Source organism: Siniperca chuatsi, linkage group LG19 (genome assembly GCF_020085105.1).
Source record: "Siniperca chuatsi isolate FFG_IHB_CAS linkage group LG19, ASM2008510v1, whole genome shotgun sequence".
NCBI classification, from domain to species: Eukaryota; Metazoa; Chordata; class Actinopteri; order Centrarchiformes; family Sinipercidae; genus Siniperca; species Siniperca chuatsi.
This window is the reverse complement of record NC_058060.1, coordinates 18,067,295-18,169,252: the sequence shown is the minus strand read 5'-3', so window position 1 is coordinate 18,169,252 and position 101,958 is coordinate 18,067,295. Positions and strand designations below refer to the sequence as shown.

Below are 101,958 nucleotides of genomic sequence, written 5' to 3'. Positions count from 1 at the left end.
GTATTATTATGGATATATTATATTATGGAAGATAAGACTTTATTGATCCCTTAGTGAAATTCACAAGCTACCCAGCAGTATATAAAGCAGTTTAAATTAGCTCCACCTTCACCTGCTACAACATTAACGTGATTTACATATTAATCCATCACTCATTATAATCCAATAATATACATTATTCTGAAATTGGCAATTCTGCATAACGAGTACTTTTAACTTTGGCGCTTTCATTATACTTTTGTAATTTTGAATGCAGGACTTTTACTTGTAAGAGTATTTCTACACTGTAGTATTGCTACTTTTACTTAAGTAAAAGATGAGTACTTCTTCCACCACTGCCTTTAATGGCAACTTTACCTTTTAAGTGAGATGCAGATGTGCAGCTGCAGTATCCGCGCTACAACCAGCAGGGGGCATTAGAGATCTGTGCTTGTGACTGAAAATGGTTCAAATTGAGGACGCTTTGAGTCCTCCTTTTTCTACATGAAACCATCCTCCACTCTTCTTCTTCCCGCATTATTATCTCGTTATAATATTTTTTATTCCGCCGGTTCTCCTTCTGTGATCGTCTCGTCTCCCTGCTGCTCTCAGATCAGCTGTACCGGACGGCTCCGTGTCTCCAGCTGTGTGGCTCCAGTCCCGCAGGCAGGGTCGGCCATGTTGTTGTGTGGGGGTTGATGTAAGTTTAGTAGTAGGAAGTAGAGGCGACAAAGAGCTGGGACACTTTAGGATCTCACTTTTTTTTTTTTTGAATCACTGTCATGCTGCAGCAGGAGTCATCCTCTCTGACAAGAATGACTATCTCCTACATCGCCTGCGCCATCCTTAACCACTGTAACACTGCTTTGATTTAACTTGAGCACTAAATCTCACCACAGTTGCTCTGCTGGATGGATGAAGTGAGGATGAAGGCGGTTCGGTCCCGGTTGGAATAACTCGGATTTTTTCCCCCCGGATCTGATTCAAGGGGAGGAGAATTATTTTTTTTTTTTAAAAAGAAGCAGAATACACAGAAGAAAGACGCGGATTTGTGAAGGTAAAATCCCAAATTAAGCGGCTCTTTGTCAAAGAGCAGCGGCATTAGATAAGGATGGGCCGAAACGCAGCTGCTCGCCTGTCTGACCTGTCATCAACAAAGGAATGAAGCTGTCTTATGATCATACCAATATATACCTGTCTGTAGCTTGTACTGCAATTTCCCCTGCAAACCAAGAGCTATGTATTAATTATCAGATCATTTTAAAATAGGTAAGAAATATCAGTGACTATACAGCACGTGCTTAAAGTCCCACAGGGATATTAGTGCAACCATATCGTATAGCAGATAAATACTTTAGAGATCACTATACCGCATATGTTTTACAGTATAATAACATTACAGCGATTTAAATATGTTAAATAGTTTATAATAGGTGGTTTAATTTCTATAAATGGCATTGAAGGATTAGTAGTAAAACAAAAGGTTAAAAGTTAAAACTGCAATGAAAAACAATGATTTAATTGATGTTGTCTTTTTTATTCATTTGTATGCAAAAATGTTCTCTGTTTTCATCTGTTGTGACTGTTACAGTGAAACTGTTTTATTGTGTTAATTTAAAGTCATGTTGGCTCCAGTAAGACACAAGAGTGCCACCTCATCATTTTAAAACATCTAACCCAATCTTTGACTCATGCTGATTCAGATTATTGTCAGATCAGATGTTAAGGAGGAGGAGGAGGAGGAGGAGGATTCAAAGTTACTGATTGAACAGCTGAGTCACAGTCCCCCCCAGTTTGTGCTGTTACTTTATTATTCTGCTGCTTCCACTCTGAGGGCAGGGGTTGGGGAGTTTTCCTCATTACCCGCACAGTGTGTGGCACACAAATTAAACTGACAGACGGTTACATTTAACCTGACCGGAGAACATGTCATGTAAAGGATGCAGCTCATCCTGAGCAGCTCTGCACTTGAATCATTGCTGGTATAAATCCATATAAGGGCTGGTGAACATGGAGTTTATGCACCTCAGGAAGGTTGAACTTCCTGTTCATAAACTTTATAGTCTCATATTTGAAAAGAAAGATTTATATTCCTGTTCACATCGCTTACCAGTACCAGCGCAAAGCTTTAAGGTTTATTTAAATGTGACAGCTCAACTCAGGATGTTATGATTCCACAAAGAGAGATACTTTGATCCAACTTTTTCTCTTTCGATACAGATTCTTTAAACTTGACTTTAAATATCTGCTGATACTGAGTATCGATCCGATACCAGTACTACTGTAACCACCAATTTAAAATCAGTACAACTCACTGACCGCGTGGAACTTGTTGAAATAATTTTTACCATGAGGCAGAGATTGCTGAGTGGATGTATAGCAGAAATGCTGAATGTTAAAATGGCATTGATAAAAAACACTATTATGTAATTTCAGACCCCTGAACTGCTTAATAAGGTCAATATCAAGCTGATACCAATCTGGTGTCTGGGATCAGTGCATCCATATCATCAAAGTTACTATGCCATTTAATCTGGATGGAGTCTTTCTAGCTTTAGAAAAGAGTGTTGAAAGTTCATATCTTCCGACTAAATGTTCCTAAAGCAAATAATTCATTTAAAATTTAAAAAGTAATTTTAATTCTTAAAATGGCTCTCATCTTCTTCAGCAGCTGCTGTCAGAGCGACTCTGAGCAAAGCAGCAAACCCCCACCTGCTCCAGCAGCACTATAAAACACTGGTTTTACATTACATTTATTTAGTTGACGCTTTTATCCAAAGCACCTTACAATAAGTGCATTCAACCATGTGGATACAACCCAATAATTGCAAGAATCATGCAAGTACATCAACTTCATCAAATATGCTGAACTGCTTCAAGGGCTATATTCAGAAACAATAAGAGATAGAGAAAGAGTTTTTATTTATTTTTTAATTATTATTATGGGTCAGGTGCAGTCTGAAAAGATGAGTTTTCGTTCTGCGACGGAAGATGTTTACAGTTTCTGGTGTCCTGATGTCGACGGGGAGCTCGTTCCACCATTGTGGATCCAGGACAGCAAACAGTCGTGATATTGTTGAGTGGTAGCTGGGCCCCCCTCGTAGTGAGGGAGTCGAAAACAAGCCGGCAGTAGCCGAACGTAGTGGACCAGCTGAGGTTTATGTTTTGACCATGCCTTGGATGTAAGATGGGCCTGAGCCATTCGCAGCATGGTAGGCAGGTAGCAGTGTCTTGAATCGGATTCAAGCAGCCACTGCTGCTACTGGGAGGTTCCCAGGTCTAAGTGGATATTAAACAGCTGTATCATCTACCCTACCCTGCAATGAAATCTTTAATCAGTTTTTGTAAGATTTCGCTAAAATTAAGTAGGCAGCATTTGAAAAACATACACAACACAAAGAAAGGAACAGGTTCTACTTGTGTTGTTGCATTAAATCTCTTGAAATCCTTAAGGGTGTTACCAGCGAGGAGCAAAATTCCATTGAATTCACATGTAAGTATTGGGCGAGCACTCACGATTCTTCTTACATTTTTTATATTAAACTTTTAATGTGAGGAATGCAGAGCCCAAAATTTGTGAGTGCTCGCCCCATACTCACATGTGAAACTTAATGTTTTATGAGCAAACATCTAAAGATGATCTTCCTGGCAGCAGTCAACATGTGATAGTGGGTTTGGATATGTTTGTGCTTGAATGAAACTCTCCAACTTTTCCTCTGTTCTCTTACAGTAATATAGAGTATAACTCTGAGTCAAGAACTGCAGAAACCAGCTGCAAAGTATTTTAAGAATCAGATTTTAGTGAGTATATTTTTCCAGAGAAAGCAGCCTAATGCAGGCTATCACATGGGTTTTACAGTCACTCCATTAGATGTCGACAGTTCAAACATCCAGCCCTGTTATGTGTTGAGAAATGAATGATTGTAGACACACTCCGATTCCCAAAATAGCTCACACTTACCCAAAAGACTCAGGTGCCAGTATTGAGGTATTCCCATAAGACCTGTTATTCTAGAAAGTGTGCAACGTCTGTTCTCTGGCAGCACAGTAACTCACATGAACAGCTTTTCTATGAGGACTTGTGTAGAGATAGTTTTTACACACAATCATGTCAAGTTAAGTAAAATTTGTGATAATATTAACTCAATTTCCAAGTGAGCTGAGGAATTAGGCTGCTATATTTCAAAATAAAACATTCAAGTACTCTCAAATCTAACTCTTCTGTCTTTTCTTGCACTCAGACTGTTGTAAGCCTCGGGATCTGTTTACTTCGAATGTGCTTGCAACAGAACTCTACACCCAGTACAGTGTACATCTTACTATGAACCATTTATTGATGTTTCCATAGACACTCTGAGGCTTCACATCCGTGACACATCACATGACATTTCTCCAGACCCACTTTTAACCCTTTGGCATCAGAGGAATGTGGTAGATGGTGGAAGGCAGCATCTGTTGCAGATCTGAAGCCCAGTAAAGCTCCAGAGACCCTCCCAGTCTGCAGCGTCAGCCGCTAACAGCTGTCCAACGAGATGCTGGGCAGTGTTTCACTCAGACTGCTGGCTGATGGATGGAGGAACTCCACCATCATACCCTTCAGCTCATCTGTCTGACAGTCATCCAGCCAAATGTCAACTTCATTAGAGTCGAGATAACCTAAACCCCAGGGGAGTGGAGGTTGTTTAAACAAGCAAAATGCTAAAAGGACCAAAAATATATTTTAGAATCAGGGTTTAGTTAATTTATAAGGCATGATATGCAAAAGAGAGATTTAAAAGATGGTCAGATTGCAAGTTCTGGATGAGATAGCACATAGTTTACTTTTGCACAATAATGTATACTTCACTAAAACATTTTGTATTGTAACTTTACCCATACATTTTATTACATAAAATTAGTCAATTCTTTCTTCACTTCTCTACATAGACATGTCATCTCAGTTAAAACCCTAAAAAATGTTAAATGTAGTTGATGTGTAAGGTTTTACCTAATGATTATTAACTGACAAATAACCCTTCAAAATGTGTTTTTTCCATGTAACAGACAAGTCATTAAAAACAGAAAGAGAAAGCTGCAAATCCTCACTGAGGAGCTATAATCAGTGACATTTTGGCATTTTTAGCAACGCTAGCAGCACAGCTCTAGACTGAAATTTCTAAACAACTATTGAATGGATTGGGACAAAATGTTGTACAGACATTCATGGTTCCCACACACTTATCTTTTATACCCTATTGCCTTTGATGATCCCTTGATTTTCCCTCTAGCTCCACCATGAGGTTGACTTTTGTGATTTTGCGTCTCAAAAACTACTGGATTGATTGCTATGAAATGTGGCACAAACCCGCTCATTGACATTTGCATTTAGTTAGCAAGTACAGCCTCACAGAGTCTTGTTCAAAGATTACTTAAAAAGAGTCCATTTTAGTCAGTTTGCGAGTTCTGGATCAGATCATTTGTAGGCTTCTGTTTAGATGGGTCCCTAAAAAGGTTCATGTAATTTGTTTGTAGGACTACAAGTAATGGTTCTTTTTATTATCAATTATGAATGGCCAATTAACCCTTCAAAAAGCTTGTTTGGCCCATCTAACCTTCTGAAATCCAAAAGTAATCAATTAAAATGATATGAAACAAAGAAAAGACACAAAATTCAATAAATAATTATTGAAATTGTTGGCGATAAAGTGTCTGTCAATCTACTACTTGATTAATCAACCAATTGTGCATTCTTCGCAGGTGAAATTTAGTAAAGTATTTAAAACTATAGGCATCTCTTTGTTTCTGACCACCAGGACTGTAAATGTGGATAACCATGCCCTGAAATAACCCTGCACTGTCAGCTTACTCAACTAAACTTTCTCTCTGTAGCCTTCTTTAAAATTCTGAACCATGACCACTGCAAAGCACCCCAAACCTCGTCACCACTATAAGCAGGTGTGAGAGAGAGAAAAACTGAGCTCTTCTCTGTCTTATCAGCATTTTGTGAAACCTGTGTGGAATTCTCACACTGTGGTCGGACTGGGGGGGGGGACCGTAGGCAGGACGCTGATAAGAAAAGTTCAGGTTAGAGTTATCACTGTAACAGAAGAATATGTAGTTATGATTTTATTGGCCTGTTTGAATAGCTCAAATAAATGTCTGAAGCCTTCTCAGACGTCAACTAATACATTTAGATTTTTGTTTATTATATATACTTTAGGGTTGTTGCTAGGCCTCTTGCAAGGAATATGGTTTGGCTGCATTGGCCATGTTGGAAGCTTACAGCTTAATATAATGCATAACAGCAAGTGGGTTGTACAGAAAACTGCAAAACTGCCATTATTTTGATAATAAAATAAGCGTTTTAGTCATTGTTTAAGCAAAAGTGCCAAATATTTGCTGTTTTCAGCTTCTCAAATGTGAGAATTTTATGCTTTTCTTTGGGTTTGGGACTGTTGGTCGGACAAAATGAGACATCTGTAGATTATAATCCATTTTCCCACAATTTTCCGACGTTTTATAGACAATTAATTAATCAAGAAAAGAATCGTCAGTTGCAGCCCTAGACCAAAGCTTTCAAATACTCATATGAACGCATACAATTCCCTGCCACAGCTTGCTTTGTGTTAACCTAATCTTGCAAATTCCAAAAAATAATGATCTTTTTTCAGAGTGTCCCTGAGCTGCTCCATGTTAGTGTTCACCCTCCAGCTACCGGCTGGGGTAGTTATCATGTTCCAGGCAGGTGCTGGCAAGTATATGCCCTGGTGAAGTGTCCTTGAGCAAAACACTGAATCCCTTCCAGCTATCAGGTCTACGGTAGCTAACGGAGCAATCTGACCTGCCTGGAGGAGGAATATTAAACAAAGAAAGAGTCTAGTCTGTGGCACTTAAAATTAAAGAGAGAGATTCAAATTTCAGGATTTTTTGTACAAAAGATGAAGAATGTCAACAGCAGGAAACTAAGCCGTGAAATACTTCTGTATTTATTTTTCATTTTTTCTGTAGTTCACACTAGAGAAAAGACCTCTGCCGGCTTTGAATAAAAGAAAACACATCTTTGTTTTTAAGATTTCACAGTCATGTTGGCTGAAGAAAGAGAATTTTTTGCTTTTAGCGGATCATTTCAAACAGTCTGTTCCAAATCACAATGCTTTGATTGAAGCTGAATGAAAAGTCAAGCTTACTTTGTCCTCATTTTCTGTCTCAATCTGTCAGAAAAGAGTAGCACTAAGACAATAGCACCACGCCTTTCCAATCAGATAGAGGAAGGAGCCTCAGTATGTTTGTATTTTGTGGGTGTGTGTGATGACTTCCTAATTTAAACTCTTTACCTTCCTCTCTCATTGTTTCTAACTGGTGCAACTGGGAGTCCTCTCATGTTTGCATGCAACATGCTGTTGTAGGTCATGTTATCATCCTTGGGGCAGTGGGATGTTGTCAGCAATAAGAATAAGTTACTATAATTAGCAGCCAGGCAGATTTTTTTTCCTTGTGGTTTCATGGCTCTGCTGTTCAGGAATCTCTGAACTGACTTGGATGTAAAAGTCAGGTTTGACATTTAAGTACCACTACAAATGTGTCTGGCTGCACAGTGTTGTCCTGGGATTTTTTATCAGACACTTTTCATAATGACTGCTTGCTCTTTGTGGCCTTAAATGCCACCCAAGACACAGTATTTTTGTAGCATCATTTTTCACCTCATCCAGAGTCACTGCATTCTCACTTTGGTGTTACAATCTGAAATATGTACAAAGCCCATGGTGTCATTATGTGATGGCTGGCTGGTTTAACCAACATGGCACTGCTAGAGGGTTAGCTGAGCTGATTCAAAGCCGGTCTACATCGTATCATCACAGCCAAGAGTCCATAAGAGCCCTCCAACAGAGATCCCTCTCAGCCCTGAAACACATCTCACTGTTTGTGCTTTTTAGACAAGCGTGACAAATATTGAAGGTCACCACAGGCCAAAACGACCATGTGCAGGAGGAGTCTGGGGTCGGCAGTGTTTCAGCTCCAAGCCCTGGTGGTCACTCCTTTTTTTGTTTTCTGTTATTATCCTCTTAGGGTAAATCCTCCATCCTCATAATCCTCCTAGAAGCTCAAGCTGGTAGAGCTGGCACTGTCTGCCTGGTTGCCCCCTCCCTCATTCAACCAACCTGCTGTTTCCCTCTCTGTTTCTCTCCTACACTACATCTAAATAATTTTCTTCATGTCTGAGTTATTCTGTTGCTTTGCAGTGCTCTACTTATCACCCTGGATTTGATGGGAATCATTTAGGTTTTTATGTGCATAAAAGGCAATGATTCAACATATTTTATACATTTCTCCAGAAGAATTAATTTCATCTGTGTGGTATAGTGCAGTTTTTGTTTTGCTCTTAGTAAAGATGGTGGACCGTATATCATATGTCATGCTTCTCTCTGTTAATACAAATATGACCAGGGAACAGGTGTGTATGTACACACCCTGTCTACTGACAGATAAGCTCTGAAGCGCTCTTCTCTCCAGTGGGAATTTTTGTGTATCTGTAACACTGCATCAAACTCAGGATGTAAAGAAAAAAATACCCAAGCTTAAAAAATATATATATTTGTACTTAGTTCCTGAGACATTTTTCAAAATGTTACTGTATAAGTCCATATTAGGGTTACTGCTAACACTAATCATTGATTGATATATTTGGTGTTTGTTCAATTAATTAATTGATCATTTGCTCCATAAAATTCCTTAAAACAGCTCACTTACTTTGACCAGAAGCCAAAAAATTCGAAGTATTCTGCTTAAAGCCATCCTTGTGGCCACTTTAGGCTGCATTTATGCACAGAGGTGATTTGAGCTAAATGCTAACATCAGTATGGTAACATGCTGATATTTAGCAAGTAATATTTACTATGTTCACCATCTTAGTTTAGCGTGTTAGCATGCTAACATTTGCTAATTAGCACTAAATACAAGTTCTGCAGGTATTTGGTCAAAGTATTAGACAAATTCAAATTGTAACCTGATGATGGTACAAAGGAAAAGTCAGGGTATCACCAAAGTCATTAGAATTTATCCTTTAGGGACTTTATGTAGCAAATCTCACAACAATCCATCCAATAGCTGTTAGATATTTCAGTCTGGACCAAAGTTGTGACCAACAGTTGTTGCCTTACAGCCGCTAGCATGGCTAAAAACAAACAAATCTTTTTTGAAAAGCTTCAGCCAGCAAATGTTTGGTATTTTTTACATAGTATTGATTTTCTTTATATAATTATTTTTTGGGGCGTGTTTATGCCTTTATTAGCTAGTTTACAGTAGCGAGATGACAGGAAATGAGGGGAGAGAAATGGGGAATTACATGCAACAAAGGTTGGACATGAGCCAGGGACATTGCAGTTCATGGTTGACACCAGTATTTATTTTCAAAACTTAGTTAAATCAATCAACTAATTGCATCAACACTAATCCTTTTTTAAAACATTATGCATAATTATTAAGCAAGCTTCTTGTACAGTATGAATGTAAATGACAATATACTAATGTGGTGTTTTATTGGCTCCATAAGTTCAGCTCAGTATATGTACAGTTATGATCATTTTGGAAGAGTGATGTCACTTTTATGAATCGGCTGATTCCTCATTTTTAGAAGGGAAAAACATCCTCACTTTAAAGTGCAAATATTCCTGGGACACTGTCCAGTTTTTTAAGAGTGTGGTAAGTTCACTGCTTTGCCAACGAGCCAGGCTCTCGTCTGTCTGATGATGAAACACAAGCCCACCATAGTTGACTAAGCCGCTGAGTGAAGCCCTCGGCTTTCCATGGCACTGGTTTTGTCTCGAGGTTAAAGGAAAGGTTGGCTCGGAAAAAGTCTTTTTTCCATGCCAACATTCTCAGCATATATTGGCTCTAGATCTGAGATTAGATTTATTGGGATATTCCTTTGAAGACATTTTTAAGAAATCTGTTTCATTTTGACACGTCTCCCGCAACTGACCACTCAAAAAATGGTTTTGCAGAGAACGATATAGTGCTCGGTACAAGCAATGAGCTGCAATTGAAACGGTTGTACGGTTTTATTTGAGCAAAGTGTTCTGAATCTTTGGAAGGTTTCTGTGGTTTGTCCCCATTTTGTTGATTTCCTTGGCAGTTCAGATGGAGAACTCGATGAACTCTCGATTACGCCCCTCCTTCTCCGATGCAGAAAAATTCCTCCCACCTCCCAACATCAAGGCCACTGTTCCAAAATCAGTGAAAGGTGTATTACTGCACCAGCAGATTTCCTTCTGGTTCACCGATGCATGATTGTGACCCTGTAATTCAGTGAACTGCTGCCCTTGTCACTCCTGTCACCAACTGTTCCACAATGCTGCTCAGTAGCACCGTGTTTGTTTAGTCTGCTTTCATACTCATACATCTTCTCCGCACTGAATAAAAGCTCATATTTCACTTCATTCCTCTATTGTTTTACTGTCTTGTAATGTGTCAGCGCCAATTAACCAAGTCCAACTCCTCGAGCAGCTGTTGTTCTTGGCCAATGAAAATGTTCTGATCTCCCCGAGCAGCTCAGACTTCTTTACAAGCATGTCTGATTGTCTCCACATTTTCCGGGCCTTCACCTCACAAAAGAATGCCTCAGTGTGACTCCAGCCATATTATGTTAGGAGGAGGAATGACAACCACGCAGATGGAGACACACCAATGTTTTAAATCTTGTAGCATGGTCAGGCTGAGGCGTGGATAGATTATGAGACAATGGGCCCCTGGGTACAGACATGTACATGGCTTTTTCTTTGTAGTTGTTTTGCGTCTCTTTGTAGTTGTTTTTAGTCTCCTTGTGGTCGTTTTGCATCTCTTTGTAGTCGCTTTGAGTCTCTTTGAGTCACTTTGTGATAGTTTTGCGTCTCTGCGTGGTCATTTTGCATCCCATTTGATAGACTTTCCAACAAGAAATATGAACTGTCACGTCATACAGAGGCTCTGGCCCAAGGACCCCTGACCCCTTGGGCTCTGTCCTTGTGCCCGGTAGGCTGGTTTAGTAATTCCTCCATGGGAAGAGGACTTTTTGAATCACAACAAGGCAGAAATGTAGAACACAACACTGATATTGCAAAGAGCTCTAATTTTTCTCAATTTCAAGGCAGAATGGCTTTAGATTAGCTTTAATCTGTCATTTGTATGTAAACATTAAGGGATCTCTTTATGGAACAATGATGACATGTAATAGATCACAACAATATAAAATGATAATCACCTTTTTTCCCTCCGTTTTGCACTTCCACCTCAAAACATGCATGCACAAATGAATCTACACGTTTGAGTCGTGCATGATTCAAAGCCGATTTAACATTTACCCATATGTCCTAGTTACCACATGGCTTATAGTCTTAGCAACAAAATGATTCACATGTTAATATCAGGTCATTAAATTTTCATTTCATAACGCATGTTCCTACAGGCCTTATGTTGCAATCGTTAATCCAGCACCTCCCTTGGCCCTTCTCTTTATTTATGTATCATCAAGGCGAGTGATGAATTGGATGCTGTATTCTTCAATCTGCTGCCATTAAATTGACGGCTTTGTGTTGTGTCTGTCCAGGCAGGGCGAGACAATGGGCTGCATTAAGAGCAAAGAGGACAAAGGCCCTACGATGAAGTATCGGCCAGAGAATTCCACGGTGTCAGACCCCAACTCCACCGCCACCACACCTCACATAGGTCACTACGGACCGGATCCCACCCAGCTGCAGCAGAATCAACCTCCCTCCTCATCAGGCCCTGGGGCTGCAAACTTCAACCACACCCTCACGCCGTTTGGCGGCTCCTCATCTGCCATAACTCCCTTTGGAGGGGCGTCATCCTCCTTCTCTGGCCCTGTGTCCAACTCATTCTCTGGTGCTGTCTCAAGTGAGTTGTGTTAGTGTAAAATGTAATTAAAGTGCTGATAATGGTCTTCATGGAGAGCATTTCCCTCTCATATTCATGTTCAATACTCACGTTTTAGCCCATTTTCTTTACTGCTGACCGCATTATATAAAGCATACCATTTAGTTTTTTTGTGTATTTTCCTTATCTTCCTGGCAGTCACTGGTAATCTCTGTATTCTTCAATCTGCTTTCTGCAGTAGTATTTCCATAATGGCATAATATAATGGCCAATATGGTATTCTATTTTAATACCATATTTCTTTTATATGGTATTTGAATCAAATTGTAGAGACTCGACTTGCTGTAGATGGGTAATCCTTAGTCATGCTAGCAGCTTCGCTCAAGAGATGGCGACCTGCATGTCCCCAGGGAATGAAACCGACTGATATTTTTGGTATCACCACCGTGAGGTTGACATTATTTGGTTTTTATTGAAATGTCTTGACAACTATTGGATGGATTGCCATGAAAGTTGCTACAGATTGTCATGATGCCTAGAAGATGAATCCTAATGACTAGTAATCCCCTGAGTTTTCTTCTAGCGCCACCAGCAGGTCAAATATTTCTCTTATCCTGTGAAATGTCTCAACATCTACTTGATAAACTGGCGCAGAATTTTGTACAGACATTCATGGTCCCCAAGCGATGTATTCTAATGACTTTGATGATTCCCTGCCACCACGAGGATGACATTTGTGGTTTTGAGTGAAATGGCTCGACAACTATTGGATTGATTGCCATGAAATTCATGCCCCTTCATGTCCCTCTCAGGATTAAATGTAATAACATTTGTGAACTTTTCACCAATCAGGTCAAAATTTCACTTTGTCCAAAACTTTGGTTTATGACCAAATATCTGCAAACCTAATGACATTCCCATCAGGCTCAGCTGTACTTTATGTTTAGCGATAATTAGCAAATGGTAGCTAGCCAACACGCTAAACTCAGATGGTGGTCATGGTAAAAATACCTGCTAAACATCAACATGTTAGCATTGTCATTGTGAGAATGTTAGCATGCTGACATTAGCATTGAGCTCAAAGCAAGGCAGTGCCTAAGTACAGCCTCACCGATTTGCTAGCATGGCTGTAGACTCTTGTTTCATCATAGTTGTGTTATTTTTGTTGTGTGGTGCATTACTTTTCTAAACAAACTGCACTTACAACTGCATGGCCACACTACAATAAGGACAAAAATGTCAAAACTAAAAACAGACATAATGTTAACTGTATAAAATGCAGTATGCTGAGGAGAATGGTCAGCAGTAATGTTAAGTATAAATTATTTGTATTAATCGTAAACAGTAAATGGGTTAAAACATGCAAACGTACTTAAAATTGAGCTTAACTTGGTCAGTATGCTGATCCGACATGTTGGTGTCACAGCTAATGCCCAAGCCATTGTTATTTTAACTAGCTTTTCCGTGTTAGATTTAACACAGGTCCTGCTATCAACTGTTATCACTATCACAAATGTGCCTGAGCAGCTTACAGCGATCCTGAGAGCAAAGATTTAGGTTGTAATCTTCCTCCACGTTGGATTATCTGCGCTCAGAGGGGGGTTAAAGGTGGCACTGCCAAGGTATTTGCTTTCTGCAGGAGATAATGGGATTAATGTTGACAGCATTGTTGTCAGTGGTATGAATGTCATCTGTCTGGGCGTGGGGCTGCACAGTAGGCAGAATGTTTTACAGGATGTTGGCATGTTTCCAAAAGATGAGTTGATTTATACCATAATTTTCTGAACTATGTCTTGTAATGTTTAATTTGAGCTCATGTTAAAGCCTTGTGCCTGGTAAAAACTGGTTTGATATATTGACTTTCCTTTGGCTTGTGTCTGAGCGTCATCGTCTGTCTTTGTAGAGTCCAGTCACAGTCATATTTCCATGCAGGGGAAGTACTCATACTATAGAATTATAAGCCAAAGAAAATCAATACAGTATGAGCTCTCAGACCTTGGCGAGACAGATTTATCTAGCTTAATTGGCCTTTAAACAATCACACACACAAACAAACCAGCTGTTTCCTGATATGGTCCCTCTAATGTCCTCTACTTGCACCGTTGTCTGCTATTATGTGTTTTCTCACTTTCACAAGGTCACAAGGTATTTATTCATTACTTGTTGGTCTGTTTTGTGTTTTTAGGTGGCGTTACTTTCTTTGTGGCCTTGTATGACTATGAAGCCAGAACATCAGATGATCTCTCATTTAAAAAAGGAGACAGATTCCAGATCATCAACAATACGTAAGCATCTTCCTAGTTTCTAGATATGTTTCCTTGCAAGTAGTGCAACAATGATTACAAAATACCTCTCTTTCAAGCAGTAATCCCTAAACTGCACCTGTTCCTGGTGTATCTGTATTCGTGAATTTGTTTGATTGCAACTTGTTTCCTGATGCTGGCTTTCTGCACAGTCCTGTGGATCTTTTATTTAATTTATGCTGTGGCAGAGATGTCGCCTGAGGTTATAGCATTGTAATGTAAAGTAGATTAGTCTTATTCAGTCCCCACTGTGACAATGGTTTTCAGTCCTACCTCACATTTTAAAAACAGATTTGTATCAAATCTGGAGGTTTAAATGAATGCAGAACAAATTACTTAAAAGTGAGGATAATTTTATACAAGGCTAACCCTTAAATTATTAACCGTTAACCATTATTAAACGTTTTTCATCCAGAGTATCAATCATAGCAGTATATATGAGTACCAGGCCTTGGTTGACTGTTAAATGAACGAGTCATTTGTCCTGTGTCATTGTCCTCCTGCAGAGAAGGAGACTGGTGGGAGGCTCGCTCCATCAACACAGGGAGGAAAGGCTACATCCCGAGCAATTATGTGGCCCCTGCTGACTCCATTCAGGCTGAAGAGTAAGGCCTTGCTGTCGCTTGTTATAACCTCTTTACTCCATCTATGGCGACTGCATTAGGAGACTAATAACACTAGCATGACCTCATCTCATGTGGTTTGCAACAACCACACAGTCCCAGTATTGAAAGCTTCACAACCTGGATGAAGCTTCATAATGTGATTCAGCTTCTCAGTCACCACTTTTTTGAGTTTGGCAGTTTTTTTTTATGTACATGCTTTCTCTTGATAGGTGGTACTTTGGTAAAATGGGACGCAAAGATGCTGAGAGGTTGCTGCTGAATCCAGGGAACTATCGAGGAACTTTCCTGGTGCGAGAAAGTGAAACTACTAAAGGTGATGATCGCTTCTTCATAAAAAGTAAAGTGGGAGGTGTAATTTTCAGGCATCCATAAGTCCTGTTCATTTTCTGAGTAGACAACGCTAGCCTACCAGCCACTGGAGCACTTTAAGACTTGGATGGACACAAAACTAAAACTCTAAAACTTTGTACAAAACGTAAGGAAAGAAGTCCACTGCAACTCCCAATGAGCATTTTGGTATGAAACATCCAATCACAGAGCTCAAAACTGTGTAGCTAGCGCAGCTAATGGTGAGCTATAGGTACAAATTATGCTTGATAGGAACATGATCTAAAAAACAAGAATTAAGTTCCCAACCCTAAAAATAAAAGTTAGAAAATCAAGAATATGCTGAAAACCTGTACTGTTAGCTCTCAATAAATTGTATTTAATAGAGCAATGTTTTGATGTAACTCTATCTTTGTCAGACATTATCAGTGCCTGTGCTGATATTTTGTCTGATCTTTTGTCAGAACCTGTAAAGTTGTTTTGGATTTGCGTGTTTTACGCAGTATTTAAAACCATTTGCCATACAAAACTGATGGGGGGAAAAATCACTTATATGTTTATATGTTTCTATGTTGTGGACAATGTAGGACATCATTAAAAGATAACTGGGAATATACAGTGGTAAAAAAAAATACTCTGGAGTAGCGGAATACTGGAACCAGCATCTCACCCCACTTTTACAGGCACCACACAGTCCAGTCATTGACTCTTTTGTTTAGACAGATGAAGAACATTCCCATTGTGTCTTCCAGGTGCTTATTCTCTCTCCATACGAGACTGGGATGAAGCCAAAGGAGACAATGTCAAACACTACAAGATCCGCAAGCTTGACAGTGGGGGATACTACATCACTACAAGAGCGCAGTTTGACACATTACAGAAGCTTGTCAAACACTACACAGGTATGTAATGTGCAGAGCTTCCCGCTCACTCTCTTTTTCTTTCTTCCCTCATTCATTATTTATCACAATCTTTCATCACACCTGAAAATTACTCTCAGTCACACCCGCTGCTCTGTGCCACCATGCAGTTTCCTGTGCCACCTGCAATAGACCCCAGGAGTGTTACCAAGGGAGATGAATAGCATTTAATTTTAATAACAACTGATGGTGCAGTTATGACTTTGGGCTACCTCCTTGTCTTCAGCCTGAGGAGGGTTTAGGTTAAACCTCTGTGATCCCACTTCATTTCGCTCTGACTCTGGAGAGGGCTTTGGTGTTTTAAAAAGCCACTTCATCTCATTTTTATTTTTCATCACAGTTGGTATAAGAGTATAAATTCATTCACATCAAATGGAATGAATCGATGCATGAAACAGACTGGCTTTAAAAAGCTGTATCCTGCTGGTTCAAAGGCTCATCTGGGTGGGTGTGGCATTGCTGGGTGTAATGAAGCGTTTTGATCTCCGTGTGTCACTTTATCACAGAGCATGCCGATGGGCTTTGCCACAGGCTGACCACAGTTTGCCCCACAGTCAAGCCTCAGACCCAGGGGCTTGCTAAAGATGCCTGGGAGATCCCTCGGGAGTCCTTGCGACTGGAGCTCAAACTGGGCCAGGGCTGCTTTGGAGAGGTTTGGATGGGTAAGAGCAAGCCAGACAAGACACGCAAGAACATGTTCAGAAAAAACTTTCTGGCATAATGCATTTGTTTAGTATTCAGTTGTAATTATCTAGACAGGGTAACACAAAATTAATCCAGATTTATGTAGGAAATGCAGACATTATGTGCATAAATCGAACACACACAAACACTCTATATTTATTGTGTCTATTTTCGTCCAAACTGGGGAATTATCCACTTCCTGCAGTTGCTTCCTCTGTTTGTTGTATTCTCTCTATCTCCAGAGATCGTCTCACTCAGGATGACAGCTCCAGCCAGATTTATTTGTTCCTTTTTGAACTGCGAGCTCGTATCCGCTCATCCCAGGGACATTTTTGCGAGGAGTGCATGCATGACAGCACATGTCTGAGCAATTACAAGACCTAATTAATGATATTGTCCTGCTCCCAGCTCATTAACAACACTGATTACCCCTGCGTCCTATGAGCTTTTCTCTCCCTATCTTTGTCTCGGCAGGCACGTGGAATGGCACCACTAAGGTGGCCATAAAGACACTGAAGCCGGGCACCATGTCACCTGAGGCCTTCCTCCAAGAGGCTCAGATCATGAAGAAGCTCAGACACGACAAACTGGTGCCTCTTTATGCTGTGGTGTCTGAGGAGCCCATTTATATCGTCACAGAGTACATGGCCAAAGGTACACACAGATGAAGCATACCTGAAAACCTATTATGAGCTCCAGACTGGCATATTTGATTAGCAATCAAACTGATTTTCTGAGAACTTCCAGCCCTGGAGAATAACAAGACTCAGCTGTTTCCTGTTACATTACACTGATGAGGTCTATTTTTATAGAAAAGCAAAACAACATCAAGCCTCAGCCTGTAGACTTTTCAGGCACAAAACTGATCACGTGGCTTTGGTTTTTCAGGCACAGCACTGATGTAAGATATACACGTGGCGATTTCCTTAAAGGAAAAATTTAAATTTTATGGATGTTTTAATTAATATGCTGTACAGATTGAAAGTCCTTGAGAGTCCCTTGTGGTTCCCTGAGGCCAGAAACTGGGATGTTTAATTGAAAGCTGCAGTAGTTTTGTGGGAGGTTCTTATAGCTTCAGCTGCAATGCGTTTTTTTGTTTTTTCAGGCTTTTATGAGTAATTAGATTTATGTGTCTGTAAATGTTAACTCTATGACATATGCCTGTGTGTGTGCATGTGTGTCGAAATGCCTGCAGTTTGTTGATCTACTGTGTGTTGTGATCTCATAGAGCAACTGCTGTAGTATTTTTCACAGTTCCTCTATTCTCCATGCAGAAAATACTTCCTCTGATGGGTACTAAATGAGAACTAGTGATTAGATGTCATTATGAATCGTATACCAATTCACAGGCAAGCTTAATTTAATATTCAGTTTAATTTTCTAACCAGGTACAGGAAGGATGGAGGGCTTAATTGAAATATTTAACATTTCATATAGCGGTACATTAGTATGCAGGTGGTATCGCGGCCCTTTTATTGCTCCTACAGTATATCATGGCTGTCCTGCATTTATGACTTCTCCCTGTTGCTGTTTTTATAGGAAGCCTGCTTGACTTCCTCAAAGAGGGTGACGGAAAATTCCTGAAGCTCCCCTTGTTGGTGGACATGGCTGCACAGGTGAGACAAACCACAAATTCCTGTATTTTTTGTTTCACAAGTGCAGAATTTGTGTCAGTGAATCGTGCTGTTAAGCTTCTATTTTAAGCCTCTGATTTTAAAAAAGAACGACAGCCTCAGGTAAACATGTCTTCCTCTCCCAGATTTGGCATGCTTTGCTTTTGTTCTTTCATTATTAGTCTCCTCTTTATGCCTTACAGAGGGCTTGATGTTCTGAGTGTGAGAAGCTAAAAATTATTTACCAAAGCGGCCGTCATGAGATGCTGTCAAATGTTTTGTTTTTAGATCGCTGACGGCATGGCCTTCATCGAGAGGATGAACTACATCCACAGGGACCTGCGTGCTGCCAACATTCTCGTCGGCGACAACCTGGTGTGCAAGATCGCCGACTTTGGTCTGGCCAGGTTGATAGAGGACAATGAGTACACAGCGAGGCAAGGTGTGTACAAACACACACATAGACTGTGTGAGTCACAGGTGACTGAGGTGTGTGGGTAGAAATGGATAGAGCAGTGACCTCACAGCAAGGACGACTCCCTGTTGTCTCCTATCACAGTGAATTAGGATAATAGTGGAAACCAGATGTTCCTATTCCCTCTGATTAGTTGTGCTTTTCACACGCTGGGAGAATGAAACTTGCAGGTATTTGGTCATAAACCTAAGTATTGGACAAATTAAAATGATGGCTTCATACAATCCATCCAATAGTTGTTAAGCTTCACTCAAAATCACAAATGTCAGCCTCATAGTGGTGCTATAGGAAAAGTCAGGGAATCACCAAAGTCAGTAAGATTCATCTTCTGGGGATCATGAATGTCTATACAAAATTTCACTGGAATCCATCTAATAGTTGTTGGCATATTTCAGCCTGAACCAAAGTGGTGGACTCACCGACCGACATTGCCATCCCTAGAGCCAAAATGAATTAGTACAGTAAGAAGAAAACTGGATTCACAGAAATATAGACTAGCTGTCAAATGAGTTGTATTGTCCCTGATGCCAGGAAGTGTCATCAATCAACATTATGTTCCCATAGGAAGTACAACAGAGTAATTAATCACAGTAGGCGATTTGAGGGGGATGAGGGGGCATGCCATCGCCCTTGTTAGCAAAATGACCAAAATGCATCCCCCTTGTTAACCTGCCATCCCCCCTGTCCATTCCCCTAGTAGCAGAGAGTACAGGGGCAGAGGGCTTGTTTAGTTGAATATGTTAGTCTAGTCTGCCTGACTCACTGATCCTTTATTTGACTGAGGTTTGTGCAAGTTTGAATCTTTGGCCCCGACCATGGCTCTGAAATATCAGTAGCCTAAAGGCTTTTTCGCACTGAGGACGGAACGAAAAAAACGAAACAATAATGCGGAATATTCGATTTTTCGCATTCAACCCTTTCACACCAAGTCTGAAACGAATATTCGCATTCCATGCATTCCACCAAAAATTAAAGCTTCGCACCGGCACACAGTCATCGATTCATCATTGTCACAGACTCTTCAAGCAGCAGTAGCAACGATGAGTTTCTAATGTATCTTTTGGCTCAAAAAGTTATGAATTGTAGTGGTATGTAAAAAAAAAAACGTTTGCACTATGATAAACCTACACTCAACTCTACACACTGGAGACGGGCTCGTTATTCCAGTGTCCAATACTGTGTAGAAATGTTACAGTTATGTATACAATCACATTTCCTATGGGTGGCACCAATGTTATTGTAACAAGTGTAAATGCTGAGCTTCATTCATTCGTGACTGGACTGAACAGAGTCTAAATGTGTTGATCATATCTATGTGTTTATTATATGTGATGCACAGCATTTAATACAAGGCTTAATGGTCAGTTTATAACCGTCAGCTTATAATACCTCCAGGGCTCGGTGGAAATCTCAAGGAAAGCCAGTGAGCTCAAATGCTTCCACTGCTTTTTTAGCTTTCCTCCTGCTTGTCCACTCTTTGATCGTGAGCAAAAGTCATGATTTTATTGTTTGGCTCGTTTTTATCGGCATCCGAAATGTGTTGAAATCGAAATACGAAACTGATGCTCACAGCATTGAAAAATTTCCATTTAAAATATTCAGCAGCAACATCTCTTTCCAGTCCCAGTGTCACTTTGATTTATCCACAGATGTCAGGAATTTACATAAGGACTATATCTGCAGTAGAAAGTAGTTCCAATGAAATCTGTTTACTGCAAGATTTGTGGATTACTTAGCATTACCATGGAAATACAGATTGATTAATTGCATTAAAGTAATTTTTCAATACTTGAGCAGCACAAACAGAATTTCATTCACCCCCATTGTACTGGACTTGTGGCAGAAATAACAATAAACATGAGAAACCTGTTTTTGTAATTTGGGTTAACCTACATTTTAATTAATCTATCAAACTGTGACTTCTGAGGGGAAAAGTGATTATTTCTTTTATAGATGTGGTAGTCTGTGCTTATATTTTCCAGTACTGATATATTGCCTTTAGATAATGACAAAGAAACATTGCCAAAGAACATAATGTCATGCTTGGACACACTTAATTAATTTGGGTGAACTGTCTCTTTAAAAACAATAATGTCCTTTTTACTCAGAGAGACACTTTTCTCTGTGATGCATTTACAAGCAAAATAGCATAAAATGCTGTGTTCTCAATGATGCCATTGTGGGTCATTTTGGCCATTGTGATTTCCTGGAAATAAAGCCAGAAATGAAGGCAGACGCCCTCTTGTGGAATCACCTCATCCCTCCCCTCTCTCCTCTTCTCTCCATCACATACAGGAGCCAAATTCCCAATTAAATGGACGGCCCCAGAGGCCGCCCTGTACGGCCGCTTCACCATTAAGTCAGACGTCTGGTCCTTTGGGATCTTACTCACTGAGCTCGTCACAAAAGGCAGAGTGCCCTACCCAGGTAAGTGACAGTGACAACAGACACACTCATACATAGACTGGATGTGAAAAAAAAGGGGAGGGGGGGGGCATCGGATTCACAGCCGGAGTTTTCAGCTTTCAGTCTGTCAGTAGACGTCAAGCTGCCGTGCTGGTTAATGTCGGAGGATGAAGTGAAGCTGTCTGACATTGTCTGCGCTGGTTGTTTATGCCTCTGCAGGGGGAATAGTGACATCCACACACACACACACACACTGATACCCTTACACACACACACATTTGAGATTAGACGAGACCATCTGGTGGAGGACGATCAGGAGATTGAACACCACTTTTGTTTATAACCATCTGCCAGACTGATATTGCCCTGGGGAGCAGTGCCTGCAGTGTTGTGCACCACCTTCACACAGCTCCACTTTCTATCAGATGGAGCACTGAAACTACTAATAGATTAGAAAATGAATAAAAAACTATTTTGATAATTGATTTAAGGAATAGTTGGACATTTGGGGAAATACACATATTCACTCTATTGCTGAACATTAGATGAGGCAATCAATACACTCATGTCTGTACACTAAAAATGAAGCTACAGCTAGCAGCCCATTAGCTTAGCATAAAGAATGGAAAGAGGAGGAAACAGCTAGCCTGGCTCTGTCCAAAGGTAACAAAATCTACCCAGCAGCATCTCTAAAGCTCACTAATTAACAGGTTCTCATGTGTTTAAACAAAAACGGAATTGTAAGAACAACAAGTTGTGGTTTTAGGGTGGGTGATGTGCTGGACTTTTTCTTGACCGGGTGTAGTGACTTTCTAGAGTCGTGAGGTTACCAGGCAACAAGCAGGGACTTCTTACACTTTGGTTTTTGTACAGATTAAACAAACAACATATAATGTGATATTTAGTGAGCTTTATGGATGCTGGTAGGCAGATTTAGTTACCTTCAGACAGAGCAAGGCTAGCTGTTTCCCCCCTGTTTCCAGCCTTGATGCTAAGATAAGCTAACCGTCTCCCACATCCCTATTTTTTACATTTTATATACTGAAAAATTAATCATGAGTTCTAAATCAATAGTTATATTAGTTGCAGCCCTAATCTGATCTATGGGGTTTGCTGTACTGTTAGGAATTTGATCCTATAGCCCCTTTCTGTTTAGGACAGTGATGATTTTAGTGGTGAAGTCTGGAAAACATATACATGAGCCTCTCTGAGTTTCCTTTCTCTCACTTGTGTCGTTGGTATTCCTCTTTTTTGATTCTAGAAACCTAAGCCTAAAAAAAAATCAACAAAAAGCAAATAAATGCACTGACAGTCCTTTCCGCCTCCCGTCTCCTCCTCAGGCATGGTGAACCGTGAGGTACTGGAGCAGGTGGAGCGAGGCTACCGCATGCCCTGCCCCCAGGGGTGCCCCGAGTCCCTGCACGAGATGATGAAGCTCTGCTGGAAGAAGGACCCAGATGAGAGGCCCACTTTCGAGTACCTTCAGTCCTTCCTGGAGGACTATTTCACCGCCACAGAGCCACAGTACCAACCTGGAGAGAACCTATAGCTTGCCTGGACTCAGCAGCGTATCCCTACGCCTGGGAGCAGACTTGCTTAAAGACAGAGAGAAGACGAGCTCTTAATTATTCTACGCTATAAAAAGTCGACTGGAAACCAGGCTGACCAGTCGCATAAACCACTACTCGCTCTCCCCATTTTTTTTTTTTCATTCAGCATCTGTAACCATTTAGTTTTATTTTCATGTATTTTTTGTTTTCATTCATGGTACTATGCAAATCTTAGCTGTGGGAAATGTTTGATTTTTAATGTGGGTTTTTATCACCATGTACAATGATGACTGTGGTAGATAAAGACATTCATTCACTACATGTGGGTTTTCTTTCTCATAAACACAGTGTATTGCTGTGAAATAAGCTGTGATAATGCCTCACAATAGAAAAACATATTGTTGAGAATGGCAGTCCAACTGTTGGGCTTTTATGTGGTTTAATGTGGAGATGTCACACTCCATTTGCCTCCAAATTGTATTCTTTTGTGGTGAATTGGTAAATTATGCATCAAAACAATTAATTATTAATAGAGATAATATATCAAACTAATAGGGAGAAGCTCTCAGGGGACTCATTATCACAGTCCATTTGACAGTGATTATTTAAAAGTAAATCCCACACAGTTTAACTTTAGTTTCATTTCATCAGCTAAAGTGCATTTTGACATGGTCTTTTATTCCTTTCTAATCTACAATGCATTTTGTTTTTTTAAATATCATGTTCTTCTATGTTCCTTTATCATAAGAATGTATTATCACAAATTATTCATATCATATGGACATGGTTTTATAGCTTCATTTGAAGACTTTCCCTACTGTCCATCATCATCCATAAATCTCTGCTAAGGCTTTTTTAAAACAATGCCATAATTCTTTCTGTCTCTCACTGCCCAGGTTGTATAACCTCATTGTGATCACTACAGAGACATGCTTACACAACGATCTTTATAATGGGTCAGTGAGTTAAACAGTGATGAAACTCGTGGACTTGTGGCTTATTTCCAAGCCAGAATAACACTTCACATATGACATTTCTGACAACTAAGGACACAGGATGATTTCCCTGAATCTAAAACTCTTTCTAAAAGCGGAAATCATGAACAAAGCCACCAAATAAGTTGAGAAACAACCATGGTGTCGTCTCAAATGTGACTGACCAAGAACTTGGGACTCTTTCATGTTCATGTATCTAAGATGGTTCTGCAAAATCAATTTGTATTGCAATGATAACTGTTTTTTACAGTGATTTTATCTTTGTTTGTTCCTGTATGGACTCGTTGGGGCAGTATTATGATGGGAATAACACTAATTGACGCCTGATCTTGTAAAGAAGGGCTTTGTATATTATAAAATCGTCATTTTATAAGATTATTAATGAAAATGGACAAGATTGCAAAATATATTTGGGAGGGAGGTAGTGGGTGGAGACTCATCGGAGTGAATTTGTACAATAAAGATGTGATCTTAAACAGTCCAGTATTCTTTTTATAAATTAGATGTTTTGATTTGTCTCTTTAAATGTTCCAAGTGGGCTATGTTTAAACCAATGACCGGAAGTGGTGGGTGGGATCAACTTGTACGGGTCACTTCAGAGGAAACTAATCTAAACAGTGTCTGGATCACAAGACAAATGTAATGTCAGTGCCAAAATGGTGCACAAAATTATTAATTTGACAGTCAGGGATGTGAGATTCCCGACGTCTTTGGAGCAACACGGCTCAGATGCGATGGTAAGGACGTTTCTGCAGCTGTAGCAATATTCACCGGGTACATGTATTGTGTTTACATTTGCAGTTGTGAGTGAAGTAGAGACCTTTCCTCACTTTCCACACTGCAGCACACCGACCCGGATTATTCGGCCGCATACGTGGTCATCGACACGGACTGCGGGTTGAAAGGCTTCGGCCTCACATTCACTCTGGGAAAGGGCACGGAGATTGGTAAGATTTATAAAGTATAGCCAGAAACAACACACAGTGTAACTTCATAACATGTTATTAAGAACAGCACGAACTTCTGGTTACAATGTTGCTGCTGCGTTCAAGTGCCCGTAATAAACTCCGAATTTGGACTTTCTGAATCTAACTTAATTCCAATAATTGTTACATTAAATACCAAAATGCTACTATTTTAGCTCTTACAACCAAAGCAAACATATCTACAAAACAACTAAATACTGACACACAAAAAGCCATAGTGGTAAATATACTATTTAATAATGAAATGTTACATTTAGGTAACAGAAAAGTTTCCATAATTCTGACTGTAGTGTAGTGGAAGATAACTTCTTTTCTCTCGTGCTTCTGTGCAAAGTTGAACCGTACATCGCCATCTTGTGGTCATTTTTATTTAACACAATATTACCGATTACAGCTGCATCCGATCTATGGATCATATTATACATATGAGGTTTGGCAGAAATGTAAGGCTGTCTGGAGCCTTCAGCCTTTTAGAGAGTGTTTTTTTGCGGACTGTAACCCGCAGTGGTGCGTGCTGTGGAGGCCCTGGCAGGACTGGTTGTTGGGAAATCCTTGCAGGTGATTGTGAGCGACTTCCGCGGATTTTACCGCCTCCTGACCAGTGACGGCCAGATGAGATGGGTAAGAACAGGCACACAAGCAGAGAAAAATATAGTGTAGTAATATATAGATAACAATCACAACAGTCTCATTGGAGAATAACTTGATTACTTTAAAATGCTGGATGGCACACAGTGCGTTTTCTTTTCCTGCCTCCTCCCTAGCTCTAATAACATTTTCCTTCTTGCTTACTTGCTTTTTCCAACATGGAGAGAGTGATTCACATCCTCTTATCTTGTCATGGATTCCTTTAACTACATTTATTAACTTATTTTAATAAGATTTCCGTCTTTTTTCTGCGCATCCAGAACACTATGATTCATGATGCTTACCTAGATACAAAAATACGTCCTGTTTGGTTACCAATTTAAATTTAAAATCCTGACTGATTGTGTGCTCAGCCAAAAAACAGAAGTAGAAGAGGCTCTTCAGATACAAAAAAAGCAATTTATAACATGTGCAAAAGGTAACAAAAATGTTTGAAGGTCCAAAAGTCCTGGTTAATAAACACATGAGCCGAAGTGGTCAAAATATTTTAATTCTGCCCACAAATCCTATTTTAACACTCTTTTTACCAACTTTAACTGGATCTTTATTTCCATCAGGTCTTAATTTTGCTTTTAGTTTTTTACAATCTGCCTCTTTTTTTGATGCATGATGCATTTTTTCAGAACTACCTATGTAATGTTGAACTCATAAAGGGGATGTCAATTTAAACTCTTGTCTGAACCAGTTGGGCCCAGAGAAAGGAGTGATCCACCTGGCCACTGCTGCAGTCCTGAATGCTGTGTGGGACCTGTGGGCGAGAGCAGAGGGCAAGGTGGGACTGTTTGATGAAGCATTATCAGGAAAAACACAAAGTATGACACTTCATGACTCACACCTGTTGCCCTCATTTTCCTGCAGCCGCTGTGGAAGCTGCTTGTTGACATGGTGAGTCAAAGGAAATGTAGAGGTTTGATTTATGTCCAGGATGTGATCACAAGGGAAATAGCATGTCTTATGTGTGTCAATTCAGGATCCCAAGCAGATTGTCTCATGCACTGACTTCAGATACATCACTGATGTGCTTACAGAGCAGGAGGCTCTAGGTGAGACTGGTTTATGACGTACAGTTTATGTCCAGTACAGTTTGGGGAAAGAAATCCCTTCTTTCTAAGTGCAGCGTAGTCAAAGCAACAGACTCTTTCTGCTTCTCTTTTCTCTTTCAGACATACTCGTGAAAGCACAGGAGGGCAAGCAGCACAGAGGTGAGCACACTAAAAAGAGTCATTATTTACAGGGCTGAATGGGATTTTGCGGAACGAAATTGCCTCTTTAGAACTGACAGGAGTGCTTTTAGCCTGTATAATAGGCCTCTACATTCCACGGCTTCTCTATTAAAATGCACTTCTCCTCGAGTGTTTACTACCTATGTGGACTGCTTCTTTTGCCTCACAGAGGATCACATGCTGAAAGAGGGTTATCCTGCCTACACCACCTCCTGTGCATGGCTCGGATACTCAGACGAGCAGCTCAAACAGGTCTCTGTGCTCTAAAATGCCATGTCATTTCTCAGGATGTACAAATCATTTTTCAAATATCCATGACAATTCTGTGTTTCTGAAGCTCTGCACAGATGCACTCAAAACCAGCTGGACCAAGTTCAAGGTGAAAGTCGGTGCTGATCTAGAGGACGACATACGCAGGTGCCGCCTGATAAGGCAAATGATTGGACCCAATAACACAATGGTAAGGTTGTTTTTGCCTGCACCATTGTATCTACCTTTGGAAATAACAGTATAGTAAAGTGGTTTTGTATTAGATGATCGATGCCAACCAGAGATGGGACGTAGCCGAGGCCATCAGCTGGGTGTCCAGTCTGGCTGAGTTCAAACCTCTTTGGATCGAGGAGCCCACGTCTCCAGATGACATCCTGGGTCACGCTACTATCTCCAAGGTGAGAAAGAAGTTTGATTTTCCAGCTTGTTCATGCATTTGTGTGTTGAAGACATGGACGGACTATGAGATAATGGGCCCCTGAGCACGAGACATGTAAAAGGCCCCTCACCCCTTCAAAAATACAGTAGGAGCAAGCTTTTTCGTTTTTTTTTGCATCTCTGTGGTAATGTGTGTCTGCGGTAATTTTGTGTCTCTTTGAAGTTGTTTTGCATCTTTTTGTGGTCGTTCTGCGCCTCTTTGGAGTAATTTTGTATCTCTTTCGTGGTTGTGTGGTATTTCTTTATAGTTGGCTTGAGTCCCTTTCAGTTTGTGTCTCTTTGTGGTTGTTTTGCGACTTTGTGGTCATTTGTGTATTTCTGCCTACTGGTCCCGTTCAGTAATCCATCCATGGTTGAAGACTGATAAAAGATTTAAAAAAAAGATATTGACTATGTTGTTGCAGGCTTTGGCTCCACTCGGGATTGGAGTGGCAACAGGAGAGCAGGTCAGAGCTCAAGTTTGTCCTAGCATATGTGTCACTGGCTGGTGAAATTATAGTTTTTTAGTTGGGTAACTGTTTCCTCTCCAGTGTCACAACAGGGTGATGTTTAAGCAGTTCCTCCAGGCCTCTGCCCTGCAGTTTGTCCAAATAGACAGCTGTCGGTTGGGCAGTGTCAACGAGAACCTGGCTGTGTTGCTGATGGCCCACAAGTTCCAGGGTAAAACTCAACAGTCACATAAGAGTAATGTATGGAGCTCCAAAAGCAATAATATAAAGCTTAATTTTTTTATGGAGCCTCGGAAAAGGGAGTAAAAGGTTATCAGACAAGTTAAAAATATAACTGAATACATCAATCAATATTAGCATATCCAGAGTGTAATATCTGTATCAAAAACATGGCTACATGCTGCTATCTCTTTTCCCCTAGTGCCTGTTTGTCCTCATGCTGGAGGAGTCGGTCTCTGTGAGCTCGTCCAGCATCTAATTCTGTTTGACTACATCTGTGTGTCTCGAAGTCTAAACAACCGGTATGAGCAGGATTTATTTTTGTCGCCACTTAGAGAGCTCTAAGCACGTTATAATCTGCATCAGTTTTTCTGATTATTTTTTCTTTCCAGAATGTGCGAATATGTAGATCACCTTCACGAACACTTCACAAGTCCTGTGATGATTCATGACGCCCACTACATGCCCCCCAAGGTGAGATGAAGTATAGATGCCAACTATAACTTAAAAAATACAAAATGAGTCTCTGCATTACTCTCAAAAAACAATGTTTCTCCTTTACATCCACACTTGTTGCTTTAGGACCTTGTTTGAGTACACTGTGCATATTATTCTCAGGATCCAGGCTTTTCTTGTGAGATGCTTGAGTCCTCAGTGCAGAGACACCAGTACCCTGAAGGAGATGTTTGGAAGCTGCACATAAACAAATGAGGACTTCATCTTAAACATTTCACTTACTGTAAGGCTCTTTTACACTTATGATTAGACTCAGTCAAGTTGAGTGAAAATGGATTACACTAATGACCTGTAGCAAGTTGTAAACATTGTAAACTGCAAGAATACGTGTAGCAGATACTGTCAAATAGACTTTTGTAATACTAAAGTGTGTTTTGCTGCTAGGCTCCTGTTGGGTTAATAACAAGTCTGTATACATCAAGCTGACACAAATGTAAATGCTTTATTTACAAATTTAGATATTAATATTTAAAATAAGGACAATGAAACAGATGTAACTGGAATTTGTTCCAAGCAACAAAAACATTCCTTCTATAGCAATCAAACTTAGTACAATACAAACTTAATACAAACTACAGAAAACCCAACGTGAGTGGAGATTTGTTTTTACACGCAGAAGAAAACACATTTCTGTAAGAACTTAATGTGGTTTAAAGTGTCAGTTCACCAAAATCACAAAATAATTAGCCCACTTACCTTTTTAAATATATATATGGTCTTTCTAAAAATGGGAGCGAAGTACACATACTATACAGTACATACGGAGCAGCGTAATTTCTAAAGCACCTTCCACACACTTATACCTCATCAGCATTAAATTGGGACTTTTACACAGCCATCTGCATCTTAATGATGGGATGAGGGTTGTAGTCGCAGATCTCAAAGTCCTCTGCGCGGAAATCATCAATACTCTCCACTTTTCTCAGGATCTTCAGCTTTGGGAAGGGGCGGATCTCCCTCTGAAGCTGCAAATTTAGACAGATGAACATATGTAAGTTCGAAATCAAGCAGAGAACATGGAGAAATGAAAACTCTTCTTTAACTGACCCACCTGTACTTTGAGAGGTTCGATGTGGTTGACATAGACGTGAGCATCTCCCAGAGTGTGAACAAAGTCGCCAGTCTGAAGGGACAGAATAAACATTTTTAAAAAAACACATGGCAGGTGAAGTGAGGTGATGGAGCACACAACAATACGCTCAAAATCAGAGAAGCGTTAATTACCTTGAGTCCTGTGATGTGTGCGATCATGTAGGTAAGAAGTGCATAGCTGGCGATATTGAAAGGTACCCCCAGGCCCATATCACCTGAGCGCTGGTACAGCTGACATGACAGCTCACCATCACACACGTAGAACTGACACAGGGCGTGGCATGGGGGCAGAGCCATGAAGGGCAGGTCTGTAACATATGAGACATAGGTTTAAAATAGACTGATAACACGTCACTACAGTCAGATTTAAAGAGAGCTCTTGAACAGTTATTTTTAATTTTGTACATGCTTCACCTTTGGGGTTCCACGCACACATGATGATGCGTCTGTCCTCTGGATTCTTTTTGATGGTGTCAATGACCTTCTGCAGCTGGTCAACACCTTGTCCTGTGTAATCTGTTGAAGGAATTGATAAAAAGGAATAGTTCTGCATTTTGCTTATTCACTCTGTTGCCAAGAGTTTGAGCAAGATTAATAAAATAATTCACTGCGCCCAACCAAGAAATAGTCCAGCACATAACCCCCTGTAAAAACATAACGTGTCGTTTTTACACATTCACAAATTAAACAAACGAGATATAACGTTTCGTTACCTTCAGACAGAGCCGAGCTAGCAGATCCCCCCCCCCCTCCTTTCCAGTCTTTATGCTAAGCTAAGCTAACTCTCTGCTAGTTGTAGCTTCATACTGTACAGACATGAGAGTGAGATCAATGCTTTCATGTAACTCCAGACAAAAAAGCAAATGAGAGCTTTTCCCAAAGCGTCTAATTATTCCTCTAAGGTTGCTAAAATGAGTAATGTAGCTGTTGTGTTTTTTTGTGCATAAACACACTCTTGGAGAGATGGTTCTACTTTTAAAAATAGAGGCCTAACTGCAATGCTCAATGGAGATCTACCCACAAGCCTTTACGAAAATCATCCAATTAAAATGTCCACTAATACTTAATGTGATTAATTGGCTGCATGATGCCCGAGCCAGCAGCATTTCCAAATGACTTACATCATACAGGCAAATCCACAGAAGTGGAGGCTTGCAGAAAAATGCAGCCAAAAAACAAAAAACGCCTTTGTCCCTGCACAGTAAACAGGTGTGGCAGTGACATACTGAACCTGCATGCATGTTTGTGTACTCTGCACCAAAGTGCCTCCACTGGAAACCGTACACAGGTCCCAGGTCGCCCTCCTCTCTATCTGTGAACCCAAGGTTGTCCAGGAAGTCACGGGACCCGTTGGCATCCCAAATCTTCACCCCTTTCTCTGAGAGATCCTTGGCATTTGTTGATCCCTGCGACCACACAAAAAAAGAAATATCAGAGACCAACTCAGTGCATTTTGACACAAAACCTCAGACAGAAATGCTCCATGTGAACTGAAAGGGTCAGCAAATTATCATCTTTTCTCAGCTACTTTCTGATGTTTGTTGCCACTACTGTAGATATTTTCTGGTTTAGGTGCTCAAGTTTTGAGATATTTAATCTCTGAGATTTCTGCATCTGATCCAATACAGAGGGAGTGATCGGACATTTGAGGTGCTCTAAAAAAGTTCAAGAGCAAATCAACTGTTTGTGTCTGTCGATTTAAGGTTTTTTTCCCTATATATGGATTTGTCAAAACCAAAGCAATCAAACCCAAAACTATCTGCATGGCTGGATACCACAATATTATTTTTTAATAATTTGGGTGAATTTACTCTAAATCTCTGCGTATTATCCTCACCTTGATAAACCACAGCAATTCTTCAAGGATCCCTCTCCAAAACACTCTCTTGGTCGTCAGCAAGGGAAACTGATCTACAAATAAACAGATAAACACGTTATTTGACATAATTAATTACAGCAAGTTGTTTCCAGTGCGAAGTACATTTTATAGTCTGATCGATACTGCATTGTCGACACCAATATTGATATTTGAGAGTTTAAAAAAATAAATCAGATCATTTTACATAAAGACATAAACAAACATGTCCATTTTAAAGATCCCTTAAATTTGGTTATGAAAAATGGTGACCCAGGTATGTATAGGGAATTTCACAGCTGAAAAATGAACTAACAAACCTGTCAGCGCTCCCTGGTGGACAAACTATATAACGGTGGCACGGTTTCTAAATTACAACAAACACATCTTTGGCATTTCTGTCCTGCAGTTTCCTGTTACTTATCAGCCGACATAATATGCTGGTGCAGAAATATTGTACTCCACTACACGTAATAGTTAATTTGCAGATTAAGATTTTACAAACAAAACATGATCACTTAAAAAACTGTTAAAATGATCTCCACCGTGACCACCTGAAACATTAAAACGCTGCTTACCCATTATTACCTGAATAATTATTATCCAGTACATATGACACTTTGAGTTTACATTTTGAATGCAGGGCTCTTATTTAGGAGTATTTTCAGTGTGGTATTAGTGCTTTTACTTAGTAAAGGGCCTGAATACTTCCTCCACCACTGTTTGTTACCAGTATTCTTAACACTTACAGTAAATAGATAAAATACCAACTAACCTCGCAGACTGTATCTGGCCTGAGCACCGAACACAGAGATGACCCCTGTCCCGGTCCGGTCTCCCTTCCTGCGGCCGTGCTGCATGATGTACTCGATCTGATCCAGATACCCGCGCTCATCACAGAAAACACCGAAGTTCTTCTGCTCTGCCGCCGTCTGGGTCTCTTCCTCCTTTTTACTGCCGCCCTCCCTGTGCAGCTCTTCGGTGTGTATTTCTGAAGTGGCGGGCATTTTTGCAGAGACGATTTTAAATGAAGACCAGACAGAGATAAGTGTTGTTTAGTGTTACCAGTGCAGTTTTCCCGGGTTATTCTGAAGCTCCACACTCTTCCCACAAAGCGTCAACAGCCAATAGTGGGCCGGGGATTGCTTCCGGTTTGACAAACATCTCGCGTGAAAACTGAAAAAAGCGCGTTCTGCTTTTTTTTTTTTTTTTTTTTTTACTTAAACACTCAAACAGGCAACTAAACATAGTTGTTGTTTTTCAGAGTACTTTCTTGTACCATGACTGCAAAAAGTTATACATTATATTATAGTAGTAAAGAAATTAAGTAAACATGATAAAGTAAATAAAATAATTAGTACATATTTTTTTTACAGTCTGAGTACATCATGTACAACCTGTGTAGGTTTTTAAAATGTTCTTCTGCAAATTACAATATTTCCCTCTGTAATGTAGTGAAGTAGAAGTATAAAGCAGCATAAAATAAGTAAAGTACAAGTAACTCTGTACAGTACTGTACTTGGTTACACTACTTTTAAATACTTTTCAAAGGAATCATATATTTTGAATAAATTTGTATTACTTATATTTACTTAACGTCAACTAATTGTCCTGTGGTTCAAGCATCACATTATATAACAAGAATAAGTTACTACAATACAGTACAATTGAATCATTATTTCTGAATTAACAAAATTAATAATATAAAATAAATATAGAATAATAACATCGAAAATTCAGCATAAACTGGCACTCAACTTGGTTTGATTCAGCAAGGCCATTTCACCTGCTTCAAACACAGGAGGCAATTAATTAAATAAATAATGAAATAAAACATTTGCGTGAATAAAACTTTGCAAGCAGAATAATTTTGTTTACCAGATTTTCAACCTTTTTGTGCTGCACAAAGATTCCAAAAACACAATATTTCTATTTTAAAGTCGAGGTTTTGTTTTTGCACAACCATAAATACAGATTGTTCCAAAAACTGAACAAAAACTAAAGCTGCAGAAAACGATTCTAATATCAGCTTTACAAAATATGCAAATATTACATTCAAAATTATGGTTATGGAAGTCATTACATGAATTCTTAGGTGACTTGTGACAAAAATAACAAAAAGCAAAAGAATGGCTTGAGCAGAGTACACAGTTTTATTGCAGAAATATTTAAAACACTAAGAATTAACATATATGAATAAAAAGAATATAAGCTGTGCATATAATGGTTTAGAGGTCTATACAGATTTCAAGCTTTACAAAGATCACCTTAATTGTTCAAGAAAACTGGTACTAGACTCTTTATTCAGCATCTGAAGATAATGTGTGGATGCTGGGATGTTCACATTACTCCGTTCCTGTGTGCAGAAAAACATAAAACAGTTTTTAAAGTAAATTAACCACAATTTAAACTGATTTACAGAAGGCCGGCTAGGTCAGTAAACTTAAATATTTCCATGGCTACAAATACTAATGCTACATTGCATATGGATCCATTTAATCTTTTAATACAAAGTCAGTGAAGGAGGAAATTTATGATTGTTTCTTAGTTACTTTATCATTTTGGATTATAACATACTGTCCCATTTGCATTGTGTCTCAGAATATGTTTAAATTGGAAGAAATGCACAGGGTGTAAAGTTGGCTCTTTCAAATGATCGCAATTAATTTTTCTCAAATTCAATTTGGAGCTCTGCCCTGTGAAGCTGGGAGCCAAATAATTAACTAAGCCGCAACACTGCCGGGATCGATACCTTTTATCTGCCGTTTATAGAGAGTCAGAGCCTCCTGAGCTACATATTGGATAAAAGCAGGGTCATCCACCTCCAGCTCCGCTGGGACTGAGACAGTTATTGGGGCAGAGTCCAGCATGGTTACAACCACGCTGCTGTCGGCTTTAGGTCTGATGTTCTTCATCTGCTGCTGTGGATTCACCTGAAAAATGAGATCTTGTCAGTTCTTGTGATGGCAATACAACAAATAATTCTCTGGCTCACCTGCCAAAATAATCATACACATTTTTAGGCTTTATTACGTACAGAGTCTGGTAAACTTTCAATAAACAGGATGGGGCTTGGCTTCGGAGTGTTAATTCAAACCGTGTTCATTAATTTTAGGGATCAAGTCTGTGACAGAATTCAAATAACAGGATTATTTTGAATGCTCTTTGGCAAAGAAATCCACATGTTGCAGGTAGGATCAACAGTAATCCTTGTTGATTCATCAGCCAAAGAGAAGTACTAAAATGCAAGACAAAGCTGTAAGATGAAGTCTGACAAATCCAACATTATAAACATACTGTGATCACGCTGAAGATGTCACGTGGGCCCACTGTGCTGCTGGACAGCTGGCTGACCCAGCTGTACTTGTCATCCATGTTGCTGAGCCATCTCTGTGTGTCCGCTGTGTGTCTCTGGACCAGCTGCAGCCTGTCGTCGTACTGCTGACGGGAGGCGTTGAGCAGCATGTACATCTCCTCCATCTCAGAGTGCAACTGCTGGACACTGGGACACTCTGTAAGTACAAATGATCACATATAGAGAAGCGTGCATAAATCTATCTACAGAAAATTCTTTGCTTTTCTCTGTTTTATATGAGTGTAAAATTAAATAGCTGAAGACGACATGGGCTCTGGGAAAGTGTGATGGGTTTTTTTTGCATTTTATAGAGAACATGATTAATCAGTCTAAAAAACAATCAGCCAAATAACTGATAATGGAAATCATCAAAATATTACGTCCTGCAGAATGTTTCACTCATGATGGCTATTATTACTAGACTAGACAAGATTAAGACTTCAAAGTGAAGGAGGCTACGCTGCAGTTTGTGAAAGACAGTTTTTAATTGTCCCTCTAGGTAAAAAGCTTATTATTTGGGCCAGAATTTGCATTTAAGGTCCAGATAGGAACATTTTTGCATATCTGTACTATATGCGCATATGTGACTGTGTGGGACGAGCGGCTAAATAGATCTGGAACCAAGAGTGCTCACTAAAATAACACAATTTTTTTGTGCCAGTTATTTACCCTTTAACAGATAATCTTCACACGTCTCGCACAAACTTTGGAGCTGCCAGCACTCTGATGCTTGCCTGCGGAGTTGTCTGCACAGATATCTGCTCTGGGACTGCCCCAAAGCAGAAAGTGATCCTGTATCTTTGTAGATAAATATACAAAAACAGTTACAGTGGTTTTCATTATTTTATATGGGAGTGAATAAAGTGAATACAAATGCAGTGCTACAAATGACATTGGATACCTCTGCTTGGTTGCTGAAAGTACTCCTCAGCTTCTTGTATCTCTTCAAATACATCAGTCACTGTGGAGCTGAATTCCTCCAGCACATTCCTCCCAAAGTTAGACACTGAATCAAGGATGTGATCCAGACCCACCGTCCTGAAGAAGCCAGCACTTGAGCCGCCCTGCATGGCCGACAGCGAGCTAGGCTGGAGCTCTGTGGTGAAGGCTGCCAGGAAGGAATGCCCAAACACCTGTTGCATCTTTTTGGCCAGAGTGACGCTCTGGTTGTGCAGGAGGCTGATGTTTGACAGCAGCTCGCTGAACAACACATCTGCCTGCAGAAGCTCCAGATCTGCTTCATCTTCTGTGACCTGGTTCTCGGCTGAGTTGGTGCGACCCACGTTCTCTTCGTTCTGATCGTAAGCATGCTCCGTGGCTTCCAGCTGGGCGGCCATTTTCCTGAAAAACTCCTCCACCTGCAGAGAGAGATTCATAGAAGAACCATCATGTTTGGAGTTACAGATCCATCTTAACTCTTATCATTTTGAAGGTCTGAGACAGTTATTAAAGGAATATACTGAGGTCAAACCTTGAATGAGAAAGAGGCAAAGCCACGCCGACACGTAGAGGTATAGAAGGCCTTACAAGTATCTTCAAGACAAGGTCGACATTCCTCAAAGGAAGATTTGGTTAAATCTTGACATCGCTGCTCAGCCTCCTCTAGTTTCTGCTCTGTTTCCCGGGCCAGCTGCATCGCCCCCTGAAGGAACCCCAAAACAGAAAATTGTGTCACACATACATTGCCTCTTAATAAGCCAGAGAGGATACAATGCGGTTTGGGGCCCTGGCACAAAGTCCCATCTTTTATTTTGAAATTATGTAAAAAAACAAAAAACCAGATGAATCTCCAGACAGTTCATTTATCCTGACTGCAGTAAAACTACACCCCGACTCCCTAAACTAGCCCTACTCCCACATTCATTAATCACTGTCTGCTTTGAGGTTTCTCTGTGAGGCTTTGTGTGGCTTTGCCTTTTATGAGGCAGAAAATGTCATGAGCTTCAGAATAATGCACAAAGAATGGCATGTAACTGCTCAACTACAATGGTCTTTGAAAAGTTATTGTGTTTAAACACAGCCTGACTTCATAGTGTTTTGATTGTGGGTTTCTTCCATCTGGAATGATTACTTAATACATAATACACGATTTATACCTTCTTCTTGTCACTGCTGTTTCTCAGGGCGTCCATAAGATGTCTGTGCTTCTCCTCTTTTTTCTCCATCATTTCCTTCACATGCTTCACCCCGAGTAACGCTCGCTTTATTTCCTCATCAACATGCTGCTCTCCTGCTGCAGACAGCTCTACACACACCAATGAAAGATACTGTAATCAAGGTCTGCAACCAATATCAGTAAGAAAAAGTACACCTTTAGTGTTTTCTGCTGATGAAGACCTCACTTTTCAGCGTGTCCTCGCTCAGTGGTGGAGAGTCAGCAGCACAGAGCAGGACTTCAGTGATGCACAGGAGTTGAACAAGCAGTCTCTTCATCCTGTCTTGAGATCTGTAAAAAAGTGCACTTACTCATTATTCTACTATGCTGTACCATCCAGCACCAGATCTTAATACAAACGAAAGACATGCTTTGACTTATGTGCCTGTCATGTAATCTGCCACAAGGTGGTGCCATTTCTCAAGCATTTTAATTTAGAGGCCATTTCAATTGAAATACTACAGTAAGGCTAGTTATCCAAGAGGACAAAAATGTTCATTTAGTAGCATGGAATATCTCATCAGTGTAAAGCCAAATCAATATGATTATCAAAAGAGATCCCCATTCACTAAAGCAGTCAACTAATCTTTCTGGGGTTGAAGTATCACATTGCATAACAAGGATAATAACTATAATAACACTGCAATTTAATTATTTATTATGAGTTAATAAAGTACAAAATCTTTCCCAGAAAGACGTTTTATTTTAAGCAAGCTAGACTATTGTAACGGTGTCTTCACAGGTCTCACTAAAAAAATCAGACAGCTGCAGCTCGTCCAGAATGACAGAGTCCTCACTAAAGAAAGTGGAGCACATGACACCGGTCCTTAAACTGCACTGGCTTCCTGTGCGTCAAAGGAAAGATTTTTACATCCTGTTACTTGTTTACAAAGCATTAAATGGTCTCGGGCCTAAATACATCTCCAATTTATTTGTTCGCTATGAAGCATCCAGACCCCTCAGGTCACCCGGGACAGGTTTACTCCGTGTTCCCAGGATCCAATCCAAGCAAGGTGAAGCAGCTTTTAGTTTCTATGCTCCACACCTGTGGAACAAGCTTCCCGACTACCTGAGGTCTGCTGAAACCGTCAGCTCATTTAAATTAGGGCTTAAAACATTATTGTTTTCTGCGGCTTTCCAATAACTCAGATACATAATTTCATTTTAGTCAGTAACTTTTTATTTGCTTTTGTTTTTATTGACTTTTGAATGCAATTTCTTTTTAAATTGTAATGTTTTCTTAATGTCTTATTTTTAAAGTATTCCTGTTTTTAACACATTTCTATGTAAAGCACTCTGAATTGTCTTGTGCCTGAATGGTGTTGAATAAATAAACTTGCCTTGCCTTAGTAAATAAATACTCTTGTTCTTGTAAAGGTGGACTGTGGACACTAAGTGAGCCTGTACATTCAGCAACAGAAGACAACTAATATATATTACATCTCTGTGCACATGTATCAATCAACAAAATTAAAAGCAAAAAACAAAAATAGAAATATAACATGAGTCAGCACATTATTTGTGTTGTATCTATCTATCTGCCTTCTCCTACTGTTAAAGAGTAAATTGTGGTGATCCAATATGCAAAACAGAAATAAAATAGTTTAAAATATTTACCTTGACAGCTAGGAAAACATGAGACTCCAGAACAAAAGCAGCAGGTTGTGCTGTTGGAGAGATGAGAGTGACGTGTCTGCTTCCTTGAGGGATTGTTCTATTTTTATGGGTCTACTCACCAGCACAGATCCTATTAGTGTGTTTGCATTATTAAGCCATACGCGCGCAGCATAACTACAGATCAGCTTAAGACAGGCTTTAATGCATGGTAAACATTACATGCTCAATTGTTTGCAGGTCTATCTCACTTAATTGTCTCCTACATACTCCAGAGCCCTCCGCAGGTAAAACGTTCTGCTCTAATCTCCATCAGACTGACAGTAAGCCTGGGCTTCCTGCAGAGACCTGGCACACACTGACACGGTCTTGGCTAAGCTCTGTATTGTAGGCCACGAGAGGAGCAGAAGGGCTGCATGTACATGTGCAAATATGCATGCTAACTTGTGTTAGCACATTAAAGAGGAGACCAGTGTGTTTGCAACTTTTAACTTTTACCTACAAATCATGTACTGTATACTGTGCAGTTTTAAATGTTTGGAAGAATTTATTTATTTTTTTTTAAACTTGATGTTCCATTACAGGGAACATTAAAGCCTGAATTCATTTCTGTCAATGCTACATTATTGCTGTGTGATAATGCAGTTTAAGTAAGGATTCATTTGAAAAAAGTAGCTATCACTAATCTTACCAATATAGAGCCATTTCAGACTTTCCTGCAAGTTCTTAGCTAACATAATTTAGAACATCCATACTGTGTCAACAATGTACGAGGAAAAGTCATTTAGCTTCCTGTCTTTCTGGCCTCTTCTGCAGCACACAAGACAATCTGAGTTGTTCTTATCGTGATATCTAAACATGACTGCAGCGTGGCAAATATGGAATTCCTGTGAGCCCACTGCTGAAAGCCTTGACCCAGCAAATGAGGTCCCAACCTCTGAATGAGGACCAGCAGGAGCAGGGCTGTAAGATACCTGACCCTCAGCTGCTTTTTATCAGCTCGCCACGATCCCTATCTGAGCCCTAATACCAGCCTGCTTCTCCAATTATAGCCGACAGTAAAATAACAGTTTTGAAGCCTTTAGGAAAACAAGTAATTAGTCGCTTTATCGTCTCAGGCTGGTCTGGAATCTAATATGTGGTGAACTGGGTCAAACTCGAGCTATTAGCACTGAGCCCCGGGTTTGAAGGCTCTGTTATCCAAAGACAGAAGAAAAACAGATCTGAGTTTGATGTCTGTGCTGAGTTTTTTAAAAGCTGCGAGGATTTTAGAGCTGAGATCGTTTGTGTTATCTGTGTCTTTCTCCAGTAAATCAATTGGTTTGAACTGAACGAGTGTAAAAAGATTAACATCAGGGCCTCATCAGTGACACTAACCTGTATACTGTGTAGACATGAGACATGTCTAATTTCTTTGATGTTTGATGCAGCTGTTTTCGGCCTTTGATCAGTGATCTGCATCTGCAGGCCAGAGAGATTATGGACACAGGAACTGTTGAAATTATCACTGCACCTGGAGGAGTCAAAGGGAAATGGCCGCTGGTGAACCTAACAGTCTAATTTTGATAGACTGTGGTGAGTCTTGGCTGCCATTGGGAACATTTTATGCAACGGAAGTCACTGTTATGGAAAAAGTAAACAAATGCAAAGATCTATATCATCTTGTGAAAACATTAGGAAGGATATTGTGCTGTATCACAGCAAAGCAAATCAATCTGGTTTCCTTTATCAAACAGACAAACCAAGGAAGATGAAAGTACTATAAAGTACTATTAAGCCTGATACAGATAATATAGCTCTAAAATGCAAAATTTAAATCTTCTTCAGGTGATGTTTGTCCAAGAAATGTTATTCTCTTCCAACACCAACATTTTTCTTGATTTTAGTGAAGCTATTTGTCTTTGTCTCAAGATACAGATATTTCTTTCTTATTTTCTATTTCTTTTTTTAAGAAGCTTTTTGTACTAGACCAGGTTGAAATAATTTGCCAGTGTTGTCAGATGTTTCATTTTATTTTATGGAAATAATAGAAAAAAGACTACATTTTTGCAGTAGTATTTTAGGAATGTGGGGTTATTGTGATAAATCAGTTGATAAAATTCCCCAAACCACATGATTTACCTATTATTGAGTACCACAGAGAGGCCAAATGGCCCTAAAGGAATATCATATGAATATGAAAGTGATTTTTCATCCTTAAAGGAAATGAGATGTTAAGATGTAAAAACACAGGAACTGCACTGAAATGTCGCCGTTTCGGTGTCGCTCCACCTCCCCAAACCTTTGAAATTATCTTTAATGGATCCCAGATTTTCACCCGGGGACGCGATTGCCATTAACCCCCCGGTAACTTAATCTCATCTCCGGCTAGATTACTGCACGACGTCCCGCGGTCTGTGGTGTTGAAAGCAGCCCGCACCTCCGCTCTCCCTACCGGGGGAGACACAGCAGGAGAGGACGGGACAGTCACTGGTACGACTTCAAACAAAAGTGAGTGGGACAGTGTTGTGGCCAGAGGAAACTGGTGGTAAAGTTACAAAGAGAAAGCCAGAGAGAAAGCTAAGAGAAACCGGAAACGAAGCACATTCAAAATAAGAGTGTTTTCTTTTTGTAGGGTGGTATTTGTTTTGGGGGGCAGATATGTGTGCTTCTGGGGAAACCTGTGGTGCACACCAAGTGGAATATGTGGAGACCCGTAACAAACGTAAAAGTAAAAAAAAAAAAAAAATAACTAAAGTCAATATGAGGCAAATCCACAGAAACCCATCCAGATGTGCGCTCTATTGTGAACAGAGTCATTGCCCGTAAAGAAAGACCTGAAGGAAAAGTCACAATGAGAGAGTCATTGTGTGGGTACCTGGGTTGTAGCTGGGCTAGCAGCTCTCCAGTGTGTGTTTGTGTGGGGGAGTGTCAGTAGCCATGTTGTTTATCGTGGTTAATGTTACTGTTCGACAGCAGTAAATATCTTTTAAGCTCTGAATATAGCATGGTTATCGGCAGGCCCATGTTCCACATTTGAAACAAGATATAGGCTAGTTAACAAGATATAGCTAACACGTTATCTTGTTTGTTTAATCAGTACCAAACCAAAGTGTAAAAACTATATTTCACTGTCTTACAGAGGGTTATATGCCGGACTATTTCTTGGCTAGAAGCAGTTGCTAGGCAACTAGCAGAGACTCCGGGAAGGTCCAGTAGGCTACATATAGGTTAACCAGCCATAAAATGGTGAATTATTTTCGGGTTTTGTACGAATGAAACAAACAAGACATAACATGTTAAATAGTGAGCTTCGGGTGCTGTCTGTTGCCTTTGAACATAGCCAGGCTAGCCCCCCATTTCCAATCTTTATGCTAAGCTAAGCTAACCAGCTGCTGGCCATAGCTTCATATTAAGCTGATAGATAGCTTACTGGTAGCCTAACAATCTTCTCATTCAAACCCAAGCAAATTACCCTCTAATGGAGAGTTGGTATTGGAGGCATCCAAATAAAGGCTATAGGCTGAATATATAGGTTGAAAAAGTAACTGTGTTTTCATACAATAGTATTTCTTCCTAAAAATATACTGAAATAACTATACATGTGTGCTTTCTCAAACGTGTTACGCAACAAGAACGATTTAATTCTGAAAGCGACACCGGAAGTGCAGCTTGTCAATGGTGGTGACAGCTCAGCACTCCTTCCTCCCTCAGCGCAGCGCTGTTGGACTCTGGGAACATCACATCACTCCTGCAAAAACTCCTCTGAAGCAAAGCGAGCGAGAGAACAGAGACAATGGGATTTTAAACTGAAGAGTCAACATGAAGACACACTTATAGTTTCATTATTTCTTTTATTAGCGTGTCTTCTCCGTGGAACAACTTTACACCTTTGCAGTGGATGCTGAGATGCGCAGAAAGTGACAGGGGTCCTCATCTCTTCTACAGTCCTCAACGAGTTATAAAACGCCATGAAAGGTATGTTTCCTTTACGTATATCTGATATTTAAGTGTATGTTTTTAATCAAAACTCACAGATTACACGCTTTACAGATTTTCATTCAGTCTGTGCGTATTTCTTCTTTGTGGTGCGCGATTCACATCTGGATGACATTACGGTACTGCGGTGCAGAAGTTGTGAAATACTTTTTCTTCCACCACTTAGCTGCATACCATTGAGGGATATAAAAGACCAAATAATGTTTGAACAATTAGGCTGCGTGTCTGGTAAAGAATCCCACATTTTGAATTTGTAATATTTGAGAAACAAGAGGTCAAGATGCTGTTTCCAAAAAACTTTATCATTGTAAAGGAAAGATCCTGCATGACTTATGATGACCAGTGAACACCACTTCATCACTAACTGCTGTATTTGTGCTCACACCCCAACCAGTAGCCACTTAAAGCAACATGCTGTATTTGTAGCATCAATAAGTACAATATTTAGAGAAACTGAGGTGAAGTAACACTCAGTTGGCTCTTCATCTAGTCTAACCCCCTCTGACCCCCCACCAACAAACACACACTCAGCTCAGCTTCTCCCCCCCCACTCAATCCCATCTGTTTACCATTACCAGTGATGTTCTCTGAGCTCTGCTCCAGTCTTCAGTGTAGTGCAGCAGAGTGTAATTAGGTTTTACTGTCAACAACCCAGAGAAACCGCAGCCTGTGGCTTTTACAGTTCTCTGGACCTCCTATCTCCACACACACACACACACACGCATACTACAGATGATACTCCACTATCTCCAACCTAATGCCTTGTTGGCTGCCTCCACTCTGCTAAACAGAGATCATTGTATTCAAGGATTATGAATTCTTGGCTCTGTGCAGCTGTCCTGTTTATTGTGTTTGTGGAGTCCTACCAACCGCTTTAGACACAATGTACCCCCACTAGCGTGCGTACAACCTGTTTATATCATGTGTTTCTGATTATGTCACACAGACGACTTTGCAGACGAGGAGGAAGTACAGTCTTTTGGATACAAGAGGTTCGGTGAGTAAAAAGTCTTCTTCCTCAGGTGGAGGAGAGAAAAGCCGACACACTTGGAGTTCTAATCTTAAGACTTTTATTGTTTTAAGAATGAAATGTTGTGAACTAAAGCCACTAGTGTGTGGGCTTGACTCTTTTTCTTACCTAGAAATACCTTGATATTTATGGGCATGTCGGTCTAATTGAATCTTCTAGTTAACACAAAAGACAAGTTTTTCACGTCAGGACAGACAGTAAGGTGGCAGAGCCTCATCTGTCCTGATATGAGTTAAACATAAATGTGGCTGACAGTCTGTGAGGTCCTGCTCACCACAGGCCCAACGACTGCTGACAGAGCTCGCCAGATCAAGAAGCATCAGAAACTCTCTTCTATCCACTTAAATTGAGCCACTTAAACACATTGACTCACACAAACATGCCCTGGGAGTTACTCAAACTGAAATTGTAGTCAACATATCTTTCTGTTGTGGTGCAACACATGCAGACAGAGTTCACACACACATATACAAAGCAGCATGGCTGTGTAGCTGAAAGGATGCAGCATGGCACTTTTTCAGCCCCATTTTCAGATGTTTTCCCAGCGGACATGTGCACTGGTAGTGAACCAGAATGATAAGGATAAAAAAGCTTAAAGGGACAGTTCACCCAAATTACAAACACCATGAAAGGAGGCCTACATTATATCTTAACTTAATGTGTAGCAGTCACACTTAGCAATGAAGCTAGTTGTTGGTTGCATTTTTCTAGGTTTTTGAGATATTTTTGCCTCCAATACAAGAAAGAAGAAGAACTACTTTATTAATTACATTTTTGAAGTTATTTTCTTTTACACACTGGCCTGAAATACACATACATGCACATACAGGACCTATAGACATGCATTAATTGTTGTGGAGAGAGCGCTTCGAGCAGTTCGGTGCCTTGCTCAAGGACACCTCTCCAGCTACCAGTCCACACTCCATACTGACCACGCTGGACTTTAACCTGCAATCCTCCGATTCCCAAGCCAAGTCCCCACGGACTGAGCTACTTAGACTTTTGTTAGTGATGCTCAAAAGATCGTAAAATGCAACAGCAACATTCCAGAAAAGTGTCCCCATTACTCTGGATAATCCACAGACCTTACTGTCAACAGGTTTTATTTTCTGCTAAACAAATAGTTCCTATGACTAAAACTTCTTATAAAGTGGAAAAATGTCTTTTTGTACTTTTAGTGAACTTAGCCTTTAAAATGTGCATCTCCGGCCCATTTTTTCCCCCGTGGCAACTATAATATGGTCCATTCTGTCTTTCCCCTTTTCTTTTTATTTCATAAATGCACATTTGTTACTCATGCACGCTACGTTAATGATGCACAATCTTACCATCAGAAACAACGATCTGTTAGTTCCACTACTCCTCCATTTGCGGCTGTTGGGTTTTGTGAGGCAGTATGTTTGCCATCAAGTGCATGCATTCATGATTTTGGATAAAGAAGGAAGAACTGGCAGCAAAGGGCAAACGCTATGTCACACACACACTCAAACACATCATTATTACTCTCCTTGGAGACGGAGCGCATGCTCCATCACTGTTCTGTTGATTCAACATTGATTTGGGATCAGGAGCCTCTGTGTCTCTGTATTTAGGGTGTTGCTGCAGTATGACTCATTCACACACAGTTCGGCCGAGGTCCGTGAGAGTGGATGTGAGGCAGTGGACTACACAGCACCAGCAGAGACGAATTCAAACTGTGTCAGTCTCTTTCATCCGAGTCACCCGAGTAGAGGCATCCTGTTTGTCTTTCTCTGTGAGCGCGTGCGAGTCCTGCTGATGGATTAGATTAGAGAGCTGCAGGGAGGGGAGCCAAATCCAGCTCACTTTTAACTTTATTCAAATGAACTCTTGACATTCGGAGGAGTCGGAAGAGAGAGCTGCTCAACTATGAGCTGAGTGCTGTTGGCCCTCTCAGCGACACGGCAGCTGTTTGGAGGGGCCGGCTCCAGGGGTCCGCCTCACCACTCCAGAGGCTTTGTTGTGCAATAGAGCTGCATTCATGCAAACCATCACAAACCCTCATTCTTCCACTATTAGCACTATAATGTCAGTACTCAGGGGAAAACAAGCAGTTATTTCCTCTCTGCATGTTTTGCTTTAATTCATTGCAATTGTCCCAGGAGACTGATAGTGTTTAAATTGTTGTGATATGTCAAAGCTGTGACTGTTGTGCATACCTGTGTCTAGTTTATAAAGTCAGTACTGAGCTCAAAAGAGGATGGCTTGACACAGAAACAGAGAACACTTAATCCTGCTGGTTTTAAGACGTGAACGGTTAAGAAACAGTACATACAAGATCAATGGGCTTTTGTTTTTTTTTTTCCTTAGCTTATTTACATACAAAATGCACATTGTATTACTGCTGCTGACCATTGTCTAAAGCTTTTTCCAGGAAGCCATTGACTTCCACCAATTCCAGCATACAGTGAAAACACGACATCTATTGCATGTCGGTCTGTCCTGGGAGAGGGATCCCTTCTCTGTTTCTTTTCCTGAGGTTTCCTCCATTTTTTCCCTGTTAAAGGGGTTTTTTGGCGGAGTTTTTCCTCATTCGAATTGAGCGCTGAAGGACAGAGGGTGTTGTATGCTGTACAGAAACTTGAAAGTCAAAAGTTTGAAAGCAATGCCTTGTTGTTTGGACATCCAATATTAGCAAGTTAACAGTATCACATAAGTCAGCTAAGTTGTCAAGAAAAGGGTGGCTGTCGCTCAAGAGGTACAACAGGTTGTCCACTTATCGCAGGGTTGGCAGTTTGATCCCCGGCTCCTCCTGTCATTATGTTGAAGTGTTGAGGTCGAGCAAGATACTGAACTGCAATTGCTAATTGCTCATGGTAGGGCAGTGTGTCAGTATGTGTGAATGGGTGAATGAGAGGCAAATTGTGAAGCACATTGGGTAAAAGGGTTCCATAAATACAGTATATATGAAATCAAACATGAGCGACAAACATGATGTCATGATTAGGACAAGAAGAAGTTTGTATTTTTCTGCTTTATTAGGTTGCTTTTCGATCTGACATTTTCACACAAGCACTTGAACATATCACAAAGAAAGTGCCTCTTTGCAACTGCATGACCACAGGAAAATATAAAGGGAACTAAATGTTCACTGTGATGAGTTATTTCAAGTAAGTTTCAAGCCTCTGCAAGTTGATTTTCATACCTTACTGAAATGATTAGAAGTCAATGGTTGCCAATCTTAAAACTCATGATATGCTTTGGAAAATGGACTCTGGTTTTGTAAAGAATATGTGGCTTGTAGTTCAAAAATACTGTGGTCCTTTCAGCAAGATGCTTCAGTGTTGTGGGATAAAGAATGGGGAGGCTTGTGTGCTTCAAGTTTTCTTTATAAGAATGCATTAGGAAAGATAAAGGAGAAGAGAAATACCATATGGTCTTATGGTTGGCTTCATCTTCCAAGAAAGTTTAAGAAATTCTCCTCCAATTCCTTGATTTCCAAGATTTGATGCACTCATCTCAGTTTAGTAATAAAATACTGTAATGCAGTTGTAAAAAAAAAAATCAGCTGCAATTCATCCACACCAACAAACACAGGCTGACCTCCAGCCTTCCTGTAAAGATCTTTGGAAGGTTTGCATTAAAAAGTACAATGTGTAATATCAACACACAATACAAGTAACACATAGTGACCACGTGTTGAAAAAATATCTTTAAAAGTACTGTTGGGGGTGTTTGTACGTTTGCTGACAAGCAAAGTAACAAGTCAGCTTTCCAAAGGTCAGAAAGAGCCCAATGGACACACACACACACACACACACACACACACACTTTAAACAGAGTGAACTGTTTCTGATTCTCTATCTTACACAAACGTTATCCAGAAGGCATGCATACATACATCATGTATATTTACACAAATCCACACATTTTTCCACTCGCTTGTATACAAGTGGAAATGCACAACACACACAGACCAGTACATTCACTGAGTGAATTCATATGGTAATCCCATCTCCTCCCTGCCAAGGTGAAGCCAGGCCGGAATTGCTTCCACAGTGCTCAAGGTTTAAACATATTTATTTTTCTGTGGGGGGTTGACATAAGAAGGCCATCAGGATAAAATAGAAATCTACCTGAGCTTTGGCTGAACTCTGGCCCCTTTAGAGCTGGTATAATCATCGGTCATTGGCCTGACTCAAACCATGAACCTTGTAACTATAAAGTTTGTGTCATATATTTGTTAAAGAAAAAAAATACAATTGGTAATATAGTCTTGCGCACATCCACAAAACTTCAGTGTGATAGGTGCTGTATATGAAGAGCAACAGTAGAAAGGTACAAAAGTTGAAACATCAACAATTAAGACTAAGACTCTGATTCCAGTCAGTACCTTTCTGAGATGAGGAACATCTAATTCAGGCATAGCTTTTGGTTCAACTTTGGTAAACTTTGACACACAAACTTCCACTGTTGACCAATTGCAAATAGTCTTGACAGTGCTGACCTTTGACGAAACAGAGACCTGGGAAATCCAAAATGGAGGAAGTTATCGTATCAGCCGCATAATCCAGTTTCGTATGACCCTGCTCTTCTGAACTATAAACTGCTCCACAAAAGAGATTGGAGTGGACAATATTTCCTTAAAATAACTGCATTAACTTTTATTTTGGTTAGTGACCCTAGAGGCAAGTAATAAATATGTCACTAATTTTGGCACTTGTTTGGGAGAACAAGCAATTGAATTTCTCTGTGCCTTTGACTGGTTTGACTGCGCACTAAAGAAACAGGTTCACCTTGTACTTTTGGGTGTATTATTCTTTTGGATATTAACTGGTTAAATGAAGACAAGGTGACAAACTGAGGTTTATGTCTAGTGCAGTTACAAATGAGTCTAATAGCAGAAACTATTTCTGTGATTGCCGGTTAAAATATTTCAGAAATATTTCACCTACAGGTAGACATGAGGTGATTGTTATTTATTCAGTATCAAACTGTTGTCAGTTATACCAATAGAAATCCATTGCAGAAGAGGCCATTTCTCCACAGAGAGTAGCTTCAGTTGATCTGAGTGAAATGCAACCGCAAGCCATTTTGTGTTAAGTTCATCAGTATTCATTGCTCTCTCTCTCTACATGTATATAACTCAAAGTCAAATGCAACAAGTCACATGCACAGTGGAAATCAGGATATAACTTCCAGCAATAATGGTAGCACATGTTAGCAAAATGCTAGTGGCACCCAATGGAAGCAATATTAGCATTAATGTCTGAGTCAGTGGTAGGGGTTTCTGACCAAGACAGGTATGTTTTTAAGGGCAAAAATAATGTATATTATGTATAAGTTAATATGTTCAAAAGAACTACAAAGGACACTTTTCTGGAAGACTTTTGTCTCAATCCTTTGTAGGATAGCATGCGGCATGAGGCCTACATTATATCTTAACTTGTGTTGTAGCAGTCACAAACATGTTAAATGACTAAACTGTTAATCCAGAACTGTGTGGTAAGTATATATAGTGAGTTTTCCCAAAGGGTATTCTGTAAAGGAAGCAAACTGAGTTAGAAATACACAAGACAGGTTAACAAAGTCAGTATACCAAAAACTTAATTGCAAGACTCTCTGTCAAATTAAAGATGTAATGCTCTGAACATTACATTTTGACAAAAATAACTGTAAGGATATCAAAATATCCATTTTTCACAATTCAGTGAGTTTACAGATACAAGCGACACCATATTTTATTGTCGTGCATTGCTGGATGGTATTACTGTACGTTGGGCTCTGGAGGATTTTTACTGGAGGACTTGCATGTTGGTCTGCAGGTAGGAGTCAGGGCAAGTCATGAAATAACGGAGGCCTGATCTTTCCATGCAGCAGGTCCTCCTGGGATCTGCACTGATGTGTGGATGGGGGTCTTACTCCCTCCGCTGCATCTCCTGTTCCCACACATGTGGGTTTGGAGAGGCCGGGCTCAGGAGGTTTGCGGTCGGTGTGGAACCCAGAGTGCACTAATCTATTTCCTGCACTTGTTATGGTTTCTCCAGCAAGGCCCGGATCATTCCTGGAGCCGAGCATGGTGTTGGGCCGTCTGTGCCTAGAACCAGCTGTGTCAGCACAGCCGGGGCTCGGTTCGGTCCGTCATTCAGTTTCTCTGGCAAACAGCATTCCCCGGCTACACAACCACCTTCAGCTGTAGTCATAATGACACCTCACCCACCACCTCATCCATCCTGGTTAACATGGAATCAAACATGGTTATGTTAACATTACAGGCCAGCTTTTGTCAGACCCTGACACATTTAATACATGCTGTCATGTGATACTTTGCGGTGTGTTTGTCAAAATGTCTGATGAGGATTTTTATGCACTTTACTGTGGTTTATTGGCCTTTTTTTTTTACAGTGTTGTGGTTTTTTCAAATTCTGCCTCGTAGTTCTTTCTTAAAATTGCATGGTAGGTTTTGATCACTTAATACTTTTGTACAAAGCTTTCTTCACTGTCAGCCATACCACTGTCAAAAATGTTCCTTTGGCCTTGAGACCTCACAGCATGTCTTCGCAAAAGTATTTATTCTGTTTGAGCACATGGGTATTTGTCCCGATTGTGCTTCTCCCTTTGCTGCTAATGTTTATATTTTATACTATTATTATTTTATATTTCCAGTTACCTAAATTGCATCTTGTCATTACAGCTCCTATAATCAATATTTTGATATCAACAATGGATCAAATGACTATGTGTAATGTAAAAGCTGTTGCTCATAGTGACAAACACATAGAAAATTATCACTCAACTCTGCAGTTTGCCTCAGTTTTATGACGCTTTCTAGCGTCTTTCAGCTCATCGTTTTGGTTTTACTTAACAAAAAACAAAAAAATCTCCAAAAACCTGCCCAGCACCCAATGGCAGACAGACAAAGTTAGCGACTCGCTGGTGAACATAGTGGAGCATTTAGCAGCTAAAGAGCTACAGTAAATACTTTCCTCAGGAGTTGGTGGAGACCAAAACAGAGCTAAAAGAGAGTGAATAATGTACTTACATTCATCAAGTGGACCCAATAACGACTCAAATGAATGCTAATGTTGCTCGGTATCAGCTGGATGGATGCAACTGTTTGCTTACATGTTAGCATATCAACGTAAAAGGTGGTAATATGTCAATGTTTTGTTTACAGCTTGTTTATGCTGTCCCAAAGTGGCTAAAAATATCAGTTAAGGCAGGTGTATGTGCTTCATAGTGACCCTCTCTGTTGAAATGAGCACTTGTAGATGCTCCAGACGCAGACGTACCTGACCTGAGTATGCAGCGGGTTAAACACCTGTTTTAGAGAGCAGACAGAGATGGGAAAACACTTACTGAAGTCAGCTGCTAAAATGTGGAGCAGACCAGCAATAAAACGCAGGGTTTGTCTTTGACTTTGAAGGGGTTGTCTGGTAAAAATCAGGAAGTAAAAATTGGCTTCTGAGGTCTCGTGTTTTACTCATAATCTTTACGGTGAAATCAATTATTTTAAAACTCTGCTGTATCAACATAAATATCCATCATTCCTCAGGCATAGTGATGCAATTTGGTGATATTTTTATAATGATTTGAATTTACTTAATACGTTTCATAAATTCATTTTCAAGCGCACATTTTTTTACTTTTTTTCCTCCTATCAAACAGTATCTTGCCTCTTTAACACCTGTTCTTGATTATTTGTGATTTGCTGCCCTACACCTGTTGCTTGCTGACTAATTATGCTCATTCAGTATAAACAGAACTGTGTGCTGTTGCTCTGTTTGGGTCTGATGATGGCACAGAGAGTTCACATGTCTGCTGCACTTCTCTACAGCTTTATTGCTTAAACAATAATTTAAAAAAGATATTTTCTTTTCACTTGTCTTTTTGATGTTTTGGCTTTTTCGTGAAGTCTGGTGTCAGGAGATTCTCAATTGTGTTTTTGCTCCTATACACTATTTTAAGTCCTATAGCTTGGGCACATTTTTTTGATTGATTAGTCTCAAATGTCTCAAACCCACAAGCTTTTTAAATATTTTAAAAAGCAGCTTGTGGGGAGCCTTGAAAACCTCTCAAGGCACGTTCGAGAAAAATGGGAGAAATTAATGTGGTAACAAGAGGAGAAAGTACGTGTGAGTGAGAGAAAGAAAATTGTATGCAGACACTACAAACTACATTTCCCAAGGAGACACCCAGAAACAAGTACAATGTGATTTAAAAATAGTCAGATGTCAGCCAGTGGCTTATAGAAACCAGCTCCATGTCTGTTTCACGTGTCAGTGTTGTTTTTCTGTGCAGGGAGAGGAAATATTTCAGATTTTGGAGCGGGCTGTTAAAGTTGAAGCCTCTGGGTGTAAACAAAAAGATGATGGCACTATGCAGACCAGGGATGAGGGATTTCCTCGTATCTGGTTTTGGTAGAATTTCACACCACCTGACAGGATGGGAAGAGAGATAACATCAAGATGCTGAGTGAGCTAGAAGAGCAGGGGGGGCGCTGGGCGAGAGGGTATTTTATCACAGGAGATAGGGAAGGGAGTGAAAACGAAATGGGAGAAGGTGGAGGAGACGCAGCCGTTTGTAAAAGAAGAGCAGGAAGTGGATGGATGGGTTTTGAGAAGCATGAGAGGCGCTCTTTGTAAGGAGATAAGGGTTTGTGTGTGTGTGATAGTAGATAATGAAAAGGAGGTAACAGTATAAAATCCAGCTGGAACTGTTTATCTGAAGCACAAACCACACACCTTAATGACATAAGAGCATATGCACTCAGATATTCAATTAAAGAATTATTAGTTTAGTGCTGCAGTTTTTCAGACATTACTCTCCCTCTCAGAGATCTAGACACAGTCTTATCACAGTTATAATTCAATCCTTTCAACCTGGAATCCCACAGAACTAATGGGGAAATGGCAGCGCAGAGGAATTTTATAAACACATAATTTTTCTTTGAGTTTAGTAGTTCATTCTGGGATGACTGAAGCGGTGGTGGAAAGTAGCTCAATACATTTACACACATGCTGTCCTCAAGTCTGATTTTGAGCTACTTGTACTTGAGTGTCAATTTTAAATAAAAGTAAAAATATAAATTCATAATTTGACAGATATAGTTACATGCATATTAAGATTGTACATACACATTTTCACACATATTTTCTGTTTGAGATTATGTATCTCGAGGGGTTTATCTTGATATAATAAATGTCACTAATATATTTATCAGTGTATTAAATATGATGCATTGCTATAGATTAAACACCTCGATAGTATATGAAGTAGTTAAGATTAACTAGGGTGAAACATCAAAATACATCAGTAACAACACATCACATCATGGGTAAATCTGTATAATGAGTCGTCTCTTTGATGTTTAAATCTGCCCTATATTTTATATATATATATATATATATATATATATATATACAATATATTTATATTAATGAGTCAAATGACCATGTGCAATGTAAGATGTGTGGTTCGAAGTGACGTGGTCAGGTGACGTGATCACCTGATTCTGCCGGTCCCCTCACTCTTTTGGAGCAATGTAGCATATTTTAGCTCATTGCTTTGGTTTTACAGCCTGCAACTTTACTGTTTTGGTTTAGTCATATCACGCTCATAAGCTTCAATTTCAGCTGCAGCAGGCAGCTGTTTTCAAGACTGTACGCTATCGCCAGCAAAAGACAAAGTTAGCAACAGCCAGATATAGTTCTCAGGAATTTGTGGAGACCAAAACAGAGCTAAAAGGAGAGTGAATATTGGACTTTCATTTGCCAGATGGAGAGAAACACGACCATTGCTCCATGTCTGCTTGATGTGTAACTGAGCTACTGTTTGCGAACACCTTCGCCATATCGACTTTATACAATGATAATGTCAGTGTTGTGTTTAAAGTTTGCTGCACTGCCCCCAAGTGGTCAAATAAATCAATGAATTCATGGTTCAAGTAACATTTTGAATGCAGGGGCCTGCAATCAAATTTGCAACATGAGATCACTTCCTCTCGCATTCATTTTGACACATTTCACTAATCGAAATGCCATGCGACCCATGCATGAGCATGCAAGGGCCCTGCAGTTTTTGCACATTTATCTGCAATTTGCGAGCGACAATCAAACATGATGTTGTGATCTGGACTTGGGAGAGACAAGTTAAAAACTGAGTGGTCGTTCATGATCAATCGAAGCAGCAATGACTGAGATATTCTGACTTTTCCTCCTTAATATGGGTCCAAAAACCTTGGATCCTACACTTCCCACAATGCAACTTGACACCTCCAGGTTCTAATGCAGTCTTTGTGTTAAAATACCAATCCCAAAGGGTGATACCCAAATGATGAGTAACTTTCTCAGACTTTAGAAAGCTGGTAGACTTCGACATGTAAAATCAGTGGACTGATGCTTCCAGTAAATGATCTGAATACATCTTGGACGACAGGAAGAGAAACTACAGCACAATTTTATGGTTTTAACATCCCATTCAGTTCCGAGAGATCCTGCAAACTTTTGTCCAAACTTTCCACCCCCTCCTTATTTTTCTCTCTTTTACGCCTTCATTAGAATAAAACAGCAGTAACATGCCTCTGGTCGCTAGATGCGAAGAGCAGGCGTCCATCTGTGATTTTTTTGCCAGAACAACACATGTGCTGGTAGTTAGCTGCTATTTTCAATCTGGCCTGTGATCATCTGAGTGTCAGTGACTTTTCTGACTCACCTTTAAGAGTGAGGGAAAGCAGCAAACCCCATCACATTCCCCCTCCAGCTCTCACACACCATAATAACCCCGGTGTCCTTGACGTGACCCACATGCAGATGTCAGGGGAGGGTTTCTGGATTTCAGTATGGCCTCTATTTAAGTGCCTTTCAGGGGGTGTTCAAACAGGGGGTCTGAGTCATTGATTTAGTAATTAAATAAAAGAATAGCAGAGCAGAGAGAAGGCGCTCCAAGACACCTGTGTTCCTTTAACGTCTCCAGTGAAAAGGAATGTTGGTTGGGCGAGCTTATACATTAGATCTTACATTTGTATTTCCTCCAGTGTGTGTGCATTTGTGCATGTGTGCTCAGCCTTATAATAACACACAACATTGCACTTTTGTAATACAAACTGATCACTTTTATATATGAGTCTCTTGTGTCACTGAAAGCTCTCCAACACCTCTGGCAGCAGAACACACAGACACACTTTAACAATGAATTTGGGGATTCTAATTTCTCCTCTTTTAGTATTAGTAAGTAATAAAACCTCCTAAATCTGTTTTTTGCAGTCCAAAATGTTAATGAAAGGGGGGAAAAATGACTGTGATGGTTGCCAAGATCAACCTACAGCTTCCTGGTTTGCAAAAGGGAGTTGAAGCGGAGAGGAACAGTGTTCTGCTCCAAAACTCTGTCAGATGCATAATGACTATCACATTTTCCATGTGTGGCTAAAACTGCAGACAGAGGGAATTCACTAAATTCATTTTCTGGCACCTTAGAGAGCTCTGCACAATGCTTGTCATGCATGCATATGGTTTATTAACAACAAGGAATAAGCTACAGTATATTTCTGTTGTTCTTCCAAAGATCACATACCTGATTGAATTTGGGTGCTCCACTCTGAACATGCAGAGTTTGATGTAATGTAGTTCACATTTACAATAGTCTGTATTCAGTGCTTCCAACTTCCCATGTATGGTAGTGCAGTTAGTCATTTTCCAAAAGTGTTTTTTTGCAGATACATAGTAGCAGGACATCATAAACAGAGCAAAGGGACTGTGTATGACACAATAAGCAGACTCTACGGATCTCTCCACAGATATAAAGTGGTTTTCATTGTACTTAGTTACACAATCCAATGACATCAGTAAAAGTAATCCACAGGTAGTTATTCGGGTATTCAGCTAGTTTCAGATTATTCTGCCATACTTGAGGTTTGTTTTAATACTGATTAGAAAAATGTCAGTAGTTGAAAGTGCTAAAAACAATGGTGGTTAACTCTCCACGTTCTTCATAAATTAAACAAGCTGTTGCCATCAGGCATAATACACAAACTACCAAACTGTAAATCCACCAAATCCCTGCTTCCACTGTTGTTCAGTTTATGGAACACAAGTTTGGTCATATTTGGTGATATAGATGTTTAAGATAAGTTCACATCACTATTGGGGCAGCTGACATTGTGTTGTGGGATATACTCTATTAAACAGGTATGTGAGGCTATAGGGGCGCATGCAAAATTGTAATTAATTGTCATTAGCAAGTCATGTAATGCTTGAAACTCATGAGTTTTTTTACTTATTGACATTTGTGTGACATTTTTGAAAGATACTGTCAATGTCAAAGGCAACTGGACCTGCTTACAGTAGATTATTGAAGATGACTTAGCATTCCTAGATATACTGTGACCTGGATGACTGAGAATCTTCACAGACATGGATACATGTTATCTGTATATACTGTAGGATTAGCACTCTTTGTATTGTGAATCGAATGGCAGCACTCTTGAGATTTGACCTATTTGACCAAAGATGTAAAATCCTGCTGCTCTGAGTTTCTCATTTTCACTTTAAAATTGTTCCCTAAAATAAATCCTATAATTTTCTCACAAGTATTTGTAATCAAAATACATTATTTTTGCTAAATTAACAGAATGAAACAGGATGACGTAATACGTGATCACTTAAACAGTATTCTGTTACCTGTCTCTGCATAGCACACATAGCTGAAGCTCTAAGAAAAGGTTGTGATGGCACAGTGTTTGATTACAAATTGTTTAAGGTAATCAGATCTTGCTATTTGGAGTAATAAAGTAATCACTTTGGTCCCTGATGACGCCCCTGCAGCAAACATTCAGTTCTTCCACCTTTCAGAGCACTTCTTCTAGATTACCTTAAACAGTAGAGTAATTTAAAGCCATTGTCTGGTGTTGATTACTGGTTTCAGTAAGTGGTATCGCCTCCATGTGATTCACTACCCATATGTCAGAAACCTCCTCTTGAGGCTTCGTCTTGACTTCAGGCTGCTCTGAGGTAGAAGAGCTTGCCACCCTCATGTCTGGAGTGTGTCTGTCTGAACTGATTTTGGCATAAAAAACTTCCTCTTCTTCCTGACCAGCGGTGGGAGAAGACTGCTTGTTGCCATTCAGACTAATAGACCACGCCCCTGCATCCGACCACAGATGTGGCTGGCCACCCAGAAGGTACTCAAACACCCATGATGCTGTAAAAGAGAAGATTTCCTTTGTTACCCGCCTCAGAGAGCATCCTATCGGTCTTTAGACTTGTTCCTTTTTGTATTTTGTCTTTGCTGATTTTGGAGGCTGCTCAACATTTGAAGGCAAAGTGTATAATTTTGTGAGTGAACGTTCCCCATGTGGTTTGCTCTCACTCTGAGTTATTGTGCTGAGTAATTCATACAGGTGATCAGAAATATTTTGTTTCCATTCTGAAGTTTCCACTTTCTGTGCAATACATGTTTTGTTCAAGATGTCCTTCATTACTTTTTTTATTGATTAAATACAACTTCACTGACTCTGTATGAAATGAAATGGTTTTAAAATCACCTGTAAAGTTAAAAACTACTCAACTAAAATATTATATAACCACAAACTACATGTGACATCCACTTCTTACCCATTCATATTTTCCAAATTTGCATACATTTTCAATTACCTCATGTGTAACTGAATTAATTCTAAGCCCCTTTAAGACCGTCCAACCACCTGACGACACACAGACCATGGTCGTATTCACATTTTACAGCCCTCTCTCAAAGCCACTGTTAAATGATAGACATTCTTATTACAAGGCAACCCTGAAATCACATAGCGGCTCACTCCACAATGACCATAATGTTATACCGACGTTACCCACAAGCGACACCAGAGCAGAAACCACCGGCTCGGATAGAAAATGTCAGTCCACAGTCTGTTGGAGGAGAAACACGTTCAAAGAGCACAAGAGGTGCTTTGGTTTAGACCTGTCCTCCGTCCATTTGGCGGAGTCAGCAACGGATGTGGCCAACATGGTGATGAGTTTCGCTGATGTGGACATGGTCTGTAAAAGAACTGTCCCATAGAGGCTTTTCCCAACCAGCTTTCCGTCAAGAATCCCAAAAATCTGCACAGCTCTTTAAAAGCCTTCCTGGTTTTATCTGGCAGCAGCTCAGCAGAACAGGAACTATAGTTCAGTACATTTACATTTTAGACACTGTTTTAGTAGGACACGGAGTGCGACAGTAGACTGAGCTTGAAATTCAATCTAATATTACAACAACTGAAAAGTCAACTAGAACTGGCCTCTTCTTCTGCTGTATGTTTTTAGTTTTAGATATCATTGTGAAGTTTTTTCAAAGCAGACAGACTGGAGATAAGGGATCGGGATCATTCTGTTGCTGTGTATCACTCTCTGTCTTTTTGTTCATTCAGCCACCTGTCCATGACCAGTGATATTTCAAACACAACAGATCGGATTATGATGGAAATTCAAATCTCATCACCAGTGACAACACGGTCACATTTGCATTTGTGTCAACTTAACAGCTATGATCCTGAAAATTAGTGTTGAGTGGTGCTGGGCAACCACAGCTGGGACACCTGACGTCCAGCAAGTAAACCCACCACAAAACACACTTGTCTTTAAGATTTTTAAAACCATTAACAAGACACACATAAGACAAAATTTACTTTTGAGATCCCAACCAAAGAAATATATTAACTGTATATTCTTGAAGTGACTGTGGGTTGGTCATTTAACTACAATCTGAGTTGTCTTGGAACAGTCATCTAGTGGCCGTTATCGGTACTGCATACTGCAAGGCAATTTTTGCATTCATTTCCAGTACTCAGCTGTGGTGGTTGCAGCTTGTTCTGAAGCATCCATCTCCTCTTCTTTAAGGGTAATGACCTTAACAGTAATATGTATTTTGCATGCAGGAGTATACAGTATGCACCACCTTCTTTACCACAACTAGCATGCTTCATGGTGTACTAGCAGATAGATAAAAAATGTTTTGACACAGGGTGAGTCATTTCTGCAAACAAGACAGAAAGAGGTCGATTTTAATGCCTCATATACCATTTTGTGGTTTATTATCCCAGCTGCTCATGAGAAGGAAAATGTCACGTTATTTATTTTATTTCTTTCTCCGACTGGCGACAGTTAGCTGTTTATTTTTCTTTGAAGTACTTGCCAGTCCTCCGTCGGCACTGGGGTTCTTTGTGGTTTTCACATTTTGAATGGCACTTGAAGCAACCAGTGGGAGACCTGACCCAGGAGGGTCAGCTGAGGTTTTCAAGCAGACAGAAAACTCAGATCCTTACAGATGAGAGTCGACTCTGCAGGAAATTTCTGGATTCCTGAAAATGCTGACTGAAAGAATTACAGATTCTCAGTTTTTTTTGTGTTGCAATTTTGTTGCAAAGGGAATAAGAGTCTGCTGATGGTGTTGTATTTCCTTCAAAGTTAAGCGTAGGCAGGCTATCGAATTCTGGATGCTAATGTGATGGCCATTAACCAGTGGACCACACACACGCACAAGACAAAAAGAAGCACATACATTTGCTAGAAAGCTGCAATGTTTGGGGTGCTTATACTCCAATGTTTTGCTTTGAAACTAAAACCCAAGTTGTTCCGTGGGCCCCAAATCCCTTAGCTGAGTAAGTCCATTCCTGCTCCCCACTCCATTGTTGATGAAGTTTTCTGGAAAGACGACCTGTTTGTGTGACTGCAGCGAGCGCTGAGTCTGTGCAGAGCCGAGCGGGGGCCTCTGGGCTCGTGGGAGGGGGCAGGGCTGCAGGGCAGGAGAGGCCGCGGATGCTGCCGCAGCCTGCGTGCCTGGCTGACCGCAGCTCATCTGAAAAGTGTTTATTTCTCTACCTTTACTATCACTTGGTGAGACGTCATTATGGTGGGATGAGGAGTGGGCAGTTTGGCCAGCTCTCTATGTCGTACCAGAGTTACTTGCAAGCTGAAGGACTTCTCGATCTTCTTTCTGTTCAAGAAAATGAACAAAGAAAAGAATCTAAACTAAGCTATCTTTTTGTGTTTAATTTTTCACTCAGGATTTGGGTCCCTGGCAAGAAAAATACCTGTAATCTTTTACATTTGCTCATGACTAAACTAGGAAATAAATGTTATAATTATATGACCTCTATATCAATCCTGAACTTATTTTCACATTAAAGCTGCACTAATCAATGTTTGTATTATCAATCAATCAAATGACAATTATCAACTGATTCTCCTCAGCTTTACAGGGAGCTTTGGCGTTTTTTAGCTCATTGTATTGGTTTTACAGCTCCAACTAACGTAACTCCATTCTCATCAACCTCCTTTCCAGCAGCAGCAGGCTGCTGTTTTTGTGAAAAAGCTTTGATAAACCCACTGCACACCACCTGTCCAGCAGCAAATGGCAGACAGACAAAGTTAGCGACTAGCTAGTGAGCACAGTGGAGCATTTAGCAGATAAAGAGCAAAATATTTCCCTCAGGAGTTGGTAGAGACCAAATCAGAGCTAAAACGTGAAGGTGAAAGGTAAATATTGGACACGGCTCTTAATGAATGCTAATGTTGCTCCATGTCTATTGAGTATGTAAATAAGCAACTGTAACACATTCAACATAACAACTTGTACCAACAAGTTGATAATGTCAGTGTTTTCAGCTGCCCCAAAGGGCCAAATAAAATCAACTAATGCAGCTTTAAACATGGCCTGTATCTCTTTTCCAGGCTCAGACATTTAACCATGTCGAAACTCATCTCATTCAGTGACAGTTTGTTTTGTCAGCATAATTTTTTTTTTCAGTAAGAAAATTGTTGCCTCCCATAAGCAGAGATTTTCTGCATCTTTCAAAAGTGCATAAACACAGACTGGCTGATATAAGTGTTTATGCACTAAGTAAGCCAAAATACAACTATGTATTAACAAACACCCAAATTTTCTGCTTCTCACCTCTTTCCTTTTTAATATGTGTCTAATGTAACCCCATAAAGCTCTCACTGGATCAAAGCAGATCTGACAGATGAATTAGATCTTTATATGGAAAAAAACAAAGATCTGCCTCGCTCCCCCACAGCAAGGCAGCAGACAGTTGGAGCCTGGGAGAGCTGCTGGATGCTGCAATCTTGATTGCCTCACAATTTGACAATGCCTTTTGTTGGCTGTGATACAGAGCTCAGTCGGAGATATCCTGTCAGAAAGGCACCACTTTTTTTCCCTCTCCTTCCCATTTTGACATGGACAATCTGGCCCATGTCACAGTCCCTGAGTGGTTCTTGGCTTGCTGTGTACGATGTGATAGGGGTTACTGGCTTTTACAGTTCATCCATCACTGCTTTCTCTCCACCTCTCAGATCTTTAAATCACTTTGCTTTCCCACTATCCCTCGTATTTTCTCACAATTAGTTTTTTTTCCCTTTTTGCGACTGGCCTTGTCCTGCCTGTCTTCACTCCTCTGCTCACCCCTTCTTCATTCACTCATTAACATGAGCATCATGCCCGCCTGTCTCATGTGATGGAGGCGTATGGTTTCCATCACATGTAATAAAAGAGATGGAGCCTAAATCAGGCCACACATGGAGCCGGGATGGTGTTGGTTTCCTGCAGGACCCCAGAGCCATGAACTCAGAACCCTTTGGCCCTAATTCTGCACTTCCTCTGATGGCGTCATTGGCAGGTACAGCCTCGAAATGAGCGCAGTGGGCATGCTGTAGGACTGAGTATATTCTCCAAGCTGTTAAACAGTCAGTTATTAGGCAAGGTAACCATGCAGCCAAGACCTCCGCTGCGAGACAGCTTTGTGCATTGGCTGAGGATTGTGTTCAGCGTGTCCACAGCACCTCTCTTTACATGTTCCTTTAGAGTATAATCCATCCAAAAGTACACTTACAAGAGCTGTTAGTGATGTAATTTTCATGTCTATGTCTAGGTTTTTTTGGTCATTCCAGAGTTTTGTATATAGAGATCAAAATCACTTTTTCTTTGCCGGAATATCTTACAAAAAGTTAAAAAAGGTGAACACAACGAGTTTACTTCTGATACGTTCTAGGAAATTTTGCAGTAAGAAATCACCAGTGGTGGAAGAAGTATTGTAATCATTTACTTCAGTAAAAGTAGCAATACCACAGTATAAAAACACTCCAAGTAAAAGTCCTGCATTCAACATTTCAGTAAAAGCAAAGAAGTATCAGCAACAAATTGTACTTAAAAGTAAAGTAAAAGTACTCAAAATGCAGAGTGGCTACGGTCAGTGTTATACTATTATATTACTGGATCAGAATTATTGATTTATTAATATGTAAGCGGTACTTTTAGGTTGTCGTTGGTCAAAGTGGACCTAATTTTAACTACTGCATATACTTTTGGTAGTTTAATCTGTAACAATGAATCATATTTTAAAAACTGATTCTATATTTTGGGTGTAAAATTGAAAAAGAATCTAATTGAAGAGTTGCTAACTAACTATGAGCTCTTTAATAAATCTATGGCAAGTGAAAAGTACAATATTTCTCCCTGAAATGTAGTGAAGTAGAAGTATAGAGTTGCATAAAATGAATAATCAAATGCATCAAACATTTCAGATTGATAATATTTTAAGTGTGAGAAAATCCAATTGTCTATTGTCTAGGGGACTATTTCTTTAAAATCAAAGCAATGATTAGAAGTGTCTGAAAGTCACTGATTTATGTCCACCAACACTGAAAGTCCTGCACCAGTCGTTCACACACACACACACACACACACACATCGCAGAACATGATTCAGTGCAGGCCACCTCACCATGCCATTGAGAAAGCTGAGCTGTGTATGACTCATTCATTGAGCCATCATCTCCGTCCTGACTGTAAAACATCTTGGCTTCGATTACAGTGTGTCAGAGATCTTGTAAAACTTCTTATTTCTGTGTGAGTAATGAAGGACACATGGCATGAAAGATGAGCGCTATTTAAAAAAACAATTGGAAACAAACAACTACAGTTTTGGAATTCAGTGGAAAAAAACTTATTTCACAATCAGCAGAGAGTTTTTGTGATGTAATGAGGTTGTCAGAGGGGTAAAGATGTATTTACTCAAGTACTGGACTTGAGTACAGTTTTGAGGCATAGAAACTATAAGCTACTGTGTGTATATTTTTTATGTGATTACAGCATCTTTTAAATTATTCTGAGGGTATACGTTTTTGTTTAAAGAAAAAGAAAACTGGAGCAGTTTGTGTTTTTGGCATCCATTAGTCTCCCATAGCGCTTTTCTAGATACTACCACTAGTATACGCCAGTGTCAGAAATAGTGGCTTTAAATATTTCTGTTTTCTGAGGAAAATCTGCTAATCTACATTTATCTGGCAGCTATTGTTACTAGTTATTTTGCAGGTTAAGATTTTAGATTTTAAATTATATACATATTGCTGTTGTCAGGTAAAAATCAAACTACATTGTCTTTGCTCAGTGACACAATATTATTTAGTATCAGAGAATTCATTTCTTTCATCATTTCAGGAAATGTCCAAAAGCATTTGTGTATGTTCAAGTGATAAAGCGATCCTGACCACTGGGAGTAAAGAAGGAAGTAGTGTGGCATTATTATATAGTGACAAAGTCATGTAGGGAGGAGGTCAAGGTGGTTGGGTGAAATGTCAGACTTTAAAACGGGAGACCACTGTTTGTTTCCCGTTTCCTACTGACAGTCAATGTTGGTTTCTTTTAACCATGACCACGGTCGTTCTTAACCATAACCATGTGTTTATTATTGTAACCATGATGATAAAGGTCCCCTAACCTTAACAAAGTATTTATTTTAACCCAGACCATGGTCTTTCTCTTACCAGTGGTTCTCAAATTGGAGGGCATAGAGCCACTGCGGGGGGGTGTGGGTGTGAGCAGACCTAAAGTTACCGGAATATGATTCATGTGATGACATAAACAAACAAAAGTGCTCTGATGCTAGTAAGGCTATCTTGCTAACCTGAATCTTTTGTTTAGCTACTTCAATCTTCCGAATTATAAATGATTGATAAAAATGAAATCCACTTTTGCTGGGGTGCGGGGGCATGAACTTTTTTCGGCTCCTGGAGTGGGGAGTGAAGTTGGAGAACCACTGCCTTAAACTAAACAAGTCATTTTTGTCCCTAAATGTAACCATAACCATAGCGTTGTCACATCATAAAACGGATTTACTTTTGAAACAGCGATGATGTCAATAGTGGCGTACTATCAGAAAGCGTTGTGTCATTCTGGAGGGCATATTTTGTTGTTTAATTTGGATGACTTTCTTTTTTGGATGTTCTTTTGAGAGAACTTTCAAACTTTCCTCTGTCATTCCTTTCTGCCTTTCTTTCTTTCATTATTTCCTAGCTACTTTCCTCTATTCTTTTCCTTCTTTCTGTCTTTCTTCTGCCCAGAAATAGTGTAAACTGAAGATAAAAAGTTACCTCTCTGTCTTCACAATGAGTATTTTTGATATTTTAGCTCTAGTACTGTATAATTTTTAATACAGGAATTTTATTTGTAACAGAGTATTATCTCATTCTGATATACTTTCACTTATTCTTCCACCACTGTAGTTTGTCTTGAACTCCTCTCTTTGTCTTTGGTGCCAGGTATAATTCACTGATTGCCCTCTTGGAGTAATCTGCACTCTGGTTCCTGGAAAGGGGTTGAGTGTGTGTATTAGGCAAGGCAGGGATTCAAATCACAGTTTGTGTGACCTCAGCTCACAGCTTTGTGTTCTCATCTGTTACTATAGTGTCCCTTCTGCTATTTACAGTAAATAAACATTTTCTTTTAATGAGCGAGGCCCACATATTGGCCATGCATTGCTGTGGACATTATTGTCAGAGACAAATTAATGGCTGTGATGTTGAGATGAAAAAGATGATGTTTGGGTAATCCTTTGTTTCAAGAAATGAGGCTGGTGAAAGACACAGGCTTGATTATCACTAAGGTGGACACTGTCCGGATATTTTTTCAAACAGAGGTTTTGCAGGAACAATGGGTGAATTTAAACACACAATGACAAGGGAATCCATTCACATTTCAAAACCCACTGGTGTGTTGTTGTTTTGGAAAGGCTCTTTGTCTTTTTCAGCATCATTCTTGTTTTGCTTTGAGCAGTAAAAGTGATGTTGTCAGCTTGTGGTCTGAGCATCCTGGACGATGGTTGTTTTTGCGGTTGTGGTCGGTCAGATGTGATTGTGTCTGACTGCGCAGACGATGGGGAAAGATGACAAGTCAGTGTCCGATTTAATGACGAGCAGCCAAACTAAAGGAAAGTCTCTGATGTTAAACTGTGAACAAGGGGGTCAGTGTTCACTTATGTTTTTCCACAGTCTGCTTCAAGTTCTCTTCTTCCTAATTTTGAATATTTATTGAGAACTGTGAAACTCTAGAAGCTTCTTTTTTAACTTTATCAGCAGACCTGAACCTACACATGTAGCCAAACTTCATGTGCTACAAACCTCAAGATATTTTATCTGTGTGTTAGGATTTGTGAATCTGGGCCCTGTTAGTGTGATAGATATTTGAGAAGGTGTGAAACATGTTTGTCCTGACAGTCTTATATCCATCTGGTCATTTGTCATGTAAACAGACAGTTAGGGAATATGGAGCAATGTCATATCCCCAGTGTCTCTGTGGTAATTAATGATGATGATGTTTGGTGTTCTAATTTTATTTAATTTGGTATCAAAACCTATTTGATTCCCTTTAGTATAGTTCCCGATATCACTTTTGTAATGTATAATATATTGGATTCAGTCTTTTAGCATTTATGTTTTGTTCATCACTGAAACACAAACTGTCTCAAATGTAGCTTGAAATAACTTTCTATTCCTGCTAACAAAAACAGCCAGAGTAAGAGGACATGAATGTGACAACATAGTTTACAAAGCCACATCCCTTGTAAGCATGGTTTTGGTAATTTGCAGGTTAAAAGACACCTAGGCGTCTAAGTTCAAACTGGGCTAAATTTGGTTGAAAAGTGAGCTTTATAATAATAATAATAAAACTTTATTTATAGAGCACTTATCAAAACAAAGTACAAAGTGCTTCACAACAAGAGAAATAAAATACCACAGTGAATGATAAAGACAGAAGACACTGACTCAGACAACTTAATTTCTTCGGGCAAGTTGTTCCAGAGCCTCAGGGCCCTGATGGCAAAAGCTCATGCCCCCTTAGTTTTCATCCTGGACTCAGGAACAGACAGAAGACCCTCGCCCGAAGATCTCAAACTATGTGAAAGTTCATAAGGGATTACAAGGTCTAAAATATAATCTGGGGCCAGGCCATGGAGAGCCTTAAAAGTAATCAACAAGATCTTAAAATCTACCCTAAAACAAACAGGGAGCCAATGTAAAGAGGCTAAAACAGGTGTGATGTGTTCGTACTTCTTGGTCCTGGTTAAAAGCAGAGCAGCTGAGTTCTGTACAGTCTGCAGTCGTTTCAAAGTTTTTTGATTTAGACAAGTGAACAGGCTGTTACAATAATCAAGGCGTGAGGAGATAAAAGCATGTACAACAGTTTCTGCATCACTAAAATTTAAAATAGATCGTATTTTTGCAATGTTTCTGAGGTGATAAAAACATGATTGGACAAGCTTAGTGATATGTTGCTCAAAACATAAATTGCTATCAAACAGGCCAAGATTTCTTGCAACAGGCTTGATATGTTGTGACAGGTTACCAGTAGATGACAGTATTTGTTTAGTGATGTGTTGGGTCCCAATAACAAGGATTTCCGTTTTATTTGAGTTGAGCTGAAAAAAATTTATCGACATCCAGTTTTTTTCAGACAGGCAGTCCTGCAGAGAACTCAGCGTACTAAGGTCAGTGGGCTTGACAGGGAGGTACAACTATGTGTCATCCGCATAACAATGAAAAGAAATCCCATGTCTGCGGATGACATCACCCAAGGGAAGCATATATAAGGAGAGCAGTATTGGTCCCAAAATTGAAACTTGAGGCACACCGTACTTGATATGGGAGAAGGATGACATGAAGTTATTAATGGTGACACAGAATTTCCTATTGGACAGATAAGATGAGAACCAGTCTAGTGCAGTGCGAGATATGCCCACCCAGTGCCTCAGTCTATTTAGAAGAATGCCATGATCAATTGTGTCAAAGGCAGCACTTAAGTCCAGCAGCACAAGAATTGAACACATGCCTGTATCTACATTCATTAAAAGGTCATTAGTGACTTTGAGAAGGGCCGTCTCAGTGCTGTGGTGCTGACGAAAGCCAGATTGGAACTTATCAAAGGTATTATTGTTTTCCACAGCAGCAAGAAGCTGCTTAGATACAAGTTTTTCGAGAATCTACTAAATAAAAGGCAGTTTGGAGATTGGACGGGAGGGTGGGATCAAGCCCAGGTTTTTTTAGGACTGGCTGGACACAAGCAGTTTTAAAGAAATCAGGGATGCAGCCAGTAGACAACGGGCTGTTAAAAATAATTTGTAAAAGGGGCGCAATACAATCCATAACTTCCAATAAAAACCTAGTTGGGATTTTGTCCAGAGGGCCGGAGGATACTCTCATAAGAGACATGATGTCTGCGATTTCAGGCAGAGTAACAGCAGAAAAATTGCTCAAAGAATCCCTGTGCGGGTGATCCACATCTAAAAAGGCAGGGTTGGGGGTGATACCAGATCTTATTAACTCCACCTCACCAGCAAAGTGCAAAAGAAACTTTTCACAATCAGCATCACAATCAGCAGGGGCACAAGGAGAGGCTGGGTTAACTAACTGATCCACAGTCATAAATAGGAATCTGGGGTTGTGCTGATGGGCAGAAATAAGTGCAGAGAAATGACATGTTCTTGCATCCTTCACCATCTTATTGTAAAGGAGTAATAACTTTATAAATGTCTACAGGTACATATAACCATCGTTTTAACAGGATTTCAATGATTACCTTTCGACGTGTAAGAAGGACCTGCTTCACATTGAAATGTAGTTATTTAAATGCTTTTGAAACAACAGTGTAAGTTATAACCCAATTTCAACCCAATTTAGCCCAGTATAATCCTTAACTCCCGGATGGTAGGTATGTGGTGACTGACAGTAAGCATAACTAAGGCTACATCAGTACTTTTTTTTGGTACTGACCAAAATGTTTGCAGAACTTACAAGTACCAAAAGCTGGCATCAAATAGTTGATCCAATTCATACTCTTCTTTGCTTTTTCTTTGATCAAACAGTTTCTGGTTTGATTAATAATTTAAGTTTAAGACTTTATTCATTTGGGCAAAGTGCATGTATGGCTGTTTCTGTTTAGGAAACATTTAACATTAAATGACGAGGTTTTTGTAGAAAAACATTTACACTGTACACAAAGTAAGGTAAGGTAAAATTATTATTTTGGTATCAGTACCGAAACTCGGGTATTGTATCATTACTAGTAGAGCTAGACCGATAGCAATATCGGCTGATATTAGCTTATTGCAGATATATATCAGTATCAGTGTGTATGTTGGCCAAGAAGTAACAAGAAATTGCAGAACAGAAATGCCAAATTAGGTTTGAAGTCATTTAGAAACTGTAAAATGTCATGCTCAGTGTGTATCATGATCGTAATTCTTTGAAACTTTAATGTAAGGGATCTGTATCAAGATTGTTTGTTTACATTATGTGTTTATGTTTAAAAAAATTACTAAGTATAATGTAGCTACTGAGATATATATATATATATATATATATATATATATATATATATATATATATATATATATATATATATATATATATTCACAAGGATCAATGTAAAAGAGACAGAAAACACAGATGATTGGCACAAATAAAAAATAAAAAACAATATTATCCTAAGGCCTCACACAGCAGTCCAGTCCAGCATCTGTGTCTTTTCCTTATTTGTCCTGCTCATCCAGGAAGTGACCCACTGGGAAATGAACAGCAAGCAGGTCAAGACCCCTGACAGAGCCTCAGACAGCCCAGTGGTGTGTCGGCACTCGGGGGTTGAAATGATTACAGCTGCTCCATCTGATGCCTGTCCTCTCTGTGTGCTCATAGAGGAGCTGGAGGAGCTGTGAAACTGAATTCTCTCCTTTGTTGTTGTGTTGTCGGCAGTGTGTTTTGTGTTTTGCCAGGTGTCCTCCATATTTGACAGCCAACTAAAAATTCTCTACTTATCCAGTGAGCATCTGAAGCTCATCAGTCAAGTGTGCACTGAAATGGAAAAGCCTTTTGCCTGTGTAATAGTTTATACCCTTACAAAAGTGTTTTGGTATCATTTCAGCACAGCAGATTTGTAAACACTGTCAGCGTGTTTGGATTGGAACAGTTAATTTGGGCAGCAGTGTTTTGATTACTGTGAACTGATGAACTGATATGCTTGCTTTATTGTGGAAGCATGCATGAGCTGACACTTCAAACATGTCAGCAGTTATGAATGATTCAGAAATTCAATCATTTATCGTGGCTGTATTCCCAGTGTGCACTTCTCTGCTTACAGTGGCGAGGGAAGACTTTGGTAACTCCTGATGTTTCATACACAGCTGTGTTTGTAAGCCACTTTGTGCTTAGTAACTCGCTCCACACCCAGAGCTGGAGCTGTGCTTTTAAAAGACAAATGTCTTTCAGGCATATACACTTGTTAATATTTTTTAAGGAGCCCATTGAGGCCGTTACATAATTTGGACATGAGTATCAGCCATATTTTGGGGCTCTAAAAGCTGATGTCACGCTAAGGTGTTGGCACAGTATATAAGCAGAAAACTCCACAAAGACATTTCTCTCCTGATTCCACAGTTTTGTGTCCTCTTCTTAATTCTCATCATGCTTCTCAAACATTTCCTCACCTCTCTTCATAATGACCTGCTTGCTTTGAAGATGTGAAGATTTTGGCAAGAAATCGCCAAAAGTCACAAGTAGTTGATTTTATTTATGCAAAGGTGTCATGCTTTTAAACTGTTAAAAAAAAGAGTCAAAACTGTGGAAGCATTACAGTAAAACCATTTTTTAAAACTCAGTTTAAAGCTGCTATAATAAATATTTTATATTAATTTTAATCAAATGACTATATGTAATCTGAACGGACTCGCTCACAGTGACAAACCCACCAAAATTATCACTTGACTTTGCAGATGCCCTCACTTCCCTCCCTCTTCTACTGAGCTTTTTAGCGTCTTTTGCAGTAACACATTTTTTTGTTTATACAACCTGCAACTGTACCATTTTAATTTATTCTAATGGCTCTCATTATGCTATCTTTTTCAACCACAGCAGGTTGCTGTTTTTAGCAAAAAAGCTCTAAAAACCCACTGTTTGTTACTTGGTCAGCACCAAGCAGCAGAAAGACAAAGTTGGCAACTAGCTGGTGAACATAGTGGAGCATTTAGCAGCTAAAGAGCCAGATATTTCCCTCAGGAGGTGGTGGAGACCAAAACAGAGCTAAAAGAAAAGTGGATTGAATTTATATTTTTCAGGTCACCTAAAACACAATTACAAATGAATACTGATGTTGCTCCGTATCTGCTGGATTGCTGAATTGTTTGCAAACACATTTGCCATCTAAACTTTATAAAGTGAAAATATGTCAGTGTTGTGTTTATGGTTTGTTACGCTACCCACAAGTGGCCAAAAAATAAGTTGATGAAAGTTTAAAGATGTGAAGATTATGGCAAGAAATCACCAAAAGTTGACTTTGTTTATCTAAAGATTATAGCCTGACCAATACTGGATTTTTGAGGCAGATACTGATCTGATATTGATACTTGGGAGTTAAAAAAATCCAATAACAATATATTGGTCAATATATATATATATATATATATATATATATATTTTTTTTACATAAACACATAACATTAAAGAATCTCGATACCTATTGCTTAGAGTAGTTTTTAATGAACTCTCTGGTGGACAAAATATGTAATTGTGGCACTGTTTCTAAATTACCTCAAACCTAGTCTGGCATTTCTGTACTGCAATTTCTTGTTACTTATCAGCCGACATATATACCAATGTATCTGCAATAAGCTAATTTCGGCCAATATATCGGCCTGGCTGACTGGTCGGTCATTTTTGGAATCACAGGGAGTGCAGCTTTAGGCAGATGAAGTCTGTATTTTGGCCTGTGAGGCGGTGGTGTCATTTGAGTTCAAAACCATGGAAGTATTACATTCAAAACCCTTTTTAACTCTGTTTTTTTTTTCTTTTTTTGCAGTACTTTCCCGTGCTCTTTACGGTAAATCTCATGTTCTGTCAGGTTGGCCGAGAAGGCCTCCCTTCCAGCTGGACTTGGTGTTTAACTGAGGTCTAACACTTGGTGGTCATTAATAATCCCTTCACACCCTTAAGAACGAGTCAAGTTGTTAGCTTTGGCATCTAAACTCCAGTTGAGACCCTGACAAGCCAATCGGCGCTGCATTTTAAATTTATAGTATTACCTCATCTATTAAAATGCACTTGAACTAAATGTGTGGTGAAATCTTTGGCACTAAATAGTCCCTGCTCTTTACAGGTTGATGAATAATGGTCATGTGATTGACTGGCTTTCAGAGTGTGATAGTCATGTATTGCACTCTTTGTGTTGCCATGCTGTATAAGAGCTATTCCTTCATATTGCAAATGTGAAGTGAGTTTCATTCCAGGTGCATGAAAACCAGAACACCCCCCTCACACACACACACACACACACTCACACAATGCAACCCCAACTTTTCATACACACACAGACACACACTTCCTGAATTGAAAATGAAATGCAGCTGTGTTCCCGTCAGCACTGTGGATCTCGCCACTCATCTGTCATGACAGATATCCTTGGAAAGAAATATTCCACAAGTGTCCCCGCTAGCTAAGGCCTTTTAGTTTGACTTCAAAGTAACTGACACTGCAAGAAGAGAACTAAAAGGTACAGATTCACCATTTAACTGCACAAAAATACGTTACATGATTACTTTCAGTGCCTCTTGTGTAAAACTCATGAAGTCTTTGTGCTTCACTGGGAAGGAGGACACGAGAGAGACATTGACTGAAAAAGAGGAAGTCTGCTGAGTGAAGGCTGAGTTCAGGAAAATAAGCATGTCGCTGAGTGTAAACAAGTCAGTTGGGGGTATTGTTTTTGTGTCCCCTGCCCCTTCACCACCCGGGCCCTAAGGGAAATGTTGGACTCTTTAATGTAGACTCCAGGGCTGTTTGTCCAGATGTGGGACTCCTGGACATGGAGAGTCTGTAGCTAACACCAAATTCTACCCACATGTCCTTTTTAGACCTTTCTGCTCCAAACAATTTACAATAGGCAGCAAAATGTATTGAATAATGACATATTCTTCATTCTTTTACACAGGGATCCAGGAGAGCACCCAGTGCACTAAGTGTAAAAATGAATGGGCGCTGAAGACCTCCATAGCTCTGCTCTATGTGCTGTGTACTCTTCTCACCATCGCTGTTGCTGTGCTTGGATATAAAAGTAAGACAAATCTCCTTTGAGCTCAGTAAGCTACACTCTTCTGTCACTGTGACCTGATGGGTACAATTATAAGGGGCCAAGATGACATTTCTAAACATCACTTCAGTGATGTAATTTGTTTTCTAAAATGTTAAAATGATTTGCTTACAGAGTGCTGAGAGACCGGGCGTTCAAACATGTCATTTGGTGTCTCTTTGTGCTGCCAAGAAATAAGAATATTGCTGTTTGATGAATGTATGAGTACACTGAGAACTCGTGTTTTGTTTGTGTGAGAGAGAGACGGAGTTCTTCATCACCAGAGTGGACTTATGCGTGGCCGGGCATGACATGAATGTTCTTTGGCAATGCTTCATTATTTAAAAGCAGCAGATCGGTAATGGAAAATATGAGAAAGGACCACCACACCTATAAGAAAAAATCTGTCAGTTTAGAGAGCTAGATGAAAAAGATCAATACCACTCAAATGTACTCTATCTGTCTGTTTAAATATGAAGCTACAGCCAGCAGCTGGTTAGTGTAGCTTAGCACAAATACACCAGCACCTCTAAAGCTCCCGAATTAACATGTTACATCTTGTTTGTTTAATTTCTGCTGGTTTCCTTGCAACCTCATTGTGACAACAAGACTCCAGGAAGTTACTACGTCTAGTTGTCCAGCACATTTCCCTCTAAAACCATAAACTTGTCATTTTAACACTTCACTTTTCACTGTTTGCCCCTGTTTCCAGTCTTTGTGCTAAGCTAAGCTAACTGGCTGCTGGATGTAGCTTCATATTTAGCGTACAGATATAAGCGTGGTATCGATGGCAAGAAAGCGAATAAGTGTATTTCCCAAAATATTGAACGATTCCTTGAATGTATGTACCATCTAGACATTCAGATACCATAGTTTTGGCATTTTTTGTCCAGGTTTTGAGATATCTGTCTCGGAGGTTTCTGCTGCTGTGACAATACAATGAGTTGAATGGAATTATGTTTGCAGTGTGCAGAGCATGAAAAATTATATTTAAAGAATTCATCAACAGCATCTCTTTCCACAAAGTCCCCATGACTTTCCATAGACCTCACTGTCAACAATTTTCATAGGCACTATTTCATTCAGGAGAAAGTAGATCCAATGAAAACTGTTCACAGTAACTGGGACACTGATTTTGGAAAAATATGTTGTTGTCAAGTTTATTAAATGTACTTTCCAGTGCTGTGAGCTCCACAAATTAAATTTCATTCACCTCCATTGTTTTGAGGTGGAGGCAGAATATAAATTATATTCTTTGTAATTTGGGTGAACAGACCATTTAAGATTCAACCCTGTCCCCTCTCTCTGTGCTTTAGCCCCTCTGTCTCCACCCCACAACCTTCTCTCAGTTTATTTTACCAACACCCCCAAAGCTCACACCTCTTGGAAGGGTCTTCAGGCTTTGTGGAGCTGAGCTTTCTGGTTGGCTTTTTCAAAATTTTTTCCAGGTCAGGAAACGGTCCCGCCGTCTTTCGGAGAACTGAACTCTGAATGTTCCTGCCATAATTGTGCTAAACACTCCAATATGCGACTGCGTGTGCCCTCTCCTTATTTTCAGTTTGTGAAAATTGTATGAAGTTAACATGTCCAGGGGTTATCTGTGTGTCTTGAGTATATTAATAATGATGTCCTCTTACTCTCTGAGCTCAATCGGTCCTACTTGTTCCATGGTGCATGTTTTCATGCGGGCCTAATTGATCCCAGATGAGCAGTGAGTGAACTCAGTGCAACTCCAGCAGAACCCACTGAAATTGGGTTTTTACTGGCTCTGAAGTACAGCTCTGTCAAGGGAATCACAGTTCAGCCTAAACACACTCCCAGCTCCAGATGGTGATGTAGTGAGACCCAGAGTGCTCTATGCACTTAACATATGTGCTGCTCTTTGTCCTCCATCACTGACCCACAGAAACGTCCTCTATGTGACTCTTTTGTTTTGATGCAATTTAACCGTAGAAGTTTGGCAGGAATTCAGTGACCTCCTGTCTTCTCTCCTACAGCCTGTTGTCTTGATTGACACGACCAAAGGCAATATGAGGTCATTCTCTGGACTCTGGAGGATTTAAATCCCATTAGTTTTCCTCAAAGAGAGTAAGAAAAGTAACTGGAATAGTACATGACCTGTGTGTTTACCTCACTCCCTGTATGAATGTCTTTCTATTCTCAAAGACCAACTGGTTTTAAATATGCATAAAAAGTGTCGTAGAAGCAAAACATCCAGCACAATTCATCGTGTTACAAAGAGGAGGGTAACAAATCTCCACCAGTGTCTTCTGTAGATATTTTAAAGGTAGCTGAAGAGAGAGAGTTCACTTCAGTACACTCAGGGATTCTCCTGCTACAGCCTCACTTGGTCTGGTATGACCAGTAGCTTATGGTGGCTAATGTTAGCAAACTTTAGATACTGCTGTGTAACTGTCATTACTGAATCAGTTTTCTGACTTTATGTCTCTCCTGTACTTGTGCAACTGTTATGCTATGCTTTAGTATGTCACAGTTAAACATTTGAATGGTTTTATCGCAAAAGTAAAACAAGTTGTAAACACACCATACCTCACTGGGAGACCTATTTGTTGTTTCCTGCTTGTGGTCCAATTACACTCACGCTCTGTCAGGTCGCGTAGTGATGATGTTTGACTCAAGAAACTGATTCAAAGTGGTTCTACCTGTAATAGAGAGCCAAAGTCCTGACGTCACTTCCAGACTAGCTTCTGTTCTACTAGCTTCTATGACTCAATGCAAACTCTCACAGAACGTTTCTTAAATCAGTCTTTCTGAACAAATCAAACATGTTCTTTGGGTTTACCATACATATTCTAAGATAAATGAATATGTACTACATACCGGCTATTAGAAGTTGAAACCTTCAGGTTTTTAAAGTTAAATTATATAATATTAATTTGTTAGCATTTTGCTTTAGCATTAGTAAAATACCTGAAAAATGTGCAGAGGAGTTTTCAGATGTTTTCCAATCCTGAGTACTGCCTGCAGGCTACCTTTCAGGCTGCAGGTACAACCACCACCAGTAGCCTCTTTGTAGCCTGAGAGGCAAAATCTGGGGCTCCAAAGAAAGTCCAAAACGCACTCGCTGCTGCTCATAAAGCTTACTGTAATGGCTGTGAGCACAGGTAATAATTAAAAGCGACCAAGATGAATATGTCAACATGTTGATCAGCTTCTCTTTAATCTGGATTTTGGCAGCTGGACAGTCAGAGGACACTGTTTAAAGAGAAAGTGAGTAAACCCTGAGAATATAGTTATTTACTTTTTCCAGTTGATCTAGAGTTTTGAACAAGTGTCCAAGGAAACACTTGATTTTTGTAAAAACCATTACATGAAAGTCCTAGGATTATGTGTAGATGCATTCCCACTTCAATTGTAAATTTGCCCTCAAATGTTTATCCTATCTAACAGTTTGTACTTTCAGCTGCACAGTGAGTTTTGAGATGCTTGCCCTGTGGCTCCTAGAAATGATAAAATAACCAAAGCATGGAGTTTACAATTCACTCACTTCATAACTATTTTTACTATTACTGACTTTATATGTATAAGGAAGTTGGATTTTACAAGCCAACCTGGATAGTTTTAAGAACGACCCACACAAGAGCTGGAAAGAGTTCAAACTGGGTACAAAACAGCTCATTTTACAACATTTGGATCTAGAAGGTTTCTGCCAAAATAATGCTTTCCTCTGCAGCGCTGTTGCGATTTCAACTACTTTGCATGTGTGTTTTATGGTTAATTTTGCCACAGTGTGATGCAATGAGTCTCTCTGGAGGCCAGTACATGGACAGACCCTGTGGAAAAGGCCCAGAAATGTCTGTATGTGAAAGTCTGCTTGTGTTAGTTTCAGTTTCCAGCCTAGTGTATGTGTAAGTGTCAGCGAAAGAAACAATGTGCCATAGGTGTAGCCTATGAGTCAAAGTGTCTTTTGTGCTCTGCAATGCTGAACTGTACGATCTGTGTCTGGAAATGTTTCCATTTTAGCTTGATGTGTGGAACATTTCTTGTCCAACTGACCATTTTCTCTCATAACTAAAAATAATGTGGTAATTTTATAGGTTCATATGGTTTTAAATGTATTTATTTGTTCCATGAGGCAACTTTAAGTGCGTTGCTAGGACATCTAACAGGGTGAAGAAAGGAAACACAAAACAGCTTTGACCATATTGGTTAAACATTAATTTTCCAATTTGAAGTTTACCAAACATCTCATTGTCAATTACTCAGGAGGCAGTTTTTCTTTGTTTTGCAGTATGGAGACTAAAGTATAATTTTCTTTTGCTTTTGAAGTCTTACATTTGAAGGAATTGTTTGACATCTTGAGAATGACACTTATTTTCTTTCTTGCAGAGAGTTAGGTGAGATCAATACCACTCTCATATCTGTATGGTAACTATATAGAGCTAGAGCCAGAAGACAGTTAGCTTAGCTTAGCCTTAAGACTGGAAACAGGACTAAACAGTTAGCTTGGCTCTGTCCCAAGGAAACAAAATACGCCTACCAGCACTGCTCTCAGTCAAGAAATAGTCTGGAACACTGTAAAACCACAAGGTGTTGTGTTTTCACTTGATTCGTAGGCATTAGAGTTGCTGGTAGGGGGATTTTGTTACCTTTGGAAAGAGGCAAGCTAGCTGCTTCCCCCTGTTTCCAGTCTTTATGCTAAGCTAGTCGGAGGCTGGTGATAGCTTCATACTTAAAAAATAGACATAAGAGAGGTTTCAATCTTCCCATCTAACTCTCAGCAAGAAAGCTTACTACCCAAAATATCAATGTTTTTCTTTAAGTTTAATATACATGGGATATAAACTAGTGGCTAACTATTATACCACAATATTAAGGCCACTATTCATGCAAAACAGACCATAAATAAAAGGTGTTACCTGTGTCCTCATCTGGAGGGATAGATGGATTTAAACCAGCTCATCTTGTCTTTCTGGTGATTTGACTTCTGGAGGTGAAAGCCTTGTGATTGAACTGTTGTCTTAACTGTTGGAGCAAACAGCTGGGATGCAGCTTCCCAGCAGAGGAGCCCATGCAGTTCCCAGTTAAAGGATGTGTTCCCCTGGCGAGGCTGGTGGTAGAAGTGGGCTGATTCCCTGGAATCCCAGACACATTCCAGAGGAAATGAACGCTAGTGTCGCCTGTGGGGGCGTGAAGAGCCTCCCTGCCACAGCGTCTGTCTTCTCTGGGCTGTCTTTGATCTGCCTGTTTACTGAAGACCCCCCTAGGTCACTTCCTGTCCCCTAGGGCCCTCGCCAGTGTCTCCTCATGTACCTCCAACCGCGGTTTCTGTCATTGGCCACCCACTCCATCTTTGCTGAATCAATGTTTCTTCCTCCCTCCTTCTGTCTCTTTCGCATTGCCTACCTTTTCTGTCTCTCACCCTAAATTTCATTGCACTCCAACTCCAAATTCCACTTTTTCTACGTCTCTCTACCTCTGTCACACTCTAAATCTCGCCTAACCCAAGAGATTACCTTAATCGAATCCACCATTATTACATGCCTACAAGATATGTAGACACATCTCTTATAGTATCTGTAAGTGAATTTCATTGGTTTCCTCTCTGATCCCTTTTATATATGATGTCTGTGGTTGCAGGCAATTCTGGTCTGTTAATAAAGGGCCTGTGATGAGAATATGACACTAACCTTTGTTCTACTGATGCTGTTTTTCTTTCAGTGGTCCAAAGAGTTGACAGCGTGTCTGAGGGTATTGCAAACTATGGAGGAAAGATAATTGCTGTTGAGACTGATTTGAAAAAGCTAGGTAAGTTTCATGTATCTGGGTTTAAATAGAAGCAAAAGCTACAGTGAGAGGCTGAAACATTTTTTTGTAATTTATTGTACAAATCTCTGTCTTCAGATGATCAAGCAGGGGAGAAGTCAGAGAATACCACCACAGAGATCCAGGCTTTTAAGAACAACATCTGGAGTCTCCAGAGGCAACTGTCTGCGGTGGAGGAACGCATCCACAACGATCAAGTTAAGCTGAGTCAGCTGCAGAACATTGACTCAGACATCCAGAACAGCCAGAGCTCCATTCAGGGACTGCTGGATAGCAACACGGCCACCTTACACTCTGTAAATGGCACCCTTCGGTCTTATGGCAGCATCATTGAGGGTCTGCAGGACGACACAGCCAGGCTGCAGAGAGAACTCCAGCAGCAGGTGAAACTTCAGGACCAGGCGTTGCTCAGCATCAGCAGCCTCAACTTCACCCAGGCCCAGCAGAGAGGCCTCATCGCCGTTCTGCAACGCTCAGTAGATGACACCAGCCAGGCCATCCAGAAAATGCGCAATGATTTTCAGAGCCTTGAGCAGACGGCCCGACAGACGCGCTCTGATACTGAGTGGCTTCGTAGCAAAGTGGAAAACCTGCAGCTCATGGCCAGTAATGCCTCAGCTCTTGCAAAGGCCAACAACGAAAGCCTGGAAGAGATGGGATCGCAGCTCACTTTTATAGCCAACAAGCTCCAGAACACCAGCAGCCTGGCTGACGCTCACGACCAGACCCTGAGGGAGATTTTGGACCAGCAGAGGGACTTCAGTAACCTCACATCCACCAAGTTTGACCGGTTGGAGGTGCGGCTAGATGAGTCAGAGCAGAGTATGGACCGCGTAACCGGCAACATCAGCTTCACTACGCAGCTCCTGGGTGCCATCAACCTTAACCTGAACGGGTTACGCACTTGTTCCGAGACCATCGGCCGTCACTCAGACTTCCTGCTAAACCTTAACAGTAGCATGACAGACGTGAGGACAGATGCAGCCAGTCTGAGATCCCAGCAGGAAGAGCTGGCAGCACGTGTGGACAAGGAGGTCACCAGCCTCTCTATTGTCATGGAGGAGATGAAGCTGGTGGACACCAAGCACTCCCAACTAATAACCAACTTCACTATTTTACAGGGTGAGGGGTGTGTGGCTGCAGTGTGTGTGTGTTTGTGTTCTAATGATGAATGTTTGTTTAAAAGTTAAAGGAATTGTTTGGGATTTGGGAGAAATCCGCTTGTTTGCTTGCTTGCAAAGAGTTAGATGAGAAGATCGATACCACTCTTACATTAGCTGAGCTTAGCACAAGCCAAGACTGGAAACAGGGGCAAATAGCTAGCCTGGCTAAAGGTAACAAAATCCACATACCAGCATTTGTAAAACTCTTTAACATGTTATATCTTGTATGTTTAATCACACAAAAAACGTAAAAAGTGTAAAAAAGAAAAGTTGTGATTTTTCCTGGGGGTTATGTGCCAAACTATTAAGTTAAGCTAACCGGCTACTGGCTGTAGCTTCACATTAATCCTAATCAGTCGCCCCTCTACCTCTCAGCAAGAAAAGCAAATAAGCGTTTTTCCCAAAATGTGACACTATTATTTTAAAAAATACTTTAAAGTTTGTTTCACTAGCTTACAGTATGTCTTATTTTTCAGGTCCGCCTGGTCCCAGAGGGCCAAGAGGGGACAAAGGACCTCAGGGACCATCTGGTCAGCCCGGCCAGAAGGGAGAGAAAGGGGAAAAGGGTGGTCCAGGGATACGAGGATCCCGAGGAGAGCAGGGTATCCCAGGACCACCAGGTCTGCCAGGGTTAAAAGGCCTGCCAGGCGTACCTGGCATCCCCGGGTCCAAAGGCTCCCGAGGGTCAGGAGGGAGAGCTGGTCCTCCTGGAGCTAAAGGAGAGCCAGGTATTGCCGCTCTGCCTGGAAGAGACGGACAGCCTGGTCCTCAGGGGGCACAGGGCCCACCGGGTATCAGAGGCTCAATGGGACCAGCTGGGGAGCAGGGGCCAAGGGGACTGCCAGGACCAGTGGGGCCTCCGGGCCCAGCTGGGCCACCGGGACAACCAGGGATGCCAATCCGGGATCCAGTAATTCCTTTCGGCCCTGTGTCTCTGCAGGATGAGGCAGTAGCTCCTACACTATGGGCCCCAGGTACGACTTTACTCATTACTAACACCTGACTAGAATCCACTTATGAGGTCCTGAAGTAATACATTGAATCAGCTAGCATCAATGCACATTACTTGATCAACATTTTTTTTTCTGGTTGGTACAGGTTTACTAGAATATTCCCTTGATGGCAATTGTTCCAGAAATTCCAGAAAACTAATACTGTATCACTCAGATCAAATGGCTTTTTAAAAGAATAGTTCAACATTTTGTGAAATACACTTATCTGCTTTCTTGCTGAGAGTTAAATGAGAAGATCAATACCACTCTAATGTCTATACAGTAAATATGAAGTTAGATCTAGCAGCTGTTAAAGCTCACTAGTTAACACATTAGCCTATATTTTGTTTGTTTAATCCTAAAGCCAAACTGTAAATACAACAATATGTGGTTGTAGAGGAGATTATGTGGTATGGTAGACAGATTTTGTTACCATTAGACACAGTCAGGTTAGCTTTTTCCCAGTTTCCAGTATTTATGTTAAGCTAAGCTAACCGGCTGCTGGCTCAAGCTTCATATTTACCGTACAAATATGACAGTGGTATCAATCTTCTTATCTATTTCTTGGCAAGAAAGCAAATAAGTACATTTCCCAAAATGTCAAACTTCATTTATAATGAATGTTTATGAGATATACCAGTTTGATAATCAAGCACCATTGATAATAATATGGTAGTTTTTGATTCATTAAATGAAATCACTTGATGTTTTACAGGATGTCCTTTTGACTGGGTAAACTACAGAGACAAGTGCTACTTTTTCTCCAAAGACCTGCACAGTTTTGATGACGCAAAGGCAACTTGTGAATCAACATCTGCTTCATTGTTGATCATCAACGATATGGAGGAACAGGTGACTGATTATGATTGTGTTTTTTGCACTTAAAGAATGAAATCCACTAAACTCATTATGTACTAGAAGGAAAGGTTGTCAATGCCCTGTAATGCTTGGGGTAACTTCTCAGTTCTGACTCAGTGTTTTTTCTGTCCTCATGTGACCTCAGAAATGGCTGAAGAAGCAAACCTTAGGAAAGGGCTACTTCTGGATGGGTCTGACCGACAGGGGGGAGGAGAACGTTTGGCACTGGCTGGACGGGACTGAACCTGCTTTCACGTCAGTATTCAATCAGAAAATACCTCTATCGTAGGGAACATCTTATCCTGTATGAAACTAAGTGCTGTTCTTCAGATGGATAGAGTACCGTTTACAGTTTAGGGTTTTCATTTACAGGAAACAACACCAAGTAAACACGCAAATTCTTGTGAAAATCTCAACTTTGATATTTTTGATTGCTTTGACCTCCATGCAAAACTCCACTCCCCTATTCCTGCTGCCCATTCAAATAAAACAAATACTTTCACATTCAATAAACCTTTATGTATTCAGGGTGGTCCAATCAGAGAAAAAAATCCAACATTTAGACAAACATTACAAGGATAAGGATACAATTATGAAATGAATCAAACCAGCACTGAATAAAAGCAATATTGGATGAAAGCCTAGTTAGCCTCAAAGACCTACACTCGTGGTCTCAATTAAAATTTTAAAATCTGCCAAAGAAATCAGATGATCCAACTTTAATTCTTGAGGCAGTTTATTCTCTTTTATTCTCTCCTCCACTGCTGTAGTTTTCCACCGGACTCTTTGATGAAATATGTAAATCTAATGTGTGAATGCCCTCTGTTGTTTGCCTGCAGAAAGTGGAAGCCTGGTCAGCCTGACAACTGGGGCCATGGGCATGAAATGGGAGAAGACTGTGCGGGGCTCATCCACGAAGGGCTGTGGAATGATTTCTTCTGTGAAGATCTCATAAGCTACATCTGTGAGAAGGAAATGGAGACCTGTACGTTGATTTCTGTCTTTCCAAATGCCACCGTTTTCTTCCTGCTCAACAAGTGAGGGTGATTTCCTCAGAGGTGTCCTAATGTTATTCTGTATCTTTTTCAGCAGCAAGATCGCCTGGATTGTAGCAATGTCTTGAAAGGGAGCTTGCGGTGAGCAGCTAGACTTCCCTCATGTGGCACTGATCCACTGACACAGCACATGCAGAGTCCGTACGGAGAAAGCAAAGGGACAATTTTGAAATGAGCCCAGGGCTGCAGCAGCAAACATCTCTCCAATGCTGAAGAGATGTCTTTCTCCTCCAATTGATCCCAGTCCATCTTTACCAGCAAGTGCAATACAGCAAGGCAATCAAAGGAGGACTTTTATTTTTTATTTTTAAGTACCAAATCACCAATTGATTTATATATATAAATATGTTTATGGTTATTTGAAATACATTTTATAAAACTGTATTCCACGTGCAACTGAATATCTGAATGTATATTTCATTATGCAAGTTTTGTAGGAAATTATAAATTCTATGAGGCCAAGTGGACTTACCATAGTGCTTTTCATAATATGTAATTGTCTTAAAATGAAAAGGTGCAAAATGATGCGCAAAAAACATTATGTCGCTGATATGCTATCTTCGAGGAACCTGTTATCTAACCTCATGAATGTCTATATAGCATTTTCATTAGTAGAAACAAATGAAGTATTTACACATAAATACAGAAAAATGTCACAATCAGCTTGAGTTTTAGTTCAAGACTGCACGTTTACAGTTTAATATTCCATGTATGATACAGTAGTTTGTGATTGAGATTTATTTTTCACTATTACAGACGTACATATGTTTATGGATATGAATCTGTGGATCCTACCTACAAATATAAAATGTGCCATTTTTTGCACTCAGGTACTGTTTCCTGTTAAGACAAAATGCTTGAGTTTAAACAACACTACGAAAGATGAAGGAAACACTCACAAATAAATATGTAAAACCCATGAGATGTTCGTATTTGTTGGCTTATTTCTGTTTTTATGCAGATCTAGTATCAGATGGCTCATCTGTCTGCAGTGTGAGGGTCATCACAAAACTCTCCACAGTATTGTAGAATTTAGTTTATTGATTTTGCACAAAAAGGTATTTTCACATTTCTATTGTTTGTTCTTGAAAAATAACTTCTCCAGTGATGTGACATTGGCTTTTATTGTTTTTTCTCCTCCAATCCAGATTATAAGCAAAAAATGTGGATTTTCTTAGATAACCATGCAGTTCATTGACTAACATTTCTTCTCAATCATTTTACATCTTCAGCTGCACAGAAGATTGAAATGATCTTAAAATAGCACCGTAAGTAGGAGGGAATCTAACTACCTTTCTATCAACATGGACATGAGATTCTTTATGTTAAAAAACAAACAACAGCGACTGAAGACTGTCAGTGCACACACAAATTTTAATTGTGGTCTATAGAAAAAGCTACTACTTTTTGACTTAATTTTGTTTAAGATGCACACTTGTAAATTAATTTGACATAGTAAACATCAAAGCAACATAAAATAATGTAGGAGCTGAGCCAAGCAGACAAAATGTTAAGTTTGAGCTGTGCTTGCTCTAAGTGTAACAGTATGTGAATAAATCATCTTTAAGAAATATGCTTATTATTAGCCGCTCATTTCACATTGCATCATTTACACATAAGGTAAAACAAACATACACAAAAGAAGCAGCATATTGTCTAAATGTAGGTTTATTGTTGAGGTATGATAGAACTATGAATATTCTCTCATTTGAAACCTTGTTTTGTTACAGCCACACTGTCTGTATAAAATCACTGTGGTGGAATAAACTTAAAAAATAATAAAACTGACAATTGGGTAGATTAGGGGATGAAGTGGGGACACTTCAGGAGACACAACTTACAATCTTCCTCCTATGCTTCATTTCACATTTCCCTGGAAGCCTCTCATTTGCCTTTTTCTCCTTCAGACAGGTGGGTGCAGTATTGTGACTCTGCTGTGGCTCATGTTTTTCAGTGCAACAAGGTGTGGTAAGGCTGGTGGATGAATAAAGGACTCTGTGCTGAGACACAACGTCAGGCTTCTGTCTCAAGCTCTAGCAACACTGGGACTGTAAACATGTTTTCAATATTACCATTCAGATAGGAATTAATCATTTAAAGAAATACTTAGGATCAGTTAATATTGCTCAGTTCTGATGAACTCCTTTCTTCCTGACAGGTCGTCATCTGTGCGGCTCTTCCGGTCCCGTGCAATGAAGAATGTAACGGCCGATGGTGTATGTAACGGCAAAAGATGAGGTGGAGATGAAGTGGGGGAGGTGAGGGTGATGTGGAGGCAGGCTGGCTCAAACGAAGGCATGAGGCGGTGGCTTGACTAGTCGTCCTTCTCCACTATGACCTCCCCGTGAAGCACCCTTCTCCTCTGCCGCAGCATGTGGAAGTAGAGCTGAGGAAACACTGGGAAAAATAAACAGGATCAATCACTGATTCAATACTTTTCTAATAATTGTTCTGTATGTTACAGTGATTTGGCAGGGAATGTCTCCAACTTGCTCCAGAAGGTGCTCAAACAGGCTATGTTCATGATTCATCCTGTTAAAACATTGTGAGGCCTCGGTTAGAATAAAATATACCATCAACTGCATACTCTGAAATAAAGGCAAAATGCCTTTTTTTTTTTACTACAAAAAACCATGAAATGGTAAAAATAATCAACCCACACTGAATTCTGAATGAATATTATGTATGTTATGTATAATATGTGTTCAATTCAATACAACATCTTAACTATAGCAACTTTCTCAACAACATTTGTTCATTATCAGCTTCTTAAAAGTAGCATTTTCTGCATGGATGTTCTCTTGAATTGGATTATACATGTTATATGTATATAACAATTTCACCTGGCACAAAGATCATATATGTAGCATTTTAACATCAGTAAATTAATATCAAATAAAGTTTCAGATGTGGAATTGTGTTTGATTAAATGGGAAATCTGCTGGATCACTTTATAGCATAAAAACGATGATGATGAAAAAAGATGGCTGCAAGTCTCCAACATTTAAAGGAATAGTTCGACATTTTGGGAGATGGTTGATGGATGCCACTCTTATGTCTGTGGGCTAAATATATAGCTAGAGCCAGCAGGTGGTTAGCCTAGCAGTGACTTCCTGGAGTCTTGTCGTCACCCTGAGGTTGCCAGGCAACCAACTGAGACTCCAGAAAGTCAAAGCTCCTGGCTTAAAAATAGTCCAGCCTGTAACTTCCAGTAAAACAACAACTCGTCGTTTTTGCTCTTTGGATTTTGTACAGATTAAACAAACAAGATACAACATGTTAATTAGTGAGCTTTACAGCTAGCTGTTTCCGCCTGCTTCCAGTCTTTATGCTAAGCTAAGCTAACCATCTCCTGGCTCCGGCGTCATTATTAATGTACAGATATGAGAGTGTAGTATTGATCCTCTCATCTAACTCTCGGCAAGAAAAATAACAAAGGTTGGAAAGTCTTTCACTGCAACAGAAAAAAGGTTTAGAGGTCATGTGAGATACTACCATAGGCTGCAAAATGTTGCTTTTCTGTCAGACCCTTTAAACTGCTGTCACAATACGTCAAGAGACGCCATCTCTAAAGCCTCATGTAGTGGAAGATGCACAGGTGAATCCTCACTAGAAAGTCTTTGTGGTGTGACCACACCAAGAATGTGGCATCACTGACAAGATGTAGATTAACTGTTAACAGTCAGTGTTATTATCTAATGTATAATGTTAATAGCTCACTTGTCATGTTAATAGTCATTATTAAGACACAAGAAGGCCATTAGCATCATAGTCTGACCAGTGATGTCAACAAGGGACACTTCAAAAACAGGGGACACTTCACAAGGATGTTGAACTGATTTCCAGTGGGGTCATCCACCTCTACGTGTGTTATCATAAAGTGCAGCGTACAACTGAAAATGCTCCTTACGTGGGATGTAGGACAACATGACGATGATGAGGCAGTAGTGGTAGTCGAACGACACGTTATAGATGTTGGGGAGCCTCATGGAGTACATTCCAGATCTGCGTACGAACGGCAGAGCAGCATAAATGGTCAGCAGTTCCCCAACGACTCCCAGGGGGTACAAGACGATGAAGAGGTTGTATCTGGAAAGAAAAAGAGGAAAGTTGTTTTACCATTCAGCAGTGTGGCTCACAGATATACACGGTCACACACCTGCAACAAACACACCTGCAGTTTAAGTTTTGCGGATGTTAAAAACACGCACATGCTTAGATGTCCAAACACAATACATTCGACACACACAGTCTACACTCAAATGCAACCTTTCAAGGATGAGTTCAACAATCAGTGCATGCTCCCTAAAATCTTTGTTTTCCAATTGGCTTACATTTCAAGGTCACTAACATACAGTATGCATAAGCAGCCATTCATAGGGTCAAAGGCACACTGCTCTGATGTAAGCAGATGTAACATAAAGGATAGGATCTTTTTTTTAATATATATATTTGTAATAAGCAAGACAAGCAAATGTGGACTTTTGATAGTATCACAGTTTGTTGCCGCTCCTCATCTCATTACCTGATTTACACAGATAATCAATCACAATGAATTCAGTCCTCTTCATGTTTTGTTAACTTGTGCTATCAGTGCATTGGTATTCAGCTAAAAGTAGTTTTTCTAGAGTTGGTGCATTACACTGGTGTGTTGTTGGAAAACTCAAGACTTAAATGTTGGCTGCCAAACAGCAACTGATCAGTCAAGAAGATACAAAAATCACATCATCCTTTTCTCGATATCATGTTTGCTTATAATAAATTTTTCTTGGGTTTGATTTTCCAACAACATTGATCAGAAATTCAATGCTGGTCAGTAGTCAATATGGAGAGTGGAGATTATCAACACCAGAAAACTGGAAAAAGGAAAGTCAGTACATCAATGGGAAACCAAAATAAATAAGCAGCTGAGATAAGCCTCTATACTACTTCTTGTTTGTTTTTTTAAACTTGTGTTTTACATTTAATGTAACCTATTGGAGAAAACCAGCTGGTCAAGAAAGATCTCCAGTACTGACGATAAGTGGTGACTAAAACTTGGACGGGGAGATGGGGATCCCCAGCGAAAAAGCATTTGATTTGGCAGATGTTGTAGTGGGCACTGGGCAAAGCTGCAGGATCAGGTTGTGGTTGCAATTTGGGCCTCTGACAACTGTCAGCGACTGAATCACTGCACTAAATGGTTGATTACTACAGTGACAATGGATACATTTTTGATTACTTGGTATACAGACACTTAAATGCACACACAGACAGAGCAAAAGAGCTGTTCTTCATAAAACAATTCACAAACTGTCATCTCCTGTCACTTCACCCAAGTGTGAGATGGCCCGCCTCCCTTTGTGACATGAACTCTCTAGTGTGATATATGCCGTGACTCAGGGCTGCAGAGATCCTGTATTTAGCCGAGACCACAGCAAAGGCTTGGGGGAGCGTCTCAGCGGATGTGATAGAAATGTTGGGCGAACATTCCATGACCAAAACAGATGGTCTTAAAAACATGAGCAGCTGAACATGAGCCCCTCTCCCGGGGGGCCTGGCGTCTCCTCCATGCTTAAAGAAAGACGTGAAGCGTGGGGGGCAGGGAAGAGGGTGGCATTCAATGCACGAGAATCAACACCCAAAACAAGAGTAATTGGCACAAAACTAAATTGCATCTCCTGACGATCACATGACACGACGCCTCTGTCTGCGGTAACCCAGAAGCAGAACAATGTCTCACCTTGTAAATGATGTAATGTGTACAATTCACTGCTCTGAACCGAGATAGGCCTCTCTGGGCTGTAAGATGCCAAGCCTGTGTGTTGGACAGCTATCAATGTGTACAGCTGACCTCCCAACAACTCCGATTTCAGTTGAGCTACTGTAGCGGAGAGACACGCAAGGCCAGACTGCCACGTCACAAGTACTCTTCATGCAGTAGTAGGCAGGCATTATGTCACTCTAGAGCTAAGAAATGTGTTGATCGTCCTCATGTTTCACTGAGAATCATGACAATTGTTTCAATTTTATGTTTTCTGTGCTGATAATGAAAGCCTTGGATTTACCTAATACTGTTTTTGAATGCTAATGTCAAGAATTATTGGGGGGGAGTTACAGTTTGTTAGAGCAACTTACAACAAATAATGCAGACAGAAAAATGTACGTCATTATAAACAATATTTCATTCTATTTTTAAATCTATTTTTTAAATGATTAAATAAGTGATAAAAAATCTAAATAAACCCTAAAATGGTTAAATGTCCTCTGTAACTTCTGTCCTGCATTATCAGTAGTGTCAGAACACAATGGTAACAGTTAGTTCACCCACCATTGACAGAGAATGGCTAATGAGGTGCTAATCAATAAACACACACATGCTTCTCCTCTCTGTGTGAGCCAGGCGATACTTAATACACACACGGCTGCACTACTTCCTGACGTAAAGCCGGTCTAGGCCTGGGGAGGGAAGCATGCCAGAGGTGAAATCGCCAGATCAGGCCGACATGCTCAGACACAATGTCCGACACAGTAATGACAATTCAAGTTCATCCCGGCCGCGGGTAACGGCATCTCCACCTGGCCCATTTGATGAAGTACGGCAGGTGGTGGAGTAGGTTGAATGTGTAGTAGGAATATCTGGTTATCTCTGTCATCGTCCACACAACCAGGAATAGGATTACGCTTTCTTCGCTCTGGATCTTCATTTAAATTAGAAGAAAATGGCAAATATACAGAGGAAGGAAAAATTAAGATGTTTATATGAGTCAAACCTGACAAGCTCTGCTCTTACAGGTAACAAGTACTGGTGTGTGCAAATGTGTGGGAGCAATGATGTGATAATAAAGCACAGGGGTTCTTGCAGTTTTCATGCAACAGATGCTAAAATAGACACAGAAAAGATGCTCCATTTGATTAGATTTGTCCCAGGAAACCCTTTGAGGATCTATCTTTGATTAGAGAATGTTATTAAAATGTATATTGTACATGTGGAGGTAATATTGAAGTAAAACTTGTGATTAATATTTGTCCTTTTCTCACAGTATTTTTCATTTGCTTGTTCAACTAAAATAAAACCCACAGTGGCAGCAGTCTGTGTTGTGTGCTGCGGTAGTCACCTGTCTGATGCTGTTGGTGATGAACCAAACCATGAAAATCCGTGAACACACTTGAACCCCGGTTACAATCACAGAAGTCCTCACAATTCCTGGAGCAGAGCAGAAAAAAAACACAACAGTTTACAGCTGCAGAGGTGTTGACACGTTTGTTTGTATTTTAACATAAATCATAAACAAACATCATGACATACCGATGGCACAATGTCCCAACTGTAAGACAAGATAGATAAAAAAATCAGTTAATTTCCCTCATCTATAGCAACAGCAGCTACATCAGCACCACCTATTTAAAATCACTGTCATTTCTCAGCATTTTATCAGGCCGCACTATGACTGTGCAGCCATGCAAGTGACAGCTATTCTACTCAAATTCTTACCTCAACTAATGCAAAGGTCTGGAAAAACTTGAGTGTCCTTGCTATACTTCTGTACAGACCCTTGTGTGTGCCTTTCTGGACGTAGAAGCGTATCATCGCCATGGCCAACACCAGCCACCTGCAGAAATAAAAACAGGTAATATTACCTAATAGCATCACTTAGTGTGAACAGGAAGAATGAGAACAGGCCATATGGGATGGATGGTGTTTATAGTTTCCTGTATTCCAGTATTACAAGAGAATCTGGAAAGTGGCTTTAATGACAGTAGAAACTGAAAATCATGTTATTCAGCTCTGCATGTACTTGTACACAGTGTATTTTTTGACACGGCAAATGCTCATTTATTTGAACCTTAAACCCCTAAACCGACTATCCTCTCACAGCTCTGTTACAAGCACTTTTCTCTAAATTTTCTACTGTATATAGCCAATATCAATAGAAATCTTAATAAAAAAATCAAAATCAGATTCCCACACATAGCCTATGTATATTATTGCTTCAGTTAGGAGACTAAAGAACAGGAGAAACCAGATATTCTGTTGTCTTTTTTCTCAAGTCCAAGTTGTAGTATCGACACCAACTTAGGACGTGAACAGAATATCTGGCTGCTCCTGCGCTTCCTCATAGTGTATATCAACAAATCAACAAAAGTTATGTGACTAACTATTAACTGGTGATGATTTACTTGATAAAACATGATGAATGGCATGATTACATTTACAAAATCATGGGTAAAGTTTTGAGACAGCGAGAGACACAGACAGATTATTTCAATTTCAGTACTTTCATCAAACTTGACGTTTGAACAGATGTGTCTTTACACAGAAGATTCACATCTACTACAGTATAACAAAGAGCCTGACTCCCCATTAGTCCCTGCAATTTAAATCTTGCTGTCATATTCTTTAACAATCTCCACTTTCTCTACAATTCTCCTTTATGACAAAAATGTCATAAATGGATGATCACCCGAGGATCATAGTTTTCATTTGGTCAATCTACCACATTTTATGACAACAATGAACATGTATTATATTATGCAGCCTACACTTGTGTGTGAATGAGGTGAACAACAGGCAACAATTCATATAAGCCAATACAAAAATCTGTATATTCCTTTACTTCTACTAAAATCTCCTGAAGTCTTGTGTTTAAAATCCTTTAAACAAATGGTCACCCATCTCCTCACGCTGCCCTCTCTGAGCCCAACTCAGCAAAACACAGTCACACAGTCTACAGCCATGAAAGATTAGCTCACAGAACTGTTAACAGGGTCAATGGTATTAACAACTTAGTGGGTTAATGGCTGGATTGGATATAGGGCTGCAACTAATGATATCTATCTATCTCAATTAATCGTTTTGACTGTAAAATATCACAAAATAGTACATAAATGCCCATTATACTTTCTTAGAGTCCTAGGTGACATCTTTAATCCAACCAATAGTCCAAAAACACCAAGATGTTCAGTTAACATTCATATAGAAAATGTGAAAGTGTGGCTTCTCTGAGGCAAAACACCCTTCTTATACATACTGTATTGTATTCTGTATCGTGTTATTTGTTGGGGAATGACAGTCAGGTCAGTTGATGTGATCACTACATTAGAGTGCAAGGTACAGTAATGGGAGGTCAAACTAAAAATGTCATCTTCAGCTGGCTTTTTGAAATCAGAACATTAGTATAACAATTTCTTGACAAAGCGGACAGAGTCATCACTGTCATAATTTTAATCAAAAACATTCTTATTGGGCGCCCAGCTTAGCTGTAAACGAAGGTGTAATCAGTGGTGGAAAGTAACTAAGTACTTTTACTCAAGTACTGTACTTTAGTACAACTTTGAGGTGCTTTTACTTGAGTATTTCCATTTTGTGCTACTTTATACTTCTTCTACTCTACATTTCAGAAGGAAATATTGTACTTTTTACTCGTTTCAGTTTATTCACAAACAGTTAAAGTACAAGTACAATCATATAAGACATAATATGTGATGTGAAATGGGACACTCTGATAAGCTATCTGAAGTTTAAGATACATGTGAGTTAAAACTAGCCTCACTGACTGATACTTGCACATTGATTCATCAGTATTAATAATCTAATAATGTAACATAATAACATAAAATTCCCAGAACAAGTACTTTTACTTTTGTGATTATAATACTTTGTACTCGTGGTATTGGTACTTTGACTTAAGTAAAAGATCTGAGTACTTCTGTAATCGATGTGCCAAACTGGAGCCTTCAGTCATTATTGATCTGGTGAGCAGTGGTGGAAAGTTACTAAGTACATTACTCAAGTACTGTACTTTACTAAAATTCTGAAGTACTTTTACTTTACTTGAGTATTTCCATTTTCTGCTACTTTATAATTCTACTCCACCACAAATCAGAGGCAAACATTGTACTTTTGACTCCATTTATTTGAAAACTTTAGTTACTAGTTACTTTACAGATTCAGATAAATACAAAATATAATCAACAAATAAATTATGATGTATTATTATCGTCTAAAATAAGACTTTATTGATCCCTTGGTGAAATTCACAAGCTACCAGGCAGTATAGTAAAAAAAATAAGCTCCACCTTTACCAGCATCATTAAAGTGATGTACACATTAATGCTCCAATAATACAATATACATTATTCTGAAATGGGCCATTCTGCTTAATGAGTACTTTTGCTCTTTGTACTTTAAGCATATTTTGATTCTAATACTTTAGTACTTTTACTCAAGTAAAATGCAGGACTTGTAACAGAGTATTTCTACCTTTCTCTTTATACATCCATGATTTCTACACTGTGGTACTGCTACTTTTACTGAAGTAAACGGTCTGAGTACTTCTTCCACCACTGCTGATCTGACAGCTCTGTTATAGTTGAGCAGAGAAGTATTGATCGCTTATGTCTGGCCATTTTTCCATATCAACACGGTATAAACTCGACCGGTAATCGCGCGCTCTGTTTGCAATTCACAAATGCGATGTTGTTATAAAAAAATCTGCCCATTGAGCATTTCACTGTCCCAGACCTGAGCTCCAGTGTCAGCGCGCTCCGGCTATACTTATCACTGCAACTGTCGGAAGCATTGTGGGCCCTGACGCTGACACCATGCAGTCAGCCCTATTTGGACACGGCTGCAGCGCCAGCCTGTCACTTTCACCCAACGCCATTCATTCATTTTCTAACACTAATAAATACCGCTTACATTTTTATCTTTTTTTTTTTACTGTCAAATTCTTCACCCAAGTTTTCCCCAACTCCGGTGAGCTGCTAAATTGAGCGAGCTGAACAGGCACTTTCGGCTTCACTCAGAGACACACAGTCCTATAAACAGCAACACACGCTTACGGTTTTTTAGGGAGCGGCTAACTTATAGGCTTTTCTTATTAATAGGCGACCGGGGCGGAATTACGCACGTACCCGGCGGTCATGGCGATGTTGTAGAAAGTGAGCCATGCGGTAGCGAGGGCGCTTTTCGTTCTCTTCTTGTTGTTGTTTTCCTTCTCCTCAACCGTGCCGTCCTCCTCGCTGGACGCCATGGTACCGGGGGCAGGGTGGGGAAGTCAGGAAGGGAGCTGACAGCTGGGGCTGGTAGGGAGGGGAGCAGCAGGGTCATCCATCCATCTATCCGCCCACGGCTCCCCTCTCTCGCGGGACTAGTGCTGCAACAAGTGCGTGGCCTGCCGGTGGGTCAGAGGCTGTTATTATAAAGTCTCTGTATCTTGTGAGAGAAAACCTGTAACCTACCACTATCAGTGCTGCAGTGGTGGAATGTAACTAAGTACATTTACTCAAGTATATTTACTTAAGTAGCCTACACATTTGAGGTTGCCTGCTTGAGTCTCTTCTTTTCATGCCATTTTCTACATTTCAGAGGGAAATATTATACTTTTTACTTCACTACAATTATTTGACAGTTTTAAATATTATGATAATATTATTGAATTAAGATAATATTAAGGATTCGCTTATTTTCCTTTCAATTCAATTTATTTTTAATAATTTAGAATTTTAAAATAGAATTTTTTATTGGTTGGACAAAACAGGCAATGTGAAGGTGTGGCTTTGGCCTCTGGGTAATTGTGACGGCATTTCTCACTGATTTCTTTACAAACCAAACAATTAATAGATTAATGGAGAAAATAATCAGCAGATTAATCCATAGTGAAAATAATCATTAGTTACAGTGAGATAGATATCAGATTGTTTTCTCATACCCAGTCTCCTTCAAATTACATTAACTAATGCAACAATAAAGCATGAATGTGTTCTACAGCAACATGGGTTTGCAGTGCTGATGCTCATAGTCTAAAGGCCTGGAAATACAAGCATTATTTCAAAATCTTGCAGCAAAATAAATTAATTCCAGTGGCATCGCTGTGATCATTGTATTTGCTCTCAGAGTGAAGTAGTAGTAAATTAGTTAATTTTTCGTGAACTTTGACCTGGAAATTTGTGCAGTAACCGTTGCCATGTTTTTTTGCTTTCGAGCCACTTTTACGCACCTGTCCGCCTGCCTGTCTGTCTCTGTCTGCCTGTCTGTCTGTCTGCCTGCCAGTCAAGCTCATTTGTATTTTCAACTGGTCATTAAATCATTGAACTGTCCCTATCTTCCTTAACTTTATGCATTTGGGTCCTTCTCCTGCTGACTCACTCACCTGACTGACAGGAAATACTCAAGTACAAGTACTTTAAAGTTGTACTTAAGTACTGTACGTGAGTAAATGTACTTAGTTACTTACACTGGTAAAAACATACAAAAAAGTGGAGTTGTCAGCATCTGCTCATAACTGTCTAACACAGGAAACTGGCACAAAGGCAACTAAATATTGTGTAGTTTATTTATTTTGAAGTGCTGATAACTTTTCCTCTTGGAAGGAAACTTGTATGTGGAAAAAGTCTGCTTCACAGCTTGAAGCCTTGAGCCTTGTTTTGGTAAGGTTACATTATAATGAAACTGAGGGAGTAGAAGCATGTCGTATTACTGATAGGCTTTGGTTTTAGAGTCCTCCTATTCAGGGTTTGTCAGTCCCCCATACTCATGCTGACCTCAGTTCCTCAATTGTAGGAAAATCTTCCTATGGTAGCCATCAATCCCCTCACTACTCTTGCCATAAATATTTATTTTTTGTCTTGAGCCTGGGTGCACTGGTCTTTGGTCTCTCTAGTTTAGGAGGACTACAACCCCAGTTAGAGTAGCTGTAGTCCTGGTATTGAGGTTCCAGGCACAAGAGAGAGAAAAAATGAACGGGAACTCAGAAATTTAAGCTACTCTGTGTTACAATAAGCCCTGCCCTCAGGAAGGAGTCTACCTGAGTATCTGTTGATTAGCTAGTTTCACCTGAAGTGTCTGACCTCAACAGATACCCAGGTAGATTCCTTCCTGAGGGCAGGGTTATGTAACAAAGAGTAGCTTAAATTTCCCGTTAAAGTTCCCGTTCATTTTTGCACAATTGAGAATGACTTCCGGATGGGAGCCGAAACGTCTTGATTCTGAAAACAGTGTCCAGATGACTACGAAACCTTTTCTACGACAGCACACTCCTGGACGAATGAGGGACTACACCGCCTCTTCTAATGATACCCAGCAGAAATGTGCGTAAACTAAAGACAGCCCCAAATATAGTGCAGACTACCTAATCCTGATCCAATTACTTGATTGGTTGTTAAGGTGTCTGAGGTCAGCAACAGCACATTTTCACTTCATTATTAGCTTGAAATTGCATGAACACACAGGGGCATGGCATGAAAGATACCGTGCATGGATGATGTTTGAACTAAGGAGACCAGTGATATTAATTCATCATTTCAGCTCATGCTTTAGACTAAGGGCTTGTAGCTTGCTTTTTGAGGAAAAAACTCAATTACTATGACGCAACAAGTCTTAATCAATTTATCTAAATTTGATGAAAATTAATATGTTGAAGCAGTGTTTTTAAACCAGATATGTTTCTAGTATATGTGACATCATTGTGCAGAATCTGATATTTTTACAGTTATCCCATTTTGCCACTAGATGGCGATGTATGAATATGAGAAGAACCTCAAGTGTATAAGTTTTCTGTGGCTTTCATGTGTCTTCGGTTTACAGCCACTAGCCCTTGGATGTTGCTTTTACTGTGGGTGTTATCAAGGACACTTCGTTTGCTGGTTTTGGAGAATGTTTAGGTAGAATATAGGGTATAATTGATGCAAAGCTACATGTATATTATGCTCATATAATAATGTGCATCATCTATTATGTGTAGCTGATTGAAATGACAGGATTTTAGCTTCAAAAGCATTGACTGAAGTACTGTTTTCAAGGCTAAATCATCCCACCGACATGCCTGCAGTACATACATATCCTTCAGGGTGCAGAGTTAGACAATCTTTGCTTGTATGCTGTATATAAAGAAAGTAAAGGGCCAGTCACATCACCGTCACACCAAGGTACACAATGCCTAGTGCAGTGTAAGCAGTTGGGTGAGCAGAGAGCCAGGGCTGTGGTGTGTGGAAAATGCTAGTGGAGGCAGACAATGCACTGGTCCGAGGCCTGACCAGCCCTCAGAGGGACAGGGGTCGCCTCACTGCGACAACAGCCCCCGTCTCCCTCCCTTCTTTTTCTTTTTTTGAGCTGCCACAGCATGGGCTCTGTAAGGACGCTGAAGTTTGCCGTGTGCGAGGTGCTGCAGTTTGCAGGCCTGTGCGTGCCACTCTTCATCATCATGCAGAGGTTCGCCGTCATTGTAGCAAAGGTCAAAACCTCGGCACTGCCGCCCGGCGATGGCCGCACAGCCTACTGGTTGATCGTGGCCTCCTCTATTGCCTATGTCACCTCCACCGCCCTGCTGGTCTGGGTGCCCCTGAAATATATGGTTTTCGTGAAGAAGAAGTTTCTCATTGGGAGGAAGAAGTGGTGAGTTTCTCCTGCCTTTGTCCTGATGTCAGGGGCCTAGGGAGCCAGAAATGGAGGTCCAGCACAGTTCTTATCTGTGTATGGTCAGCAGCTGGGATCCCAGTGCAGCACTGACTGAGACCTGACCAGCTGGTTTGAGTCTGAACAGGCCTGTAGCTGGTTTGGACTGCACCTGGCGTGGTGAATACCATGAGTTAGCAAGTCCTGCAACTGCCTTTGTCTTCCTTCCTTACTTTCTTTGTCTTTCCCTTCCTTTGTCTTTGTATCAGGAGGCCTGTGGCCCTCGTATATGTGATCCTGTCCACATTACCCTGCTTTGCCTTTCTCATCGCCAGCTCTGAGGTACAACATTTTGTGGATTGTTTGCCATTTGTTTTATTACATCAATTTATCTGTACTCTGATGATGAACTTTGACCCGTATCTTGCCATATTTGTAATAGTCAGTGTGTAATTGTAGATCCTTTGCAGTTATTTTGGATAATTGTGGTTATCATCCAAAGAAGTTGCTTGGAACTTAAAAAATACTCGCCATAACTGTACATTTGGGACCAAAATTACGTAAAATGTTGTAGGTGAGTGGAATCACAGTGTGAGGCCTCTGTGAGTGGAATAAAGGTGATGATTTGTGAGCAACTTTTTGGTTCTCAGGGGAGGAATATCCAGCCTTATGGATAAGGAGCTACTGATAAGCAGCTTGGTTCCTCTTCCTGTCCAAGCTGCCCTTGTCAAATCATCTGTCCATGAGGCACATTTTCACTTCCTTGCTGGCTGCAGCCCAGGTCCTATTTGCTGTTTTATGTGGCCCTTTCTAGAGACCAAGTTGACCTTTTGGCCCTTGTTTATCTGGTGTCTTTTACATAAGAGCCATAAATTCTGCTAAGATGACCAGCTTGTCTGCTTTGTTCTGTGTCCTGTTGGTATGAAGTCCTGACTCAGGCAAATACTAGAGCTGCAAGTATTTTAGCCCACAAACCCAGTACTAGAGGAGGTCAGAAATGTAGATGTAAATGCTTGGTGCAAAGGTCCATTATTGTTGAGGTAAATTGATGGGTTCAGTATCAATTGGGTGTGAGTAAGTACACTTAAATGTTCTGGTCAAAACTTATGTTCAACTAATGACTTTCTGGCTGTTTGCTTAGGTTCAGATAAATAACAACATGAAACATGATACATTCACGGAGCTCCCTGTATCACTAGTCCTCTTCTCTCTCATCTGTATTGACGTTGTGGAGAGGATGCGCCACTGCAGACTGACCGGCCAGGGTGAGCGCAGCTCTCTGAACACATTACACAAATCACTCACTGAGTGCTTTAGATCCTGAACTTTCCTCTGCCAACTTCTATAGTGATAGTAGCCCGGCTTTACATTGCAGGAGCTCGGAGGCAACAAATACAACTAACAGTTCTTTATATCATTTATCCAGAACAATTTAGACACCCAATTGAACTTTTTATTCTTTGGCTCTGTGCCTGCAGTTGAAAAATATTGGTGCAACAAAGGAAATGAGCAGGAAATTTATTAGCCACTTCTTGTAACACAGTGCTGAATTGACAAAACTTCAGCATTTTTTTCCAAAGGGAGGCATTGAGGTGGTATATCGTTGTTTATGTGGTATTCTTTGGGAAAACCCAATCCTTTTGAGTTTTTTTAACGTCAGCTGTCTCAAGTTTTGGTTCCAGCAGCAGATTAATGGTTGTATTTTTATGATCACAAGATCTGGTGGTTGCATGTTATCTCTGTTATACTGATAGTCTTTTCTCACAACTTTGGAAAAACAATATTCAAAATAAAATCATTCTTATCATGTTTGGTTAATTTTCCAAAAAACAACCATATGAACACCAACACCACGTGAAGATAAGCAACATAAGCAAATGTAATTTCAGATTTGCTTTGCTCTGCATAATCTTGTTTGACTGGGCTGCTGTTATGAAAATCTTTTCTTTTTTCTCCCCAGCTAATAACATGGAGAGAGATGCTGACATTCCCTCCACTGTCCTCACACATGTGGAACAGGTAACACCAGTAACACCTATCCCTCCAGCTGTGCCGGGGCCAGCTGTGCCCGGGCAAGCTGTGCCAACTCCTGCGCCACCAGGAGCAAACCAGCATAATGACAGGAACCAGAACGGAGCAGGGGGTCGACCTGAGACCAACGGGACAGTCCTGGGGATACCAGGTAATCCTGGGAGACCATTTAGTATCTCTGGATTGAGCTCACAATCAGCGAGCACCACAGCGTACCGCATACCTCCGTACGCCTACACGGGTCCACTGAGATTCATTTGTGCCAGCGATGCCCGAGCAGACGTGTTTGTGGACAGTTTTATGTTCTGGATGGATACAGTAGAGATGGTGAGGGTGGCAGGAGATCCCCTGGTCTACTACTCAGGCTGGGTGTTCCCCATCTACATCTTAAGTTACCTGTCTTGCCTGCGTGTGGTGGTCATGCCCCACAGCCCCCTGCTTTCCTCACTAGGAGTGGCTGTGCAGGACTTACCCTTCTTCTTTGTGCGTGTTGGCCTCATTGCCGTCTTTGGCTTTGTCACACCTATCCTCTATCTGATGAAGAACCTGTTGGTCTGCCTGGCCTTTGTCTATTTCAACTTCATGACCAAGCTGAGGGTCTTCAACACAGAGAGGTTGTTCTTTTGAGACCAATACTTCAAGCAAAGCCAGTGCAACATTAACACATAGTAGCAGCAATAGGTTGGCACAATCAGGAACTGAAGGATGCTAGCTTTCAGGAGGCGGTTGCACCAGCTCTTCATAAGTTCGAACTTAGCCTAGTCACAACAAGTGTTTACTAAATGGAGATTCACTAAATTAAAACAGGCTGCACCACACAATCTAGTTTTTACATAGAGATTTGTTACTAAGTATTTACACCCAGTAACTGCCAAGGGTGTAACTGTTACATACTGTTAGCTACCTGAACTAGCTAACTGACATAACTAAAGTTAGCTTGCTAATACATGATGCGTTTACAGTGAGAGTAAGTTAATATGGTCGACACATTTGACATGACACGTGATGCGTGAGGCTGTTTAAAATTTATGTGAACTGGGAAGATTTTAAATTACGAATAAATAACACCATATATCTCAAATTACAAAACATTGTGCTAATGACATCAGACTAAATAACCAAATAGTGTCAGGTTAACGTAATCAGATGTTTCCCACTCTTTCAAAAAATGCATGAATACTATATTTCACCATGCATGCATCTATAAATAAAACAAAGTAAGTAATTCCTACATTTACAAAGGATTGGCTCTTTTTTATATATACATTGTTTGCCCCCATAAAACTGCTATTTTTGGCAGTTATGTTACGGCTTTTGATGCAGCAGTGACTTGTTGCTTTTAACAGGATGGTGCTACAGATGTTTTTTTAAGTTCTAGTGGTACAACTCAATTTAGTAAATCACTAGTTTGAAACTAGCTAGTAGTTACTAAGAATTTAGAAAGAACTTTAAGCACAAACTTGATTTAGTGTACTACTTATAACGTGAATGTTTACTGGAGATTTATACATCACTAAATTAAAATATGTTGCACAACACAAATTAATTCTGACGTTCACACCCAGTAACTGCCAGGTGTAACTGTCACAGCTAATTGAACCAACTGACAAAGCGTAAGCTTTAGCTTGCAAATATATGACTGGTTTAGAATGAGGAGTAAAAGTGGTCATATCAGATAATACTAATAATACACACTAATGATGTAAATCGGGAAGATTTTAAATTACATTCCACAAAAATAACACAACTTACCTCAAATTACAAAAAACAATCTAATAATGTCTGCTAGGTTAGCATTATCCGAAATGTCCATCTCGTTCTAAACTGCATTAATACTACTACTTTACTCTGAAACACATATTTCTCCATATAATCATATATAAATAAAACAATAACATTTACATTTACCTAGAATAATTAGACAAGTTTAATATATCATTCGGCCCCCTAAAATTGTTAAGTTCTAATGGTCCAACCCTGTTAGTAAATCAATAACTAGCGAAGAATGTAGGAAGAACTTTAGGCACAAACTTAGTAATGTATTTAAGAAAAGCTGGTGCGACCAAACCAAAGTATGACTTTGTGTAAGAGACACAGAAGAGATATTTTGTTAAAATGCATGATGGTACTTTTCACAGGCCAAAAGGGAGCAATGTTTTCCCATAAAGGACATTATGTGTCAAATGACTGTTGTGTTATGTATGATTTAGCTTTATGTTCAAATATACATTTTTTTACCCCTCAAAAACCCTCATCCTCACCAAGCATGGCACTTTGGGAATGTAATGTAATGTCACTTGAGATTTTTTGGCAGATTTTGTTTCTACCATCATAAAGTGCAGTGATTATGTAAAAGCATAAATACATGTTGTTTATATTAGGTTTTTCTTTGCTAAGTTATATTCATGAAAGAAAAACAAAGTGTGAGTTTGTAACATTAATACATATATTTTGGTAAGATTAATAAAGAAACTCATTCAAATATATGTTTTACGTTTCACTAGTTTGATTTATCATATTTATATGTGTGCAGAATGTATTGACATGAACTTGACAGTAGTGTATGTTTTTGACCTCCATTCAAACCTTTTACACTGGAATTTATCCCATTTCTTCCCAATCACTCCCCAAGAGAATGGTTTTCCTGTCATTATTCTGCTAAACATTCTCATCACATCCCTTCCTGTAATCCTAAATGGTCCAGAGCACAAGTACAATGACAGCTAGAAGACACAATTTCATTACACATGTACAATCTGATGCAATTCAGTGCAACAGCCCTGCAAATAAAACATAATACTTTTGTGAAGATTATAATTTTAGAGTGGGACAAAATGGCATGAACAAAGTAATGCAATCATTTACAATCATAAAGTGAAAAATATTTATTGCTGGGCTGCATTAAATTGTACACATGTTCATGATATTATGTCCACTTTCCAGTATATGATAGTTCTCTTGTACTGACCCTTGTTATAATTCATGTACTTTAAATGTAACCTATTGTCACAAATCTGTGGATCCTTAACCCACCAGAACCCACCTATATTTAATCTTGAGTGATTAGGATTCTTAATTTCTGCTAATGCATACTTCTGCTGTCTCAAGTCTTAACATTCATCCCTCTCAGAAACTCTTCAACTAGAAAAAGCATGCATTTTGCAGTATTCTTCTATACATGCTACACCTCATCTACTCTTTTGATATTGGTGTTTACTGTCAACAAGTTCTCCTCTTTTCTACAATCTTTCGTGTTTATTTTAAAGCTGCTCTAATCAGTATTTTTATCAGTATTAACAATGGATCAAATGACTGTGTAATGTGAAATGTCGCTTGTAGGGACAAACCCACAGATAATTATCACCTAATTCTGCAGTTCCCTTCAGTTTTACTAACCCTTTTAGTCTATTTTGGATCATTGTTTTTGTTTTCTGGCCCACTTACATCAAACCAGTTTCCAGCCAGTAGCAGGCAGTGAAAAAATTGATATACTGACTGTATGCTAACTTCCCAGCACCAAATGGCAGAAAGAACATAGTTGAGCATTTAGCAGCTAAAGAACGAGATACTTCCTTTAGGAGTTGGTAGAAACCAAAACAGAGCTAAAAGGAGAGAGAATATTGGATTTACATTGATGAGGTGGCCAGGAACACGACTCAAAATGAATGCTAATGTTGCTCCATATCTGCTGGATGTGTTAAGAGAAAACTGTCTGCTTACACATTTAACAACTTTATAAGGTCATAATATGTCAATATTGTAATTTCAA

At 39.9% G+C, this 101,958-nt stretch overlaps 7 protein-coding genes across 11 annotated transcripts; 4 read left to right on the top strand and 3 right to left on the bottom strand.

Annotated features, from left to right (window-relative positions):
• The first annotated feature begins 425 nt into the window (after positions 1–425).
• On the top strand, positions 426–24,203 carry LOC122866896 (tyrosine-protein kinase yes-like). The gene is made up of 12 exons (XM_044177121.1): positions 426–1,036; positions 11,540–11,847; positions 14,012–14,111; positions 14,636–14,734; positions 14,965–15,068; positions 15,835–15,984; positions 16,509–16,664; positions 17,161–17,340; positions 18,226–18,302; positions 18,588–18,741; positions 21,070–21,201; positions 22,521–24,203. Exons 2-12 carry the CDS (start codon positions 11,553–11,555, stop codon positions 22,727–22,729), a joined length of 1,656 nt encoding a protein of 551 aa, XP_044033056.1. The 5' UTR covers positions 426–1,036; positions 11,540–11,552; the 3' UTR covers positions 22,730–24,203.
• A 96-nt stretch (positions 24,204–24,299) lies between these two features.
• Positions 24,300–29,061, top strand: enosf1 (enolase superfamily member 1). Of its 2 annotated transcripts, XM_044177117.1 has the most exons (15): positions 24,300–24,462; positions 24,570–24,672; positions 25,217–25,332; positions 26,045–26,131; positions 26,218–26,244; positions 26,330–26,402; positions 26,523–26,561; positions 26,752–26,834; positions 26,920–27,042; positions 27,116–27,250; positions 27,695–27,736; positions 27,821–27,950; positions 28,161–28,260; positions 28,351–28,432; positions 28,577–29,061. In XM_044177117.1, the coding sequence occupies exons 1-15, from the start codon at positions 24,382–24,384 to the stop codon at positions 28,667–28,669; spliced, it is 1,314 nt and encodes a 437-aa protein (XP_044033052.1). In that variant the 5' UTR covers positions 24,300–24,381; the 3' UTR covers positions 28,670–29,061. The 2 variants fall into 2 exon arrangements, with proteins under 2 accessions (XP_044033052.1, XP_044033053.1); XM_044177118.1 differs by lacking the exons at positions 24,300–24,462; positions 25,217–25,332 and having other exon boundaries at positions 24,564–24,672.
• Positions 28,898–32,560, bottom strand: tyms (thymidylate synthetase). The gene is made up of 7 exons (XM_044177120.1): positions 32,197–32,560; positions 31,404–31,477; positions 30,798–30,972; positions 29,981–30,082; positions 29,699–29,874; positions 29,526–29,597; positions 28,898–29,439 (listed from the first exon to the last, which is right to left on the bottom strand). Exons 1-7 carry the CDS (start codon positions 32,426–32,428, stop codon positions 29,302–29,304), a joined length of 969 nt encoding a protein of 322 aa, XP_044033055.1. The 5' UTR covers positions 32,429–32,560; the 3' UTR covers positions 28,898–29,301.
• Positions 32,561–33,551: 991 nt separating this feature from the next.
• LOC122866893 (clusterin-like protein 1) lies at positions 33,552–41,012 on the bottom strand. 3 transcript variants are annotated; one of them, XM_044177115.1, is made up of 10 exons: positions 40,827–41,011; positions 39,923–40,058; positions 37,119–37,222; positions 36,873–37,021; positions 36,248–36,418; positions 35,678–36,134; positions 35,446–35,574; positions 34,719–34,933; positions 34,174–34,354; positions 33,552–33,777 (listed from the first exon to the last, which is right to left on the bottom strand). In XM_044177115.1, the coding sequence occupies exons 1-10, from the start codon at positions 40,879–40,881 to the stop codon at positions 33,767–33,769; spliced, it is 1,608 nt and encodes a 535-aa protein (XP_044033050.1). In that variant the 5' UTR covers positions 40,882–41,011; the 3' UTR covers positions 33,552–33,766. The 3 variants fall into 3 exon arrangements, with proteins under 3 accessions (XP_044033050.1, XP_044033048.1, XP_044033051.1); XM_044177113.1 differs by having other exon boundaries at positions 33,552–34,354; positions 40,827–41,012; XM_044177116.1 differs by lacking the exons at positions 39,923–40,058; positions 40,827–41,011 and adding an exon at positions 38,549–38,866 and having other exon boundaries at positions 33,552–34,354.
• Positions 41,013–42,217: 1,205 nt separating this feature from the next.
• Positions 42,218–82,706, top strand: LOC122866843 (collectin-12-like). Of its 2 annotated transcripts, none has more exons than XM_044177010.1 (10): positions 42,218–42,502; positions 43,470–43,520; positions 71,792–71,914; positions 77,612–77,698; positions 77,795–78,838; positions 79,356–79,853; positions 80,587–80,723; positions 80,875–80,984; positions 81,569–81,714; positions 81,822–82,706. In XM_044177010.1, the coding sequence occupies exons 1-10, from the start codon at positions 42,496–42,498 to the stop codon at positions 81,839–81,841; spliced, it is 2,223 nt and encodes a 740-aa protein (XP_044032945.1). In that variant the 5' UTR covers positions 42,218–42,495; the 3' UTR covers positions 81,842–82,706. The 2 variants fall into 2 exon arrangements, with proteins under 2 accessions (XP_044032945.1, XP_044032944.1); XM_044177009.1 differs by having other exon boundaries at positions 42,219–42,502; positions 81,819–82,706.
• A 99-nt stretch (positions 82,707–82,805) lies between these two features.
• On the bottom strand, positions 82,806–92,941 carry hacd1 (3-hydroxyacyl-CoA dehydratase 1). Its single transcript, XM_044177012.1, has 7 exons — positions 92,681–92,941; positions 89,259–89,376; positions 89,073–89,091; positions 88,882–88,970; positions 88,343–88,464; positions 85,695–85,873; positions 82,806–84,181 (listed from the first exon to the last, which is right to left on the bottom strand). The coding sequence occupies exons 1-7, from the start codon at positions 92,797–92,799 to the stop codon at positions 84,099–84,101; spliced, it is 729 nt and encodes a 242-aa protein (XP_044032947.1). The 5' UTR covers positions 92,800–92,941; the 3' UTR covers positions 82,806–84,098.
• Positions 92,942–95,731: 2,790 nt separating this feature from the next.
• Positions 95,732–100,589, top strand: LOC122866844 (transmembrane protein 236-like). The gene is made up of 4 exons (XM_044177011.1): positions 95,732–96,158; positions 96,428–96,500; positions 97,300–97,423; positions 98,119–100,589. Exons 1-4 carry the CDS (start codon positions 95,887–95,889, stop codon positions 98,814–98,816), a joined length of 1,167 nt encoding a protein of 388 aa, XP_044032946.1. The 5' UTR covers positions 95,732–95,886; the 3' UTR covers positions 98,817–100,589.
• Positions 100,590–101,958: the final 1,369 nt, after the last annotated feature.

What these genes read in the sequence shown, in the direction of transcription:
- enosf1 (XM_044177117.1), top strand. Translation starts at nt 24,382, where the DNA reads ATGGTGCACAAAATTATTAATTTGACAGTCAGGGATGTGAGATTCCCG. An exon ending in GTGACGGCCAGATGAGATGG is followed by an intron (nt 25,333 to 26,044) that starts GTAAGAACAGGC and finishes TGTCTGAACCAG; the next exon opens with TTGGGCCCAGAGAAAGGAGT. An exon ending in TTGGACCCAATAACACAATG is followed by an intron (nt 27,043 to 27,115) that starts GTAAGGTTGTTT and finishes GTTTTGTATTAG; the next exon opens with ATGATCGATGCCAACCAGAG.
- LOC122866844 (XM_044177011.1), top strand. Translation starts at nt 95,887, where the DNA reads ATGGGCTCTGTAAGGACGCTGAAGTTTGCCGTGTGCGAGGTGCTGCAG. An exon ending in CTCATTGGGAGGAAGAAGTG is followed by an intron (nt 96,159 to 96,427) that starts GTGAGTTTCTCC and finishes TCTTTGTATCAG; the next exon opens with GAGGCCTGTGGCCCTCGTAT. An exon ending in TTCTCATCGCCAGCTCTGAG is followed by an intron (nt 96,501 to 97,299) that starts GTACAACATTTT and finishes CTGTTTGCTTAG; the next exon opens with GTTCAGATAAATAACAACAT.
- hacd1 (XM_044177012.1), bottom strand. Translation starts at nt 92,799, where the DNA reads ATGGCGTCCAGCGAGGAGGACGGCACGGTTGAGGAGAAGGAAAACAAC. An exon ending in AACATCGCCATGACCGCCGG is followed by an intron (nt 89,377 to 92,680) that starts GTACGTGCGTAA and finishes TTATTTCTGCAG; the next exon opens with GTGGCTGGTGTTGGCCATGG. An exon ending in TACTTCATCAAATGGGCCAG is followed by an intron (nt 85,874 to 88,342) that starts GTGGAGATGCCG and finishes TTTTCTTTCCAG; the next exon opens with ATACAACCTCTTCATCGTCT.
- LOC122866896 (XM_044177121.1), top strand. Translation starts at nt 11,553, where the DNA reads ATGGGCTGCATTAAGAGCAAAGAGGACAAAGGCCCTACGATGAAGTAT. An exon ending in TTCCAGATCATCAACAATAC is followed by an intron (nt 14,112 to 14,635) that starts GTAAGCATCTTC and finishes GTCCTCCTGCAG; the next exon opens with AGAAGGAGACTGGTGGGAGG. An exon ending in AGAAAGTGAAACTACTAAAG is followed by an intron (nt 15,069 to 15,834) that starts GTGATGATCGCT and finishes TGTGTCTTCCAG; the next exon opens with GTGCTTATTCTCTCTCCATA.
- LOC122866843 (XM_044177009.1), top strand. An exon ending in TGCTGTGCTTGGATATAAAA is followed by an intron (nt 71,915 to 77,611) that starts GTAAGACAAATC and finishes TTTTTCTTTCAG; the next exon opens with TGGTCCAAAGAGTTGACAGC. An exon ending in TCAACGATATGGAGGAACAG is followed by an intron (nt 80,724 to 80,874) that starts GTGACTGATTAT and finishes ATGTGACCTCAG; the next exon opens with AAATGGCTGAAGAAGCAAAC.
- LOC122866893 (XM_044177113.1), bottom strand. Translation starts at nt 40,881, where the DNA reads ATGGCAATCGCGTCCCCGGGTGAAAATCTGGGATCCATTAAAGATAAT. An exon ending in ACAGCAGTGACAAGAAGAAG is followed by an intron (nt 36,419 to 36,872) that starts GTATAAATCGTG and finishes GGGTTCCTTCAG; the next exon opens with GGGGCGATGCAGCTGGCCCG. An exon ending in TGAAGATTATCTGTTAAAGG is followed by an intron (nt 34,934 to 35,445) that starts GTAAATAACTGG and finishes TTGTACTTACAG; the next exon opens with AGTGTCCCAGTGTCCAGCAG.
- tyms (XM_044177120.1), bottom strand. Translation starts at nt 32,428, where the DNA reads ATGCCCGCCACTTCAGAAATACACACCGAAGAGCTGCACAGGGAGGGC. An exon ending in GGCCAGATACAGTCTGCGAG is followed by an intron (nt 31,478 to 32,196) that starts GTTAGTTGGTAT and finishes GTTTATTTGTAG; the next exon opens with ATCAGTTTCCCTTGCTGACG. An exon ending in AATTGCTGTGGTTTATCAAG is followed by an intron (nt 30,973 to 31,403) that starts GTGAGGATAATA and finishes GTGTGGTCGCAG; the next exon opens with GGATCAACAAATGCCAAGGA.